This window comes from Meles meles, chromosome 1 (assembly GCF_922984935.1).
Source record: "Meles meles chromosome 1, mMelMel3.1 paternal haplotype, whole genome shotgun sequence".
Classification (NCBI taxonomy): Eukaryota; Metazoa; Chordata; class Mammalia; order Carnivora; family Mustelidae; genus Meles; species Meles meles.
This window is the reverse complement of record NC_060066.1, coordinates 197,838,840-197,979,248: the sequence shown is the minus strand read 5'-3', so window position 1 is coordinate 197,979,248 and position 140,409 is coordinate 197,838,840. Positions and strand designations below refer to the sequence as shown.

Genomic DNA, 140,409 nt, shown 5'->3' with positions numbered 1-140,409 from the left:
AGGGAGCCTGCTTCCTCCTCTCTTTCTGCCTGCCTCTCTGCCTACTTGTGATCTGTCTGTTGAATTAAAAAAAAAAAAAAAATCTTTAAAAAATTTTTAAAAAAATCCCCACAGTATTTCGAAAAATTAAAGATACAGAAACATGTTAAACCAGCAATTCTGCTTCTAGAAATAAACCCTACATAGGTAGATGCACAAATGCTCAGTGCATAATATGAATAACAGAAGGTTATGAACAACTCACGTGTCTATCAGAAGAGAACACTTAATAAGTACAGACTATCCCTAACGGGAGAATAGTAAGCAGCAGTTACAGAGAATGAAATAGGTATACCAATGTGGAAAAATCTACAGGGTAAGATATATTTTATAAAGACTTATTTATAAAAAATATTTTAAAAATATTTATTTATTTATTTGAGAGAGAGTGAGAGTGAGCTGGGGGAGGGGCAGAGGAGGTGGGAGAGAGAATCGCCAGCAAACTCCACACTGAGCAAGGAGCCTGAGGTGAGGCTCGATCCCATGACCCCAAGATCATGACCTGAGCCAAGATCAAGAGTTGGTGCCTAACCCACTGAGCCACCCAGGCGCCCCAGGGTAATGTATCACTGTGACAGGAAAGCAATTTGCGGAAGAATACGGATGTTATGATTCCATTCATGCTAAAGAAAGAAAAGCTGGAACTCTGTGTTTGTGTTTGTACGTAACTGTATGGAGGATGTTAAACTTAACCCATAGTTGTCTTTGGGGGAGGGAACATACTGAAAAGGAGACTTCTGCTTTGGACTCTACATTTATCTGCCGTGTTTGTTTCTCTTATAATGATAATGTGTTCTCATATCATTTATGTAATTAAAACATAATCTAATATGGGGGAAAGTGTGTGCACAGAGAAAGATCTAAAAAGATAGATAACAAAATTATGAGTAGTTTTCAGCAGGAATGAGGGATTGGGGCGGAAGTGATGGGTCGTTTTCCCAATGTTACTTTATATTCTCCAGCATTTTTTCTCCACGCCCACACATGAACTACCTTCATAATTAAAACAGTAACATCAAAAGTCCTCTGGATTTCTCCAGCTCTCCTCTGTCCCTGTTTTAGGGCTCTCTTAGGTAACAACCCCAGTCACATGCACCGCCCAGGCGTACAAAATCCTGGACAATACCAGGCTCATTTCTCCTCTTACCAAAGAGGAGGAAACCGGGACGTTGAGACCCAACCTTCTGGCAGCTCTGCTGGGAAAGTGGACACAGGCGACCTGGATTCCAGGCCCCTGCTCTCCCACCTTCAATTTCCAGAGATAAGCCATAGGAAGGGAGTGCCAAGGACTGGTTTCCACCAGGCGAGGGAGGATAGGGCTTGAAGCCACACATTAATGATATCAGTTAGCCTCAAATGAGGGAACAATAAACCCCATCATTTGCCGAGTTCCCTCTAGGCTCAGTTTCAAGCTCCTTTCCCAGACAATGGATGGTCACATCCCCACACGGCTTCGGCCAGGTTTTCCAGAGAGACCGCGACAGAGGATGGGGCCAAATTGGTCTCCGGTGGCCAACACCCTGGGACTCACCTCCAAAGAGGGAGCTATAGGGAATCTTCCCAGGGCCCAGGAGCTCAGCTGGAAGATCTGTTTGCTCTAAAAGCTGAGCAGGAGACAATTACCGTGGCCTAGAAGGAAGAAAAGCAGGGTTTCGGGAGCCAGCACCGCCGTGGTCCCTTTTGTGACCCTGGCAACTCACCAGATCCTCCGAGTCTGGACACTGGGGCGGTGGGTCGGGGGGCAGACAGGAGCCTCTGTATCTGGGGGAGAAAGGGCAGTGGCAGTGTCAAGCCCCCTCCCCCTTCATGGCTGTCTCAGAATCCGAGATGTTGGTGAAGCTGCTGGTCCCTTTCCCCGCGCAGCTGCTGCCTGTCTGTCTCCATGGCAACCAGGCCAAAAGACTAATTTGCCAGGGTCCAGGCTCCGGAGCTTACCTTGGAGCAGGGTTTTAACTTGTCTTTCTGGAAGCCTGTCCATTGCCACTCCCAGGAGCCTCTGATAGCCTCCCCTAGCCATTGCATGGGAGGGACACTGGGCCAGCCAGAAAAAATACTCCGTGTGTCCTTTGTAAACTCCACCCACTGAGAGGGAGGAAAGACAAACAGCCTCCTGCCCAGTGGCCTTATTCCCACTGGTGACTTGTGTTTCAGAGACCCCCGTCCTGCTCCCTAGTAGCTCCGGGCTGCTAGGAAGGATCTGCCAAAACAGATGGCTTAGGGAACAGTTCACTTGTCGTAAGGTCCCCCGTCTTACTCCTTTGCCTTCCCTCAGGCTCCTCACTGCTCTCTGCCGGCCTGTGGCTTGTCCAGAAGTCCTGCTGTGGCTTGTGTGGTTCCAACAAGACCGGAGTCCTTTTTTTTCTTTTCTAAACAAGAGACCTTGATGATCGCCTCTCTCAGAAGCTCATGGAGGGTTAGGTGGGCCCTCAGAGCTTTACAGATCTCTCCCCTAGACATAGTCAAATTTGCCTCACTATACTGGCTTCCCCCCAGGCCGTTTGAAATCAAACAGCTACCTTTTTCTATGTGTTCTGCTACCCTGGCTGTAACTTCCTAGAGGACAGGGATGATACAGTGGTCTCTTCCCAGCCTGTGGCTTATTGCCTCCTACACAGCAGGTGGGTTCGTGAACGCTTCCAAAGCACCTTTATACCCCAACCCCAAAATCTGACACATATCAGAGGACTTGGTTCTGGGCCTAGCCCTGCAGCTAACTTCCTGTGCAACTTGGAGCAAGTCTGTTGCCTTTTCTGGGCCCCACTCTCCCGATCTGTGAAGTGGAACTGTGATCTGTAAAGATTCCTCCTCCGCTCCAACCCTCACTGCCCAGGACAGAAATCCACACAGCTCTCCGTATGGGAAACTGGAACAAGACCAGGAACGATTAAAGAAGAGAGAAATCATAGGATGGTAACTTTGGGTCCTAATGTCCCAATGGAAAAGCGTTCACAGGATAAATAACACTGTCTATGCAGATGAAATGGCTTCCCCGAGATGAGTTCTGGAAAGCTAAGTGACCCGCCCTATTCCCAGCCGCTTCCGAGGAAGGCGTCCTGAGTTCTCTTTGTATGAAGTTGTAGCAGATTGTGATCAAAACCAGTCTTGTCTGGACCTGGGATGGGATGGCCTGGTGGATGCTGGGCCCAGTGGAAACCAGCTCCTGCCATGGGGGCTGGACTAAAAACCCCACATACTGGGGCGAGTTGCATTGTTTGGCAGCGAACCAAGGCACCCGGCCTCTCTCTGCGGAACCGCCGCCACTGGGAGCTGGCAAAGCTGGGGGGACCTTACAGCTCAGGCCATAACTGAACAGCTCTGCACTTAGAAGCGGGAGATCCTGAGCATGGCCGGGTAGCAGCTGAGACAGTTTAAAACAGCAACAGAAAATCTCTCCCCGTCCAGGGGACCCTCGCAACAACCTTCCGTCACTGAGTTTCATTTACATGGGCTTCTTGTAACCCAGAAAGGCAACCCGATACACACAGACATACCTGCCTAGACATGGCACAAAGAGAACTCCAGGGTGACCCCAGGGCTCATTCTGACGATAAGAAACAGCTACCACCTTCCTCGACCAGCCCACGCTCCAACCACACTGCGCTACCCACAGACTCGTCCACACACGGTGCATGCTCCTTCGGCTCCACACAGCCCCCCTGCCGCCTTCCCACTCATCTGCCTTCTATGGGGCCTTCTCTGGTCCCAACTCGTGCTCACCACACCCCTTTCTAAATCCCACAGCACCTCGGGACACCTCAGTGAGAGGTCTCGACTGTGGACATCCTTTTAAACTCCTCACATCTAGGTTCCATCATTCTTTGTCTAGATCTGTCTCTTCTCCCTTTGCATTCCACAGAGCCTGGAGATTTCCTCAGGTCTCCAGTACTGAACACAGTGTCTCAATGTCTGGCCCAGGGGAAGGATTCTATAAGCATTTTTTTTTCCCCTAGTACTGAGCAAATGCATGAGGCAAACAGTCTGAGGGCCTCCAGACCTCCTGTTTGTATGAAGATGTTCAGAATCGTGCCTAGCACTTGTTACCACGCTTTTCATACTCTCAAAGAATTTCTGATGGTACTTGTTATTTTGATTCTCATCATACCCAAGGTAGGCAGGGAGAGGGCACAGACTCCCCACAGGAGAGAAGGACCCCAAGACTCTGAGAAGGGCAGTGACCTGCTCAAGGTCACAGGAGAGATGGCTCAGAGTTGGAGGAGAGATCTGACCTCCTGCTTCTGAAGCTGGGGCTTATTCCACCTCCCCACCCCCATTGGCTTCCTGATGTCCCTGTGACCTCCCACACGAAAGGGAGTATGGAGCAAAGGAAGGGAGCTTTGAGGCCACACTGATTTTTGGCCCTTTTGCAGGACCCTCTCCTTCTTAGCAAAAGCCCAAACCCTCCGCCCTAGGGAAGGAAGGATCTAGAACTGTGGAAGCACCGGGCGCACAGCCAACAGAGTTGGGTTCCAGATTTGGGATTTCCACATTCTAGTGATTTCATCTTGGATAAGTTGTTTACTTTCTCTGAGCCTCAGTTTCCTAAGAAGTGACAAGGACTTGCTTCACAGAGGTGTTACAGAATCTGCGGGTTTCCAGAGCTGGAAAGAATTCCTGCCCTGTTAAAGTATCATACGCATGTGAAGGGAAAACCAAAAATGACAGGGCAAACAAAGCGCAGTGGACAAGAACTCAAGTCTGAGTTCGCGAGGGAACATGCCCTCAGTGCAGCCCTGTGTGTGGGCAGAAGCCGCTGGCAGGGCGACCTCTCCTGCCATGCTCGTGGGCAACCGAGGGAAGCATGTGGAGAGGGTTCTACTTTAACCTAAACCTGCAAAAAGGGTTTTTCCTAAATTCCTTGACCTCAGAAAAACCATCTGCTTACTTTGCCATCACGTTATTTATTTATTTTTTAAGCGATGGTCACACCCAACATGGGGCTCAGACTTACATCCCCACTGAGCCAGCCCGGTACCCTAGTGATCTGCTTAGTAGAATTTTCTGGTTCTGGCCAGCAGCCTCTTCCCAAATCGCCCTCTGGGCATTTTGCTACTTATTTTCCCCTCTAAGAGGTGGATGGGGAGCCCACACCATACCAGTTCTGACCCCGCTGGCCTTGGTTGGACGAGGGGTTGGTACGCACAGGGCCTGAGGGACGATTACTTTTATGAAGGCCCTAGAAAAGCCACGCTCAGTGCTTCCATCACTCATCACCAGACCCGCCGAGGAGGAAGTGATAATCACTGGCCGCTGTGACATTTTACACCCTCTCCCCGGAAATGGCCAGTTGCTGCTTGCTGTTATTATTTTTTTACATGTCCACTATTAAGGTCATGGGTTCAGTCTCTGTCCTCACACATACAATTTTGCTTAGAGACAGAGATCTCTCGTCCCTGCTGCAGACGGTGCCGCTCCCAATGCCCAGTGTGGTACGTGTTTGCTCGCCTCTTCTACTCTCCACCAAACGGTCAGCTCCTCAAAGGCCAGGGATCTACCTTATTCATGTATTTCCAGTGACTGGCACAGCGCCCAGCACACTGAAGGCATTTAATAATTACAGCTACTGGCGGTCGCACACTGTGCTACGTACTTTTTTGCTTATCCTCTCGTGTAATCCTTACAACAATATCTCAAGGTAGAAATGTAATGATTCCCATTTTACAGATGGGGAAATTGAGGCTCAGAAAGGCAAGATAGCTTGTCCAGGGCGACACAGCTGGGAAAGAGCAGAAGCAGGACTGAACAGAGGCTGACTAGCTTCAGCGCCTGTACCCCGCCACCCCCCAGCCCTGCTGGGGAAGTCTTTCCTTCGGAAGGCCATTTCGGCAGCTGAGGCAGAGGCCCGCCCTGAGCCTCCACCTGGTCCTCCCGACTCTCTCTAGGGCCTTCGCCCTTTGTTTTCCCAGTGACTCTCTGTTTTCCCAGCAACAGAACGGGGCACTTATCCTTCTTCCTTAGACCCCATGACTGCAACGGTGGGAACAAGAGTTTCTTATCACAAGTGCACGGGGACTTGTGATACGGAAAAATTCATAACGATTAAAATAATGAGGCAGTGGAGGGACACTCCAGGCTCGTCTGTCCTAGGGGGAGCCTCGCATCCTAATCTGGGCCAAGCCACTGCCTCCCTCCCCAGGGGGGCTGATTTGATGGTCTATAAAATGATGATAATAATGCTGACCCTTCTCATGGGAAGGAAGATGAGGTACGTGGTAGGAGTTAAGGCTTAGATGGGAAAAGATTAGAGATGAAAAAGCACGAGTTTCGGGCTGAATTTAGAGTATGACATCATTTCTTTTCAGAATCAAAAGTTGCCTTTAAGTTATGTTTATGAAATTGCTTTTTGGAGTTCCCTGAATCCCTCATTTTGTCAGTCTTCTACCTCCTATAACAGGAGTCCAAAAAGGGGGGAGACGGGAGACCAGAGGGTGCTGAGGCTCAAGCCTTCACAGGACAGACTGGAAACTCACAGGCTCACAGAGCGCCCACGCCGCCAAGGAGTGAAGGACAGCAAAAACAGGAGGGGATAGCTTGGAAGGTGGCTTCGGCTAGCTCTTGGTGTGGGAGGATTTTCAGGGGGAGACACACAGGTCATGCGGAGGGAGGCTCACTCTGAGCTGGGGAGGGGTCCTCGGGCCCTCGCCTGAACTGATAAAGACGACTGTCGTCCGAGGGCTTGCGGGCTTGGAAAGATAAAAGTGGTATTTAGCAGAAGAGAGAAAAATGTATTCAACTCCCAGCCCAGTTATGATTTAGACGCAGCCGTGGGCAGAATAGCAATGAGCTCCTTATTTTAAACAAGTGGTAGAAAGATGGAAATAGATCAAGGGTGTGGAATCAGTGGAGGTTTTTGCAATCAGGGAACGGATGGCAGACCACACCCTTGTCAGGCAGGGAGAAGAGAGAAATATGGACTATTCCTTAAGAACAAAAAGCCTCTCTTTTCAGGAAGGAGTGTTCATGTTACTGCTGCAGACCGGGCTGCATCCAAATCATCACTAGAGAAGGTTCAGACCTTCTCTTGGTGCCGCACTCAGGAAGGGAGGAGACCCCAGACCTTCTCCTGGGGACTCTGGATCCAAGTAAGACCTTCCTCCGAAACTAAGGGGGCATTGGACTGGATGGACCCTCAGGATCATGTACAAAAGCTAGGACAGTGGTTCCCATTCATGAATTCAGTGCCAGACATTTTATAGATATTTTTTGTTCCAATCCTACAGCATATTATGAAGTAGGTTCTCGGATCTGCGTGCTGTAAGGGAAGGAACTAAAGCTCGATCTAGCAAAGGTCTAGCCCAAGGCCACACAGTTAAAAGTGGAGACTCGGGATTTGAACTTGGGCCTGTCTGGCAGCAAAACCCACATTTTCTCCATGACACCACAGAGGCCTTTGCTCACTTGTTACTTCTTAGCAAGGCCTGCCTTGACCCCCCGAAGCAAAAATGCAGAGCCCCGTCCCTGGCACTCTCTATGCCCTGCCCCTATTTTCTTCCTCTGCTCAGTACCTAAAAGCATCTGACCTACTATATTTTTACTTATTTCTTTACTATCTGTTTCCTTCCCCTAGAACCTAGGCTTCACGAAGGCAAAGGTGTTTATCCATATCTGTAGGGCCGAGAACAGTACGTGGAAGACTAAGGAATATTCAGCAAATAAACAAAGGTTGAAAAGCCTCTTGCCTGACTTTCTACTGGAAAACTAACATTGAAATGCTCACCGCATTTGATAAAAAGCAAACCAGGGGTCCTTTGGAAAACCTGAAGTTTCTAGACTCTGATGGAGTAAAAGGGAGAGTAAACAGACAGCAGGCCTGCCTTTGGGAAGAAAGGAGCGCAGAAGGTGGTATCCAAGATGCCAAGGTGGGCGAGATGCAGACACGCGGTACTAGTTCACAAGCTAACCGGAGCGCGCACAGGGGTCTGTGAGTAAGAGAATAAAACAGGTAACCAGAGATGCCGGGACAGACAGTGGAGCTCAGTCTCTAGGAAGAATCAACAAAGCCATTCCACAGCCTCATCTGGTACGGGACGTGGGTGTCCTGCTGCCAATAACTCTTTCTTCATTTAGGAAGACAAAAAAGGTGGAGGGGGGTTGGGAATAAGACTTCCCTGTAGGACAGACATCAACTGTATACTGGAGAAAAGATTCAGAGTCACTTGAAGGCAGTGGTTCTTTGGGGTGCTGGAGGGGTACAGTCGGTCAATCCTCTGACTCTTGGTTTTCAGCTCAGGCCCTGATCTCAGGGTCTGGAGATCAAGCCCCGCATTGGGAGTTTGCTTAAGATTCTCTCTCTCTCTGCCCCTCCCCGCTGGGTTCTCTGTCTCTGTCTCTCTCTCAAATATATAAATAAATCTTTATAAAAGAGAAAGAAAGAAAGGAGGGAGGGAAGGAGGGAGGGAGAGAGGGAAGGAAGGAAGGAAGGAGGGAAGAAAGAAAGTAATTCTTAACTTGCCCAAACTGGTAACTTGGGTCGAGTTTCTTGACTCAGTGGGGATAACATGAGATAATGTATGTGAAACCCTGAGTACGAGATCTGGAACATGGGAGCCATGGATGTTCACTATGAAACTGATATCCATTTCTGAAAATCAGATAAATGAACACACCCCTTCCCCAGAAAAATGTGCATTTGACTATGTCAAATTTCTGTCAAATGTCAAAATTCTGCAGACAATTTCACAGGGCCTAGGGGCCTTCTAGAGCCTTCTAGCTCTACTGAATAAGGGGTTAAGAAAAAGTGCTTTAATGAGATAGAAGGGCTCCAGGGTCAACAAGATCTGGCTGTAATTCACTAGAATATAATCATATACCTAAAGAAACAATGTGTTAGCCGGAACAGGGGTTAATAAACCTTGGAGCACAGAAATGGCAAATACAGGCTGTCCCTATTCAAGCATTGCTTAAGGGAGGAGTGTCCGGGGCCAAGAACCTACTCATCTGTCCCCGGTGGCAATGGTTTAGTCCTACTATGGAAATGTGTGTAGCTTGGTATCTTTAACATCTGAATCATGTCACCTAATTCCCCTGACTCTGCCAGTGGAGGGCCTACAGGGAGGGAAAGCTCTGGCCAAGAGACCAGGAGCCTGGTCCCCTCCGCTAAAGTTTTTCATTGTAAATAGTGAGCCAGAATTCTGGGTTTAATAGAACAGTCTGTGAGTATGGCTAACCCCTCCTCCTCTGCTGACATACAGATCAATTTTCTATGCCCACAAGGCTTCTTGGGTGATAGCCAGGAAGCCCCAGTGTGCTGAGATCCAGAGCTCTTCTTTTCTGCTAATGAGTAGAAATGAATAGTTTTTTTCCCCTCAATATTCTATTTATTTGACAGAGAGAAATCACAACCAGGCAGAGAGAGAGGAGGAAGCAGGCTCCCTGCTGAGCAGAGAGCCCGATGCAGGGCTCGATCCCAGGACCCCGGGATCATGACCCGAGCGGAAGGCAGAGGCTTTAACCCACTGAGCCACCCAGGCGCCCCTGAAATGAATAGTTTTTAATGAGTAATTTCTTTCATAGCAATCAACCTAAAGGAAATAATTAGAAGTTGAGATATATAGGTACAACCAGAAGATGTCCAGTATAATGCATTTCTTAAAACTTTTTATTTTGTGTTAATTTTTATTTATTTATTTTTTAAAGATTTATTTATTTGAGAGAGAGAGAGCGGGCTCACGTATGAGCAGGGGGAGGGTTAGAGGGAGATGGAATCTCAACACGGGGCTCGATCTCATGACCCCAAGATCACGGCCCGAGCCAAAACCAAGAGTCGGACGCTCAGCTGAATGTCACCACCCAGTCACCCCTTGGGTTAATTTTTAGATTAACATGGAGTTATAAGAGGTAATATTGAGAGATTCTCTATACCTTTCACCTAGTTTTCCCCAATGGTAACAGTCTCAGTCTGTTCAGGCTGCTATAACAAAACACTGCCAAGTGGGTGGTTTAAAAAACAAACGTTTACTTCTCACAGTTCTAGAGGCAGGAAAGTCCAAGCTGAAGGCACCGGCAGATTACGTGTCTGGTGAGAGCCCCTCTCCGGGTTTGGAGGCGGGCATCTTGCTGCATCCTCAATATGGACTGAATATTTGTGTCCCCCTAAAATTCATACGTTGAAGCTCTCTGGGAATGTGATAGCATTGAGAAGCGGTGCCCTTGGGAGGTAATAGGGTTCCGATGGGATTATGAGTGTGGCATCCTCATGATGGAATCAGTGGTTCTAGAGGAATGGAAGACGGAGAGAAAGAGACTGCTCTCTCTAGGTCCTGTGAAGACACAGGGAGAAGGCAGCTGTCTGCTGGCCACGCAGAGGGACCCAAGAACCAAATCAGCTGGCACCTTCGTTTTGGGACTCCCTAGCATCCAACACTGTGAGAAATAAATGTCTGTTGTCTAAACACCTCAGTCTGTGATATTTTGCTATTTTACTCAAGGCCGAGACCCCACCATGAGGAGGGACTGTCCCCTGGGAAACAATCGATCTGTCTGCCCCAGTACTCCATGGCTGTGGGGACCACCAAAGCCTATGGCTTTCCCAGCTACCGCCGTGGTATGGAGGGAGTCTCCAAACTCTGGAGCTCTGGTTGTGAACCAGGGAGAACAAGGAAGGGAGGGCATCCTCTGGGCCTCAGCCTTTACTGATGAAAGACAAGGAGGCCGGAGAGACTAGAAGGGCAGGGGTTAGGAGGTGGGAGCCACCAGTTAGCTGACCCTTGCCCGTTCCACACTCACCTTCCTGAACTGAACCCAGGAGGAAGAGGAAAGGGGTGTGGGGAGCGGGACACAGGATGGGTGGAGCATCTGCTCAGGCAGAAACCCACGGGAGACAAATGAGGGCAGAGCCGGGCTGGAATCTGCCCTGTCTGTGTCTGGGTCTTCCCTGCAAGGAGACTGCACACCATCTGCTAAGAGTACTGGCCTGGGAGTCAGCTATCTGAGTCTCATTCCAACTGGGCCTCAGAGCAGGGCAGCTGGGCGAAGCCAATTCGATATGGGGGACATTTTGATAGAACTGAGTCAAAATAGAAAATTATCATTAAAAAAACCCACCAAGTTACTACTGAAAGACCTTTCCAACCCTTACTTTCTCTCGGACCCTCCTCTTTCCCCTCTCATTCCACATCCAACCTTGACTCCATTCCTGATTTCTACTGTTCTCTGACCGCTTCTCCACTGCAGATCATTCCTGACTTTCAGAAGTGAGAGCTGGCATTGGGCGGGGCTCGGAGGGGAAGTGAGGATGTCTGCTTTGCCTGTACTGCTGGACAGAAAAAAAAAGGTTATAAATGTAATGATTCGGTTTTTAGGGTAGAAGTCCTCATATGAACAGTGCTGTGCCGATGCATTCCAGGGCCGAAAGGCCACTTTTCAATCTGCTAAAGGTATTAGAAGTGATTTCTAAACAAAGCTAGAGATCTCAGGGAGGGCTGGTTCTGAGCTGAAAAAGCCAGAGGTCCCAGAAGGGAAAAAGAGACAGCTCCATCCGGGAATGAAAAACCCTAGAATCCTTATGAGGATATAGGTGGTCTGCCTGCCCAGAATTCTGCCCTTTGCGGGGCTGCCCACCCTTCTGGCATCCCATGTGGTTCTGGTAAACAGTCACAGTGCCATGCCTGCCCCAGGCAACAGAAGTGGGCCACGGCTCAAGCCTGGCCAATACTAGTACCTATCTCCTGTCCACAGAGAGCGGTCTAAGACGAAGATACAGAAACCAAGCAGAGTCAGCCTCCTTCCACAGGTCTAATAATATGGTGCCTGGGAGAGAACACTCTAGGATATTCCTCCGGGATTGTGGACTGTAAAGACAATGGCAGTCTGGGGCTGCTGGCAGCCATCTTGCCACCATGCAGATAGGCAGCAACCCTAGTCAAACTTCCTAAGCCAATGAATTGTCTTTGCTTAAGCAGGATCATGCCTGTTTTCTGTCCATTGCAAACTAACACACTGTTCCACTTCTTATTTTAGAACTTTGGGGATCCCGAGATTGTCTGATGGGAGGCTTGCTTATTGACAGGCCCTTCTTCTCAGAGCCCATATAATCAGACCTCCCAAGGAGAAAAGAGATCCCCTGTGAAAAAATACCTCCCAGGCTTCAGAGGAACCCACACCAGCTTTCTATCTATACTAATCAACCAACTCTTTATTCATAAATGTCTTTCAATTAAAAAGAGATACATGCCTAGGTACATATTGGTGTAGTGCCTGACCTCTGAGGATAGAAGTTGGCCTCTAAAGTTCCCAGAGATAGAGGATCAAGACTTAGACTGGCATCAGGCCTCTTACCAACAGTACTGCCCGCTGTAAGACAAAGGAGTGAGGTCTTCAAAGGTCTGTGGGAAAAAAAAATGAATTCGTACCTAGAATCTTCTCCCCAGCCAAATTAACATACACATCTGAGGTCTTAAAGGACTCCACGTACGTTTCCCTGTCACACAACCTTTCAAAGAAGTATGCATACTCACGGAAAAGGGAGAAGGAAGTCAAGGAAGAAATGGACCCAAATGGGATATATGAAACAGAGGACTAACCCAAGAGACCCATGAAGGCGATGTTTTAGGAACTACGTGATTTAAGTGTCTCAAATTATTGAATCCAGGTGGTGGGTTTACAGGTGGTGTTCTTTGTACTATGATTTTGACTTTTCTCTATGTTTGAAATTTTTCCATAATACAAAGTTGGGGGAAAAAATAGAAGCACAAGGATGAGGAAGAAAAAAATTAAGCAGCCCGTTTAATTTTGTGTCAATACGAAAAGAGGCAGTTAAATGCTAAAATAAATTAAAACAGAGCTTATTTAGTGCTTTGTTGCCAACACAGGCGGTTCCTAATTCACTAGGTCATACCATCTAGATATTTAAACCTGTGCTCCTCAAGAAACATGGGATTTTCAGGTTATGCAATGTGAATGCATTTCACACCACAGACCTGTACACTTAAGAGAGATTAAAAAGGTAAATTTCATGTTATGTATATTTTACAATAAATTTTTTGGGGTTTTTTTCCATTTTATTTATTTTTTCAGCGTAACAGTATTCATTGTTTTTGCACAACACCTGGTGCTCCATGCAGAACGTGCCCTCCCCATTACCCACCACCTGTTCCCCCAACCTCCCACCCCTGACCCTTCAAAACCCTCAGGTTGTTTTTCAGAGTCCATAGTCTCTTATGGTTCGCCTCTCCTTCCAATTTTTTTTTTTTAATAAACATATAATGTATTTTTATCCCCAGGGGTACAGGTCTGTGAATTGCCAGGTTTACACACTTCACAGCACTCACGATAGCACATACCCTCCCCAATGTCCATAGCCCCCTCCCCCTCTCCCAACCCCACCTCCCCCCTACAATAAATTTTTTAAAGGAAATGTGATTTTTTTTAAAAATTCAGGATTTCTTTTTTTGGGGGGAGCTTTTGGGGAAACAATAACTTTTGCGATGAAGAAAGATTTGTGTGCTGCAAGAAAAAAGAAATCTGTATGTAATGTTTTGTTGTGTCTGTGTGATTTTTTTGTGTGTCTGTGTGGTTTTTGTGGTGTCTGTGGGATTCTGTATGTGGTGTTTTTTGTTTTTGTTTCTGTTTTGGGGTTTTTTTTTGTTGTTGTTTGTTTGTTTCTTTGGGTTTGCCTGGGAGTAGACTTGCTGCTCGCCGGGTACGTGCATCTTCCATTCTGGAAGGTATTTCCAAAGTGGTTGCACCAACTAACCAGCGTGCCACCAGAAGGACGTGAATATTCCCAATGAGTATGTCCCCCAGTTCCACATTTTTGCTGGCATTTGTGTTTTCAGACTTCTGCATTTGGGGTGTGAAATTTGAATTTCATTGTTACAGAGTAGGGATGAGCAGACGGGGCTCTGTCGGCCTGGCTGAACCATCGGGGACAGTGCCCGCCATCTGGTCCAGCAGTGACACAAGCAGGCATGACGTTGGTTGAACTGAATTGGCCAGGGAAGCCTGTCCTTCTCGGGGTTCTTTGTGTGACTGGGGAACCAGTGTGCATGAGGACCTGGGTGGGAGAAGCTAACAGCCCTGAGGAGTAGCTCCCGGGTGCTGGCAGCAGGCAGGGGAGAGAAGATGCGGGAGCAGCTTGTGTGAGGTTTGCAGGCTGGGTTTTTCCAGAGAAAAGTCCATGGCAACACTAGAACAGAGGGGAGGAACAGAATCTGATGAAGAGAAGAGGAGAGGGGGGGATAGAAGAGACGAAAGCCTGTTTCAAAGCTCAAAAGCAAGAGGAAATTCTTCATCATTCACGGAAGAAGATGGGTGTGCTTGGTAGAAGAGAATTTAAAGTGGAGAATAATCAGAAATATGGAGGGTGAGGTAAAATGATTAAATTGGTGCATGTCTCAGTGTCCCCAATTGTACAAGCAGGATATTGATGGCACCTATCTCATAAAGTATGGCGAACATTACATGAAATAATATCTCTAAGACACTTGGCATAATGCCTGGAACAAGTAAATTCACTAAGTATCAGCTCTTGTTAAATAAGTCGTCCAAGATTGCACAGCTCAACTCATGAGTGGGTGTCTAGGATTTGAACAGTTCCCTGATTTCAAAGCCCAGACTCCTAACCCCTGTGCTCTACTGGCGACCCACCATTTATGGACCACAGTGTTCCACACTCAACATTACCTCATTCACTCCCTATCACATCCCTGAGCCGGGCATCACCATCTTACAGAAGAGGAAATTGGGCATTGCTTAACTCTGTTGCCCGAGCTCACACAGCTGGGACTCACTCATAGCCAGGCCTGCCCCGCTCCAGAGCCTTCTCCCTGCCACCACCATGCTGAGAGTCTCCTGGACTGGGTCCCAGTTCCAGATCTGCTACTGATCAGCCTGCATCACCGGGTCTGTCTCCTCCTTGTGTAGATAACAGGTGCTAGTTAGAGCACGATCTCTACGGTCCCTTTAAGCTCTACTGTTCTGGAAAGGAGGATTTGATGAAATCAGATGGTGTTCCAGGTAGGAGAGAGAGGTGTGAGTCAGACGGATCTCCATCCCCATCCAACTGCACAACATCAACCAACAGAGATCCAGAGGCGCCGAGAGAGGAGTCCAGGTCTCCAAAGCATTAGTCATCGTCTGCTCCCACCCCCCAGGGGACCAGCAGGGCTGCTGCTCCAATTAGAGTGGATTGATGAGGGGCCTCTAGGATGATGAAAGTGGGGGAGAGGGCATCTCAGAGGGCACACTGGGAGATCTGAATCACAGAGCTTGGAGAAGAGAAGGCAAGAAGGGCCAGTCTTCTAGTCTCCAGTGAGTACGGGGTCTGGGTGGCAGGGGAGAAAGAACACGAGGGTAAGCCTCGTCCTGGGACCTGGCCTTTGTCCTGGTTCTGACACTAACAAGCAGTAAGACCTTCATTTGACAAGTTACCTCATCTCTCCAATTTTCAATTTCTACATCTAAAATATTAGGGAAAGAACGTTAAAGAGAAATCCCACCAATTTATACAAAGAAATGTAAAATAGGAGAGTTGTAAAAACAACTAAAAATGGCTCAAAACCCTGGCAAGGGGGAGAGCTGCTAAGTAGACCCAAACGGGAGGGTGGTGTGTTTGATGCGACGGGAAATTAAAATGTCGTTTGGAATGCTGAACGGTAGTGAACGTTGATGGTGTGCTGTGTGCCAGGCACCGAGGGGAGGTCTTAACGTGCAGGAACTTCTCTGATATCCTCAAGCATCTTCTGAGGCAGACAGGATTGCATTTTTCAGATGAGTTAGCTCAAGCCCTGAGAGGTTCAGTCACCCAACACGTTAATAAGAGATGACACCAGGACTCCAATCCAGAGGTCCATCCGACTGAGAAGACCCCCGCCCTCACTCACACGCTCCTGTTGGATGGGAGGACCGTGCAGAGATAGACAAATGGATATATGAAAGTGTGAAGCAGGAGAAAAAAAAATTCTCAAGAGTGATTATGTTAATGTAAGAAAGTTGGCATCCACACTAGGTTTGGAAATTTATAAATAGGCAATTTAGGATGATGAGAAGTTACTCGGGGCTGCTAAAGTTTAGATACTTCTGCTCCATTTTTGATAGTAAAGATGATGAACCATAGACTACCTGAGTGAGGGGCGAGGGCAGAGGATGGGGCCTTTCTAATTCTACCAGTAACTTTCGAGGTGAGCCGAGAGGGAAAGTACAGCTGCACTTCCTCACCCCTCAGAAGAGTCTAGAAGAGTCTGGAAGTCTGGTCACCTAACGCTCCTGCTTCAAGCTTTTTGGTTACTTCATGTGGCCTATAGCACTGGTTTTCCAACGTGGCTGCATATTATAGTCACCTCAGAAACTTCTTCTTCTTCTTCTTTTTTTTTTTTAAAGTAGGCTTCATGCCCAGTGTGGGGCTTGAACTCATGACCTCAAGATCAAGAGTCACAAGCTCCACCGACTGAGTTAGCCAGGCACCCCTCACCTGAGAAATTTTTTAAAACTACTAATACCTGGGTCCACTCGCAAAGATTCTCACTTGATATGGGTGTAGCTTTGGCATTGGAAGTCTTAACATCTTCTCACATGATTCCAGTACGTGTGGAAACATCTGAAAACCACAGGCCAAATGATAAAGGCTTAACTCCTTCACTTGACACAAAAGGCCTTGATGTCTTCGGTAAGCTTCCCTATATTCCCATTTTTTCACTTATTTTCTCTGAACCAGTTACAATGTCCTGAATATGCTATGCCTTGCTATTTATATTTCTGGATCTTTACATGTTATTTCTTGTGCTCAGAAGGCCTTCTCCCTTAGCCATCTGGAAAATTCCATTCGTCCTCCAGTCTGTGGCAGTCAGCCTCCATGATGCGCCCCCCCCCCCCCCAGTAATCCCCACATCCTGGTAGTCACACCCTTGTAGAGTCCCCTCCCCCACTGAACAGGCCTGGCCTGAAAAATAACAGGATATTGTGGATATGATGGAATATGAGTTCCAAGGATGGGTCGTAACAGACACTGCAGCTTCCATCTTACTCTCTCCTGGATCCTTTGCTTTGGAAGAAGCCAGCGGCCATATCTTGAGCAGCAGCCCCATGGAGCGCTCCGTGAGGTAAGGCCTCCTGGCAGCGCCCATGTGAGTGAGCCAGCCCGGAAATGGATCCTCCAGTCTTAGTCAAGCCTTCAGATGACAGTAATCCCAGCTGACATCCTGTCTACGGCCCCAAGAGAGATGTTCAGCCAGAACCACCGAGCTAAGCCACTCCAGAATTCCTGAGCCGTAAAGTGTGAGATAATGTTTGTTGTTCTAAGCTGTTAAGTTTGGGGTTATTATGCTGCGATGACTAATACAAAAGCCAAGCTCAAGTATATGATACCGAGAGCTTTTCTCCTCTGCTGAAGTTGAACTCATCACCCTGTGCCCCTTCAGAGCTTCAGATAGCCTCTGGTACAGCGCTCGTGACACGGGGCCTAACTGTTGGTCTTTCTTGCCCTCTAGATTCGGTTTCATGAGGACGGGGCCATCCATTGAGAGTACATGAACACATGTGAGAAAGGCCATCTGAGCTGATTCTCACAGACCTTTTAGCCCAGGCTTCTTCTCTACACAAAAATTCCAAGGTAGGACTGTTGGAAACCATGGATGTCATGGTGAGTGGGTCCTGAGGATTTTCTTCATGAATCCAATAAAATCCTGGCATCTCTCGAAGCATCTAGAGCACTAGACTAGAAGTCAGATCTGGATTGGATTTGCTTTTTTAAGTAGGTCCCATGCCCAGGGTGGAACCCAACATAGGGCTTGACCCGAGATCAAGTCCTGAGCTGAGATCAAGAATCAGACGCTTAACAGACTGAGCCACCCAAGCAGCCCGAGATCTGGATTTTAATTCTCTACCAACTTCTTGCAGAACTTCTCTGAGCTTTGGTTTCCTCATGCACCAAAAGGCTCTTCCCATTCTAAAATTTAATGATTCTGTATTTTCAGCTAGTTCTCTTGTTCCACAAAGAAGAGAAAAATAGGGCACCCCTGGGTGGCTCAGTGGGTTAAAGCCTCTGCCTTCGGCTCAGGTCATGATCTAGGGGTCCTGGGATCGAGCCCCGCATCGGGCTCTCTGCTCAGCAGGGAGCCTGCTTCCCCCTCTCTCTCTGCCAGCCTCTCTGCCTACTTGTGATCTCTGTCTGTCAAATAAATAAATAAAATCTTAAGAAAAAAAAAGAAGAGGAGGAGGAAAATAGGCTAATAATGTTAAACCATAGCAGGGGTTCTCAAACTAGGCTGCTTATCAGGAATACCCCTCGAGCTTATCACACACACACACACACACACACACACACACACACACACACACACACACACCTGAAGCCCACCCTCTACTTTCTGAGTCAGCTTCTTTGGGTCTCTGGAGACATGGCCAGGTTATCTGTATTTGTACAAAGTTCCAAAGCAATTGGATGTGTGTCTAGAGCTGAGAATCATTGATCTACCCTGTATGCCAGAGATTAAAAACATTTTTTTCTGCCAGTTGGTCAGCCCCATTGGTTTGTTCTCTGAACTGTTCACTTTCTGTGCGGTGGACAGATGACAGATGGACTGTTGGAACCAGCCCACCTCGACTGCTAGAAACTGCTAGAGAAGCGTTCCAGGTGCCCTATCAGGACCCAGTTGGACCATCAACAAAAATGACTCTTTGTATGGTCCAACCGTTGAGGGCATTTACTGGAGAGCAAATCATGGGTGATTTTCGCCCATGTAGGGGAAAGAGCTGCTTTCTTTTTGTGAGATAGGAATGATCAGAAATTCAGAGCACTGGCCTTAGAACCCGACGATTTAGGTTCAAGTCCTGGCTCCAGGACTTAATCACATGCTGGTGACTGTGGCTGAGCCAGGACATCTTTCTGAACCTCATTTTCCGGAGCTGCGGTATGGGGAGAACATGCACTACCTTGCAGGGATGTTGTTAGGCTTAAATGATACAATGTATGTGCAACACTTAGCACAGAATCTGGCCCGAAACAAGGGCTCATTATGTAGCGGCACACTGGCAAAAACAAAATACGGCACTTCTGTTATTAATAGCGATATAAATTTGTCTAGTGCCTTGCAAATTACAAAGCCGCTCTTACATCTGACCCTCCCTCCACCCCAATCCTGAGGTGGGCATGGCAGGCATCAGTGACCCCATTTTACAGAAAAGGAAGGCTCGGAAGGGTTCACTGGCTCCAGATCAAGTGGCAAAAAAGTGTGTCTGGCTTCAGACCTGGGTGTGATACCATGCAAATGAGTAATTATACGCGCACACTTGGCAGGCTGAGCATGTAGGGACCATCTGGCTTCGCAGGCTGAGGAGGACTGGATTTTGGAGCAGCTTCTTTTTTTAGATGAAAGCAAGATGGGGAAAATAAGCTGGCAAACTCTCCCTCGTTTTCAGTATCGGTGTGATCTGTGCTCAGTTCTGCTTTCCTTCTATCTCTTCGGTGCCCCGCGTCCGTGTATCTCTGTTCACTCCAGCTGCCCTGGGCCGCGTCGTCACTGGCTCTGCCCCTGGGCCCCACAGCTGGGGTCTGAGAAAACCAAAAGGAAGGGAAGCAGGGGCAGCTGGAGCCATCAGAGGGCTGGGTGAACACCAGCTGTTCCCAAGTCTGGCTGGGGAACTAGAAGGGGACGAGCAGGGAGGGGACAGTTGATCCCTGCTCCCTGTGTCAGTCAACAAGGGGATGCTTTCCCATGCAACAGATGGGTCCTGCTCCTGGAACAATGTAATCCAGCCCAACACTAAATATGGCACGGATGTGTTTCTCCTGGGGAGCAGGAGGCCAAGGGATCAATGTTGGTCGAGTCTAATCAAGAAGGCTTTTCGAGAAGAGGGAAAACTCGAAAGGGACCTAAAGGATTAGCAGTACTTGGAAGTACAGGAAGGAGGCTGGGAGGCCTCCCCACCCCAAGCAAGAAACATCACGAGAAAGGGCATGTGTGTTGGTTTGGGGAACTGGGTGGGCACATTAGGGGGACTGGGGAAAAAGAGTGCAGGTAAGAAGCAGAGGACAGGAGGGATAGGGCAAGACCAGACGGAGTGAGGGGGCGAGAGGCCATCCTACAGGGAAAAGGGAGTCCTGCAGGTTCCTGACAACTCCAGGCCAGAGCCCTGGAATGGCAGAACCGAAGGGGTCTCAGGGATCAGCCAGATCAACAACCACAACCCCAAAGCCTGATATACAGACAGAGAGACCGAAGTCACTGGAGGGAAAGCACCTACACAAGGTCACGGAGCAAGAGAGACCATGACAGAGATGAGACGAGTACCCTGGCTTCAGACCAGCAGTTTGGTCCTCTTCCCATCAGAGCACCTTGCCAGACCGGCATTTTGATACAAAAGGAGCGTTTTAGGGCAGATTTGGCAGCAAGATGCAGGGGGAAAGGGATTAGTCCAGGGGTAAGCTGCTGGTCAGACTGGCCTAAAAGCACCCGGAAACCGGCAGTGGGGAGGGCACAGCAGAGCTGGTGGGAAATCAGAGCTGGCAGCGAGGGGGAGAGCTGAAGTCATTCGCAGGCCCTCGTCAGGCCTCGGGGGTGTCTCCTGAGGAGGTCACGGGGCATTTGAACCCCTTTATGCCCACCTCAGAGGCAGCAGAAAACTACCACTACAACTACACACTCCCTGCCTCCAGGTCCTCCTCCCTCCGACCAACATCTACACAGGCCTCTGAGTTTCCCACTCAACATTTTAGGACCTCCAGGTTCTATCTGCTGCATAGACACGTGTGCTTGGATGATCAGGAGTGAAACTAAAACCCAGACCAAAACCTAAGAGCGTAGACCCTTCCTGGTGGCGAAGAGAGCCTACCAGGCTAGAACTGTGGGGCAGGTCTTGAGTTTTGATGTGAGGAGCAGGAAATCAGAGCCAAGAAAACAGAAAAACTGTCTTTTTTTTTTTTTTTTTTTTAAAGATTTTTTTTATTTATTTATTTGACAGAGAGAGAGATCACAAGTAGGCAGAGAGGCAGGTAGAGAGACAGGAGGAAGTAGGCTCCCCGCTGAGCAGAGAGCCCCATGTGAGGCTCGATCCCAGGACCCTGAGATCATGACCTGAGCTGAAGGCAGAGGCTTAACCCACTGAGCCACCCAGGCGCCCCTGGGTTTTATTCTTAATGATTTTATTCTTAAGTGAGTTCTACGCCCAATGTGGGTCTCGAACTTACAACCCCAAGATCAAGAGTTGCCTGCTCCATCCAGGGACCGAGCCAGTCAGGCACCCCATAGAGTTTGCTGTTTTTGACTCCATTCCTCATGAAATTACATTTTTCATAGAGACAGAGGAAGGTGCAAAACCGAGACTGTGTAACCCACAGTACGGCTCGGTGATCAGGAGCTTGGATTTTGATGCCAAAATGCCAAACACTTGCTGTGACCTCTTGATCGAGTCACTTCTCTAGGGCTCTAGTTCCGCATACGTAAAATGAGGCCAACAGCACCCGAGCTCAGGGGGTTCCTGTGAGAAGCTAGCGAGATGATGTGTGTGAAGCCCAGAGCGGAATCCTTGACTCCCAGGAAGGGCCCGGTAAACGCAGGCTGTGGCGATCATCATCTCAGTCCCTTCGCCATGCGGCACCGGCCGGGGACACTGGGCATCTGCGTGTGGTTGTGACAGGACAGGAAGTAATCTTCCTAATGAGCATGGGTCCTGAGTATAGAGTGCAGGCTCTCCTGTCCCTCTGTCACTCGGCAGGCCCACGGACCCCCGAAGAAAGGGGAGCAGATATAGGACCCCCACAAGGCCCAGACGCGCAGTTGAAGTCCGCTGATGTTTCAAGAGCCTCATAGTCCTCCTGAGGACGGGCAAGGAGGCAGCCATGTCAGGACATACACAGGAAAGGCACCTGGGGACTGTGTTGGGGCACAGCGAGAACCCGATCGGCCTCACATGACAAGTCCCGGAAGGGCAAGGGATGAGGAATCTCATTCCAGTCTGTTGACTAACCTTCCCTCACGCATCATCCCACGCACGGAAGCTTCACCATGTACCACTAGGAGGCTTCCCTAGGTACAGTCCTAGGATGGGATGGGGAACAAGATGCAAATGAAACCCAAGGGGCACCTGGGTGGCTCAGCGGGTTAGGCCTCTGCCTTGGGCTCAGGTCATGATCCCAGGGTCCTGGGATTGAGCCCCGCATCGGGCTCTCTGCTCAGCGGGGAGCCTGCTTCCTCCTCTCTCTGCCTACTTGTAATCTCTCTGTGTCAAATAAATAAATAAAATCTTTAAAAAAAAAAAAAAAAGAAACCCAAAATCTCTTCTTAGCTTTTGGAAAGGTAATTTACCAGGTTATTTACCAGCAAACGACAAACAATATGCATGATTACCTTATTTATCTAAAGACCCACTTAGCTGGTATCTTTCCCTTAGAAGTAAACAAAAAAACCAGGACAAAGAGGGGGCGCCTGGGTGGCTCAGTGGGTTAAAACCTTTGCCTTCCGCTCAGGTCATGATGCTCAGGTCATGATCCCAGAGTCCTGGGATCGAGTCCCGCATCGGGCTCTCTGCTCAGCGGGGAGCCTGCTTCCCCCCCCCCACTCTCTCTGCCTGCCTCTCTGTCTGCTTGTGATCTCTGCCTGTCAAATAAATAAATAAAAATCTTAAAAAAAAAAAAACAAAACAACACAACCCAGGACAAAAGACCAAAGGCCTTGTGACGTCCCTCCTGAGCAGGCAAAGGAAAGATTACAAAGTCCAAGTGCTAAAAGCAGTGCACTTTGACTGCAGGAGAGTCTCTAACTGACTGCAGGAGAGTCTCTAACGCCCTCTCTGACTACCTGCTGCCTTTACTTCAGACAATTGTAAATAAGGTGGCTGACCAGAGGTCACAGACTTGAAGGGATCAGGGAGGACTGCTGGGGCCGACACATTTAAGGCAAAGAGGAGTGAGAGCTGGCAGTCTGACCACAAGGGAGGCAGGACTCCGAAAAGCAATCAAGAGAGCTCCGAGGCCAGCACAGGGCCACAGAGGGTCGAAGCAAACAGCTCTCCACGTCTTTGCAGACCAGAGGGTACCGCTGCTCAGACCTCAGACCTGCCCACAGGTAGGTCAGCTCTCCTGGGGGGTGGTGTGGGGTACTAGGTATGGCCAGATGGCTTGCTCTGGCTAATGAAATGTGAATGGAAACAGTGAGTGGGTGGCCGTTCTGGGCAGAAGGTTCAAGAGCTAGCGGGTGCTCCATCCCAACTGGCAGTGAACGCTTCCATCCAGCCTGGGTCCCCAAGTGCGGATAAAGATGCCGCCAGGCAGAGCTTCCCCAACCGACAGAGATCAAGGACATGGGCAAGAAATATACCTGTTACCTTTGGGGACTGCTTGTTAATGACTACATAATCTAGTTTATCTTAACAGAAACATCCTATAAAGTCAGAGGTCAGCTCACATTAAGAAAATGTGTGCGTTATCTTTTCGGTAGACTGCCACTCAAAATAGCCAGTATTCTATTTTGTGGCTTAAAGGATAATTTTCAATTATATAAAGATTCACCTACAGGGGCACCTGGGTGGCTCAGTGGGTTAAAGCCTCTGCCTTCAGCTCAGGTCATGATCCCAGGGTCCTGGGATCAAGCCCCACATCGGGCTCTCTGATCCGCAGGGAGCCTGCTTCCTCCTCTCTCTCTGCCTGCCTCTCTGCCTAGTTGTGATTTCTCTCTGTCAAACAAATATTTAAAAAAAAAAAAAAAAAAAAAGATTCACCTACTCCAGTGTTGCCGGAAAAATGAATCATTACCAGATCATGAACTGAACGGGGGAGATGGGTCTAGTTTCTGAGTACCTTCTTAACAATACCTACCTACGTAGACATGGGACATATTTGCTGGGTCTCCTGGGCTAATGCTGCCAGCACTGGCCCCCAGCACCTGCAGCACCAGCCCCAGGCACAAGAAGTGGCATCTACCAGTTCTGTGAGTGCGGACGGGCTCTGGTCCCCGTATGGGGGTTTGCAGGCTCTCTTAAATTCTTGTATGCACTCTCCTAGAAGTCCATAATGCTTTGTTGAGTAAAACGGCAAGTCCCAAACTTCAAAATATACAGTCTTTTAAATCATATATGGAATATTTATAAAACTGATATTACATTGGGCCAAAAAAGCAAGTTTCAACAAATGTTGAAGGATGAAGACTATAGGGTTATTTTCTTTGACCACAAAGCAATCAAGCCAGAAAACAAAAGCTGTAAGATAGTTTAAAAAATCTCACATATTCGGAAAGTAGGAAACATACTTTTAAATAACCCATGGGTCACACATCCTTACACTTAATCCTCTGAACAATTCATGGTGCAGATCCCCGTTTTAGAAAGTCAGGAACTGAGAATGGAAAGAGAACAGTTTGCTCGAATTTACACAGTGGTGGTAGAGCCAGGACTCAAAACCAGGATACAAAATTCTAGAGCCCAGCGCTTTAATAAAGGATATTCTCTTTATACTCCGTCTCGCCAGAATTCCTAAGATCCTCCCAAGGTCCACAGTCTCAGTGGACCCGGTATTTCGTGTCTTAGAAAGAACAGCTGTTGAGATGGGAGACATAGTCCCTGCTTGCTTTGGTGGCACTGACCTTGGGTCTACTGTGTAGACCCTTTTTGCTCCTGCCTCATCTGGGGTCCCCTACCTGGGCTGAGGTATGATGTCTAAAGGAGTAGAAAGGCGAGTTTCAGGATTATGTTCCCAGACAGCTTTGAGTTAGATCTCCAGGAAGATTTCCTTTCCTTTTAAAGTTTTTTTCCCACATGGGCATAAGTGGTAAGCGAACAAAGAAAGACAGAAGGAAAAAAACATGAGTATTAATATCATTCATATTATAAATGGAACAGAATGGAAATTCAATCTATATCTTGACATACATTTGAGGCTAGGGCCTCAGAGCCGGAAAACAGACAATTATAGCGCCCTGATTCTGGGCATGTTCCATGGAGGCTCATGATACCTGAGGTAAGAGGAAAGACCAAAGTGTTCCTAGATATCTCCAGGGGTGGGGGTGGCGGGGCTGAATTATAACCAACTAAACCATCTCCCTCCTGTGGCAAGGGTCTGTTCAAATGGCCACTTAATGGTGTTAACCTACCTTCTCCATCTCCACCAACTTGTGTGGGTTCCTGTCAAGGTACATTTCTGGCAAACCTCCATGACACCCAGAGCTTCTGCGACACCACTCTGGACCTCAGCTTCTCTCCCTATGCTGTGAGGACACCTGCTCCCGCCCTCCTCCGTGGGCTCACAAGTCTGAGTCCTGACCATGTTTCATGTAACAAGAAAATAAACAGAGAATCTTGATGGTGGTCCACATCCTAGAAAGTTACCTAAAGTGCTCAGAACTTACCAAATGGCCCTGGGGAGGGAAAGGCTGAGAGGCAGGAAGAGGTAGTGCTAAGCTGGGCTAGAGGTCCTGAAGGTGGGAATTTTACTCCATCCTTTGGTTTCATTTCTTCCACGGCAGAAAACACAATGGCCCAAGGGGAGGGAGTAGGTCCCTGGGTTAATACTGCTCAGCTTAAAGCTTGAAGAACCCCCGTCCCCCAGCCCTACCCCACTGCTTGCTCCCCACACCATCAGGGTTCAGTTCCCAGAAAGTCAGTTTGCCAATCAGTAAGTGATCCAAGTCCCAGTGTGAGTTTAAGATCAGCAAGTCGAAGATCAAAGTACCCAGTTATCTAATCAGCAGCGTAATTACATCCTCTCGATCTGTGAGGGTCACATCAGCCACTTCTTGATAGGAGGCTACGTGTCCCTGGGCAGGCCCCAAGTGGGAACTCAGCTCAGTGACCTTTCACAAATGGCTGGTTGTGCCTACAGGCTGGACAGATGGTGTGGGGCCCCTGGGGTGAGCGATGGTCCAATGCCTTCAATGAGGCTGTTCCACTGGTCATAGTCCTCTTGTAGGTCTGTGGGGGGAAAAAACAGGAAGGTTAGGGAAATCTTTGTAAGGTTAGTTCAAAGAGTGGCTACCATGGATTTCTGGGGTCATCCTGGAGAAGAGCACCAGGGACACGGAAAGGACTGGTTATGGTGGGTGTGATGGTGAGAGCAGTATGTAACTAGTATCCACTGAGTGCTTTCATCAGTGTGCTTCATAAATGACTTGCTTGACCCAGAACAACCCAGTAAGGGTAATAATAATAACAGAAGGCAGTATTTACGGAAGGGTAATGCATCCTAGAGACTGTGCCAGACACGCACTGATTCATGTAATTTTCACAGTCTCCCTACGCAGAAAGTCCTGTATTAGCTATTTTACAGCAGAGGAAACTGAGGCTCAGAGAAGCTACCCGATTCACCCAAGGTCATTCTAGCGGAGAAGTGGTAGAGACAGAATTCAAACCTGGGTCAAAGACGTGAGAAAATGGAAAGCCCACGTCCAAGCTCAGGGAAGCCGTTGAGCAGGAAGGAAGGGATCTTTGCACATCAGCCAGGGGACCTCCATGGACAAGCAGGAGACAACGAGACGGCAACATCATGAGGCAGCCCAACACTGGAAAGGATTCCAGAGAGGGCCCTGGGATCGCAGGCAGATGGGTCTACCATAGCAAGAACAGTCAAAAAGGGACTAAGGCCTCAGGCGGAGGGAGCAGGGCACAGCTGAGCAGGCAAATGGTGCTTTTGTTCCAAAGAAACAAAAGCTGGGACAGAAGGCAGGGACCACGCTCCTTCATCTCTGGATCCCCAGTGCCCTGCCACGAACCTGGCAGGGAAGAGTTCCTCAACAAGTAAGTGTTACATATTCATCAATTCAGAAACTGTCAAGCACGCCCATGACGGGCCAATCTGTTCTTAGTGCTAAAAATACATCCACACAAAAACAGAAACCCTTATCCTCATAGAGCTCATAATCTAATAGGCAGATAACAATAAACACAATAAATTATATCGCGTGGGGAAAGGTGGTAAGCACTATGGGGAAGAAACAGAGCGGATAAGAGAAGCAGTGGTGGTGCCTGGGAGATGGGGACGAGGGGAGGAAGGGAAGGTACAGGGGCATAAGAAGGGGGATCAGGGGTGCCTGGGAGGCTCAGTTAGAAGAGTGTATGACTCTTGATCTCAGGGTCATGAGTTCTAGCCCCACACTGGGTATAGAGATTACTTAAATAAAATAACTTAAGAGGCACCTGGGTGGCTCAAGGGGTTAAAGCCTCTGCCTTCGGCTCAGGTCATGGTCCCAGGGTTCTGGGATCGAGCCCCGAATCAGGCTCCCTGCTCAGCGGGGAGCCTGCTTCCTCCTCTCTCTCTCTGCCTGCCTCTCTGTCTACTTGTAATCTCTGTCTGTCAAACAAATAAATAAAATCTTTAAAAAAATAAATAAATAGGGTGCCTGGGTGGCTCAGTGGATTAAGCCTCTGCCTTTGGCTCAGGTCATGATCTCAGGGTCCTGGAATCGAGCCCCACATCGGGCTCTCTGCTCAGCGGGGAGCCTGCTTTCCCCCTCTCTCTGCCTGCCTCTCTGCCTACTTGTGATCTCTCTGTCAAATAAATAAATAAAATCTATAAATAAATAAATAAAATAACTTTAAAAAAATAAAAAATAAAAAGGATGGTCAGGGTGGGCCTCACTGGGGAGATCTGCACAAAGACCTAAAGGAGATGGGAAGAAGCCACGGGACCAAATGGAACAGTGTCCCAGACAGCAGGAACAGCAGTGCAAAGACCCCAAAGTGGGTGTGTGTCTGGAGCACCGGAGGCTCGCGCAGCAACACTGAAGGCGGCCTGGGGAGGAGCAGCAGGGAGGGGGTCAGGAGGGACCGAGGGCCACATCATACGGGGCCAGCAGGACGCTAGACATTGGCTTTGGCTCTCAGAGAAATGGGGAGCCACGGAGGATTCGGAAGAGGGGTGTGAGAGATTGGACTTAGTTTCTATCAGGTTCACTCTGGCCACTTGATTAAGAAAAGACCGTGTAGGGAGGCAAGGGCAGGGAGAGACAACTTGGACAGGGTGGCAGTCACGGGGGTGAGGACATGTGACGAGGTTCCACATGTAGTTGAAAGGTAGAGCCAAGAGGATTTCTGAGGGATCGGAAAGGGGAGCAGAGACAAGAATGAAGACGTCAGCTTGAGTAACTCGGAATTGGGTTTTGTCGGGGATGTCTACTGGGTGGAGAAGCCCTGAGTGGTGGGTTATACAGATCTGATGCTCGAGAGATCGAACTGGAGACATAAAGTGGGGTGTTGTCAGCCTGAGACTTCAGGCCATGAGAGTGGATAGATGACATGAGGGGATACAGGGACGAGGTCCAAGCCCTGAACCCCGGAAGCAGTAACGCAGACTGAGGAGGAGCAGACATCCAGACAGGAGAACACCCACAGTGGGGTGTCCTGGAAGCGAACACGGGGTTTCACGGAGGAGGGCGTCACCAGCTCTCTGAGAAGCTGCTGAGCACGCCAGCATGAGGAAGGAGAACTCGCCACCGGGCTGAGGGCTGTGACGGTCACTGGCCACATTGACAAAAGCAGTTCTCACAGGGAACTGGGATGCAAATGCCCGACTAGAGTGGGTTTAGGAGAGAATGCAGAGAAGAGCCAGAGAGAGTAAAGACGGACATTCTTTCGAGGAGTTTTGTTAGGAGGAACAGGGAAATGGGGTGCTAACTGGAAGGGAAAGTGGGGTCAAGTAGGTATCTTTTAAGAGAAATTTCAGGGTGAGGGGCACCTGGGCGGCTCAGTTGGTTAAGCATCTGCCTTCAGCTCAGGTCATGAGCCCAAGATCCTGGGATCGATTCCTGCATCAGGCTCCCTGGCTCAGCAGGGAGTCTGCTTCTTTCTCTCCTGCCTCTCCCCCTACTTGTTCTGCCTCTCTCTCTCACTCACTCTCTCTCCCAAATAAATAAATAAGACCTCTAAAAATAAGAGAGAGAGAGAGAGAGAGAGAGAGAAATCTCAGGGTGAAATGAACCAGGTCAAGAGGGGCAGACTGAAGTCTGCAGATAAAAGGAAAAACCTGTTGTCACAATCACCTTGAGCCCACAGGGGAGAGAAGGGAACGTGGTGTGCGGGTGGTGCGGCTGGCCTTAGAGAACGGACTGGGAGCTAGTAGCCAGGCGCGGAGCTGAGCGTCACACAAAGGTGGGTGGATGAGGTGCTGGGATTTCGAGAAAGTACTGACTATTTCCATTCTCTCAGTGAGCTGGGAGGCCAAGTTCATCAGCTCAGAGACAGGGGAGGGAAGGGTATCAGAGGTCTGCAGAGAAAGGAGAAGGGAGAGTGGAGGAGTGGAGACAGAAGCTGCCTACAGCTCATCGGACAGAAGCACCCATCTTCTTAATAGAAGAGAAAGAACATCCCTGGGTCAGTGGCAGATGCGCTCCCAGAGGTATTTTTAGGAGCGGGGAGAGGTACAGCTCGCTGCGACCCATTTCGGTTTCCTGTGTTACCTGCACCATGTGGCCACCAACATGCTTTTCTCTCTTTGCAAAGCTAATTGCCCCAAGCGGAGAGGCTTTGCCTTTCCAGACTCTGTCCCATCTCTTCTCGCCCGGGGACACCAGAGCCTCGGAGCGGGACCCGCAGCCTCTCAGACAGGGCCACCGCCCATCATCCATGATGCAGCCAGACGGCCCACACACGTCTACTCGTGACATTCCCTTGCCAATGGACTAAAATCCACACACATTTCAGCAAATGCGTGGCTCCTACACCTGGCTTCTGCCCACTTCTCTGCCTTTAAGTTCTGCCAATTCACTCTCCTGGGCGCCAGACACACTAAACCCAGTTTCTCCAAACCGACCACACAAGCCTCTGTGCCTTCTGTTCACAAGACCCTGGCCCCTTCCCTGGTGAACTAGACTCATCTGTTAAGGTTAAAGACACGCATCACTTTGTCTGGGGAGCCTCCTCTCCTGGCTGTCCTTTCCCTTCCATCAGCTACATGCCTGCTCTCTGTGTCTCCTCAAGACTGAGGTCACACCTTGGTCATCTGAGTCACTGACAGGGCAGGGCATCAGCTAAGTATGCGGGCTTTGGAATCAGACAATTTAGGTGCATTCTGGCCTTGCCACTTAATAACCAGATAACCGTGGACAAATTATTTAAATTTCCTAAGCTTCATTCATTCACCTATAAAATGGCATTAATAAAACAAGTACCTACCAGAGAAGGCCGTCTTCGGGATTACATGTGATGGTGAATCTGAGTACTTAGTGAAGGCCTGGCGTAAAGCAAGTTCTGGATAATCTCCCTACAGTCTAAGACTCTCCTTCCCAGCTCTTCTGTTGGTCTCCGGTAACGAGCATCTTAGCTCAACAGATACCGCTCCTAAAGGCAGCCCGATCATGCCACTGTGCCTCCCCTGCCATCTTTCACTCTTTAGCTAATGACACGATGCTCACAGTAACCAGGGAAAGTGGCCTGAGGACCATGTAGTCAGTCCCCACTGCAGTCTAGGGTCACGGATCCATTCCCTCTCCCATGAGGTGATAGGGCACTGCTTTAAAAGTATTAACCCTAAGGTCTCTAAACCCAGAGGGCATCATGGCTCACAGGAGCAAGATGAAATGAACATGTAGGTGGATATGTAAATTCCGGTTAAGAGAGTCAATACAGGGGCGCCTGGGTGGCTCAGTGGGTTAAAGCCTCTGCCTTCGGCTCAGATCATGATCCCAGGGTCCTGGGATCGAGCCCCACATCGGGCTCTCTGCTCAGCAGGGAGCCTGCTTCCTCCTCTCTCTCTCTCTGCCTGCCTCTCGGCCTACTTGTGATCTCTATCTATCAAATAAATAAATAAAATCTTAAAAAAAAAAAGAGAGTCAATACATTCATAACAGAACAAATATATTTTAAAAGCAAACTGAATCCATGGGCGCCTGGGTGGCTCAGTTGGTTAAGCCTCTGCCTTCAGCTCAGGTCACGAATCCCAGGATGCTGGGATCGAGTCCCACGCCGGGCTGCCTGCTCAGCAGGGAGTCTGCTTCTCCCTCTGCCCTTCACCTTGCTTGTGTTCTCTCTCACTCATTCCCTCTCTCTCAAATAAATAAATAAAATATTTTTTAAAGAAGAAAGCAAAGTGAATTCACACCAACTTTGTTAGGCACTCAGGCCATGCAACTAGACGTCTAGTGTCCAGAGCACAGAGGTGACCATCCTGGTCTATGTACCACATCCAGCACGTCAGGTTTAAGTCAGGGCACCGCACATCAAAAGGCACCCTGACAAACAGTGCATCCAAAGGGGATAATAAATGGCGACGTGGGGAACCGCACGGGGGACAGATGGAGGTACCATGGACATCGCACGTACCGAACAGAAAACACAGAGAAGACACCACTGGGGACTTTGAGTACCTGAACAGCTGCCACGTGCAAGGGGTCGGCACCTTCTGTGGGCGGCCCACGAGGGGATGACCAGGTCAAGCAGAGAGGACTCAGAAAGGATCAGATCTCAGTCTTAGGCTAGAGTGAGGTGACCTTGGACACTCGGGCTGGCCTGGCTCCCTTCTGAAGGAAACTGCACTGTGCACAACACCGCTGAGGGGTCAGTCTGGGGCACAGAGTGGTAGCTGCCTCCATTCACTTTTTTTTTTTAAGATCTTATTTATTTGAGAGAGTGTGAAAGCAAGAGAGATCAGAGGGAGAGGGAGAAGCAGACTCACCGCTAAGCAGAGAGCCCAATGCGGGGCTCCATCCCAAGAAGCTGAGATCATGACCTCAGCTGAAGGCAGATGCTTAACGGACTGAGCCACCCAGCCCCTCGCCTCCTCTATGCTGGCTGGATTAGAAAGGGACATCGCTCAAGAGAGCTCCAGGCCTCAGTGGGGCACTGGCTTACAACGTGCTGCTAAGTAAAGGTGAGCTGGGAGAATCAAGCTGTCTCTCTTGGGAATCTGGTTGAAGAAACCCAAGAAAATATGGCAGCGAGGACCGAGAGCCACAGGAGAAAGGATGCCGCAAAGTAGGGAGACCAAGCCGTGAGTGGTTCGAGCCAACCAAAGCTCTGAGGAACCAGTTAACCTATGAGTAAGGAGATGCTATCAGCAAGAGAAAAACCAGAGTAGAAAAGAAAACAGACCAGAGGTAAGAGAAACAGATGTCATGAGAGGAAGAGACGGAGAGACTGATCCCACGAGAGAGACCAGAGAGAGAGAGCGGTCAGTCCTCCTAAGCTACCTCGGTTCCCCTTACTCTTCACTTCCCACGTGGCCGGGTGTACTTTCATAAACAAACTCTCCTTTTTTTCTCGAGGTCAGTGATGGAATCTCCAGTCCTCGTAACCAAAAAGAGACTAACTAGAATATCAGTCTTAAAATGGAGAGGCAGAGGGGGCTGACCCCCGTAGCAGCGCACTCTCCATGCTGCCTGACTCTGTGGTGGGACGAAGGGAGAGGAGACCTCCCCTGGGTGGAAGGCTGCACCAAAGACCTCTACAGGCCTTGCCACTTAGCTGGTCAGTGATGGATGACACCGGTCATAAGCCTTCCATGCTTTGTTTTGTTTAAAGTATGTCTACAAATTCAGCCCACTTAGCATCATAACTTCCTCTGTAGTACAGATGAGGGGAGTGAGAATGAATTAGGATACAGGAAATGGGAGAGAGAGAGAGAGAGAGAGAGAGAGGGTGAAAGTGCCATTTACAGTCAGGAAACCGAGGCTCAGAAGTTAAATGACTAGGCCAAGGTCATTCGGGGAGTAAGAGACAAGAGTTAGGGTCTGCAAACTTACAGCTAAGCGTTCTGTCTGCAACTCTACGCAACTCTCTCCTTCACTCAGATTTTTCCTTTTGCCATACATCGGCCTGACCTGGGACATGTCAGGATAGGCCACTGGGTAGGGAAATCTAAGGGACCCCCAGGGCTGCCCACAAAACCCAGTTCGCTACTTACCTAGGTGCTTCTGCAGGAAGGCCAACATGGCCCTCACCATAACCTCCTGACCTTCATACGGGTCCAAGCTCCCACGAGTTCGCGTGGAGAAGAATTTACCAATCCAGTTACCAGCCACAAAAGCAAAGTCAGTTTGACTCCGATGAACAGAACCACTAGAGGCAAAGAGAAATGAGTAACTGATACAGGTCTGGAGGCGAGAGCACACGAATATTTACTAAGCACCCACCACAGGCGAGGGGCTTTACGTGCACTGAGTTTTCACCGCAGTCTCAGAAAGGAAGCATTTTCCTTTGGACGGAATCAGAGGAAATGATCTGCCCAAGGTCACACAGCCAGGCCGGGACAGAGTTAGGACTTGAATGCAGGTGTGTCTGGCTTCAAAGCTGCCTCAACCCCCACACAATGTCTGACAGTGCCGGGAAAGGCTGAGTTAAGTAGAGTAGGGCAAGTGCAGGGCGAGGCCGCGAGGAGGCAAGGCCTGCCGTACCTGCCATTCCACTGTCATTATAAACCACTGTGGCTTTTCCCTGGTGATGTTTAAATAGTCACAAAACATATCGGCTCCTTCTTCATCAGAACAGTACCACAAAGTAAACAGGAGAAGGAGTCACCTGCCTTTATTGAAGTAATCAGAAAAGTAAGAGCAAACGCCTATAAGAGAGGGCTTTTGGATTAGAATTTAAGTTCCTAGCTATCAAATACATTTAATTCAAAAGTGAAATTCCCACTAGGTTCACTTTGGGCTATGACTCATAGCTAAGTATTTACTAGTCAATTCAATGAGGAAAGAAAATCTAAACGCTAAACTTTAGTTGACATCATGTAGAAAACCTGACTTGTTTTTAAAAATGTGTTGTTTAAGGCAGATGAAAAAGTGGAAAGAATAATATAATGGACACTTGGGTACCCAACACTCGGTTTAAGAATACAGTGCCGATAGTTCGATCGCCCTTGGATTCCCCTTGCCAACTGTTCTCGCCTCCCTTCCCTCCAGAGGTCACTATTATCCTCCATCTGACTGGCAGGGGAAACTGTAAAGCAGTCCCCTGCAGCCATGAGATCCGAAGGACAGGGGAGCGCTGGCCCTAAGGAAGGCAGCCTAGCCAAGAGAAGTACGGGAAGAAGTACTGACTACAGAACTGCCAGCATTCCAGGGCTTTTGATTTAGAATTTCAATTACCGGAGTGATTCCAGAAGCCGGTAACATGTAGTTCGTTGCCGTTTTGCTGAACTAGGACCTGGGACCCTTGAGGCATATGTGGTCAGGCTCTGCTGGGCTTGAGTGCAGGGCAGAAACAAGTTGGGAGACTTGTCCATGGGCCCTCAGCCCTGCACCTGAACTCTGTGCCACTTCTGATCTACGGTGCGGATCTGAAGGTCACTCAAAATTTTCTTTCTGTGATAAGTGGCTCCCGAGAGAAAACCACCTGACGGTGCTAGCAATGGAAGTGAATGTGGTTTCTCTTGGGGAGACTAGAGATGGTTTATGGACGATATTCGAATTGAGGTATTCAAGGTCTCCAAAAGTCTATCTCGTGAATGTCAAGGGTCTGTTGTATACACTCTTCAAAAGACCCAATAAAATTCCCAAATGAGGTTAGAGATCTCTGGAGTCCATCCACCCATCCTTTCCCTCTCCAACTCACAATCCCACAATATTCTTCTTCCAGAAAGCAATAGGTAAATCCCATCATCGGGTCATATAAAGTAGTAAATGAATTGCTGTAGGTAGAACTTGATGAAGGAGGACAGACAGGAAATCCTAAAGGAATTAACACTTTGCATTTCAGGAAGTATTTAAGTATTGTATTAATGGGTAGAACTTATGGATAATTTACAAGAAATTAAGAGAGCCTTCACCAAGTAGCAAACAGGGAGGACACTGGGGATCCTGATCAAGACCCTGCGGCTTACTCACAGGACGGTTATGATCCTGGACTGTTCGTGCTGGGCACATATCTTCTTCATCAAGTTGACACTCTCCACTGTCTGGAATTTCTCAGCATTGATAAAGAACACAGGGCCTCGGGCTTTGGGGTAAAAGTCATGCTCCAGAGGAAACATCCAAGCGTCCAGAGCCACAGCACACCTGCGACAGGACCAGACATTTGGAAATGCTGTGCAGAAACCCAGGCAAGAATAGTCAGGCCAGTGGGGGAGGGACAGGGTTCTTCCCTTCAGTGGGACGAAGGCTCAGAAAGCCACGAAGGGGATACCAGGGCCCAGACACTTCTGTTAGGATCTTGGATAGATGTCCCTTTTACCTGTCACCAAAGATGCTTCTAGATTTTGTTTGTTTGTTTGTTTATATTTATTTTAGAATAGGCTCCATGCCCAACGCAGGACTTGAACTCACAACCCCGAGGTCAAGAGTTGGATGCTCTACTCAATGAGCCAGCTAGACACCCCAGATCCTTCTAGATTTTAAAGTCCCTGACAGCAAGGATATCTGGACGATATCTGAATTGAGGTATTCAAGGAAGTATTTAAGACCTTTTCCCGGGTCTACTCTCAGGCAGCTGACCTGGGTTACTCAAAGGCCATTCATTCAACATTCACTGAGTACCTACTATGTGCTTGGCCCCATGCTGTGGATACAGAGACACATAACACAGTTCTTGCTCTTAAGGAGCAAGGGGAGACAGAACAGACAAGGGAACAAAATAGAGCTTAGTGCCCTGACTGCAAGAGGAGCTATGTGAGCCCACAGTGTGCACGGCACAGGAGGTCAGGAAAAGCCTCCGTGGTGTCACAGCTCAAACACATGGCCAGTGTGTCGAGCAATCTGTCCCCTGGGGCAAAACTAAGGCCCTAAGATTAGCTCCTCTCCCCCACCCAGAGTTCCTCCAGTCTTCTCCATCTCAATAAAGAACAATCATCTCGGGGCACCTGGGTGGCTCAGTGGATTAAAGCCTCTGCCTTCAGCTTGGGTCATGATCCCAGGGTCCTGGGATCAAGCCCCGCATCAGGCTCTCTGCTCAGCAGGGAGCCTGCTTCCCCCCCCCCCCGCCCCCCCGCGCCTGCTTCTCTGCCTACTTGTGATTTCTCTGTCAAATAAATAAATAAAATCTTAAAAAAAAAAAAAAGAACAATCATCTCCCCCACTCAAATTCTAAAACATATCCTGACTCAATTTGTATCTCTCCATCCTGCCACCTCCATCCGAATGCCAATCCATCATCTCTGACCTTGACTCTGAAATAGCCTTCCTCTAACTGGCCTCTTGGTTTTCAGTCTTGTCCTGCAACGATCTACTCTGCATACAGTAGCCAGAGGGATCTTTTATTTTTTTTTTATTTTTAATTCTTTTTTTTTTTTAAAGTAGGCTCCATGCCTAGTGTGGAACCCAACACAGGGCTTGAACTCAGGACCCTGAGATCAAGACTTGGGCTGAGATCAAGTTGGACACTTAATTCACTGATTTTTCCTGGAACTACCGGCACTGTATTCTTAATACTTTAATATGTAAGTAAGATTTTTCTCAGGGCGCCTGGCTGGCTCAGTTAGAAGAATATGCAACTCTTGATCTTGGGGTTGTGCGTTTGAGCCCCATGCTGGGTATAGTGATTAGTTAAATGAATAAATAAAAACTTAAAATATTTTTCTCTGCTTAAAACCCTTAATGGTCTCCCATTGTACTTGGAATAAAATTGAACTCTTCACTCTGGCCAAAAGGCCGTGTGATCTAGCCTGTTTATCTCTCGGATCATATCTTGAACCACTTCCCCCTCACTCACTGTGCTGCTCCCACACTGACACGGCAAGCTTCCTCCTACCACAGGGCCTTTGCATTACCTGTTCCCTCTGCCTAGAATGATCCTTCCCTAGACTGTCACACGGTTGGCTTCTGAAGTCTTGGCTTACGTCACTTTCTGAAAGAAGCCTCCAATTACTCTGGCGTATCAGCCTCGTTTATTTTCTTCACTGCACCTGAGTGCTGGGGATTTGGCTGTTAGCTTGTTTACTCGTCCGTCTCCTCCCACAATAACATAATTCCATGAAATCAGAGACATTATTTTCTTGTTCACCACTGCGTCCCCAGCTCCCAAACCAGTGCCTAGCACATAACGATCGTGTGACAAATACTTGCTGAATGACAAAACAGTGTGCAGAGCTCACAGCAGCGTCGCTAGGACACTCACCGAAACTGGGTCTCCTTGGCCAAAGCCAAGATAGCTGTGGCCCCGCCAAATGAATGTCCCATCACAGCCACGCGGCTCATGTTGATGCTGCCCTGAGGAAAGCAGAGAACTGAACCAAATCAGAAATGTAGGGCTGCTTTTCCAGGAATTCTTCAGAGACAGGAGGCAGAGAATGAGACAATGAGGCAGAAGCACTGTACAGCGGGTGAGGTCCCGCCCGTAGGGCAGGAACCTCTTGCTCATCGGAGAGCGGCCAGTCAGCCAATCCCCCGACCGGACAACTTCATGCAGTCGGGAATTCTGAAAACTATGCTCTTCATCTTCGTTTCTGTAAGCATACCACCTGTGATGCCGGGACCAGGGGAGACAGCCAAATATACGTGAAGAAATGACTGGGCCTAAATGATGGATTCCACACAGATCCATCCATGCAAGCACGTTAGGAACGAGAACCATCTCCACCCCCTAGATCCCTGCCTTACAGCCAGTCCAAAGGGTGGCACAGGAGCCAGGCCGGGGACAGAACGGAAAGCTCCTGCTTCCTCCGTGTCCCTCTGAAGGCAAGGGCTGCTTGTGTAGAAACAAAGCCAGCTTCTACTTCCTCTGGGTATCTGTCCTGACTTTGATCGGGCAGAGTGAGTCGGCTTGCTCTTCCTGCTCTGCAAATATCCATTTCAAGTTGTCCCCAGAAGCCTCTGGGGCATGGTTATGTAAGAAGCCACTGCAGCTGCCTGCGGAGGGGTTCGGGAAATCTCTTTAGCCTTTGTGGCCCAGGCTCTGCCCTGAACCCGTGCTCTCCTCTGCTCTCCCCAGTTTCCACCCTGAGGCTCTGTACCTAAATTCTCTCCCTTGGCTTAGTACCTTCAGACTAACAACTTGGTTGATGGCCACTTCTGCCTTTTTTTATAGGTTAATATATTTATATATGAGGAAAATCAGGAGCATATAAAGAAGTCACCCGCGTACCACATTCCCTTTCCACATGGTGGCCCAACACGTACCCACAAATGGGTCAGTTTCTTCAGTGTCTTTGGAGAGCTAACTTATGCACACACAGGTAAATGTGAATCTCTATGTCCCCACTTTTTACACAAAACTTGCCTTTGTGCATAATAATATTAGTTACAGAAAGACCTTCCTTATCCTTTTTTATAGCTACATCTGGTTTCCCCACGGCATAGACGGCTGGCTGATCACCAAATCTGTCTCTCCTCTTTCCAAACATACAGCTGGACTCTGGACTCTGTTTCCCAGCAGCTGGATGTGGCCTTGAGACTGAGTTCCAGCCAGCAGGAGGAGCATGAAAGCGGTATCTCCACTTCCAGGCCTGGCCCATAAAAACTGTTTCGTACAAACCTCCATGCCCTTCCCCGCTCCTGGCTTAATGCACACAGTGGCCTTGGGTTTCAAAAGTGGAAGAGGGTAGAGCTATAAGCTGAAAGGAGCCTGGATCCCTGAGTCACCCCTTGCAAGAGGAGCACCCATTTGCAACTTTGCATGGGAGAGAAGTAAATTTGTATTGCATTAAGCTACTGAGATCTGGGACTTAGGAGTTAAAGCAATTAGCATTACCAAAACTAATATCCATTGTCCCATAATCTATTCAACCACTTCCCTTACTGGAGAACACTTAGGATATGACCAGTCTTTTGCTGTTACCAACGGTAGTGGAACAAACAACCTTGTACATATTATCAAGGGGCACGTGCACATACCTACAGAATCCATTCCTAGAACTGGACATCGCTAGGTCCAAGAATATGCCTACTTGTACAGTGGATAGCTATTGCCAAACTGCCCTGTGTGGGGCAATCTGTACTCTCACGGGCAACCCAGCACGGTATCTACTTCCCCAGAGCTTTGCCAACAAGAGTGAGTAATCAACTTTTAAAACTTACTCTGCTAGGTGAAAATGTTCTTAGTTGTTTTTATGCCGTCTTTCTCCGAATGATAATCCAACTCAACTCCAGCCTGCCCAAGGCCTGTCGCAGGCTCACAGGCACGCAGCCCTGTACTTCAGTGCCCGGAACCCTGTCTGTCTGCTAGGGGCCGGCGGCGCACAGAGCTCTGCTGGAGAAGTGCTTCAGATGTGGCTCCCAGCTGCCCTCCAGGCAGATACCGTGCCCTGGTTGGCCTTGACTCGACCAGAGCCTTTCAAAGGCATTTTCTAGTAAGTCTGTGGGGCACACAGCACAGGCTTTGGGATCAAAAGGCCCCAGTTTGAAGTCTGACTCTACCACTTACTTGACTGGGTAACCTTGGGTGGATTCTTAGCCTCTTTGATCCTTGGTTTCTTTTTATGTAAAGAGCTAATAGTGCTTGCTGCATAAGTTTCTGTAAGGGGCTCTTATCGTTTTAAGTACTCATACGACAGTAATTGTTAATTTATATATATGTATATGTATGTATGTACGTACATATACAAACACACACGCACAAACCATTCTCATTTGCACAATGGCATACTTCATGGCTATCAAAAAATCAAGCCATGGAAGAATGTTAACAGGCATAAGAAGACATTCAGACTAGTATGCTAAGTGAAAAACAGGGCCACAAACAGCATGTATTAAATAATAACATTATTGTTTTTAAAAACATAAACATATATGTTACACGTTTTAAAGGAACTGGAAAGACAAACGTCAACATGCAAAAAAAAAAAAAAAAGCTTTTTTGCTTTATGCTTTTGTGTGATTTCTTGGTTCTCTAAATAGAGCCTGCGCTACTTCTGAACTCAGGTGGGAAAGATGGGGCGGGGGGCGGTGCTGGGAATGTATCTGCATAGGAACGAGATTCCATAGCTGGGACAGTTTCTACCCTCCTGGGAGGATTTTTGGGATTCCCTCAGAGGAAAGAATTAGAAAAGAACACAGGTTGTTCGTTGCTCAACAGCCCTTCCTTTGGGGAATGAGACATCTTTTCCTTATCCACGTGGCCCCGCAGGGATGCCAGTCCTGGAGCTCAGGTTCCCCTGACCCAGAAGTGGGTGTATAACGTAGGCAGGCCAATCAGAACACCCTGTCCCGCTGGTACAGTGACTGGTCCGGAAGGGACATGTAACCCAAGCAGGGCCACAGCCTTCTCAGAACAGTGGAAGCCATGAGAATCTCTTTTCCTTTTAAATTTGAAGCTGCATTGAAATATAGGCTTGAGCTGCCAGCAACCAGGGTTCCTGCCTAATGGAGAGAGTATGGTGAGAATGAAGCCCACACATGGAGTGGAAGTGAGCCAGGAGAAGAAGAGAGAGTGCCAGAGCCTGGATAACAATGTCTGAGACCCTGGATCTCGCTCCGCTGGCCTAAAGCCAGTCTGCATTTGGTCTTCTTCACTTACTGGAGTCAAAAAATTCTCTTCTGCTGTGCTCGCTTCGGCAGCACATATACTAAAAAAAAAAAATTCTCTTCTGCTTTAAGCAAATGAGTTAGGTTTTTGTTATGTGTAACAGAACAGACCCCAAGGTCCTGATGAACACATGTGCTCCAGGTGATACCAATTGCTGCCATACCTTCAAGGTCATCAGATCCAGCCCGTCAGGTAAGATATTGAGGACGATCTGCCCAGCAGTGACCTCTTGCAGGATCCTCAACACCCGGGTACACTCGCTCACCCTCTGATGCACCTGCAACAGAGAGTCGTGGTGGGGGCGGGAACACGGCACAACCGGCCAGCAAGAAACTCTCTCTCCCACAGAGCCGAGGGAGGGTGTGGGGAGAGCGTGCCCACCTAGTACTCAGCAAGCACCATGGGCTCCACGGCCTGAGAAAGGCTCGGCAGCCTCCCAGCAGCTCACACAAGGGCCACCTAACAGTCCACTGGAGTCAGCACGGCCCTTCCCACTCTGCCCCCCTCCCCATGGGGCATCAGGAGGACCCAATAAGACAACTTATAGGAAAGCACCCTGAACACAAAAGAAGTGAGTGTTTTTTTGAATCAACCCAGTACTGGATTCTACTTGCCTATTTATAGCATACATCTATTGTTTTCGTCTGCCTAGCACTCACCTGCCCCCAGTTCACCCACTACCCCTGACTTTTTAAAAAAAATATTTTATTTATTTGACAGAGAGAAATCACAACTAGGCAGAGAGGCAGGCAGAGAGAGAGGAGGAAGCAGGCTCCCTGCGGAGCAGAGAGCCCGATGCGGGGCTCGATCCCAGGACCCTGGGATCATGACCTGAGCCGAAGGCAGAGGCTTTAACCCACTGAGCCACCCAGGCGCCCCTACCCCTGACTTTTGAGGACTGTGACCCCCCTCAAATCTGTCGACCTATTTCTGATGAAAATTTCCCATTTGGGTACTTCTCCTGGGTCCAGGAGCCTCCCTCCAGGATTTTTCATTCTGCAGCTTGAGGCAGGTGTGACGACTGGAGGATGACCCTCCAAAGAGCCCTATTCTCTCCGGTGGTGAGGCCAAGTATATGCAAACTCATTCTGTCCAGAGCTGTGGTTTTAACCTCGTGGTTCTAAGCCAATCTGCAGATAAGACCAACCAGCAGAGGAGACAGAGAAGGAAAAAACATCTTGATGGTATCGGGCTCCAGTGGTCCCGCCCCTTACATGCAGCCTGTATAAGCCAGTCAATTCTCTGGTTTGCCTACCAAGATTAAATTAAGTTTCTGTCACCTGCAATTGTGAAGAGTCTTGATTACTACCCCCTTTCTCTGTGATGGCAAGCTCAGGCCCACTCTGAGTGAGATTTCAGGATAGAAGGTCAAAGTCTTCTTAGTTTAGTCTTCTTAGGGACTGTTAGTGTCAGGAGGACAGGCTTATTAACTCCCCCTCCCCAACGGGCACAAGCCTACCTGGCAATTCCGGACATAGAACTCCTTCTCCCCTTCCTCAATCTGACGGTAAGGGATCCATTCTTCCTCCAGCGGCTCAGGAGTTGGCTGGTTCTCCCCCGGGGCCTGCTTGCAGAAACAGGTGGTCGCGGCGGACCCATCCCTGAAATACACGTGCCGCTGGAGAAACTAGAAGATACCCTTGAGGTTTTTTTTCCCCTTTGCCAATCCTCCGTTCCCACCAAGACACTCTGGGTCATCTTTTGGCTACTAGGGAAAAAGATCTGGGGCTATACCTGGGAGAGTAGCAAGAAACTGATTTTGAAGACTGACTTGGACTTGGGCCCCAACTCAGCTGTGTCCCTTCCAGCAAGTCAACCTTTGGTTTCCTCACCTTGAAAATGAGTAGAATACCTGCCTTGCATGGTCATCGTGAAGATCAGAAATAATATACGGGTAAGGGACTAGCCTCTATCCCAGCCCACTGGCGGTCGCCAATCCAAGAGCTCATAACGGCCTTCGCCCCCTCACCTGTGCTCCGGGACAGCAACCACAAAGCCGTGGGAGGCCAGCTCCATGCAGAAGGCTGAATACAGCGTCCTAGAGATGCAAGAGAGAGGAGCGCTCAGAAGAATGGCCCCCTGCAGCCCCCATTCCAACCATGCTCTGCTAGTGACCATCTCAAAAGATTGAAGTTTCACCTGCAGCAGCCCTCCCTCCTCAAGCTGCTTTCTCTGGTTAGCAGAGCACTCATCTCCCCAAGGCTCCAAGAAGCATGTGTAAATCCATCCATGGTGTTTTCAACCCCACACAAACCCTGATTCCTCTCCTCCACCCACCCCCAATATAGTCTGGCTACTCCAACAATTGCATTTTTATTGTCTACGTATTCTTGCAGGTCTCCCAAATTAGCCGGGCAGATCTCGGGAGACGGGCACTCTGGCCCTTTCTGTAATATGCAAATATGCACCTGTAATTTAGCATGTCAATCTGTCCAGCCTCCAACTTCCTAGAAAAAAAGGAATATGGCAGACACTGTCAACTGTCTAAACACTTATTTTTCTGTCCTCCTTAGTAGCAGAATCTGATTATCAGCTGAAGATACAGGCATCAGTATGACATTTGCAGCCTTCCTTGCAGCCCCGTTTATCTATGTGATTAAGTTCCAGCCCAGCAGCAGAAATATAATTTTAATTAATAAGTAATTAAAATTCTCTAGTAGATATATTTTTAAAGTTAAAAAAGTGGAATTAATTTGAATAATGTATTTTATTTAATTTAACAGAGCCAAAACATTATCAATTTAACATTTTAACAGTCTGAATTAGGGGTGCCTGGCTGGCTTAGTCGGTAGAGCATCTGACCCTTGATCTCAGGGTCATGAGTTTGAGACCAACGTTGGGTATAGAGATTACTTTAAAAAAGAAATGTGGAATTAATGAAATACTTTATTAAGCTCTTTTTTTCCCATATGCAGTCTTTGAAATCCAGTATCTTATAATTCAGCACATCTCAGTTTACACCAGCCATATTTGCTATGTTCAACAGCCACATGTCGCTAGAAGCTACTAAAATGAACAGAGCAGCTCTAGTCATTGGGACGTAACGGACTGTGCTGGATAGAATTTTCAGGGGGAATAAAAAGGAAGGAGAGTTCTCCCTGCCTATTGCCTGGAATGTAGATGAATGGCAGGAGCTACAGCAGCCCCCTGACGTCATTAGACAGCTTTAGAAATGGAAGCCACATGGGGCAGAGCATGATAAAAGAAGTCTGGTTCTCCGGTAACTCTGTGGAAGTACCATATCATCTCTGTCTACCACTAGCATTCTTTGAGCTGAGCAAGAAACACATTTCCTACTGCTTAGGCCACTACTGTTGGCAGTTTTTCTGTTAATACAACTTGCCTGGGTCTTAACTGATTCAGAAAAGTCAGGAAGGACAGACATGACATTTCCTTTCACTTTCTCTCACTTTTCCGAGGGAGGCCGAACCAGAGGGATCTCTGATGCCTTCCCAGTTCAGACTGTGTAACCTTCAGCAAGTCCGCCTTTCAGAGCCTGTTTGTCATCTGTAAGATACACACCCCCACCGCCTACCTCACAGGACTGTGTGGAAACCAAAGGAACAACAGCACATTGCAAGCAGGGAACGTTTAAATGCACATACCGCTCCCTGGGGTGGGAACACATAGGTCCAGAAGGATTTCAGATCCTGAATTAACCACTTATGCAACAGGAGGAAACCAGGTCCCTTTCCCTCCCTGCCCTTTGGCTTGGAGTTTCATTCTGGCGAATAAAGAGTATTTATAACTGGGTCACCCAGGTCAATTGAGATGCGAAGTCTCAATACAGATGCTTAAAAGACCCCTCTCCAAAGTCATGTGCTTGCCTGCTCTCTCTATAAAATACCTGTGAGCTTAGGAGAGAATGTTTCTGACTTCTTTTTCCTGCTAGACTACAGTCCTTCTGACGGAAGGGACTCTATCTTACTAATGAGTACACAACCCCAGCAGAGGCCCAGCATATGGCAGGTATTAAATTTACTGAATAAGAAAGCGGCACTGAAAACCATCCACTTGGTTTTCGGCCTCATCTCTGCATTTACTCTCCTGCCACGGGCTACAGTTATGAGAGACCATGTTTGGGCTCCCCGAGTGGATGCAATTCCCTGACTTATCTGCAGAGGACTCACCTTCTAATGCCATGTACTTGCTAAATGAATGAAAACCTAGCAAAACATAGCCCTTGCATTCACTTAATAAATATTCATTGGGAAACTACTACTTTCCAGGTGTTGTCCTAGGTACCGGGAGAGAGAGAAGACATACGGTTCCTGCCTTCAAGGAGCTTACAATCTAGTAGGAAAGACAGACTTTAAAGAATAGTCACACGTGTAATTCATTCACTACAACTGTGTTAAGTACTGGAAAGTACAGGTTACCTTATGAAAGCACATTGCAGGAAAACTTAAACTAATATAATACAGGGGTCAGGATGGGTGTCCCTAAGAAAGCCACATCCAAACTAAGACCTTGAGGGAGATGTGGAATTAGCCAGGCAAAGATGAAGGGGTGGGGAGCACGGGAGGAAGAGAGGAGCAGAAGTGCAAATATTCCAGGCAAAGGGAACAGCCACAAAGCACAGAAGAGATAAAAACTCTGAAGCAGAAAATAACATAGTGCCTTTATGTAAGTGAAAGAAGGTCAGTGTGTCTAGAGAGCTGGAATAGGGCAAGTAGTAAGAAACAAGGCTGGAGACTATCTGGGACATGCATTCAGGTAAGACCATGACAGGACCTAAAGTAAGTTCAAAGGGCTATTATAAAGATGAAGTAGGGAAGTGACATTCATTCATTTATTCAACAACTATTTACTGAGCACCTACTACCTGCCGGGCACTGCTCTAGGTGCTGAAATTAAAGGTCACATTTGCTTTTAAAACAGATCTCCCTCAGAGCGCCTGGGTGGCTCAACTGGTTGGGCTCAGGTCATGATTTCAGGGTCCTGGGATCAAGCCCCACGTCGGGCTCCACATTCAGCAGGGAGCCTGCTTGAGATTCTCTCGCTCCCTCTCCCTCTCCCTCTGCCCCTCCCCTGCTCATGCTCAGTCTCCCTCTCTCTCAAATAAATGGATACATCTTTAAAAAACAAAACAAGGGGTGCTTGGGTGGCTTAGTCATTAAAGTGCTTGCCCTTGGCTCAGGTTGTGATCCCATGGTCCTGGGATCGAGCTCCCTGCTCAGTGCGGAGCCTGCTTCTCCCTCTCCCTGGTCCCCTGCTTGTGTTCCCGCTCTTGCTGTCTCTCTCTCTGTCAAATAAATAAATAAGATCTTTTTAAAAAATTAAAAAATAAAATAAAAATAAAAAACAAAACAAACAGATCTCCCTGGCTACAGTGTGGAAAATGGTTTGGGGAGTGGGAAGGCAAAAATAGACACCTTTACGACGTGTGACACTCTGGGACATAAACTAGACTTACATGTTGATAATGAACATAGAGACAGAATAGTCACAAAATTAAACAGCAACATATGAATTACAGTTATTAAGCCACTTAACACAGGAACACCTAGGTGGCTCAGTGGGTTAAGCCTCTGCCTTTGGCACAGGTCATGGTCTCAGGGTCCTGGGAGCCTGCTTTCCCCTCTCTCTCTGCCTGCCTCTCTGCCTACTTGTGATCCCTGTCAAATAAATAAATAATCTTTAAAAAAAAAAAAAAAAGCTACATAACACAGCAAGGTGGGGAAATCAGGCTCCACAGGAAGACTTCTGAATGGATACTGCCTTACAAACATCAGGCAGAGTTTCCCGAAGTCTGGTAAGAGAGACCTTACAGTTCCCCAGTCCGTGTCCTCCACGCAGAGAGCGAGCACTGTGCGTACACGCTTGCTAGGTGCCGGCCTAACTGAACCCTCACACACCACACAGAGGATGTCTAGGCCCCGAGAGTTCTATGGCTGTCCTGCGCTCCCACGGGGCACAGCCTCCCGGGTCGGGCCCTGCGCTATGGGCGTGCAAGGAGTAGGCCCATGTCACCGCTACGTTGGCGCCATGGCAGAGCTGTCCCTCCACAGGGACTGAGGGAACGAGTCTGGCTGTAATACTCCAGCTCCTTCTAAGACTTCTGTGCTGTTTATATGGGAAGAGAGCTAGAAGTGTTTATTTATAAACACTTCTTTATTTTTAAATATAATATAAACATGGAATCAATTAGGTCTGCTTATTCATTTATCCATGCAGGAACATGAGAAGTAAAGGATGGGAAGCCCGTGGGAAGACCCCACCAGGTGACAGGTGCTTGGGGACGGACTCCATGGGACGGTGAACCCAGTGCTGGCAGATGGAAATGTCTGTCTCTCTGTCCTCTGAGAGTAAGTCAAGACTCAGCAGCTGCCACGAGTTAAGGGCTATGACAAGGTCTAAGGGACAGAAGCTCTTACCTGAAGGCTCCCATGCCATGGGAGAAGATGATCAGAGGGTATCCGGAGTCCTTTGTCTTAAAGGGGCCATTCCAGCTAACAGGCAGGCGACAAGATCCTAGGAGAGACAGAGCCTATATTATCTCCGGCTGCCCTGAAGCCGGAATCCCAGGGGCAGTCCAGGCAAAGGCATGGGTGGGGACACGTGCCCTCCTCACTGGAAAAGCACCTTTTACCCCTGAGCAGTCCAGGGCAATCAGTCACTTTTGCTTTCCCCCTTTCTTCCTTAGAAAGTACAAATACGAAAGAATATGGGAAGATAAATGCAGAGAAGTACGAAACAACTATGGGGTAAACCCCTGAAATGCCAAGGCAGTTAACTAGAGTTCCTCGTGGTGAGGCCTTTGGGGGAAGTGGATGATTCAACGTGACTTCACCCGGAGAGAGGAGAGCTAAGGAGAAACTTTCAACGATGAAGTGTGGATTCGAATCCAGGACAGCATAGCTCTGTAACCAATGTATATAACCCTCTCCCAACTCCACACCACACTGGCTCACGCATGCCCCACTACAAGAGGGCTGGATGATGCCAGCTTTACAGTACTGTGCCTGCCTAGGGATCTCCCAGGAACAGAACTAAGAAGCTGGGAATGTGATGGGGAGGCCAGCACTTACCCACAGCCAAGCTGAACAGCAACCCCCCCCAGCGCTTGTTAAAGCGCAGGTAATTGGCCAGGCCCGTGCAGTACTCATAGCGGGGTATCCAAAGGGGCTGCTCTGGGGTCTCTTCTGCCTCTTGGCAGGGGTAGAAGAGTCGAAAGAAGCTTCCCTGTAGGAGAGAAGAGAGCAACTTCTCAGTGCAAGAACCCAAGCCTGGTGAGATTCCCCAACAGGCACACTCAGGGGGTATGTGGGGTACCAGCAAAGCAGGCCACCAAAATGGGGCACTTAAGCGTCCATTCATATACCTGAATTTTACATTCAGAAAATCCGGAAAGAAGCTATTTCATTTTTAGCATACACATAAGGCTTATGTTATTTCAAACAGCCGACTGTATTTTCAATGACATCTGGGGGGCACCAAAATATTCCCAGTGCTTGGATCAGAGAGATTTAAATCTGGCCCTGAGCCCAGGCCTGGAGGAGCCCTGGGAATGAGATTAGCCCTCATGCTGGCGGGGCATCTGTGGGTCACCCAGACCCGTTCTCAAGGCTGGCCCTTAGGAAGCAGCAGCATGCTCGTTTCACATGGGAGTGGGTGACAGGTCAACAGGAAATATGTGCCTCTCACAAGGGAGAGGGGGAGTCCAAGAGCCAGCAGAGAAGCACCTAGGAACTGGAGGGAAAGTCCAGAACCAAAGCAGGAGGGAAAACGGATAAAGGCAAGAGAGGAGGAGGAGAAGCAGGTCTTCCTACCCACGTTGGGGAGTCAAAGGCCAGCAGCACATGGTCCACTGCTCCCCCCTCACACCTTCAGGTTGGGGCGAGACTGGAAACCTTTCCAGATCGGGCATCTGCTCTCAAGACTGGGCAGGGGATCTGAGAGCTGCCTTTGGAGCTGGAGCCCCTGCCTTCCTCCTAGCTGGCAAAAGAATCCATCCCTGGCAACTGAGAGGTTTCTAACCGGAAAAAGGAAGAAAAAGGTCAGGACAGACAGACCTGGGGGCTCTATCAGCAAATCCAGCTCTCACTCAGTTTCCCCAGCTGAGAACCACACCTGTTAGGTTGGCTACAGACAGGGCACAGAAGCAGCGGGGGAGATGTGCGGGGATGAAGCTGAAGCACTTACCTGGCGACCCTGTCCCTCCATCACATCCCCGCAGCCCACGAGGTGGGGTCCTGTGACAAGCGGGAAGCCCACGGACTGGTTCACCCCCATTTTATCACCAGTTGAAACAAACAACGACCTGGGCAGTGCCGGACTTGATGGCTGAGGGTGGAACACAGAACAGCCTCTTGCTGGTTTCCTTTTAGCTTCCTGTTGCTTCTTTGTGTTATCTGTCACCGGTGTCCCACGCTCCTAATCACCCCATCTCCCTGCCAGGGACTCACTCCGTCTTCCACGTCATCTACTTGGCTACACTGACTTTGCCAAGGTTTAAGGGCTGCTTTGTTGTTGCTGGGAGCAGGGTGAAGGGACAGTTGGGGAAAAAGATGCTCCCCATGCTCCCCAAAACCCACTGGCAAGGGGACGCCTGGGTGGCTCAGTCACAGGAGGGTCCGACTCTTGGTTTCAGCTCAGGTCAGAGTCCCAGGGTCGTGAAATTAAGCCCGTGACAGGCTCCACACTCAGCAGGGAGTGTGCTTAAGATTCTCTCCCTCTCTCCCTGTCCCTCCCCTCACTCGCACTCTTGCTCTCAAATAAATAAAAATCTCTTTAAAAAAAAAAAAACAACAACCCACTGCCAAGTGTTTACTCAGCACCTACCACGTGCCCGGCACGGCAGTAACTTCTTCAGAGAATGTAACCCAGACCGTGACCTCATGAGGCCAGGATGAAATGTATCACTCGCTCTGAGTCAGCACTGAGCTAAGCTCCTTCCATACAATATGTTATTTCATTCTCTCCACAACTCTCTGAAGAAGGGCCTATGAAGTCCCCCATTTACAGATGAGGAAACCGGCTGAATAACTTTCCCAAGTTATCCTGCTTCCCGGCCGCAAAACCAGGTCTGTCTAATCCAGACCTAAGCTCTTAGGTCTACTAGGATCTACTAATCCTGCTCATGAGGGAGACTCAGTTACCTGTCCACACAAACACAGACCTAAACTACTATAAAAGTGGTACTTGGAGGGTACCCGGGTGGCTCAGTGGGTTAAGCCTCTGCCTTTGGCTCGGGTCATGATCTCAGGGTCCTGGGATCGAGCCCCGCATTGGGTTCTCTGCTCAGCAGGGAGCCTGCTTCCTCCCCTCTCTCTGCCTGCTTGTGATGTCTCTATCAAATAAATAAAATCTTAAAAAAAAAAAAAAGTAGCCCTTGGGCTATGCCTTGAGGTAGAAGATTTAGAGGCAGGGGAGAGGAAGGAAAGCATTCCTACACAGGACATAAGGGCAGAGATGGAGAAGGGCAGGATGAGGCAGCAGATCAAGCAGCAGCCTCATCAAGCGGGTGTGCGTGCGCCCAACTAGCAAACATTCCTACAACTCGGCTGCTCCCTAAATTGGGGTCAATGCCATTGCTCTCTCCCTCTTCAATCTCATCATCCCCAGCATCATCATCATCACGACACTGCTGGAGTGCTTTAATACATCATTAATTGAAAAAACTGAGATGAGGAAACCAATGCTTGGCCAAGTTCAGTAACTCCTCCAAGAACATCTAGCTGACAGAGCCAGAATTTGATCACAGGCAACGTGGCTGTAACAGTGGAGAATACGGCCAAACTTCTCCATATCCATTCTATCCTGCCCTCCTGTGCAGTATCCCTGTGGCTTGGGTGGCTTGGGTGGGTCTGACACGCCTTCCCTAACTTCTAGATTTGGGCCTTCGTTGACCTGAACCGATCAGCCCTTGGTGTCCCCTGGTCCATCTCTGGATGAAGAGTGGGCACATGACATGAATAATCCATTCAGAGTAAAGCCCAGGACCTTGATGGTTGAAGATGGAAATGTTCTTTCTTGTTCTGAACTAGAGTGATAAGCAGGTATGAAGCCTTGAAATGCCGCAGCTGCTTTGCTACCTCGAGAATGAAGCTACCCATGGAGGACAGCAGCACAGAGAGAATCAGACAAATGGAGTCATATCTGTGAAGACATTAAGCATCTCTAGATCAGACAATACCTGAAAAATCTGACCCGCTTCTGGACTCTCTAGTTATCTAAGTTTTTTGTTAAAACCAAATGACTTTAGGGGCGCCTGGGTGGCTCAGTGGGTTAAAGCCTCTGCCTTCGGCTCAGGTCATGATCCCAGGGTCCTGGGATAGAGCCCCGCATCGGGCTTTCTGCTCAGTGGGGAGCCTGCTTCCTCCTCTCTCTCTGCCTGCCTCTCTTCCTTCTTGTGATCTCTCTCTGTCAAATAAATAAATAAAAATAAAAAAATAAAATAAAAAATAATAAAATAAATAAATAAAATAAAAATAATAAATAAATAAATAAATAAAATAAAAATAAATAAATAAAATAAAAAAAAACAAAAAAAACAAATGGCTTTAGATTTCGATTGCCTAAACCAAAAGCATCTAAATCAATACACTGAGTCCCAGACTCACATTTTTTGTCACTACGCTATTCTGCTTTTTTTAAGACACTCTGGGATGGATCAGAAAGTTCAAATCCAAGTGTGTCTGGGCAAGAAGAGAACTTATAAGCCACTTCTATCAATCCTTGCCACAATCATCTCCCACTCTCCCCACTACATACAGGTCCTCAGAAGTTAAGTGAGCTACACGTCTCAAGCAGAACTATTATCACACATACAACTCCTGGCTGCCAACTTTCAAATGTCTGGTCCAATGGCAAACCCCAAATAACCAAAAATCTGAATGTCATTCTGTTTAATGTAGGAATATAACAAATGACTTTCTTTCTACTACTCAGTAGTAGTAGAATGCAGTTCTTTTTAAAAAGAAACTAAGCTCAGGGCGCCGGGGTGGCTCAGTTGGTTAAGCATCTGCCTTAGGCTTGGGTCACAATCCCAGGACCCTGGGATCGAGCCCCGCATCGGGCTCCTCGCTAAGCAGGGAGCCTGCTTCTCCCTCTCCCTCTGCTTGTGCTCTCTTGCCCTCTCTCAAAGAAATAAATAAAATCTTAAAAAATAAAGAAAGAAAAGAAGGAAGGAACTGAGGTCCGGATGCAGTCAGTGGACTGGAGAGTCAGAGAAGCTGAGTATGTGCTCCTTAGTCTCACACCCTGACCTTTTCCCCCTCGCTGCTGAGGGCGCACACACGGAAGACAGAGGCAGGGGCTCATGACACAGGGCACAGGACAATGAAGCAGCTCCGAATTCTAGCTGCCAAAAAAGAGGGCCAGATAAGAGGATCTGATGCAGGAGTTGTGAGAAAAAAGCATACTTCTGTAGCCTGGCAGCAAAGGCAGAGGAAGATGGCAAAGGTTGACTTTTCAAGTAGAAGAAAGTGCGTGAGCTAAGGCACAGGGGTAAGAAAGCACATGGCACAAGAGAAAGGTATAACGGACATGGAGGGTAGTGGTCTCTCTAGTGCTGGACTAAGGAGCTTGAATCTACTCCTCAAATGAGTGATATTAAGTCTGAAGGAGCCAACTTTGAGTCCAGCTCCTTTGCTGCGTAGGTGTTTTACTTTGGGCAGATCCTCTGATCTCACCCAGTCTGATTCCCCATGGGTACAATGGAAAACTATCCATCCTCATAGGGTTGCTAGGGAGGTGAAATGAAATAATGCATTTAGAACACCTCGATAGTACCTGGCTCTCTCAAAGTATCCAGGAAGTACTTGTCGACTGAGTAAACAGGAGAAACAATGGATCTGGCAAATGAGTGGATTTGGCGACGCAAGGGAGATGGATGAGCCAAAGAGGAGTCAGGTTTCAGGACTGGGTGACCAGAATGATAGTAACTTCTTATGTGAAGACATTTCGGTCTTATCCCCTAGAGAGAAGAGTGCTTGGGATAGAAATCAGGGTAAGTGGAGTTAAAAACTGCTGAACAGACAGGACTAGAACTCTCTAGTAGTCCAGGAAAGTTTCTGGGAGAATCTTAACTAAGTTTGGAAATTATTACAAACTAAAGCTAACTGGCCAGAGTGAGGCATACACAAAAATGAATCTGCGTTCTCTGGGCTCATATTAACTGATGCCCAAGGAAGTAGGGAGATGGGAAAATCCTATTTTTGCCCAAGAGACACCCACCCACAGTATCCAGAGTCATTTCTAATAAATGTCATGTAATTTTCCAAGGAAATCGGCCCAGGTGTGTCTACCTTCTTTTGCTCAGCTCATCCACACAATTCATGGTGGTGCCTGTCTAGAAGCCTCTCCACCCATGCATGCCTGCCCTATCCATGGGGGCCCACAGAAATCTTTGGTTCTCTGTGCTTTAACAAGTCCTTCCACCCACCTTCCTCTCCACTCTAAGCCCTGTCCACTTCCCTCACCTGCTAACCAATCACAGGCCGCCTTAGGATAGCTCTTGGGTAATTACCTATTCTAGCAGTTTTCAATCAGTGACTTGCCTACAAGTGGCCCAAGTAAAACCTAGTTCAGAGGTTTCTGAATTTACTGGTCACAGTCACCTGGGAAACTTTCAAAAATACAGATTTTAGTGTCCTCATTCCCAGCGGTCAGTTTTTTTTTTTTTTTAAAGATTTTATTTATTTATTTGAGAGAGTGAGAGAGCATAAGAGGGGAGAAGGTTAGAGGGAGAAGCAGACTTCCCGTGGAGCAGGAAGCCCGATGTGGGACTCGATCCCGGGACTCCGGGATCATGACCTGAGCCGAAGGCAGTTGCCCAACCAACTGAGCCACCCAGGCTCCCCGCGGTCAGTTTTTTTTTTAAAAAAGATTTTATTTATTTATTTGACACAGAGAGAGAGAGACAGTGAGAGAGGGAATACAAACAGGGGGAGTGGGAGAGGGAGAAGCAGGCTCCCCGCTGAGCAAGGAGCCCAATGTGGGGCTTGATCCCAGGACCCTGGGATCACAACCTGAGCCAAAGGCAGACACTTATCAACTGAGCCACCCAGGTGCCCCCAGAGGTCAGTTTTTAAAAGCTTCCCATGTTTCTCACCAGCCAGGTTTGAGAACCTCTGGCCCAGATGACACACAGGACTTTTTATTCAGAGATGCACCCATGCAACAAACACCTGCTGAGAATATACGATGTTCCAGCCCACCATTTTATAGTAATGAAATGATGACGGATTTCACTGGGTTCAATCCCTGTGGCTACCTAGAACCATGATGCTGCCGATCACAAGGCTTAATGTAGTGCCCTGCATAAAACTGGTCTCAATAATTAACTTATCCAATGAATCTGATATAATTTTTACACAACTTATGCCTCATTTCTTTGGATAGACATACTATATAAAAGCTGTGTTTTATACTTCTTTGTAGGCCGAACCATCTACCCTCATGCTTTCCTTATATAGTAAGGACCCACTAAAAGTTCTTTACTTGGCTTTGATTTAAACCTTCTCAATTCTTTAAATTTTTTTAATCCAAAAATGAGGCTATATGGCATAGTGTAAAAAGAGAGGCTTTGGTGACAGTCTGAATTCCAGTTCTTAATTGACTGTGATCTTGAGCAAGATCCTTAAATTCTAAGCCTCTGAGAATTTACCCATACAGCAGAAACCATAGCACTCATGAGGTTGTCGATGATTAAATAATGAACATAAAACACCTGACATGTAGAAGGCACCATAACCAGAGATAGTAACTCTTAACTACGGTAGTGACTACAGCATGACCTCTCTAAGCCTAAGTTCCTTATAAGTAAAATGAAGCCACTTCAAAAGTTAAATTTAAATAAGAAAATTGAAAAAATACATAAATAAGAAAAGTGCTATATTGCCTAAGGCTTGGTACATTTTAAGTGCTCACAAAATGTTAAAAATCAATTAACAATGCTATTTCATCATACCTGGCCAAGGGGCCAAGGTCTCTTTCATCTTTTCTGTATTAAACCCTTTGGCCAAGTGGAACCTTTCCTCCCAGCCTTTCTGAGTCTGAAACACCCCAGCAAAAAATCAGTGTTCTAAAAAGGCGCACAAGAGCCCAGGAGATGGACAGTACCTACAATGCAGCTGTCCCATCTCCTGCCGGGATCCTGTTTCCAGTGAGCAGAAACCAGCCACCCTTTTGCCAGCTGTGTGGACTTTCATCACTGGCTATTTCAGGACAGAGTCCAAGAGTAGCACTTCTCTGGGGCTTCCGTTCAGACAAAGCTCTCTGGGGACTTAAAGCTCGTCTGACCTTTGGTCTCCGGGGGAAGTGAGGAAATATCCTGCTCTTAGAGAACGGAGACACCAAGCATTCAAGGGGTTAGCTTGAGCAACAAGGGGGCAGAGAGAGAAAAGAACCCAAGATAAAGGGACGCCTGGGCTCAGTGGGTTAAAGCATCTGCCTTTGGCTGAGGTCATGATCCCAGAGTCCTGGGATCCAGCCCAGCACTGGGCTCTCTGCTCAGCGGGGAGCCTGCTTCCCTTCCTCTCTCTCTGCCTGCCTTTCTGCCTACCTGTGATCTCTGTCTGTCAAATAAATAAAATCTTTAAAAAAAAAAAAGATAAGAGTGTTCCGGAGCATTAATAATTCTAATAAAAATAACCTCTCTGGCTTGTGGAGGCTTTACAGTTTAAAAAGCCCTTTCACACATATCAGCTTATTGGCTCCACCGAAGAGCCTCACCCTAAGACTGACAGAGCAATTGCCATTTCCATTTTGTAAATGATGAGCAGGAGTCCCAGGGAGATTGCTTGATTTGCCCAAGGTCCAAGGTCACAAAGTGAGTGAGCTGCGGGGAAGGGGGGGGGGGGGGCAGATCCCGGGTCGGTTGAGTCCAGGGCTCTTCCACAGTGACAGGAAGGAATGGCGACCCTTCTTCCACTAGCATGAAACAGCGAAAAGTGAAGGGAAGAGAGAAGCACACGGGAGGCGTGGAGCATAAAGACGCCCAGGTTTCGGGGACGTCACGTTGTGTGCTCCGGGTGGGGCTGTGAGGGCTGGGTCCTACCACCAAAGCTCAGGCGCCGGGAGTGAAGGCACGAGATAACAGTGGGAGGGTTAAGGGTGCGGATAGATACTGGAAGTGTCTGAAGAGGAAACAGAAAAGGATGAAGGATTAATGAGGAGTTACTGGGATTGAGACGAGCAGCCCCCAAACCCGGCTGGAGGATGAAAAAAACCGGTTGATAGCTCCGTTCAGAACAAGGGCTTTCTCCCATCCGACTTACCCAGCCAAGTTGACCCCTCAGAAGTAACCGAGACGGTCAACTCCACGGAAACCAGAAACTACTCCGAACCCCGTGGCCCTTTGGTAGGTGTAGTTTCCAGAACTCATCATTGGCGCCTAAAAGCACTCCCCTCCTCTCGCCTGGAACTACAACTTCCGAGGTACATCGCCCAAGATTGCGCATTGTGACCCTTAAAACTACAATCCCCAGAGTTCCACGCGCTCCCCTCATCGTTGAATGAAACCGCCCAAGTCCCGGGGTGCGGCGCGATTCCTCCCCCTGGTGGTCTGAGGCATCGCCTCCGCGATTACAAAACTCGAGCGGACGGTTACCGTTTATAGTTCCGGTTAGTAACCCTCCGCCTCACCCTTCCTCAAATAATTCCCGGGCGTGCCTACAAATGCACAAGGCTTCGTCTTATTCTCAGGGAGTGCGGGGTTTGGGGGAAGTTATGATCCTTTTTTTGATTTACCCCAACTTGGCACTCTGTGAGAATATGAAACTGATCATTCAAGTTAAGCGTACATTTTCTACCAACCGATACTTGTTGACACTTGGGATTTTCCATTGTCCTTCTTCAGAAACACCGACAGAGAACAGGGAGGACCCGGAGGGATCACTGCCCCCACCCCCTCCAGCCCAGCCCCTTCAGCCGTCATCCCTTTGCAGCCCCTATGCTGGTTCTTAGGGACACGGTGGTGAACAAGATACAGTCCCTAGCCTCAAATGAAATCACAATCTAGCGGAGGATTCCGACAAATGAAGAACTACAACACCAGCGATACGTGCCCTAATAGGGGAAACAGAGGGGGTTGTGGGAACCCTGAAAGGAGGCACCTGCGCAGGCTTCGGGGAAATGGAACAGTGACAGAAAGCTTCTTAGAGATCTTAGAGAGACACTAAAATTGAGAATTGAGGGAATAAGACTTAGGAAGGGGATTGTGAAGAATGCCTTATATTCAGGCTGGATGGAGCGCAGGAGTGTGAGGGAGGGAATGGAGAGACACCTGAGGAGGTAGGTAGAGCCACATCCTCGAGTCTTGTAAGCTTCTGTAAGACATTTGGATCACTCAAGGGATTTAAAAACTTTCAACACCTTCCAACTACCTACAGAACGAGGTTCCAGTTTCTTAGCTTTGATGCAGTCAAGCAGGGTCTGAGGACCCAGAGGGGGTCCTGCAGGACTAGCCAAGAGGGTCCTTGGCTTCATGCAAGGATGGAAATCAAACTCCAGCCAGCAGGAGGTGAAAGAGATTTGTTGAGGTTATAGAAACAGCAGATACAGACAAAACGTCTGGGAGACTCAGAAAGGAAGAGAGCATGAGTCTCATCTTTGCTTGGGGTCTGGGGGATTTGCTGGCAATCATGGTCCGATGCACGTGTCCTCTCAGGCATCCAGGAATTGGTCAGAATAAGGTCAAGGTCCAGATGTCCATCCTAAGCCACTCACTCCTCGGAGCCAGGGGTCTTGGTGTTGAGATGTCTAGCGCCAGGGCTTTGGAATATGCACAAGATGGCTCTGCCCAGTAGTTCCTTAGATATTATCTATTGTGCTGGAAGACTCCAAAGATATCATTAACTCTTTGTCCCTTACAAGGGACGAAGTATGTATGTCCCTTACAAGGAGGACATACATACAATAAGTCATGTGTAGGGCAGGAGTGCAGGTCTAACAGGAATAGAAGCCCAAAAAGGAACAAAGGAAGAAAGACAAAAACAAAAAACAGCTTTTTCTCTCATGGGGTCCCTCCGGTTTCCATGCCTCGGCTTGGCATTGGAGGTCCTCCTCAACCTGCCCCCCACTACTTCCCCAGAAGGGTCACTCACTCTGACAGGGATGTCCTCTCTTCTGCTCTGCCTCCAGCTACCTTCACCTCCTCGCCATTCTGGGATGGATCTGGGTTTTGTTGTTACCTCCACGCCTTCACTCATGCCCTTCCCTCCACTAGATGCTGCCAGGTGGCCGGTCTGATCCTGCTAGGAGCTCCTCCCCATGAAGCTTCCCTGATTCCTCCCATCCCAAAGGACCTCTGCCCCTCTCAGTTGCTGGGATATTTGTGGGCACCTCTCATGTGGGGGCTTAGCAAGAAATTGTGAGTCTCTGAGGTCAGGTGCTGAGTCCTACAGGCGATCCCCACCCACCCCCACCTCACATACCCTCAAATGTCCAGAGTCCCTGTTTTGGTCTTCTTTAGGGTCACCCCTGCTCCTGATTCTGTCAATGTCACCATCCGTCCAGGAGCCACGATAAAGTCGTCAGGAAAGTGTGACGGCAGCACCGCACTGTGATAATTAAGCCCCGGATTTAATTAAAGCTGTGGTTAGTGGTGGTGACAGCAGAATGTAAAAAGCCTAGCACACATCCGAGAATGCTCTCTTTGGCGTTAATTAATTGGTGCTCAGCACCTGGCCCAGAACACCCAGGACTAACCAGAGTCCCCAGTCATGAAAGGAACAGCTGGGGTCATTCCTCTGTCTCCTACTCCCAGACCAGCCTACGGTGGGGGTATTTGCTGGGCAACTGCCTTTTAACTTTCCCAGGAACAGGGACATCACAGCCTCCTTTATCTCCTTTGTCACTGACTTTGTCACTTTGTCACTGAAGATCTGTCTTGGGCCCAAACTCCTGTTGCAAAATAGAATGTTCGAGTTCAGTTGCATTTCCTTCCAGTCTCATCTTTTTTGGGGATAAACAACCCAAATGCTTTAAATTTTTAGCAAACAGCTGATGTTCCAGGCTTTCAGCATAAATCCTGCCCTCCAACAGCCCAAGGTTCCCTTCCAGTTGGCTACCATCCCACTCCAGCCTTCTTGTTGCTAAGTTACTAGCTTGAAATTTAAGTGACCAGTTTGGATCTCCTATTCTCTGCCCTACCTGCCAAAATTGTTGGGCAATACTTTTGAAAATCAAACTGTAATATATATATACAATAAAGTGTGTAAAGTGCACTACTAGTAAGTGGACAGCTTAATCTTTTTTAAAGAATATTCGATGTAGGGACGCCTGGGTGGCTCAGTGGTTTAAAGCCCCTGCTTTCAGCTCTGGTCATGATCCCAGGTTCCTGGGATCGAGCCCCATATCGGGCTCTTTGCTCAGCGGGGAGCCTGCTTCCCTTCCTCTCTCTGCCTGCCTCTCTGCCTACTTGTGATCTCTGTCAAATAAATAAATAAAATCTTTTAAAAAAGAAAAAGAATATTCTATGTAGGTTGGGACACCTGGATGGCACAGTCAGTTGGGTGTCTGATTCTTGGTTTCAGTTGAGGTCATGATCTCAGGGTCATGAGATCGAACCCCAAGTCAAGCTCTGCACTCAGCTCGGAGTCGGCTTGTCCCTCTTTCTCTCCCTCCACCCCTTCCCCCCTCACGTACACACAAGCTCTTTCTCTCTCTCTCTCAAATAAATAAATAGGGGTGCCTGGATGGCTCAGTTGGTTGAGTATCCACCTCTTGGTTCCGGCTTGGACCATGATCTTGGACTCCTGGGATTGAACCCCCAAAGAGAGTCAGGAATCCGTGCTCAGTGGGCAGTCTGCTTGAGAGTCCCTCTCTCCCTCTCCCTCTGCCATTCCTTGTCCCAGCACTCTTTCTCTTTCTCTAAAATAAATCTTAAAACAAAAAACAAAAAAACAAAAAACAAAACCCAGATGTAATCATCACTTAGTTTGAAATGTGAAACATTTCCGATACTTTGAATGGTTTCCTCATGTCCCTTCCCTGTTGATAACCGCTCATCCCCCATGTAGTTAGTAATTCCTATCATTATCAACTAGTTTTGGGTGAGCAACACTGGAACTTCTGACAGTGATGTTTTACGCTCAATGACTCATCAATGGGTGATACTTGTGTTAATGCCACTGCAGTAAAAGAACACCGGAAACAGAGCTATAATTGAATACACTGGTACTCATTGCAGTGATGGAGAGCAGACACGATCAAGAACTGTGGGCCATCTCACAAAGGATATCAGAAAGGACCTGGAATTGGGGCTTTTGTTAGATGATTTCAGGGACCGTTGAAGGAAGCAGGGCTTTGCTCTGGATTGGATGTTTTCCAAAAGTAGGGGTAGTTCTATGACTGGGGATCTTAATTTTATCTAGAAGGAGGGAAGAGTTCACTAAGGTGACAGCTGTCGTTAGTAAGAAGCAATAGTCTTTTTTATTAGCCGGGATAGGGGATGGTTGGTGTTTCTCGTAGCTTGGATAATGTTCAATGTTCATTTCATCTGTATTTAGAGGTGATTATGGAATGGTCCTGTTTGCATCTTTTTAAAAAGATTTTATTTATTTATTTGACAGAGAGAACGAGCACAAGCAGGAGGGAGCAGCTGAAGGAGAGGGAGAAGCAGACTCCCAGTTTAACAGGGAACCTGATGTGGGGCTCGATCCCAGGACCCCGGGATCATGAGCTGAAGTCAGCCACTTAACTGACAGCCACCCAGGCGCCACGGTCCTGTTTGTATCTTGACCCATCACGGGCATAGTGGTCCCACTGGTGTCGATGTTCTGTGAAATTGTTTCGTTCAGCTTAGGAATAGAACTGTGAGTCCCAGGCCAGCTCCTGGAGGTCAGGGACTGCTTTCTTCTTTCTTATATACCAACATTTGTTAGTGTCTGCTCTGGGCTGTGTGCTGGGTGTATAGAAATTACTTGCCATCGTGTTCTTAGGGACCTCATGGCTGGTAGGAAAAATGGGCAAGAGAACAAATACAGATCACTGGAATGCGCTATAGTTAAGGGTCTGAGCCCTGGAGATAGACTATGAAGATTTTTTTCTTAAGATTTATTTATTTGTTTTAGGGGCGCCTGGGTGGCTCAGTGGGTTAAAGCCTCTGCCTTTGACTCAGGTCATGATCCCAGGGTCCTGGGATTGAGTCCCACATCGGGCTCTCTGCCCAGCAGGGAGTCTGCTTCCATTCCTCTCTCTCTGTCTGCCTCTCTGCCTACTTGTGATCTCTGTCTGTCAAATAAATAAATAAAATCTTAAAAAAAAAAGATTTATTTATTTGTTTTAGAGAGAGACAGTAAGAGTGAGAGATTGGGGAAAAGGGGGAGAGGCAGAATCCTCAAGCAGACTCCCCACTGAATGCGGAGCCTGATGCAGGGCTTGATCATGACCGGAGCCAAAACCAAGAGCTGGACGCTTAACCCATTGAACCACCCAGGTGCCCTGGCTACGAACTTTAAATCCCAGATGTGCCACTCACTAACTGAGATCTGGGCCTCAGTTCACTCATTTGTAAACAAGGACAACAATAGCATCTACATTATAGATTTGATACAAGGATCAAGTGAGCTCATGCACGGATCACTGGTTAGTTAAATGGCTTGGATCTGATGGGGTCAGAAGAGGATCCAGGTTTTGTGAGGCTTGGTGTTTATCCAATTTGGGGAGACCCCCTTTAAACAAAGAAAGAATTTTCAGTGTCGTACTTTTTCAAACATTGTAAAACATGTGGCCACGCGCACACATTGCTAGGTTCCCTTCCAGGGCCTCAGAAATGACTTGAAAGCTTAAACTTCATTACATTCTCTACAACTCTGACCTTGGGAAGAGGCAAAATTATGCAATAGCTTCATTCTTTTCAAATCACTGCCTTCAAACAAGCTCTCCCCAAATACCCTTTACCTGGCTGAAATCTGCTTGAATACTCTTAGCTCTTTCTTGTCTTGCAGCCTGGAAGTTAGTGGGCCAGTGTAGGAGGAATTGAAGGGTCCTGCTTTGAATACAGCCACATCTTTCAGCCTTTTCAGCCACATCTTTCACTCTTTTCAGCCTTGGGCCCTAGCTGGAGTCCAAATGAATCCAGCGAGGTTTAACATCCTATAAACAGATGGAATATATGCTTCACAGATGTCAAAAATAGTAACTGTCCTTCTCTCTTATTGTTAATATAATGATTCTTCTCCCATTCAAAAAGATATTGAGGGGCGCCTGGGTGGTTCAGTGGGTTAAAGCCTCTTCCTTAGGCTCAGGTCATGATCCCAGGACACTGGGATCGAGTCCCGCATCGGGCTCTCTGCTCAGCAGGGGGCCTGCTTCCTCCTCTCTCTCTGCCTGCCTCTCTGCCTACTTGTGATCTCTGTCTGTCAAATAAATAAATAAAATCTTAAAAAAAAAAAAAGATATTGAGCGCCTGGTATGTCCCAGACACTATGTTCAACCCTGGAGATCAAGTTCTGAATCGAGAAATTAATCTCCTACCCACATGGTGCTTTCATTCTAGTGGAGACAGTTAATAAACAAACATATAACGAAGATAATTACACACTACATTAAGTGCTCTACAGGAAACAGACAGGATGCTTTGATGGAGAACAATGGTCCAGGAAGGATTCTATGAACAGCTGACATTTATGCTGAGCCCAACCACACCTACCATTTCTTGACTATCTACTATGTGTCAGGCATGTCGTTAGGACGTTTCGAATACTTTACTTCATTTAATCCCTCTGGAAAGTATGGCATAGTCTTTCTGTTTTTTCAGACAAAAAATACAGAGGCTCAAAGGGTAATAGGAGTGTTGATGCCTGCCTCTTCTTTCCCCTCATCCATTCTCTGAGGTTCCTTGCCAATGTGGTACTTTCCAGCAAACTGAGGGCCCATCCAAAGAGCTCCTCCTTCTGCCTGCTTCCTTGCCCCAAGGGCTTTCTTGGGCATCTGTGAACCAGGAGGGGCGAGAGGGTATCATGTTCTGCACTTCAAGGGTGACCTTCGGCCATCAAGGAAATCTGTGCTTCCCTATCCCGAGTCAAGGTGATTTTGAGGTGCATTTCACACTGTGTCTCAGAGAGTCCCCAGGGGGACTGAACCCAGTGCCTGATGGCAGCAAGCTTCCCACAATTGCACCCCGCCCGTATTAGCTCCTCTCCCGGCCTCATCTTCTCCATGCCTTTATTTCTGCTTCTTGAAATCACCTCCCAGGTAGACTACAAGCACCTACGTCCCAGGGTCTGCTTTTGAGGGGACTCAAGCTCAGACAGAGCCTAAGTGATTCACCCAAGGCCACCCAACCAAGTGGCAGAACTGGAATTGGAATTCAGGTTCACAGTGGATCGCATTCCACAGTCTTCAATGAGCCTGAAAATGGGACCCAAGCCCCTTTAGCCCCACCCGACACCCCTCCCATCCTGGACTTCCCTGCTCCTGTCCAATCTCCTCATTCTCAGCCACCTCTTGTTCCAGGCACAGCAAACTGCTTGGGGACATCGCATTCCCCAATCCGGTCACACCCTGTCACCCTCTTTCTCTTTGCAAGTGCTGTGTCCTCTGTCACGGCCCCCCATTGTGGTCCATCTAATGTCCACCTTCACCCATCCCTGCACCCTTCACCTGACGAACTCCAGCTGCGAGTGTCCAGCGCTGGCAAGAATCACATCTGTGCCAAGTGCCACATACTGATCTCATTCCACTGACACAATCATTCTGAGAGGCGGCACAGAGTGCCATTCTCAGTTGGCAGGTCAGGAAACAGGATTCGTAGAGGCGGGATGGTTTTCCCAAGGTCTTACAGTTAATGACTGGCAAAGCCAGGACCAAAACCCAGATCTTCCTGTTCGGCTCCTATGCGTGGTACCTGGCTGGAGGGAACGGGTAGGCACCGGGGTCTCTGAGGTTGTTCTGACATTTCCCCTCTATCAGACCTAACTCTACAGCTAAGGAGACAGCCCCCAAGGCAGTCACTAGACCGTCGGCTGAGAGGGGCAGGGACTATGGAGCCCAGAGGAAGGAGGCCAGGCTGAGGGGATTTCCTGCAAAGGAAGAAGCTCAACATCTTGCCCACCCCTACCTGGGAGGGGAAAACTGGTGAAGGCATTACCCTTTCAATTTCCTGTCTCCTTCTATGCCTGCAGGTGTTTACCTGGCCTTGGCAATGGCTTGCTTCCCAGAACCTCTTAACAAAAATGATTCTTGGAGGCTAGGCCAGTTCAGGGATGCCCAGAGGCCAAGGAGGTCCTAAATTCCCACTTTCAATCTTTTCCTCCTGGCCTCCAGCCTTGTCATCATTAAGCCCATCAAATGTCTGGTAAAGGCTGGCCAGTCTGCAGAACATGAGCTGGCCTGGTGGGGACCAAGTTCTTGGCAGCTTTGGGAAAATGGGAGTGCATAGGAGTGGATCCCTTACTAACATAAGTACTGCCCTGTCAGTCTCTGCTCAAAATTCTTCTAGGACTGCTTTCAGCCTCCATGACGAAGCCCAGCATCTTCACCAGAAAGCCCAGAAGCCCTTCAAGATCTGAGTCAATTTCCTTCAGCCAGTCAGATTCACCCTTCCTTCTCCTGCAAAGGGACCTCCTGCTTCCTAGACTTGGATGTGCTCAGCCATCTCCATGTGATTTATGTTGTTTCCATTTGTGCCTACTGCACCAGTCCCATCTGCTTCCTGTCTGGCCTTCCAAACCCAGCAGAGACAAATATCGCTTTCTCTGGGGGATCCTGATTGAATCTCCCTGTGCTCTTCAGTGCTTCCCAAACACGCATCAGCATCCCTATGACAAGTCTGTCTCCTCATATGGCCATGGGCTCCTTGAGGACAAGGATGCCATCTTAATCCTCTTTGTGGGCCTAGCACAAGCGCTGGGCACAGTGGGTATTGTTTAAGAGAATGAGCGAATTAGTAAGAGACACCCAGAGCAGGGGGTTGGAAACACGAATGACTTCGGGGTCCATGCAAGTCAAATGAATTGGTGTAAGACTCTGCGGAATGGGAATGGTGGTGGTAAACTGGACATAGTGATTTGCCTAAAAGAATTTGAATTCCATGAAAGGAAATAGGAGAGGGATGCCTGGGTCGCTCAGTTGATTGAACCTCGGACTCTTCATTTCAGCTCAAGTCATGATCTCAGGGCTGTGAGATGGAGCCCCAGGCTGGGCTCCACCCTAAGCAGGGTCTGTTTCTCTCTCTTTCTCTCCCTCTGCCCCTCCTGCCACTCGCACGCTCACGTTCACTCTCTCAAACAAATAAGTACTTAAAAACAAAAAAAGGAGGGCACCCGAGTGGCTCAATTGGTTACGTGTCTGCCTTCGGCTCAGGTCATGATCTTCGAGTCCTGGGAAGGAGGCCTGCTCAGTGGGGAGCCTGCTTCTCCCTCTCCCTCTGCCCCTGCCCCACCTTGTGCTTTCTCTTGCTCTTTCTCCTACTCTCTAAGCACATAAATAAAATCTTTACTGAGAGTTGCTGGGGGGAAGGGGAGGGAGAGGGTGGTGGGTTATGGACATTGGGGAGGGTATGTGCTATGGTGAGTGCTGTGAAGTGTGTAAGCCTGATGACTCACAGACCCGTACCCCTGGGGCTAATAATACATTATATGTTAATAAAAAATAAATAAAATTTTTGAAATCTTTAAAAAAAATACATACATTAAAAAAAAAGAAAAAGAAAATTGGAGCATGAAATTCAGCCTCTGTTAACAATGGCAACAATAACGACTAATTACAAACTGACTCTGCCCCAGGAAATAAGGTGCTGTGGTTCAGGGCACCAGAACTCTGGAAATGGGCTCCCAGGTTCAGGTCCCAGCCCTCCTGCCTGTTAGTTGTGAGACTTGGGTCCTGTCACTTAACCTCTCTGAGCCTGTGACTTCACTTGCAAAATGGAAATAATAATAACACCTCCCTTCAGAGGCTTGTCGTGAGGATTCAAAGAGTGAAAACACGGGAAGTGTGAAATGGTATCTGGCATGTGGGAAACACCCAAGATGTGCTACTGTTATGATTCCGTGATGGCCAGGGTTCAGAGAAGGCTTCTCCATGAAGGCAACACAGAACCCTGGATTGGGGGGTCCCTGCTAAACCCTAGGAGAAGAATGTTCAAGGCAGAGAAAAGAGCCAAGGAAAGGTCCCAAGGTGGGAAGTGGCTTTGCTGGGTCTAGAAGTAGCAATAAGGCCATGGGCTGGAGGGCAATGAGTCCAAGATACGGGAGGGAGACAAGGTCCTGGAGGGTGGCAGTGACGACATCACACACGGCCTATTCTAGGCGGTAGAAGGAAGCTCTGATTTTATTCTGTGTGATGCTTACCACGGGGTGGGAGAGGGGGTGTTTTAAAAAAGGTTTTATTATTGAGGTATGGCAAAGCCAACAGATTCACAGATCCCAAGAGGAGGGGCCATACCATGCTCCAGGGGATCACATGGGAAAGCACCAGCTCCGTCAGGAGGCAGAGGGAGCAAGGGGGAAAGCCTGAGCAAGAGCCTTTATTGCAGTTTCTGTGGGAAGAATGGATAAGGTAGGGGAAGGCGTGAATAACATCAGCAGGCTCTGAGACAGAGGGGCCGTCCCCCCTGTTGTCTAGCACAGGCCCTGAGGTGAATAGGGCAGGGGGAAAGTGGCCCTGAGCAAGAGAGCCCTCCAGGAGGTGTTTGGGGGTATGGGCCCTGGACTGGTCAGCTTGCATCAAGGCAAGCTCAAGAGTTGCTTATTATCTCCAGGAACCGGCTAGCCTTGGGAGGGGCAGGCCCTCCAGGGTCAGCAAGTCACCCCCTTATCCATGTCAAAGCATCAAAATACAGAAAATAAAAAGACATGGTTAATACAGAGTTACCAAGGAGGGATGGGGTTTACACTTTAACAAGATCCTCTGGCTGCTGTGGGAAAATAAAAAATGTGATCGCAGGGATTAAATGAGGCAATGTCTCCATGTCTGTAAGGGGCCCAGCCCTCACATGGGCTCCCATCGATTACAGCCATAATCATCGAGTCTTTAGGAAGGTCATTGAGCCAGGCTTTGGAGGTGGGGCCAAGACTCCCAGAGAAATGGGACTGAACCCTCTTCATCTCCTCCTTGAAGCCCACCTCCAGCCTGATTCCTGCCCCTAGCTCTCACTCCTCTGCTGGGCATCTCCTCAAAGAGCCAACAGAAAGCTGTGTTTACTCTGCCAAGTGGCATCCCTAGGGAGGGAGGAGAGGAGAAACAAATCTTCCTGCCTTGGCTTTGAGAAGCAGGCTGTTAATTACCTGGGGTTCCACTGCTATGTAAACACTTGCCAAGCTGGCCTGTCAGTTAACCCCTTGGCAACCAGGGCTGAGGTCGAGGAGTCTGGGTGTGGGCTGATCTGGGACCCCCGAGGAACTTGAGGAGGCTGGGCCCAGCTTTGGAGCCTTCGGAGAGGGACTAATTCAAGGGAAACATTCAGGAGGAGGGAAGAGAATGACTCTGACCAGGGTTTGAAATTTACTTTATTTGGCCGGTCTGGTCCTGCCTCCAGCGTCCATCCTGAGACCCCTGTCCCAGGAATACAGGCCTCAAAGGAGTGGTCAGGGCCGAAAGCTCAGCCTGCAGTTTCAGGCAAGGATGGTGCCCTGTTGGTGAGAGGTTGGCCCAGGGATCCTGCTCGCCCAAATATCTTTTGGCTTTCTCCAGCTTCGAGACACCTACTGTGTAAGAAGCAGAGACCCACCTCCCAGGGGTGGGGACCCAGGCCTGGGCTGTGTCTAGGTGTGGCTGGTTAGAAGGCAGCCTCTGCTAACAATAATTATTCACACGTGCATGTGCCCGTCCAGTTGGCCAAGACCTTTCCCATGCGTTGTCTCCTTCAACCGGCTCCACAATAAACCTCCCAAGCAGGAGGGAGCAGCTCAAATCTAGGCCCTGTTACTCACCGGCTATGTAGCCCTGGGGCAACCATGTCACCTCTCGGAACCTCACTAATCTCACCTGTTCAATGGGCACAACAGATACTCACACGAGTGATTTTACCGTGAGTCTTAAATGGAATCATGGATCCAAAGAGCTCCGTCCGTGCCTGGCACTGGGATCAAATGTCCCGGTCCCTCCCTTAAAGTCCCTCGAATTCCTCTCTTGAATTTTACAGAAGAGGAAAATGAGGTTCACTGAGGTATCAAATTATAATCTTCCAAGTTTTTATTTTTTTATTTTTTTAACTATTTTATTTATTTATTTATTTGACAGAGAGATCACAAGTAGGCAGAGAGGCAGGCAGAGAGAGAGGGGGAAGCAGGCTCCCTGCTGAGTAGAGATCCCGATGCGGGGCTCGATCCCAGGACCCTGAGACCATGACCTGAGCCAAAGGCAGAGGTTTAACCCGTTGAGCCACCCAGGCACCCTCTTCCAAGTTTTTAAAGAAAATGATCATACAGCTGCACAGAGAGTGCCTGTCAAAGTTGTTTTCTCTCATTCATTAGAAAACTATAGGATGACAGAGCTGGTTCAGGGGACCAGCTCCTGACAAAGTCAAGTGCTCTCAGGATGAGAAAGGGAAGGATTGGGCTTCCAAACTGTCAGAATCACTTCTCAGTAAGAATTCCAGATCTTTTTGCTTGAAAAAGCTAGTCCTGCTACTATATTAGGGTGATGGAGAGAAACTGAAGGTCCAGGAAAAGGATGTGACTTGTCCAAGGTCACACAGCTATACCTGGGGGAGTGGCAGAGGCCAGATCTGCATTCCCTGACTCCTATCCCCGGGGCCCCTGGGTGGCTTCCCTGGGCCTGCCCCAGGTCTGGGTTCCAGGTGCGAGTTCTCCGCTATGGGCAGGAATCGCTCTGCATTGTTTTGGGGGGGGCTTAGGGGGAGACTCACTTTGACTGGAGCTGGGTCACTGTCATAGAGCCTTGTGGGGATGTGCCGCTGCTTGGGGGGTCATCAGTGCTCAGGCAAGTGAGAGTTGAGACCCTGGAGCCTACCATGACCTCCAGCCCCCCACACGTGTGAATGCTGCAGTGAGACACCCAGAAAGCTCAGAGCTAGAGGAAAAAACAGCAGCAGATGAGAAGCAGCAGATGGTTGCCATGGTGATTACCTCCTGGAGCGCCAAGTGTCTTTCCTTCAGAACAGCAATGGAGGTATAGCAGGAGGAACATGGGCACTGGGGAGAAAGTCCAAGTCTGCGCCCCAATCTACCCCATATGGACAGCTTGGGGCAGGTCGGCTCACCTCCCCGGGGGTCTGAGGAGGATAGAGGATGCATTCGTTAGGTGCTGGCTTTGTGCTGGGCATGGTGTGTTGAAGGTTGTCCATTCATGATCTCATTGAATCCTCTTCCCAGAAAGTGTTGCAGGAATGTGCTATACTCAGCATTTTGTAGAGGAGGAAACAGCAGCACAGAGAGGTGAAGTAACTTGCACAGGAACACACAGCTTGTTAAGAGCACCTGAGTTAATGCTCCAGGTCCCTTTCTCTTGGAAGACTGGATACATTCCTTCTGGAAATTTCAGGCCCATTCCAGAGAAGGAAAGACAGGAGGGAGGCAGAACCAGGATGCAAAGAGGGAACACTCCAGATCAAACACAGTGGTGTTAGTCCCCAGTTTCTGCCTGGGCACCTTGCCAACACGAGACCTGGCACCTCAGGCAGGGAGCACTCCCGGCCTGGGCAGCCCCCCCCCCCTGCAGTGGGACACACCGTAGCCCCGAAGCAGACACCGCAGTGCTCCAACTCCGGGGATGCCGTCCAGAGCACCTCCTGGTGTCCAATCCACTCATGGGCAGCTTCAACCCTGCCCTGCGGGAAACAAGAGGGCTGCCTTCTCCCAGAATCCTCCCCTCTGCGAACCAGAGCCCTGGCCTTGGCCTTCTCCTCCTCCTCCCTCTCCCTGCGGTCCTTTCCTCCCTGCCCTATCTCAACCTCCTCTCCCCAGAGAGTGGGTTACTGGGCCGGCCATTGACCCCAGCCCAGGCATAGCATAGGAGATCAGGGAGGCTTTGATGAGCCCTGAAGAGCTTGACAATGGAGGCCCGGGAGATTTTGGCAGAGCCTGGCGATGTATTTTTAGAATGAGCCCTGCTCAGTCCTTACTGCCAGGGTGGCCTCCCTTCTCTTCCTCCATCCAAGCCGCAGGGCAACCCTGGGAATCGCAGACCAGACAAGCCCAGGGCCCAGGAGCCTCCCCAGGCAGGGCTGAAGGTAGGAGCTGGCTTGTGCATATGCAAGTGTGGACACGGGCAGGAGCCAGTCAGCGTGCCTAGGGCTGGCGGAGCAGGAACAGGAGTCCCCTGCCAAACCCCTCGCCGGCTGGCCTTGGCCTCCTAGCCCTCCCAGCTTTGTCCACCCGTCGGATCATTCACTCATTCAACAAGTAGTTGTTGGCCATTTATTACCCTGGTGCTGGGATGAGAAGGGTGAATGAGACAAAATTCCTAGCCTCAGAACCGGACCCCTGACCTCCCCCACCTCAGCTCCCCACCCCGGCTTCCCCATCTCGATTGATGCAGCGTCCTGTGGCTTAGGCCGAACTTCTCATCCAGTCCAGGAGCAAATCTGTCCTTTTGCCCTAGCTTAGAACATACCCACAATCCAATGACTTCTCACCCCTTTCGCCCCTGCCACCCTGGTCCTAGGCGCCATCAGGGCTCCCTGACATGGCTCCCCTGGGCCAACAGGGCTCCCCACTTCTGTCTCTGCCCCTGCAGCAACTTCTTCCCTGGAATCTGAGCCGAGCCTCAAAAACAAGTCAGGTCCTGTCTCCCACGTTGTCGCACGTCCACAGCCCCCCAGAACCTGTGCCCTGGCTTCTTCCCACCCTACTGAAGTGACCTGACCTTGCACGCACGCACACACACACACACACACACACACACACACACACACTCCCTCACCTCCAATGTCAGCTTCTCGGTGCGCCCCTCATCCCTCCAGACTTGTCCCAACGCTGCAGCTCCTCCCCTTCTCCACAGCCTTTCTTGCCAAATAACACAAGATAATTTATTTACATTTTGCTCATTGCCGATCTCCCCCGCCCAGGAATGTGAACTCCATGAGGGCAAGGTTTTGCCTGCTTTCTTTCCTTCCCTGAGAACCCACCTGGCCCACAGTACGGGCTCAGGAAGGAGAGTTGTGGAATGAGGGAATGAATGACTTGTGGGAGCGACAGTCATTAACAAAAGGCAGTCCCTGCCTTCACTTCTGCCATTTCCTGTCTGCTCCACGCAGGCAGCCACAGTGGTTCTAAAAAACATACTGTGTCCTTCAAGTGTTAGGGCAGGTCTGACTGCATGAGGCAGCCCCCTTGGGGAACTCCCATCCCCCCCGCCCCCTTGTCCTGTAATTGCCTGGATCCTGGTGTTCCTCAGGGATGCTGCCTTCTGCAAGAATGAGGGTGTACCTAAATAAAATCTTTTTTTAAAAAAAGGGGGTGCCTGGGTGGCTCAGCTGGTTAAGCGACTGCCTTCGGCTCAGGTCATGATCCTGGAGTCCCAGGATCAAGTCCCGCATTGGGCTCCCAGCTCAGCGGGGAGTCTGCCTCCCTGTCTGGTCCTCTCCCCTCTCATGCTCTCTCTCATTCTCTCTCTCAAATAAATAACTAAAATCTTTTAAAAAAAAAAAGGGGTGTACCTGTCTCACTCAGGAGACAGGATGGTGCAATGGGTGACGGAATGGACCACCCAGGTCCAAATCCTGGCTAACATTTGGGAATTTAGGCGACTTACCTAAATTGCCTGGGCCTCTGTTTTCCCATCTATAAGATGGGGATAATAACAATACCTTCCTCAGAGGCCCCCCAGGATAGGATCCAATGAGCTAATACATTTGCACTTGGGAGTTGCATGTAGGACATAGTAAGTGTAAAAGGAAAGGTAGCTAGCTGTCATTGTTCTTCAGGTCGTATCTCCAGGGCCTGGCACAAAACCCGGCCCACACTGAGTACTTAGTAAGTACTTGTTGGATGAATGAATGAATGAATGAATGAGAACAGGGGTAGAAGGATGAAGAAGTGGATGAGAACCTAGAGGAGGGCCCAGCCCCAGCCCAAGGAGACTCAGGAAGTCTTCTTGTAGGAGGGGAGCTGACTCCTGTCAGATGAGGGGGGGTTTACTGAGCAAGGTGAATGTCGGGAGCAGCAAACAGCAAGTGCAAAGGCCCCTCTCCCGTTGGAAAAGCCTGGTTCATGCAGGGAAAGTCAGTCCATGACTCAGTGATGGACACTGTAGGCAAAGAGGCCAGGTTTCCCTTGTGCTGGCCCTTTTGAGGACACTCTGGGTGATTGACACTCTTGCCGCTTGTTGGGGGACCCCATGGGATAGGCCTGGATTTAACCTGACAACCCTCTCACGGTAAAGATCCACGTAGAGATGAGGGGACAGAGGTCCCACATCCACGTAGAGATGAGGGGACAGAGGTCCCACATCATCCAGCTGAGAGGAAGAGGCCGAGTTTGCTCTTGTCAGCCTGGTCCAGTGTGGCCTCCCTCATCAGACTGGCACTCCTGGCGGCCAGGGGTCTGTGCCTCAGCGATACTTCAGTGGGTGACATCCCCCATTCCTAACCCCCCTCTCAGAGCACAGACCAAGGAACTAAGCAGGGGAAGGCCTCAACAGCCGTGGACTAATGGATAACAAAGTTCATCGTCAGGCAGAACTCTCCACATGGACTGGAGGGTGAGCATCAAGACCTTCCCTCCAGGGCTCCTGATGAGGGCAGACCTGGACACCTGACTGGCTGGTGACAGGAGTGGGCCTGAAAAGCCTGCAGCTGGATGAGATTGGGGGGCGGTGCTGAAGGAGGAGGGGCTAATCCTGGGAATAAGTGGGAGCGTCTTACCCAATACCACCCATCCCATCCCCCTCCCACCTACCCCGCTTCCCACTTCACTTTCCTCCTCTGTGGGCTTTCTCGTCTGCTGACTGATAGACTCCGCACACTCGCACCGCCAGCTGCGGTGACCGGTGGGGAGCTCTAAGGAGAAGGGTCCGGAGTTCAAGGTTCAAGTTCCTGCCCTGCCGCATCTTTGTCGTTTTAGGAAGATACCACCCCTCTCTGAGCTTTGCTTCTCTCTCTGTGAAGCATGACACGGCTAAACCTCTGCCTTGGAGCCTTGACGTGTGAATTCAGAGACTTCAGACACGGGCTGGGATAGCTTAAGGCATCTGAGAGGTTTGGGTCCTGCGGGTGAGAATTACTGACTATAGAGGAAACTGGTTTGGAAAGGGTTAAGTGGAGACCCCGCCTCCCAGGCAGGAACGAATCAGGATTGGCAGGGGAGGAGCCAGGCTGGGAAAGAGATCCAGTCGGGCCAGATGCTGCCGGGAGAGGGAACGGGAGAAGACGCCAGCCGGGCAGGGGACTGTGGGACTGGGCGTGGGGCAGGGTCCTCGGTGTGTGCCCCGTGATAGCTCCAAGTCAGAGGGTGCAGGACCAGCTGCTAGGGGTGGGGGAGCAGGGACCGAGCTGCCTGCGTAGGGGACAGCCGCGGAGTGGGAGAGGACTAGGACCCAGAGCATTCCCAGCCCCCCAGGCAGGGGGCACCGGCTGCACCCAGGCCTTGACCTCAGCCGACCCTGATAGCCCACATGGGGTGTGGGGCCTAATTTTAGCTCCAGCCGCAGGGCCCACAGCCTAGGAGTGCCCGCCAGTGGGCTGCTCAGGAGTCGCTCAGGCAAGGGGAGGATTGGGGAGGTCAGCTCCCCTTCTGTCCAGCCCTGCACCCTGGCCAAGCCACCTCCTGCGAGAGCCCTGACGGGTTCCCCATGGCCTGGCAGACTGCCCGCCTCTCTGCTGAGGCCGAGGTCAGGGGGTGCAGCCAGGAGGGCAGAAGGACGTGGCCTTGCAGTGTGGTCAGGGGATTGCATCAGCCTGAGCAGTGCCCAGGGGCAGGGGGTCTTGCTGCAGGGGCAAAGCCCGGCTTGGTTGTCCAAAGGCCAAGGAAGCAGATTCCTGACTGCACGAAGGCAAGGCCACAAAGTCGGGTCCTACCTGGCTTCCCTGCGCCTGGCTGGTGACTTGCGGTTTGACCTCACACCGGCTGCCCGTTCTCAGTGGGCCTCAGTCTTCCCATCTGTGCAGTGAAGGCGCTGAACTAGAAGGCAGAGCCCAGCTCCAGCGACTCACCCTCAAGCCCCTGCTCCTCCTGCTTCCCCCAGCCCTGGCCACAGGTGGCCACATGCAGTCGTGGAGAAGAAAGTCCATCTGGCTGGCACTGTCGGCCTCTTGGCTCCTCGTCCTTCTGAGAGTCTTCCCCCTCCTCCGCCTGGCAGTGCCTGCCAGACCCCGGGCAGGTGCCCCCCAAGGCTGGCCCCGCTGGCTGGACGCAGAGCTCCTGCAGAGTTTCTCCCAGCCTGGGGAGCTCCCAGAAGATGACCCTCAACTTCCTCCAGCCTCCCGTGGTGGCAGCTGCAACTGGGGAGCTTGCTTTGATGTCTCCAAGTGCAGGGGTGGTGGTCTCAAGGTGTTCGCGTACCCAGTGGCTGGACCAATCTCTGACACTCAGCGCGGGATCCTGGCTTCCATTGAGAGCTCCCGCTATGGCTCTGTCAGCCCCGACGAGGCCTGCCTCCTCCTCCTCCTCAGCCTGCAAGCCCCGGCTGGGGAGTGCAGCCCCTTGCCCCAGCAGTGGAACGATGGAAGGAACCATCTGGTCCTCGGTCTCCACCCAAACTTCTGCCCCCAGACCTTCCAACTGGGACAGGCGATGGTGGCCAAGGCCAGCCCCTCAGTGGACACCTTCCGGCCTGGCTTTGATGTGGCCCTCCCGCTTCTCCCCGAAGCCCACCCATGGCGAGGTGGGGCCCCTGGCCAGCTGGGACAGCACAGCCCCCACCCTGGGGTGCCCCTGCTAGCCCTGGCAGAGGAGAGGGGCGGGTGGCGCACGGCAGGCACTGAGTCCTCTGCCTGCCCCCGGGATGGGCACTGTGAGCAGGACCACGGACCTGAGCAGTAAGTGGACCTTTACCTCGGCCACCCTGGGGTGGGGGGTGGGGCGTGGGTGGGGAGGGTGCTGGGTGGGAGGGATCTGCTGTGGGAGTGAGCCCAGAGGCCAGGGTAGAGGGCCGGATGGAGATGGGACTGGAGAACCAGCTAGGCCTGACAAACTGACCCCAGCTGCCCCAGGAGGGAGAATCAGGTTAGACCGAGAGAAACCCCACTCAGAAGGTCCTTTGTCACACGGGATATCCAAAGTGGGTTTGGGGATTCTCCCTTGGGGGTCTGTAAACACAGAAATATGACTTACTGCTACTTACTCTTTTTCTCTTGTTCCAATTCCTCCTTCCCTAATATTTTAACATACATGTCTATTGGGCTCGGTCTGTGCTAAAATATAAATAATGGTTATAATAAAATAATACTAACTGCTATCATTTGTTTGTGTACCAGACACTAAGCTCAGAGAGGTTAAGGAACTTGTCTGAGGCCATCCAGACAGATAGGGCACAGTCAGTGCTGAAATCCAGAGCTGCCTCTTTCCAAAGCCTTCATCATTAGAACTCTGAGTTTTAACCAAGGGTGTACGATCAACCCATCAAATGCCTCAGAGCTGTGGAGATTAAGGACTGGTCACAGATGGAAGCTGCTCCTGTGTCTAATTTGGGGAATTAATCTCTTAAGGAAACAGCAAATATGAATGAGGTCAGCCCAGCAGAAGAACTTCCCACCAGCACGACTGCCTGGAGACATGTAAGGGGCATGGTGGCCTGTGGGACATGGAGAGTTGTTCAGAAACTCCTGTCCCTGGGCTAGTTGGAGTGACAGGCCTCAGGTGATAAAACAGTTAACCCCTGAATACCCAAACCCCTCTGCGCCCCTGGGAGGCCGGCAGTGTCCAAAGACTGGTTGGGCAGGCTGGTATTCCAGTCCTTTTGAGGTTGTCCAGACCCCGAGCAGCAGCAGGTTCCTTCTCTGTGTGTGGGGCAGACCTGCGTTGGAACCTGTCACTCTGGTGTCCTTCCCTTGCTCCCTCCCTCAGGTATTTCCCTGTTCTCTGCTAGAACAACATGGGCTGTTCTCAGCTCACCACACCTGCCCCCCCCACCCCCCACGGGAATTCTTCACGTGGCCAAGCTCCCTTTTTGCCTCTGCCTCTCGGGGCCTTCTCTCAGCCAGAGGACTCCCCTGGGAATGCAATTCCTCTACCTCCTCAAGGCACATGGCCTCCAGGGAGCCCCACAGCCAGAAGTAGGAATGCAATGGCCTCTTTAGCCCAACAGGCCCTGCTGCCCGAACCCATCCCTAGCAGGCGTCCTCCTCGGAGTGATCTGAAAGGTTGGGGATCCCCCCCCACCCTTAGGCCCCTGAGCTCAGAGCTCAGACAGAGCTTACCTTCAGTGAACAAATTTCTCTTGTTCACCACGGCCCCGCCTGACCTTCCTAATTAGACTTTTAGCTGTTCTTGCTTATAGAAGTTCTTTTTTTTTTTTTTTAATTTAGGATTTTATTTATTTATTTGACAGACAGAGATCACACGTAGGCAGAGAGGCAGGCAGAGAGAGAGAGGAGGAAGCAGGCTCCCTGCTGAGCAGAGAGCCGATTCAGGACTCCATCCCAGGATTCTGGGACCATGGCGGGAGCCAAAGGCAGAGGCTTTAACTCACTGAGCCATCCAGGCGCCCCTAGAAGTTCTTTCAGCTGACTTTAATTACTGCACTGGTGAATCTGAAAGCTATTTCGGTCTGAACTTCTTTGAGAAACTGGAAATTAGGGAGCTTCACACAGGAGGTGAACTGTGGACTCGCTGAATGTGTTCTGATGGAACCCAAATCAGCCAGAACTGGTCAAGGCTTTCTCATCTGCGGGGGCCGCCCTCTAAGTAGCATGGTGGGTGAGTTTATTTCCAAGGGGTGATGCCTGGCAGCCTCTGACCCTCCTCTGCAATTTCCTAAGTTCTGTCTTTGGCCTCAGCTCCCCAACCCCACCCCCATCCCCTGCAAGGAACAGGCTTTGTAATCTCTGGAGTAGCGTAAGCCTCAGTTTCCCTGAGGTGTCAGGCAGCTGCCTGAAGCAGCCAGACAGTATAGGGACAGAAGGAGAGAGGGAGGCCACCAGCCACAGGGCAGCCCCCGGAAGGTGGCCTGAATAAACAAGCACTGGCCTGAGAAAGAGGCAATTCACAGTCCCTGCCACTGTCCCACAGCCACTGTCCCACATTCACTGGGCGGGCAGGGCAGCAGAGGGGGAGGGGAGGAAGCGAACACGTGGAGCCCCGTGCTGTGCCAGCCCCTTTGCACAAGTCCCACACCCTCAAGTACCCTGCAAGGGAGGCATTTTCATGCCCATTTCAGGGAACAGGAAACTGAGGTTCAAAGTGGTGGAGGGAGCCAGCCAAGGCCCTTGGGTGATAAACTCCTGGACTCACCATGGCCTCCCTCGAGTTTGTGATGGGGCGGCTGCGGGGCTGGGCTTCAGCCCTGCACTTCTGGCCCCCAAACCTGTATTTTTCCACCTTCGGTGAACAGTCTCCTGTTCACCTGTGGAATAAGCCTCCACCCTTTAAAATTGTTATTTATTTATTTTTATGAATAGGGAATTCATTCACAGGGTACAAAATTCCAAAGGCACAAAAGGGGTATACAGTAAATCTCCCTCCCACCCCTGTCTCTGGCCACCCAGCTTTCCTTCCTGGAGCCAAACACCGTTTCTAGTTTCTCTCACGTCTTTTCTGAGGTACTCTGTGTGCACAAACAACGCATGTGTGTGTTCTCCCCCGCTTAGGGTTTTGTTTTAAAACATAAATTCAATGCATGTTTTAAGGTCTCCTTTGGATCTAGGAGGCACAGTGCCTAGGTCCTGCGGTACTTTCAGGGAAAGTTTCAGGAAAATTTTGATTGTGATGAAATGATATTCATTGCTTTGAAAATCAGGAGGAAAAAACCATACATTTAAGTGGAAGAAAATGTTTTGATATATATGTTTTTAAAGATTTTATTTGACAGTGAGAGAGAGCACTAGCCAGGGGTGGGGGTGGGGCAGAGGGAGAAGGAGAAAGAGACTCCCTGCTGAGCGGAGAACCCCATGCTGGACTCAGTCCCAGGACCCTGAGATCCTGACCTGAGCTGAAGGCAGATGCTTAACTGACTGAGCCACCCAGATGCTGCTAATATATAATATTAATGTTTTCATTTATTTTTAAGTAATCTTGACCAACAGTTGCACACTCCACCAACTGAGCCAGCCAGGCACCCCAGTGTTTATGTTTTTATACCAATGAAATTATCAAATGTAATTTATATATAATATCTATGGCAGAGAGACCCCAAAGGCCAAAGAGCCTAGGGCACATGGAAGTCACAATGTGGCCCTGCCTATAGCCAGCCTGCAAGAGGGCCCAAGGGAGCCACACTGACTCCATCCTTGGGCACATCCCTGAGTCTGTGGCAAATACCTTATAGGATCACAGAACCCTAAGATCTCATTGGCAGTTCCCATGATGTCCCCTCCATAACACACACACAGACACACCCACACAGCAGCAGGTGCTCATCTAGCTCTCCTTACTTACCTCCACCGACGGGGATCTCACCATCTCCCAAGGCCACCCCCCAGCTACTGTCAGCCAGATCCATTACTAGAATTTGTGCAGAAACTGACATCTTGGACACCTGGCCCCCGGCTCCTGGGTCTGTCATTTATCACACACAGAACATCCGTTCACTGAGCAACCGTTACATGCCCAGTCTTGGCCAGGTGCTCTGGCAGGCTGTGGGGACGTGGGCCCCAGCCCTCAGGCTGCTCCATCTTGTGGGAAAGGCAGGCAAGTTCCCGGTTAGGACCCACATCATTAAGCAGAGGGACGCTATACAAGCTGCCTTGCTCACTGGCCCCTCGACTTCCCAGCTGTGAAGCCCCTCCAGGCTTCCATTCCCTCATCTGTAAAGCAGGGGACTAGCAGCACAGACCTCCTGTCTCTGAGGGAGTGCTGTGAGAATGAAGTGAGTTACTGCCCCAAAGCACTTCGTACGGTGCTCAGTAAAGTTCGGCTGGCTCATGACTACTGCGGGCACACAGGCTGTGAAAGCAGAGGAGGGAACCATCTCTGGAAAGATCAAGGAGGGCTTCCCAGAGAAGGTGAGGTTTGAGCTTAGTTAGATCTTAAGATTGCGTAGGAGGAGGGGCGCCTGGGTGGCTCAATTGTTAAGTGTCTGCCTTGGGGTCAGGGCATGACCCCAGGTCCCACATAGGGCTCCCTACTCAGTGGGGAGTCTGCTTCTCCCTCTCCCTCTGCTGCTCCCCCTGCTTCTGCTCTCTCTCTCTCTCAAATAAATAAATAAAATCTTAAAACAAACAAAATTTATGAAAAAAAAGATCGAGTAGGGAGAATCCTTGGGTTGTAAGGCGGAGAGGGTTGCTCGAGGCTGAGGGAGGATGTACGGAGACACAGAGGAGGGAACAGCGGAGGTTAGTGAGGACTAAGGAGTACAGTTTATTCAGAAAGCTCTTTGGATTCTCGGAAGCCTTGAACTTAGGGCTTCTCAGTCCCTTGGGGCTTTGTTGGGGAGGGGAGGAGGGCTGTAGCTGGCTGGTGCTGTGGCAGCTTCTGTTAGAGTTAGAGAATGTTCTGTTGTTTAGCGTGTGAGTTCTTCTAGGAGAAGCCTGGTGGCCGCCTGAGCAGTAGAGACAGAATGGGGGGAGGCAGAACCCCTGGGGGTTCTACCCCGTAAGCCACAGCTCTGGGGTAGTTCAAATAATCCAGGGGCAGGAGTCAGCCTGTTTGGTTCCACTTCCAGCCTTAACCCTGTCTGAGACCCTAAGCTAGTCCTTGGGTCTCTCTGAGACTCAGTCTCCCCATCTGTTCAATGGTTCAGACTCAGACCAGACAGGATGTAGCTGAGGAGGGTCCTAGGACCTCTGGGCCCTATTCCTCAGTCCCACTCTGAGTGGGCCTGTGAGCTAAGAGGTCCTGCCCCCTCCACGCCCTCCTCACACTTCCCAGTAGCTAGGTCATGGGCATGGCTTCCCTGGGTGGGCAGTCCCAGGGAGGTGGCTCTGGGGAGGCTGTAAATCAAGCCCCTCCCCCGCCACAAACACACACAGCCTGAGTGTGGTCCTGGGCTTGGGGGGAGAAGATGGGAGGAACAGAGGAGGCCTGTCCTCTGGGTGAGGGGGCCTCTGGGCAGCAGCTTCCTGTGTGGTTCCAGGCTGGGGGCCCAGCCCACCTCCTGACAGAGGAGCTTTTCATGGGCCTGGGCTCTCTGGATGGGGGGAAGGCAGGGCACGGAGGCCACGCAGGTGAGGGCTGCCCCAGAATCTGCGTGTGGCAGAGCAGTGGCGGGGGGGGGGGGGGGGGGGGGACCTGTGCCTCTCTGAGTCAGACTAGGCCTTGGAAACAGCTGGTCCCGCCCTCTCCCATTTTGCACATGAGGAAACTGAGGTCCAGAGAAGAGAAGGGGGAGATGCCTGAGCCCCCCAAGGGCAGAGGCAGAACTAGAACCCAGGGCTCCTGTCTCCCAGCCTACCGTGGGTGAGGGGTGGGTGTGAAGCTTGTGTTCATCTCAGTGTTCTGTGTGGCTGTGTGTGTGCGTGAGTGTTTGTTAACATAGGAAGTACAGATGGTGGGTTTGCACTCTGTGAACTTGGGAGTGTTGGGGGGGTTGGGGGTGCATTGAGGGATCCAGGTGGGGTGAGGGGCGGGTGTCTCAGGCCTCACCTGTGTGGTACCCCTCCTGTACCTCCTTAGGACCCACCCTGGGGCAACGCTCCCCAATGCTACCTTCTGCCTCATCCCTGCCCGCCATCCTGACACCTTGCACTTCCTCCAAGCCCTGCAGGTACAACCCCAACCTAGGTGTCCCCTGGCCCTGTCCACCCCACACTCCTGAGCTGGCAGGCTCTCTGGGCCAGGCCCAGGGGAAGGGACCGTGAGCTGCCCGCACCCACACTCACCACACCCTGTGTAGAACAACCGCTGCCCCCCAAACCGCCTTTCTCTCCTCTGGGCCCCTTGCCCCCAAAGGAAGCAGCAGCTAATTTGGAACTGGGGGAGGGGGAGTGTGTGTAGGATGTGACTGGGCTCCCCAGTGCCTCCCTTTCCCCTAGGCCGGCTGTATCCCTGTGATTCTCAGCCCTCGGTGGGAGCTGCCCTTCTCCGAGGTCATCGATTGGACCAAGGCGGCCATCGTGGCTGATGAGAGGCTCCCATTTCAGGTAGCTCAGGGCCCTGCCCACAGGGTGGGGACTGGACCTAGGATGTGGGAGAAGCCTGGGATCTCAGCCTCCGGGCTGATCTCAGTCTTCATTCCTATCTCCCCATGTGTGTCTACTCATGATTTTGCTCCAAGCCCCAAGCTTCTGGAGCTCCCACAGGATCAAAGAGAGGCAGAGACTCCTGACGGCTTGAGAGCAAGTCCTGAGCCTCTTCCAGCCTCAGTTTCCCCAATCTTTACAATGGGATAAGTTAGACCAGATGATCTCCATGGGCCCAGCCCATGACTCGAGTCAGTTTAAGGGAAAGCCATAAAAATCCAAAATCTGAGAGCCTCCAGGGAAGTTGGGGTGGGAAAGCAAAATGCACCATGACTTTTCCAGCTGATGAGACTATTTTCGCCTGACGATGAGAAAACTGCGTACGCCTTGAATCCCCTGAGAAGTGAGAACAGTACGGTTGTTAGTAATAGTAGCTGCCTGCACTGAGCCGCTACCGTATGCCAAGCACTTAATGTGTATTATATTATATTATATTATATTATATTATATTATTTATTTATTTATTTTTAAGACTTTAAAAAATTTTTTTTTGAGAATGAGAGAGCGCACAAGCAGGGGGAAGGGGGAGAGGGAGAGGCTGACTCCCCGATGAGCAGGGAGCCTGAGGCGGGGCTCGATCCTACCCCAGGATGATGAGCTGGGCGGAAGGCAGATGCTTGCTCAACCGACTGAGCCACCCAGTTGCCCCTATATTATCGAACTTAATCCCCATGGCCACCCTATGAGGCAGGTACTGGTATTATCCCCACTTTACAGATGAGGACACAGACTCAGAGAGGTTGAGTAATTTGTCCACAGTCACACAGTTATTAAGTGGCATTTAGGCTCAACTCTGTGTGACCTTGATTATTACCTGGGACTTGGCCAAAGGTGGCTGCTTGGAAAACTGTGGGGAGAAGGCTTCTGGTTCCCAGACCTCCAACCTGGGTGGTCCCATCTCAGAGTCAGTCAGAGCCTGAAGAGGCCCCATGCCTTCTCCTTTCCTCCCTCTGTGCCTCAGGTCCTCGATGCCCTCCGGGAGATGCCCCCCACCCGGGTCCTTGCGTTGCGACAGCAGACCCAGTTTCTGTGGGATGCCTACTTCTCCTCAGTGGAGAAGGTCATCCATACCACTCTGGAGGTGAGGGGGACTTCCATGATGGGAGCCATGGTGCTTGGCTCCTGCCTCATCCCCGTTCCTTCTCCACACATCTTCTACCCTGCTCTTTGGACTTCTCCCCTGCAGGGGCTTCTGGGATGAATCTGAGGCTTGGCTCTGAGCTCTTGGACAAGTTCCTTCTCCAGTCTTCGCCTCAGTTTCCCCCCATCTGTAGAGGGATAGCTCTGGCCAATAGATTTCGAAGCCTGTGCCAAGGTGTCAGCCCGGGTGATGGTCAGTGGCTGCCTGCAGTGCTGTGTTAAAGGGGAGTCTCGGTCCAGAAAGAATGTCGCAACTTCTTAGCCACATCTGCCATGAGTGAGGAAGGAAAGGGAGGCAGCAAGTTCACCATCACTGGCCACGTCTGGACACCATCACTGAGTGCCCCCTACTCTGGACTTCTGCACCTGAACCCTTCCTACAGTGATGCCGCTGCTGCCCTCCCAGGAGCCTGAAGGGGGCCGGGGAGGAGGGCGGGGGAGGGGGGCAGGAGGGGCGTGGCTACGCCTGGTTCGAACTTCCCCAGACCCTGCCCACGACCATACCTGCACAGCCCTCTCTCATTTCACAGATTATTCAGGACCGGATCTTTGGAGCACCTGCTCACCCCTCGCTACTGTGGAACAGCCCTCCAGGCGCCCTCCTGGCCCTGCCCACTTTTTCTACAAGCCCCTCGGATTTCCCGTTCTACCACCTACAGCGGGGTATGCCTGGGGATGAGACAACTTGAAGTCCCCTCAGCAACTCTTCCCAAGTCTGTCCCAGCCCCAACCATAGAGCCCTGCCATGCCCTTCCCCGATTTACCCACATCTCTCCTGGCTCCTGGAGTCCCCAGCTAAGGCCACTCTTTAGGGGGTCCTCTCCCCTCCCACCCTAACAGCCTGTGTCTCATTCCCCCAGGCTCTCGGCCTGCTGGCAGGTTCAGTGCCCTGATTTGGGTGGGGGCCCCAGGCCCGCCCCCTCTGAAGCTCATCCAGGCGGTGGCAGGCTCCCAGCATTGTGCCCAGGTCTGTCCCCTTTGCCAGTGGGGGTCCTGGGATCCAGGGCAGGGGAAAGGGAAAGGGCAGGGCCCTTGAAGACATCTAGACCCCAACCTTAACCACATGTTTTGGGGGGAGGTACGGGAGGAGTTTTCAAGGGGTTTTCACTGCCCTCTTTTTTAAGTCCCAACATTCTTGTTCCTTTCCTCTCCCCCCCACCCCCCGCAAAGGAAACTGATGAAATCATGTAAAAAGTAGGTACCCCTTGGGGCCACTGGAGAGGTAAACAGGCAATCACACGTGTACTCACCCGTCAGTCATTTTCTCAGTGCCAGGCCCGTGGGGGTGATGCTGAGGACTTAGAGAAAAAGCAGGAAAGGACTCTGCCCCGGATTCAGATTCAGTTAGCACTTCCCAGCACACGCTGTCAGGTGTCACTTCCACAGAAGCCACATGGCCTCCTGAGGGGACTTACAGGGGAAGCAAGCCCTTACCTTGGTCAGGGACAGACAGAGCAGCTCCACAGAGGGGACATTTGAGCTGGGCAGTGAATGATAAAGGTCCAGAAGAGATCGAAAGCCTTTGAGAGAAGATGGGGATGGGGCGAGGGGCCAGGACCCAGGCTAGGGGCTACCACAACTGACCGTCCCCAGTTCCAATGCTGTAGGTAGCTACCTTCGGGTCACACCAGAATTCCTGCCTTCCTGATGCCCAGAGGTAAAAACAGGGCAGTGAAGAAAGGACCTTGGCTCCAAGTAAACTCTCCCAAACTCAGAAATACAGCTGCTCTCCCAGTCTTCAGGAACACCCCCTTTTCCTCCTAGATCCTGGTTCTCTGGAGCAGTGAGAAGCCACCCCCTTCCAGGTGGCCCAAGACAGCAGTGCCCTTGACTGTGCTGGCTGGGCAGAGGAAGGTGAGGAGTTGGTGGGGGCGGGGGGGGGGGCGTGGGAGGGAGGGCTCCAGCCCCTGCATGCTGGGAACCAGGGAGGGCACACATGGGTGCTTTGCTTGAACCCAAGCCAGATCTAGACTTCCAGTCAGGCCTGAACCTGGTCAGGAAGTCGCGCCTCACTTGTCCCTTAAGGATCTCCCCAGGTGGACTGCTTGTGCCGTGTGGGTGTGTCCACTCTCTGGAGTGGACGGTGGGCTGTCTGACGTGGGTCTCAGTTGTGGGCCCGATAGAGATGATCCTCTCTCATGCCTGGCCCTTGTGGGCTGTGCCTCCAGAGAGCTGGGGTTTTATGTGATGAGGGAAGGCAGAGGGAATATGTTGGCTGCCATGGATGAGCCAGAGGAGAAACATGGGGTCTTGAGGAAATGAGGACAGATGACAGCAAACGGAGCCAGAGGAGGGTGGCTTCTGAGAACCCGGGATGCTGGGAGCCCCCTGTGTGTTGTGTGGCTCTGGGCAAGTCCCTTCATCTCTCTGGACCTGTTTCTTTAAAAGGGAGGATGTCTGACAGCCCCTCCCAGGGTTGAGGTGAGCATGTGATGTGACAAGAGGAATCCTGAGGGGTTGAAACTGGAGGGACCCCTGGATACCTTCTGCCCCATCTACTCAGGGTCCCAGGTCCAGGCGGCCCGGCTGTTGTCGCATCCTGCCTTCTACACCCGCATGCTGGGGCTCCCGCTTTGTGGCTGTGTAGACAGTCACCGTGGGAGCCCGGGGAGGGTTGCCATGGCTGAGTCGGCCTCACCTCCCTCCCACTACAGGCCAGTGACCGCTTCTTCCCGCACCAAGCCCTCAGCACGGATGCCATCCTCAGCCTCGATGCACAGAGCAGTCTTACCACAAGCGAGGTGAGGACACAGCCCAAGAGGAGCCCAGGGTGGAGAGGGGACAGAGACACCTCAGATTCCCAGAGCAGGGAGGAGCCGAGGACCAGCGCCCGGGTGCAGCCTCCTGCTTTTGAAACCACCCCTCGCGAGCCTGTCAGCCTCCTCCTTCGTCATCTAGCAGCAGCTTTCTGCAAACTTTTAAAAAACAGTTTTCAGCAGGGGGAAAAGCACTGTTTCCAGCTCCCCGTTGGGAACCCCCAGCCCAGCCCAGCTCAACCCAGCAGTCCTGGAAACTTTCATGCACCCACTTCCTCTCCCAAGTTCCCTCGGCCGGGCTGGCCTGGACTCCATGTCTGCGGATGTTCCCCGCTGGTCGGGAAGTCCCTCCTCATACCTCACTTCACTATCTTCCCAGGTGGACTTCGCTTTTGTGGTGTGGCAGAGCTTCCCGGAGCGGATGGTGGGCTTCCTGACATGGAGCCACTTCTGGGATGAGGCCCGGGGTGGCTGGGGCCACACTGCTGAGAAGGCCAACGAGTTCTCCATGGTTCTCACATCGGCTGCCTTCTACCACAGGTACAGATGGCCGGCCTGGCCCTGGGAGCCGAGGGCCAGAGCCCCCCTCCTTGATCCTGGGCAGGGCGGTGTGGGAGTGAGCGCAGCCGTCAAGCTAGGGCCCAGAGACCCAGGTTCTGGGCTCAGATCTGCCACATCCGAGTCGTATGATGAGCAAATCTCCTCAGCTCTTGTGAGGCCTCAACTTTCCTTGTCACCTCACAGGGCTGGTGTGATAATCCCAAGAGAAAACCATGAAGGCCTTGGCACACAGGTGGCCAACGAATGGTAGATAGTGTCATTTTAAACAGAGCTAGGCAGAGGGTAGGGATTTGGGTTTGGTCATGGTGATGATGGGAAGAGAATGGTCCTGAAGACTTTTTTTTTTTTTTTTAAGATTTTATTTATTTGACAAACAGAGATCACAAGTAGGCAGAGAGGCAGGCAGAGAGGAGGAAGCTGGCTCCCCACCGAGCAGAGAGCCCGACGTGGGGCTTTATCCCAGGACCCTGGGATCATGACCTGAGCAGAAGGCAGAGGCTTTAACCCACTGAGCCACCCAGGCGCACTGCCCTGACGCTTTATAAGTGTGTGTGTGTGGTGGGCTGGGGACTGTCCCAGGCCTTCTAGAAGTTTACTGAAGCACCCGTCTTTGGGGTAGGGACTGAATTCTGGAAGGCCCCTTTAGAAGGGTTCCTTAGATGTGTTTAAATCAAATATGGGTGACCTGGAACCTCTAGTAGGTTTACCCAGGAGCTCTGCGCAGGAGTCTCTGCAGAGTGAAGACTACCCCTAAGGTCTGCAGGGCGGGCCTAGATTATTCTAGAAGAAGGCTGCATGGAGCAAGGCTCACCCTGAGTAGCATCGGTCTGGTTAATCCACAGCCTTCCTGAAGCTGGTCTTTGGGGCTGCCATTTTTTATGGCCTTGGAACCTGCTGACCCCTCACCGCCCCCCCCCCCCATTCTGGCTGAATTCAGACCTCAGAGGCCAGGGGTGGGGGCCCCAAGGAACTATAACGGAGGGGGCAGAGAGGACACCATGCGCTGCAGTCAAACCCACAGAGTACAAAACAGTGGAGAGACGTGTTTTTCTGGTGTGAGCTCTCTTTTGAGGCGGCCAGGGCCTTGGGGGGGAGGGGGGTGAGGGCAAGCAGGATTTTCTGAAGGGGCATGGGGATTAAAGTCAAAGGGAGAGTGAGGTCAGGAGGAGAATGGGGCCCGGCAGGGAAAAGTAGTGGGTAATTTGACTGCAGCCCCTCCCTCTCCCCTTGCCCAGATACTACCACACCCTCTTCACCCACTCCCTGCCCAAGGCTCTGAGAACCCTGGCAGATGAAGCACCCAGCTGTACGGACGTCCTGATGAACTCCCTGGTAGCAGCAGTCACCAAGCTGCCCCCTATCAAGGTGCCCTATGGGAAGCAGCATCTGGAGGCCAGCCCTCCTCTGGTGAGGATTCAGGGTGACAGGTCGGCACTGGGAGGGCGCTGGCCGAGGAAGGGATTCCCTCTCTAACCCCAATCTTTCTTTGCTGCAGGGTTCGGGGACATGGGGGGTGGGTTTAGAGGGCAGAGAAGACCTCCAACGCATTTTTCCTCCTCCTTAGGCACCTGGGGGCCCAGACCCGCAGCCGCGGGCCCAGGACTGCATCAATCAGATGGCGGCTGAGCTTGGCTACATGCCTCTGGTCTCGTCTCGCCTCCGTCTGGACCCAGTACTGTTCAAGGACCCTGTCTCTGTACTGCGCAAGAAGTACCGTAGCCTGGAGAAGCCCTAGCTTGGACCAGCAGAGCACCCAGTCCTGCTCCCGGGGTACGCTGCTCCCTTGGGCCTTCTGGAGAGCCAATCAAGGCTGCCAGTTAGCCAACACATCAGGTCCCTATTAGCCAATCAGCCCAATGCCCAGAGCTGTGGGGCATCACCCCAGCCTCCCACCGCTCGAGGCAGGTCACTGGTGCAGGGCCCTTGTTCTAGGACTGTGCCCTCAGCCGTCGTGACCCTATGCCTGGAATGCCTTTCCCAGCTTCTCTGCGGGAACTGACTTCAACTTGTCTTTCAGATCTCTGCCTCCTCCATGGACTTGCCTGACCCCCATCCCTGACCCAGATCCTCTGCTCTTTTACAAAAGCCGAGTGTTCCCCCACTGTTCATGCTGCTTTGCAGTCAGGCCCCAGGACCAGCCTGGAAGCCCCGGGAGGGCAGAGCCATGTCCTCTTCTCTCTGGCTTGGCAGGTGCTTCACAAGTATTAGACGAACAGATAAAAGATCTCAACTGCGTGCCTGGCTCTGTGCCGCAGTCGGGAGTGCGGACAGTGTGCCAAATGAGATAAACTCCGTCCTGCCCCACCTTCGGGGTTCTCAGTCCGGCAGTAAGGCAGCCACCCGCAGATGCCTGGATTGCCAGGCGCGATCTTCGCACACAGAGGCGCCGAGAAGCCAGTTTCGGGCCTTCCTTCCCGAGCCAGGCAGAGCATGGGGGAGCCAGAGGGGGAAGAAAGATGGGAACGTCAGGGGTCCTGCAGCCCAGCCCAGGGCTCTGCATTACCAAACATGACCACTAGAGGTCAGCGCCGCCCCGCACGCTCTCTTCCGGGAAAGGGAATGGCGTTCTTAGCGCCCCTCGGGTCAACGGGTGACCCAGCAAGGGACTGTGGAGTGTTAATGGGGTGCAGCCCGAGGTCCGAAAACTGGGGGCAGGAATGTGAAAGAACAGCCCCACTCCTTTGGCCCACATACCCTGGACTAAAAAGCCATTTCTAGGTGGGCTGGGTGGGAGGCAGGGTGGTCCGGAGCACCTTGGGGGGGGGGGGGCGTGGAGTGGGGGAAGGGCTGCTGGCTTCTCCAGGGTTCATCCACCTGGAACTGGAATTATCACTTCCGAAATAAAGCGCATGTCCTTGCCCCCTCATGCTCGGGCTATAAATAACCCCTACAGCAGCTGCGTGGGGGAGGGGGAACTCAGGGCTCGCAGGGGAGTGGGGTGACCCTAGAGAGGTGGGGGTGCTGGGTCCAGTCCAGGTCCAGGGTGTCAGTTGTTTTCCTGCTTTGACGGCCTCGCGGCTTTGGAAACGCTCGTGACTAGCTCACCCTGACCAGCCAGAACATGCCGTCCCTCAGGCCTTCTCCAAGGCCTCCCACCCCCATCCTCCAGCTTGACCTCTGGCCCCTGGGTGACTTGGGTCCTCCCTGCAACCAGTCACAGCTGGGGTGCAGAGAGGACTCTCCCTTGGAAGGCATGGGGTTGCTAGATTCTTGAGGTGGACGGGGGCTTGGGAGTTAAAAAGGAGGGAAGGCATTCTGGCCCAGGGTCAAGAGCAGTTGAAGGTGGGTGAGGAAGCACACAGCTGTGGCCCAGGCAGCCTTCCCAGGGCAGGGAGGGCTCTGAGTGCCAGGCCCAGCGAAGAGAAGAGGCACGCTTCCAGGGGCGCCTGGGTGGCTCAGTGGGTTAAAGCCTCTGCCTTCAGCTCAGGTCATGATCCCAGGGTCCTGGGATCAAGCCCCCCCCCCCCCCCCCCCCCCCCCCCCCCCCCCCCCCCCCCCCCCCCCCCCCGGCATTGGGCTCTCTGCTCCCCAGGGAGCCTGCTTCCTCCCCTCTCTCTCTGCCTGCTGCTCTGCCTACTTGTGATCTGTCAAATAAATAAAATCTTTAAAAAAACAAAAAGAGGCACGCTTCCCCTTCCCACTCACAGCTTCGGCACCCAGACACTGAACTGCCTGGGCATGGCCTTACCCAAGGAGGGCACTGCCAGGCCCAAGGGCTCACAATGTACCAACATGCAGCCCAGAAGGTTTTCAGCTCCTTCCGTAGAGGGAGGCCTGGTGACTGAGGCAGAAACCCCAGACCTGCTTCACAGTGGCTGTATGACTTTAGAGACTCAACCCTTCTGAGCTTTGGTCTTATCTGGAAAAGTAGACCCTCTTGAGAGGTACACAGCCTCTCAGGATCCAGGTTCCTGGAGCCTGGAGGGGAGAAGGGGGTTGATACCCCAGAGAATGGAGCAGAGCAGAACACAGCCATCAGCAACCCCCTGCCTCACACTTCCAGGCCCGATAACTTCCCACAGATTTTGAGGGGCTGAAGAAGCCACTGACCTTTGTCACAGGTAAGTCTGGATGACAATGCCTGAAAGGCATCAAGAGGTTATTTTGTAGATGGGAAAAGAGAAGCACAGAGGAAGGCAAGCGACCAAGCCTTCCTCATCCTGCCATGAATCAGGGCAGAGGCAAGACAGTGCTGCCCCTGGGGAGGCTAGGGAGCCCACCTGACTCTTTGGCAAGGTGGCCTCGGGCTGCTACCTTTCCAGTACACACTCTTCAGGCAACACCAGGTGCTTAACAGACTTTGGTTCCAGTCCTCACAACAACCCTGTGAGGTAGGTTCATTCTTAGTCTCTCATTCTCTGAGACCTAAGAGCCACCGAATGAGTCGAGTGGCTGCTTTCTCTGTGAGACTAGGGACAAGTCTCCCCTCTGCATCTTGTCAACACAAGCGGCCCCTAATTCAGGAATCCACATACGCCTCAGGAAGCCAATGCCTCCCATCCGTTGTACCACCAACCCCTCTTTGTCCTCCGTCCTCAAGTTCTGAGCAGGTCAGGCCACACCAGCCACAGCACTGGCCCACGGAAGTCAGGCTCTGAGATCCCTGAGACTCTTATCAGGATGAGAGAAGTGGGCCAGGGGCTGTGGGGCTGCCACCCCCCCCCCCCAAACCAACCGGGGCAAGGGAATCATGGTGTTGGGACAGGTGGGCTGGGGGAATAAGAAGAAACCAGCCAGGTCCTGACATGGTCAGAAGCCTCCTCCCTCCAGGAAAGGGAAATGTGGCTCAATGTGGCTGAAATGACTAAGGCACAGGCAGGCCTCAGGGGCCCGCTGGTTTCCCACCTCAGGGGGACAGGTCGGAGAGTGCAGGGTCTTCACAACTCCCAACCCCCAAGGTCTCCTCACACCACAGTGTTAGAGGCAGAGGGAGAAGGGCTTCTTCACAGATTCCTAAGGCAAAGGTCAGACTGACATGAGGAAGAAGGCAGGCGGGCAAGGGGATGTTGGAGCCCGTCTCCCCTCTGTTCCCCCTCACTGTGCTTCCCTGCCTTTCCAGAGGCTGGTGTAGGAAGGCATTAGGTGAGGATGAGGCTCAAACCCAGCCCTGCCAGGCACCAACCCGGAAGCTGGAGCAGCGGGGTCATACTAGCTTTACACTTGCCACGTCTCCATCCTTAAACTGGCTATCTAGTCAGATGGGGGAGGCAGGGGATAGTTCCTTCACACTCAACACAAAGCAGAGGTCAGGAGAGGGACCTGCTTTATAACACAGCCAGGGGAGCCCGAGTCCCAGCTGGGCCTGGGGGACACTCAGCCCCACCGGCTGCAGGTCCTTGTCCACGCCTCCGCTGGCACCTGGCCAGGCAGTCAGTCCGAGGGGCCTTGGCACGCCTGACAGTCCTTCATGTCCTCCGAGTAGTCTTCGATCTGGATGGTCACGGTGTGGAAGTGGAACTTGCCCTGCAGGCGGGTGCTGGCTGCCTTCAGCACAGCCTGGCCATCTGCATTCTGAGCTAGGGGCAGAGAGGACACACCAGGGGAGGTACTGACAACGATTTACTCACTCGGGCCCTGAGGAACGATCAGGAGCCTAGCTCATCCCTACCCACAGCAGGACACGGTACAGGTATCGGGGAGCACCCCCTGCCCAGTCCCACCCCTGCACCGGGCCACCCTCCCGTTCCTATACCTGGCACCATCCCTCCAGAGCAGGGGCCGCCCTGGCTTTAAGGCTGGGAATCTTGGCCCTGCCACCTAGGCACTGTCAGAGCCTGGGCAAGTGACCTGACCACCCCACCCAGGCCCCAGCCTCAGTTTCTTCATCTATAAGCGGGATTGTAACCACCAACTGAACAAGGTCGATAAAGCACTCCGCACGGGGCCAGGTTCAAAAGCAGCCGCCGGCTGCAGACTCGTGAGGCCCTCGGGCGCTCTGAGATGGCCCCAGGCTTCAGGCAGCCTCTGACCCTCACCCCGCCCTGAGGATCCTGGCCACTCACCAATGGCGATGTGGACAGACAGCACGGGCTGGGCCACGGTCAGGGCCCAAATGTGCAGGCTGTGCAAGGCTTCCACCCCTTCCACCGACAGCAGCAGGTCCCGGACAGCCGTGAAGTCCACACCCTTGGGGGTCCCTGAGTGGGGCGGGGATAAGGGCTGAAGGAGCCTGCTCCCTCCTGCCCCTGCTGGTTTCTGCTGTTCAAATGTCATCTCCTCAGAGAAGAGTGCCCTGGCCAGCAGATCTGACGTTGCCCCCACACCCCAAATGATCTCCATCATACTGCCCTTCTGTATTTTTCTCCTCATGCCTGACCCTGTCTGAAATGACCTTGTCAGTCCCTTCCCCGTGTCTCCCTCTAAAATGGAAACTCCACGAGCACGGGACGGTCTGCTTTGTTTACTGCTGTATCCTCAGTGCCTCGTACAGTGCCTGGCCCAGAGCAGGTGCCCAATGACTGTTTTCCAGAACAGAAAGGAGAAGAAAAGACGGGAATCGGGGGATCCCCGCGCCCACACGGGCCATCAGCATCATCACTTGTATCTGGGGCTGTCACACTCCGGGGGAAAATGCTCTGAATCGCAGCCAGACACTCCCGCTCCCTATCAGCACCCAGCTTCCGACTGGACCCTGGCCACACACAGCCCCAGGGTTCTGCGACCCTGGGGCATAAGAAAGCCGGTGACTCTGGCAACTCAGGGTGGACCATTTGCCAGTGCAGAAGAAGCCCCCCCCCCCCACACCCCCGACAAGCCGAGCCATGTGCTCCAGAGCAGAGGCCTCAGAAAGGAAGGCAATGAGCTGGAGGGGATTAGGGAGTCTTGTCCAACACCCACCATCGCTTTTTTCTGAGCCTCAGTCTGCCACCTGTGCAACGACGGGAGGCAGAATCCTCGTCCCTCTCTCTGCCCAAGGGGAGGCAGCTAGAGACTGCGGAGGTGTGGGGGGGGGGGCGGAGCAGCTGTTGGTATAGATACCACCTAGAAGTTACCTGACTAGGCAGGGAGGACACACCCAAGCAGGGAGGGGACACCCTGGGGCTAAAGGGAAGGGAAGGTTTGGTCTGGGTCATATTTCCAGGAACAGTCACACCTGAGGGCTCCAGTCGATGCCAAGACTGGCGTGGGGCCCCAGGAGGTTTTCCAGCCTGTGCCAGGCTCCAGGCCATGGCTCCCTGCCAATGTGCTAGGACTCCCCTGCTCCCCCCACCCTGATCCCCACCAAACTTGTTAGTACTAGAGAGCCCAGAGCAAAAGGAGAGCCCCCAAGCCCAGGTTACCTTCCATCAGCACCAGGATCACATCTCTCAGAATGGTCAAGGTTGTCCCCAAGACCAGGATGGAGAAGAGGAAGGTGCAGATGGGGTCTACGTACTTGTACTCTGGCTACAGAAAAAGGGGAAGGCAGAGCAGCAGCTCACCACCCAACACCTCAGCCTCACCCTCCCTTCCCACCCAGCGCTGCGGCGGGGAGAGGGGCTCTCTGCCGGGTGGGTACACGCCTCACCCTGGCTCTGCCTCCCAGTTCTTTGCCTTTTATCCTGTGCCCACAAGAACAGGCAGGAAAGATCACAGCTCAGGATAAGACAGTCCCTTCCCACCCCTCCTTGCCCGAGGGACTGAAGTGTAAACAAAACTAAAAGGAATCCTAGACACCAATGGTCCACCATCTCATTTTATAGATGGAGAAAGAATGAGTGAGCGCAAGGGACTATCCATCAAATGGCTCATAGGGGCTAGAACCAAGCTTCAACCCCAACGCCTTGGCTCTTTCCACTACACCACTCTGCCTCCGTGTGGTGGGCATCGGCAGCCCGCAGGCCTGGGGGTTTGAATCAGGCTCCACAATTTCCCAGCTGTGTGACACCATCCAAGTCACTGAACCTTTCTGAGCTGCAGAAAACACCACCAGCTGCTCTTCAGGATTACTGTGAAGATCAGAGGTGCTGACACTTGGTAGGCACTGGGTAAATGTTCCTTCTCTCTCCCCACACAGCGGGGAGGGAGCCAGAACCTGGGAAGGGCCATGTGTAGAGAGGAGCCCCCACATGATCTATACTCTCCTGCCCACTCCCAGGCCCCCCAGCCTACCTCCCTCTGTCCCCAGCTCTGACCTTGAAGTATAAAATATAGGCCGCCACCAAGATGCCTATGCTCTGCAGAAAGTCTCCAATCACGTGGATAAAGGCAGCTCGGACACTGGGGTTCTCCTGCTGCTGGCTGGGGTCGTGGCTGTGCCCGTGGCCAGACGGGTGAAGAGTCAACCCCATTCTGCAGAAGCAGAGACAAAGCAAGGGCTCACTGATGTAGCAGGGAAAGGCCCCCCAGTAGGGCTGGCCTGCCTGTGGGACAAAAATCCTAATCTTCAAACTGCTTGTTACCTGTGCCTGGTGAGGATCCCAACCCCCATGGCCTTGGTTCAGAGCACCATGGGAGAATGGGCTCAGTTCCAATGCCAGGCTAAATCTGGGCACACAGATGCCAAATCTCAGGACAGGAGGGCACCATGGAGGTCATCTTGTTCCCCCCATCCTTTCACAGAAGGGGAAACGGAGGCCTAGAGAGGGAAGTGAATTGCCCAAGACCACTGAGCCAGGAGAGGAAGCCCAAACAAGACACCCACGTTCCACATACTCTGCCTCTCACTGGTATCACTTTTAGGCCCATCGGCTTGAAAAAGAACTTGGATTCTGCCCTTACAGACATCTCCTGTAAGAGCTGGACCCTTTCCCATTTGAGGTATGAAGGCTCCCCGTTTATTCCCGCACACAAATGGTGGGGAGGTGGCCGAGCTGATGCCGCCCCCGACTCCCAGCTCTCAATGGCTTCAGCCTAGGCCTAAGGCAGAACTGAGGTATTCCAGGAACTAGAGGTCAGACCACTAGTAGAAAATTCTCATCCTGTGGTCTGTGCCTGGCCTCCTTCTGCTGAGAGCAGGCATGCAGATGTGCGTGTGGAAAGTGGGAGGGAGGACTCACAGGGAACGGAAGCGACACTCACATGATATTCACCGCCACAGCACAGCCTGACGTGATCAGCATGGTCCCCCCTTCGATCTCATAGTCCCCCGAGATTAGCCGCTCCACCGCCAGGAACACCAGCACTCCAGTCACGACCCAGATGGACAGTACAGAGAGCAGGGCTCCCAGGATTTCTGAGGAAGAACCCAACACCCATCTTAGCATGCAGCCCTAAGACCGAGGAGCCTCCCCAGCCCTCCACGATCCTCCCACCCCATCCTCCCGCCCCCAACATCTGGGTTCTGCCGAAGGTATGGCTGGCATGGTCACGGCTTACCTCGCCCACTCATCCGTCAGAGGACGTCAGAGCTAGAAGGAACTTAAGTCACCTGGGTCAACCTTTTTTGTTTTACATGTAAAGAAACTGACTTACTAAAATATATACCTATTGCTCAGCTGACAAATTGAGGCTTCTGAGGAGAGACTGGGGCATCTCCCACCAGGAAGAAAATGATAGTGCGGCCCAGAGATGAACTAAAGGGGGATTAAAGCCTCTATCTTCCAGTGGGCTTTGCTGACCTTCCCTGCCCAGGAAATTATTCCACATGGAATTATGTGCAGAGTTAATGCCACAGTCATTTGTTCTTGAAGTCTGATCATTTCATTTCTTAGAAAGGTGAACTCTCCTTCCCTGCAGACTGGAGGTTCCCAGAAGACAGGGGACCAGGGCTCCCCCATCAGACTGGGAGCTACCAAACGACAGAAGCTAAAACTGACATTCTCTTCCCCACCCCAAGTCACCCTCCTGGCCTCACTCAGGAATCTACCTGTTGTAGCCATGAAAGAACCCACATCTTGACCTGCCCCCTCTTCCCACCCCAACCAGGGTCCTCACCAGCTCGCTGCCAGCCAAAGTTCATCGTCTTGGTGGCTGGTCGGGAGGACATCCAGAGAGAAAAGAGGCTGACCAACATGCTGGCAAAGTCAGTGAGCAAGTGGGCTGCATCGGTCATGACCGCCAAGCTGTGAGCTAGGTACCCACCTGCAGGGGCAGGACCCGAGATGGAGGGGCCTTATCAGCAACCCATGGGGCCCACTTCTCAGACTGTGTGTGCAGCAGGCAAACCATGGGGTCTGAAGAAAAACCATGGATTTGGGACCTCTCCACCCATTAGCTGTATAACCATGCACAAGTCACTAACTTCCTGTGAGCCTCAACTTCTATCTGTGAAATGGGACTGACACGATCTACTGAGAGGGGAATTGTGAAAATCAAGTTCAAATAGGGCCTGTAAAGCATAGAAGGCACTCAGTAAATGCTCTTTCCTTCTAGGCATCCAGGCCATCCCTTACACACTGGTTGTGCATAATCATGGGCAGATTACTTAATCCTAACGTGCCTCCGTTTCATCATCTATAAAATAAGACCACCACCACCCATGGCAGTATGAGCGTGTCATGAGAACTGGACGAGATAACCTGTATGTAAAAGACCCAGCATAGTGAATGTTCAATAAATGGGGCTATTAGTAGGTTCTTTTTAATTAAGTAGGCCCCACACTCAATGTGGGGCTTGAACTCAGGACCCTGAGATCAAGCCATGCATGCTCTGGGCTGAGCCAGACAGATGCCCCAAGGCTATTAGTTAATTAATATTACTGGGAACATCCTGGAGAAAAAAACTTTGGATCACGAGACTATCCATGCACCCAATTTCATTTAATTAGCACAAAAGTTCTTACCAACGACTTCCCCAATCATGAACACCAAGCAGATGGCAGAGGCCACATAAAGCTGTCGCCGGGCCCGCTCCTTCTTGGGGTCGAAGTGATTGCCAGGACCCTTCTGGGCATGACAGTAATGATTACTCTCAGTGACTAGCTCAATGGCCTGCAAGTCCAGGCCAGATGGGGGCAGAGGGATCCAGCCAGTCCCCTCCTGCCATAGAGATCCCGTGTAAGACCTGGCCAGAGAGGATGGGAGAGGCCCGACTCAGCTCTGAGTTGGGGGCAAGGAGCCCGGACTCCAATCCCATCTCTCTATGGGGTCTTGGCAAACGTTCTCACGCGTGCAATTCAGAGAATAGCTAAGGGCACTCCAAGCTGAGGGGCGACCAAAAACTAGTGTTTGGAGTGGGGTGCTGGGGAAATGACCAGTTCGAGAGTCTTGAGGTCTTGGCCCAGGGTGTTCCTTCCTCCCCTACCCCACCCCACTCGGGTCAAAGACGGAGGAGAAAAAGACCTTGGGACACGGCCAAGGGGCAGGGCCAGTGCAGCCAAGCACGGAGAAGGAACAGAGCTCAGGCTCAAGGAGAGCAGACGCCCCTCTTGCGCACTTGGGGACACAGGGCCTCCCAGGGCGGAGCTGCCCGGGGGCAAAGTGTCGGGCCAAGGGCGTGGCTCCAAGCATGCGGCAGGGGTCAGGATCTGTGCTCAGCCGCGGGGGGTGCGGGGGGGGGGAGGTGATCCCCCTGTCCATGTTCCCTCTTTTCCCTCTTTTCCCTCTCCTTCCCCGTCCCAGTTCAAGCCTCGGGCAAAACCGTCCACTGTAAACGGAAAGCCAGGAGATGCGTCCGGAGCCGCGGAAATCCCTGCCGCTCCGCACACTCTTGCCTTACCGGGCTCCCCGCCTGGCGTCCACCAGATGCTGCTTCTCCGTGGGCTCCATGGGGCCCCCGTACGCCCCGCGCTGGGTCCGGGAAGACGCGCGGCTGCCGTGCCCAATGCGCGCTGGAAGTTGCGCGCGGGACGCTGCGCAGCGCGCGCCCACCTGCCCGGAGGGCCCCGCGCGCCGCTCCCCGCGCCCCTGCGCCCGCGCCTCCCGCCCGCCTGCTGCTCCGCGCAGCAACTCCTGCCCGGGCCGCGCTGGCGGCCGTCTCGTTGCCGCTCCGGCCTCTCCGGCCACTCCAGCCCGTCCGCGCCCGCAGCTGCGCCTCGCGCCCGCCCGCTTTATTCGGCCCCCGCCACCCCGTGTGAAGCCGCTCGCTGCGCGTCGTGTGCAAAAGCCCCGCCGGGAAGGGGAGGGGAGGCCGGGTGCACAGGGTTTCCCGGCGCTGCCCCCGAGCACGGGGTCTCCAGCGCCCCTGGGGCCCGAGGAGCCCACCCCGTGTGACTTAGGACTAGGCGACGGCTGCGCGCACTGTCCCCTGCGCCCAGCTCGCCACAGCCAGCCGAGGCGCTCTCGGATCTCGGTTTGTGGAAATCCGCTTTGCGTCCCCTGAGAGCAGGAATGTGGCTCCTGAGGTTAGGTGTGTTGTCCCCTCAGGCTGAAGGCTCCCGGGGTTGGCTGAGTCCTTCCGCTGAGACTGGGGGTGGGGGGCGGGGGCTCCTCCTGGGGGCAGGGTATGCGTACCCTCGGGCTGGGGCAGGAGCCCTCCTTAGGACTGGCTGTGACTCACGGGCCTATCCCAGCCACTGCAGCTGCGCCCCTTCCTGCCCTCCCGCGCGCTCGCCCTCGGATTACTATCTGGAGTAGCTTTATCTCCACCCCGATGTAGAGCAGTGTGGCCTTCAGCAACAGTCCCCATCTGCAGAGAACCCACACCACCATCCCCCTCCCTTTTCCGCCCTGCAGCCGCCCACAGAAGCCGCTGGAAGGTGCTGTACGTGGTGGTCCACCGGAGAAGCTGGCCCGTCTGGGTTGGCTTGGTGCCCTACCCACGTTAAGCTTTGTCTTCTCGCTGGGCCTCAGCGCGGGTTTCGGGACCTTATGGCCTAGCCTTATGGATGGACTCTGATAGGGACCTATTATATAGAAAACTCTGGACTGCTGACCTCTCAGCCCAGTCACTTCATCCCCAGTACCCTTGGTCTAGGGGACCATGGCTTGGCTATGTCCCTTCACGTAGACAAGTGTCTAAATTGCAAGCTACTTGCCCACACCACTAGGGATAAAGAGGTTCCTCCAGTCTTTCCTGGACTAGAGTCACTTTACTTGGAGACCAGGTGCACGGAGGGAGGGTGGCGGCACCATACCTACCCAGACTGGGTACCGATGGAGTGCCTTTCCACTTCCCGTGGTCAATGAGTGTGAGAAAGGTCTACCTTAAGCTTTGTGGTTTTCCTGGTATAGTCTAAGAACCAGGAGATCCAGCATTACCTGGAAAAGGTGTTAAAATGCAGGTTTCCAAAAGGCTTCATCAAACCAACTCAATCAGAATCTTATAACTTGGGGCAACTGGGTGGCTCAGTGGGTAAAATGTCTGCCTCCGGCTGGGGTCATGATCCCAGGGTCCTAGGATCCAGCCTCAGAACGAGCCCAGAATCACATGGGGCTCCTGCTCAGTGGGCGGGGAGGGGGGGATATTTGTCCCTCTAGGCCTGTTGCTTCCCCCCACTTGTCCACTCTCTCTTTCAAATGAATAAATGAAATCTTTTTTAAAAAGAATCTTATAACTTATTTGATGGCAAATGTTTACGGTTTAAAAAGCATATTTTGGGGGGCGCCTGGGTGGCTCAGTGGGTTAAGCCTCTGCCTTCGGCTCAGGTCATGATCTCAGGGTCCTGGGATCGAGCCCCGCATCGGGTTCTCTGCTCATCAGGGAGCCTGCTTCCTCCTCTCTCTCTGCCTGCCTCTCTGCCTACTTGTGATCTCTCTGTCAAATAAATAAAATCTTTAAAAAAAAAAAAAAAAGCATATTTTGGGGGTGCCTGGGTGGCTCAGTGGGTTAAAGCCTCTGCCTTTGGCTCAGGTCATGCTCCCAGGGTCCTGGGATCGAGCCCCACATCGGGCTCTCTGCTCAGTGGGGAGCCTGCTTCCCCCCCCCCCTCTGCCTGCCTTTCTGCCTACTTGCCATCTTTCTGTCAAATAAATAAAATCTTTTTTTTTTTAAAGATTTTATTTATTTATTTGACAGAGAACACAAGTAGGCAGAGAGGCAGGCAGAGAGAGAGGGGAAGCAGGCTCCCTGCTGAGCAGAGAGCCCAATATGGGGCTCGATCCCAGGACCCTGAGATCATAACCTAAGTCAAAGGCAGAGGCTTAACCCACTGAGCCACCCAGATGCCCCAATAAAATCTTTTTTTAAAAAAGCATATTTTTTGTGTCCCTCGTTCCCTTCAGTTCAGAGCACATTGTAAGTCCTTAATAGATGCTTGGATTCAGATGTAGATATTCATTTTATAAAAACCTTTTATGTCAAATTTCCTTTAAATTAATGCTTTCCAAGATGTACTTTAATTGATTTGCAAGAATCTGACCAGTCAAGACTTTGATACAGTGAAAAAATGCTAGGTCCCTTATTTTATGCCAGGAGGCCCAAGGGAATGACCTAGCAATTCCTAGACCTCAACCTAAGGAATTTTATTTTAAAAATAGAGATTCGGGGCACCTGGGTGGCTCAGTGGGTTAAAGCCTCTGCCTTCAGCTCAGGTCATGATCCCAGGGTCCTGGGATCGAGCCCCGCATCGGGCTCTCTGCTCAGCAGGGAGCCTGCTTCCTCCTCTCTCTCTCTCTGCCTGCCTCTCTGCCTACTTGAAATCTCTGTCAAATAAATAAATAAAATATTTTTAAAAATAGAGATTCCAGGGGCACCTGGGTGGCTCAGTCTGCTAAGTGTCTGACTTTTGATTTTTGGCTGGAGTCATGATCTTAGGCTTGTGGGATTGGGCCCCATGCCAGGCTCCACACTCAGCAAGGTCTGCTTGAGATTCTCTCTTCCCCTGCCCATCCCCCACTCCAGCACCTGTGCTTGATCGCTCCCCTCTGTCTCTCTCAAATAAAGAAATCTTTAATTTAAAAAAAAGTACCTTTACCTAAAGTATTGAAAGATAAAATGATTTGATATCTGGGATTTGCACCCCAATAATCCCAGTGCTGGGAATGGGTAATGATAGAGAAGAAACAAATGTGTCAAAAACTGTTGAAACTGACTGATGGGTACATTATACTATTCCCTCTACCTTGCCATATGCTCAAGATTTTCCCAAATTAAAGGTTTAGGGAAAAACAAACTTTTTCTGGGGCACATGGGTGGGTCAGTGGGTTAAGCCTCTGCCTTCAGCTCAGGTCATGATCTTAGGGTCCTGGGATGGAACCCCACATTGGGCTCTCTGCTCAGCAGGGAGCCCGCTTCCCTATCTCTCTCTGCTTGCCTGTCTGCCTATTTGTGATCTCTTTCTCAAATACATAAATAAAATCTTAAAAAAAAAATAAAGATAAAAAAAATAACTTTTTCTGGTGATTCGAATGCAGCAGGCTATGGAACTACATTGAAGATTCACTGGCATAACCCCCTTTTTTAAAATATTTTATTTATTTGACAGAGAGAAATCACAACTAGGCAGAGAGGCAGGCAGAGAGAGAGGAGGAAGCAGGCTCCCTGCAGAGCAGAGAGCCCAATGCGGGGCTCGATCCCAGAACCCTGGGATCATGACCCGAGCTGAAGGCAGAGGCTTTAACCCACTGATCCACCCAGGCGCCCCTGGCATAACCCTTTGAAGCTTTCCTCTCTTACAGCATGATCTTAAAGGAAGTTTTTTTTTTTTTTAAAGATCTTATTTATTTATTTGACAGAGAGATCGCAAGTAGGCAGAGAGGCAGGCAAAGGGGAGGAGGAAGCAGGCTCCCCGCTGAGCAGAGAGCCCTATGTGGGGCTCTATCCCAGGACCTTGGGATCATGACCCAAGAAGGCAGAGGCTTTAACCCACTGAGCCACCCAGGCGCCCCTTAAAGGAAGTTTTTGATCAGGAGCCTTTCATACTACCCTGAAGTGTTCTGCTTTTCCAGAACAAGCAGAGCCCTTTGTGTGGCAAAGTAGAGACCCTCGCATTTGCAATCCAGAGATACCTCCCTGGAATTAAAACTTTGCCTACTAGCTTTGACTACCTTCCCTCTTTTCTCTGATAAGAGATCAGTCCAGAAGATAGTGGACTGATATGCCTTTTCTCACTTTATCAGCAACCTGGAGGCAGAATGTGTACACGTTGTAATACTGATTCTTGTGATTTCAAAATGATGGAGACCTCTCTCTTTTGTCTGGAAATTCCTTCGGTCATGGTCTATAGGAAGATACTTCAGGACTATAAAGAAAAGCAAGTGTGTGATTACCAAAAAAAAAAAAAAAAAAAAAGGGCACGACAGTGGCTACCTCCAAGGAGGGGGCCACCTGGGGCTTCCAGGGGCTGGTGTGTTCTCTTCTTGCCTTGCACAGTCCCAACACAGAATTGCATTATGCAGCAGTTTCTTAAACTCTACAGCCCGTTTTGTTTACTTGTGTGAAATATATAACACAATTTGTGTAGAGGCTGCTTTTAGGCAAACCCTCAAAATACCCATAGGCCCGAACTAACCAATGGGCTACTTACAACACGGCACAACTACCGAAAAGGGGGAAGATTCCATACCTCACCACACTGCCTCATCTTCCTCCTTTACAAATAGCTGCCACCCCTGCCTCCTTGCAGACAGCCTCTCCTCTGCTGTCCTGCCCTCTGCTTCCTTGCAAGGGTATTTAGTAAACTTCTATCTCCTTTGTTCTGCCTCAGGTGAATTCTTGTCGCCACCCATGTCGCTGGCTTCTGCTGGATCAGTAACCCCACATTTAGGGGCCCTCATTGGATCAGGAGACACACCCCATTTAGACACCACATTTGGTGGCCCATAACGGGGAGACTTCGTGGCCTCCCCACCCAAATTATATCTGAGGGAACCCTGCAGGAGGAGCCTTTCCTGGTCCGGGACTGTCCCTGGATTTTCTGGGAATTTCTCAGGACTTGCCCTCAGTGGACCAACTCTAGTACTCCGTGGGGAACTGGCAACTTCTTGCTGAGGTTCCTGCTCAGTGAGGACCAAAGCCCAGAAGAGGCAACTAGCTGGACCACTGTGCCCTGAAGAGTGAGAGATTTCCCCTTCTGCCCTTGGGAGGGACCCTTTTCTCCCTCTCCTTTCTGCTTTCAGGCCGGCTTCAGTCTAACCGTAGTACCTCCCTGACAACAGAAGGCCTACGGCCAGGGTGGCTCCCTGGTGTGGCTTAAGGTCTGAGAGCCAACTGGTCAGACTGTTGGCCTGTGAGGAAGGACCCATTTTCTCTGCTTTCTCACTCCCTCCTGGGGTCTGCTCCCAAAGTCTAGTTCAATTGGCTGCTCCCCCAGAGAATCCTTTATGTTAGGGACTCGGTTGTGACCCTTTCCTGACGCTGGCTCTCAGCTACCTCGCTTCTTTCGGCCCCTCCCCTTTTCTTCTGTTTGCTAGGGCCCAGCCGCCATCTTGGTCTGCGGGCAAACGTTTTTCCACACTTCTGAATGGTCCGCCCTCCTTTTTCACATCCGGTCTGGCCAAACAGCGTCCTGCTCTACCTGCTACCACAGGAGGTGCCATGCCATTTGCTGCTACCCCTTCCTGTGGTGGGACACCACCAAAAGCACCAGTTGCCTCAAATAGGTCCTGTCCTTTCTCAGCTCAGCAGAGCTCCTGAGTGAAATGACGACCACGGGTGGGATCTCTATTCTCTTTGGTGAGGGCACCCCTTCAGGAATCGACAACCAGTCTTTCCCACAGTGGGGCCCCCCTCTCTTCCTTTGGACTCATCCTTGGGCTGTGTTCTTAAAAGCTGGAACAGATTAGACAAACTCCCAGATCAAGAGATATGGCCCTCCCATGGGCGTCTTTCTTATCATACTATTTTCCAGCTTGATCTCCTTTGCTGAACTCCAAATGGTGGGAAGTCCCATCCAGGTCTTGCTCAGTTTCATGGCCCTAAATCAGGACCTCGACCTAAGAGCCTCTTACAGAAGGTCATTTCAGCCACCTCCTGACATGGATGCCGCCTCTTCTCACTGTGTCTCCTCCCAGGAGACCCAGGTTACTCTTGCTGTAAGTGAGGGCTTCTCCTTCATTCATTTCCTGGGCTAATGGCTATGATAATTGGAGCCAACCCTGTGGTTAGCCCACCTCTGGATGGGGACTTTCAGGAATATTCCCAAGCAGCTGCCAGAACTTGTTTCAGGGATTCTCCCTGTCTCCTCTGGCCTGATAGGGACTGCCTCTTCCCTCCTGTTGGCGAAAAAGCGTGGCGTTTGCTCCTCTGTCCAAGCTGGTGAGCTTTAGAATTAGGAACCCTCCCTTTCTGCCCCATGAGAGCACTTCGTCTCTTCTCCTTCCCTCTCCTCCTCCTGTTTCAGCACCACTTTGGGTACAGCCTGCATAACTGGTTCCTACGCCATCCGCCATCCATGGTGCCTCCTGTGCCACTGACTCCTCCTTCTACCCTTGCTGTCAAGGACCGAAGAGCACCCCCTTGGACTTACACCGCCCACTTCAGATTTCCCCACCATTGCCCCAGCTAAAAACTGGCAATGGGGAACAAATTGATTGACTTTTTAAATTTTTTTAAAATTTTTTATGAACATATAATGTATTTTTATCCCCAGGGATACAGGTCTGTGAATCACCAGGTTTACACACTTCACAGCACTCACCATAGCACATACCCTCCCCAATGTCTATAACACAACCACCCTCCCCTTATCCCCCTCAAACTGATTGACTTTTAAGTGAACCCAAGTGGGACATAATTCAGTATTTAAATTAATTGAAACTTTTATTCTACCAAGGTTTGCTGAAGGTCCCTTAAGATTGTGTTGTCTCTGTTGCAATTTGTCAGCAAAAAGATAAGTTAAAATGATGGTTAATTTTTCTGTCTCAGAGTTTTCATGGGTAATTGTTAAGATAGTCTTTGGCAACCTGAAAGTTTAAAGTTTCGCTTGGATGATAGAATGGATTGAATTCATTGGACATCTAGGTCTTTTCCAGATAGACTGGAGAGCTAAAGCATTGATTACTGAAAGCAGGTTTGTGGTTTTGACTTCTTATTGCAGAAGCACTAAGGATATTTGAGTGTTGAAGAACATGCTTTGTGCTTAATTGATTCATAAACTTGTCATCTAGAGAATTCTGGTACAGCAGTTGGCTACTACTTAGCTTTCACTGGAGACTAAGGATTTGGGGAGTTCAGAATTCTGCTAAATGTAATTAAGACAGATGGAAATAAGGGAAGAAACTCCATAAGCAGGAAAGTAAGAGATGTGTAAGAAAGGTGTAAGGAATGGAAATACAATTTTGTTAAAGGAAAAAAGAAAGTAATTTTGTCCTAAAATGAAACTGGTTGTTTGGAAAGAAATGGCCTGGGACAAATGAGAATGCAAAAGAAAGTTGTGGAAAGTTTATGAAGGGAAATCTTTGGAAAGGAATTTTATGTGATCAGGACAAACTAAGATTGACGTGAATGAATTTTAAAAGTATACCAGTATAAGATTGAAATTCTGCTTTCTCTCTTTTAAAAAGACTGTTTTCTTGGATTCTTGGTCTGCTCTTGATAAGAAAATGTAAACGAAGTTGTTTTTTCTTTTCTTCGTCTGCCCAGAAAAACCAGTTTCTATGTTTTATCTTTAGCAGGCCTTTGATGATCTGAAAACCTATTTAGGCACGTGCTTTGAAAGTTTCTAAAGTTTTTAACAAACTTCCCTGAGATTTGACATCACAGAAATAACTGACTTTTCTTGTCAATTGCATCATAATGAACTCTCATATCAGATCATTAACAATATCCACTTCTGAGTTCTTTGTCATTTATAGTTACTATTCTGACGCTCTTGCAAAATGTGTTTCATCTTCAAGGAGATTCATAAAAAGGACTTTTGACAAATACAGGTATTTGATATCTTTAAGATCATAAGCCTGAAATGGGTAAGAATTTCCAGAACTAGCTAAAATGCTGCATTCAAACTGAACAAAAATTAGTAACATAGAACTAAATGAACTGAGGAAAATGATTATAGTTTTTGTGACTTCTGTTTAAACATTGCTGTCTCTCTTGGGGCCCCTGGGTGCCCCATCGGTTCATCGGTTAAGCGTCTGCCTTCAGCTCAGGTCATGATCCCAGGGTCCTGGAATCGAGCCCTGCATAGGACTCCCTGCTCAGTGCAGTCTTTTTAATCTCCCTCTCCCTCTGCCCCTCCCCACTGCTCATGCTCTCTCCCTCTCTCTCAAATAAATAAATAAAATCTTGAAAAAAAAATTGTTGGGTCTCTAATGTTTGCTCTTCCAGATTAAGGAAACTTCCTCCTAAGATATTTAAAAATATTTTTCTTGTTCTTTAGAGAGAGAAAGTGCGTGTGTACACATGCACACACATACATGCAAGCAGGGGTGGGAGCAGAGGGAAAGAATCATCAGCAGACCTGATCTGATGTGGGGCTCCATCTCACGTCCCCAAGATCACGACCTGAGCTGAAATCAAGAGTCAGAAGCTCAACCGACTGAGCCACCCGGGTGGCTTTTAACTTTTAACTTTTCTCTCTCTATCTGAACCTTCTGAAATTCAAAAAGTCTCAGGGAATATTCTTTTGTTCATGGCAATCATAGTCCCCTTTCCTAAGTTCAACAGAAATCTGTTCTCCTTGTAACAGGACACCATTGGGAACACTGGTTATTTTATAAAGGCATTGACCAGAGTGTCATCTTTGAGAGAGACCTGAATAGACTAAGATATCACCAGACAGCTTTAAGGAACTAAGGTTGACTTTATGAAACATGAAGCCAATAAAACCCCTTGAAAATTTGACCTGATACCTGCTTACAAAGTTCCCAGCAGCCTTACCCCGTGAGTAAAGAATGCCGCTTCCTGGCAGGCGTGGGAACCTCAGGATATTTGGGGGACCTCAAGAAGAGGAATTTGCCCAAACCCAATATTGCGGGCATGACTGATGAAAAGTACTTGGTCTTGGCTTCTGGCCTAAAGAGGCTACTAAAATTTCCACTGAGATTCCTTATAAAGAGTTCGAGCAAAGCAAATTTTAAAAGAGCTATATGAACACTCACTATTTTTCCTGAGCTTCTGTAAATGATGAGGTCAAGTTTGTTAACATTGGGCTTGTTTTCCAGACACGTTATCCTTGATTTGCCTATGTCTGGAAATAAGGGTGATTTCTGAGAGAAAAATTATAATTCAGTAACACACTTTTGTGGATGTTAAATTCTAGTTCTGCTTCTCTTTGACTCTTTATTGTTTACCTGAGCTACACAACTTGAGGTAAACTTCAGAGAAATTGCCACAATAGCTCATGAATAGACAATCTTTGTGCTTGTTATCCCGTGGAGATAATAACAGGACCCCGTGGACATATGACTATTTGAACAACTGGAAAATGGAATGGATTCCCCAACAATCAATGGTATGACACAACTAGTACCTTGGCCAATTCTTTGCCGCTGGGATGACACAATGGCTCCTTAAAAGCCGGAACATACCCCACTATGAACTTAAGGAGAAAATAGATGGCCCACTTCCCTTGTGACTGGACTAGATAATCCAACTTCGGACACCCAGACTCCCAGACAAGTCTTCTCCCACTTGCCAGGGATTTCTTATTATTAGGATATTGTTAAGGTTACACCTCAAGAGGGCTTCCTGATGGTTTTATCCCTGAGCCCTATTTGTTCTAAGAACTACCTCTAATGGTATAAAATTGCAAATAGAGGCTTTAGTCAAGCATACAACAACTGCCTTTAATTAAACCCAAATTGTAGTCACCCACAAATTCAAAAGGTGGTCCTCCAAAACTAAGGGGCTCTTGTCATCCTGACTGCAGCTCAAGGAGGAACCTATACTTGACTAAAGCAGACTGTTATGTGTAACCTCCAAACGACAAATGCGACAGGGTAACTAACTGACAGAAATATTCCGATTGCTTTAAAAGATCTCTCTCTCTCTCTCTCCTTTAATGATTGGTTAAACCACTGGACTGGAGGAAGATTTTTGCCAACTATCAAAGGACTCTTAGTTGGGCTTCTTTTTCTTTTTGTTATTCTATTTTGTTATTCTATTCTGTTGTTGTTGTTTTAAAGATTTTATTTATTTATTTGACAGACAGAGATCACAAGTAGGCAGAGAGATAGGCAGAGAGAGAGAGAGAGGAGGAAGCGGGCTCCCCGCTGAGCAGAGAGCCCGATGCGGGGCTCTATCCCAGGACCCTGGGATCATGACCTGAGCCGAAGGCAGAGGCTTTAACCCAATGAGCCACCCAGGTGCCCCTTGTTATTCTATTCTAAAACATAGTGGGGTTTTTTTTTTTTTTTTTTAAACATAGTGTGTTTTTATCCCTAGGGCAAACTGTCTCTGCCATTAATGACCATCCAAACTAGTACAATCCAAAACCCGACCCCTTTTTCTCAGGTAACATACATCCAAAACTTACTTCCAGGGATTGAGTTTACCTTAAGATACTTTGCAGGGCAAAAAGCCATTTGAACCTGCCTGGGCCTGGCCCTATTAAGTTCTCTTGACCACTCAACAGCGGAGAAACTTCATGGCTTCTCCCCATGGATCCATCTTTCCAGAATCAAGACTGCTCCAACCCTGGACAAGGAGCCCTCCTATAAGTACAACTCTTAGAGATCTACACCTGTTTTTCAAAGGAGACTCAGATGACATACTTCTAGAGACCTGGAGACCTGTGAATCCGGCCCATTGGTAAACCCTACTCTCTCCCATTCAGTCATTTTATGATATTGTCTTAGAAAACTCTTTCAATATTTCCCTTCTGAAACTCTCAGCATTTCTCCTTCCCAGTTCCAAGACTTCATTCTTGACATCCTCCTTCAGGATGACCTCTCCAAATTTACTTGGTCAGAAATCATATCTTACCTGGAGCTGTCCCCCCTTGATGTCCTGCTCTCACAGTACAGTCCTTGCCCCTTTTTGGGATAAGCTTTGTCTTTCTCATCGTAACCTTCTTTTGGTTTCCTCCTTCTGGGACCATGCACCGTGAGGATGGTTTTCCTCAAAAGAAACCTGTTGGTGGCTATTCTAACACCTTCCCTTCTTAGGACCCCTGCCTTCAATACTCCTACTCCTAATTATTGGCCGCCTCTCTTTAATCTCTTCATTAAATTTGTCTCTTCTAGAATCCAGCAATTCCCCATACACGAATGATGGCTCAGCAGGGATGCCAACCCATACCATGGGAAGGTCCCCTTACCAAATCCCATGGACCTGGCTGCCAAGAAATTTCACTCAAATTGCCTATGAGCACATTAATATAACATTAATATAATACCATGCTCTGGTCTGTAACTGCACAGAACCCCTGATGGGCTGAGAAATTTAGGTAGTGACGTCTCTGAGCTCCTCATTCAGCAGGAAGAATCTACTGATGATGAGACCTCCCCCCAGAGGTCTCTCCCCAAAGATCTGTCATTGTCCATCTGTCCGGGTTGGGAAGGGGGTTGAGGCCGCTTTCAGGCAAATGGGCTTGAGCTATGGAATATAGAAAGGGCTCACAGGGGCGCCTGGGTGGCTCAGTGGATTAAGCCGCTGCCTTCGGCTCGGGTCATGATCTCAGGGTCCTGGGATCGAGCCCCACATCGGGCTCTCTGCTCCGCGCGGAGCCTGCTTCCTCCTCTCTCTCTGCCTGCCTCTCTGCCTACTTGTGATCTCTCTGTCAAATAAATAAATAAAATCTTAAAAAAAAAAAAAAGAAAGAAAAAAGAAAGGGCTCACAGGAACCAGCTGGCTGAATACAGACAGGCCCATCGGGGACCCACCTCAAAATACCCATAGGCCCCAACTACCCAATGGGCTACTTACAACACAGCACAGGTACCAAAAAGGGGGAAGATTCCATATCTCACCACATTGCCTCACCTTTCTCCTTTATAAACAGCTGCCACCCCTGCCTCCTTGCAGACAGCCTCTCCTCTGCTGTCCTGCCCTCTGCTCCCTTCCAGGTGTATTCAGTAAACTTCTATCGCCTTTGTTCTGCCTCAGGTGATTTTTTTTTTTTTTTTTTTTTTTTTTTTTTGAGTAGGCTCCATGCCCAGTGTGGGGCTTGAACTTGTGACCCTGAGATCAAGAGTCACATGCTCAGGGCGCCTGTGTGATTTAGTAGGTTAAGAGTCTGCCTTCAGCTCAGGTCATGACCTTGTGGTTCTGGGATGGAAACGATGCCCTGCTCAGCAGAGAGTCTGCTTCTCCCTCTCCCTCTGTCACTCACCCCTGCTTGTGCTCTCTTTCTCTCTCTCAAATAAATAAATAAAATCTGAAGAAGAAGAAGAAGAAGAAGAAGAGGAGGAGGAAGAAGAGTCACATGCTCTATCAGCTGAGCCAGCCAGATGTCCCGCCTCAGGTGAATTCTTGTCACCGCCCGCACCACTGACTTCCACACAATGTCACCCCACATGTGGGGGCCCTCATCCTCTCAGGAGATACACCCCATTTAGGCACCATAATTGGTTAAAAAAATAGTAACTTGAGAAAGGATTAGAAATGAGAGAAAATTTTAAAAATTCAAAGTTAGGGACTGAGTTAGTCTTGGTCCCAGAATAAAAATGGACAAAGGCGTGATGGGTTTAAAGCACTTTTGTAAAGTGAGCTCCACAGGACACTAGTTCTGGATGACATCACGTGAATGAATAAGCTGGGAAATGCTGGGTTAAATAATCCACCAGGAAATATCAAGCGGGATAAACCACGAACTAGATGGACCGATCACTGTCTAAGCGATAATAGGTTAAATAGCCTTCTTTATGGCAGCACTGCTCAGAACCCTTACCTTGCTGCTGTGTTCTCAATGTTGAAAACATGGGACAGACTCTGCAGTGTTTCTCAAATGCGTTAAGTTTGCAGCATCTCAGACCCGGTAAGTCCCTCCTCGGATCTGCTCAGCCTCACCTCTCTACTGGCCCCTTGGCTCCTTGTTCCCAGAGACCCTGGATGCTATTTCAGCCTTGGTCTCTGCCTCATCCATCCCCTAGCTCTGGTGGCTGGCTTGGCCTTCCCTGCATTAGGCTGGGCTCCCACAGAGCCGCTCTTGGGCCGCCTGTGGTGAGAGCAGCAGCCGCGCCAGCATCCATGTCCAACCTAACCGGGCCCGGAGGCTCTGCTCATCCCAAGACCTGCAGTCAGGTGTGCCTTTTAGCCTCCCCCCCAACCCCTGCAGCTGCCCCAAGCCGGGGAGCGGGGGGGTGACCCGGAAGTGCAAGGGAATTAACACCCTGGGAGCAGACTTATACCCTGAGACAGAGACAGAATTCCCTCCCTCCTTCCCTCTGATGAACTGGTTTGAGCAGTGCTGTGTTCTTTATGACCTGCTAGAAACATCTCATGGGACTGAGCAAGCAGCAGGGGGTCTCTTGGTGATGCTGTGGCCAGATCAGTGATGCCCCATGTCCCATGTCACATTTGCTTCCCTCCTTTCCTGTCCCGCTGCCACTTCCCGCTCCTCTGGCTGCCCTGGGATCGCACTGAGGCTACAGCATTGAGGCTTTGCTTCCGTCCCGGTGTTCCGGAGAACCAGAGAACAAGGCACTAAACCTGTTTCTTGGGGATCCCCTCTCAGGGTCAGTTTTCCATGCCCCTCCCATTGGGAAATGCTATTTTAAAGAATTTCTTCTTTGGTGGGGTGGAAACCAAGCCCGCAGCACACTTCTCATCAGGCCATCTGTCCATCAGCTCTGAGCTCGTCTCTCCAGAACAAGAGGCTGAATGAAACCCCAGCTCTTTGGTAATAACAGAAAGAGCGCTATGCGTTTATTGAACAACATGTAACACAAACTCAGGTGCCATCCCCTACGTCAGCGAAGGGCTTTGACACCTGTTCTGTACAGTATCCCTTTCTAAGCCTGTGAGTGATCCCCAGCCCTCCCTCCCAGGAAAGGAAAAGGGCAGCTTCCTCAGCCTGACTTCCCTCCCCTCTTTCTAACAATAGCTGGTCACACAATGACCAGGCATTATCATACAAAAGTTCCTTTACAAAAAGCACCAATTGGCATACATATACAAGTATATACCAAAAAAAATCACATTTAAAAAATGTACAAAATACTCCATTTTGCACCAACATAGAAAAGTGTCCTGTGTGGTTGTTTCAAGCATGTTTCCAATTCTGGTTCAGTGGCTGCTGGACACAGCAGTGGGGGTCCTACTGCTAGTCCCTGCTCTCTGAGTGGAGAGAAGACACACCTTCCCATTGTCCCTTCAGGGGCCCTGACCCCTCCCACCCTGGGCCTGGCCCCAAGGCGGCTGGGCCCCTCCCCACCCTCCCTGGCATCGCTGCATCCAGAAGGTCTCTCCCTCATCCAGTTCCTTACTGGTGTCCTGTAAGAAAAAGACAAAGAAACACAAGGTGAGACAGGGCACGGGGGGGTCCGGAGTTTACCAAGCTCCAGTGACAAAATTATCAGACTCCAACTCCTGCCTGGCCTCTGCCTTCTTAAAGAAAAATAGAATGGGGGCGCCTGGGTGGCTCAGTGGGTTAAAGCCTCTGCCTTCAGCTCAGGTCATGATCCCAGGGTCCTGGGATCGAACCCCACATCAGGCTCTCTGCTCCACAGGGAGCCGGCTTCCTCCTCTCTCTCTGCCTGCCTCCTTGCCTAGTTGTGATTTCTGTCAAATAAATAAAATATTAAAAAAAAAAAAAAAGAAAAATAGAATGTAGTCGTCAAAACACGATCGATTGCACGTGCAACACAAAACTCTGAAAGAGTATCCTGTATTTTTCAACTGGATTGGAATTTAGTTCCAATAGCAACTTGGCTTGAAAAATGCTATTAGCAAACATGTGCTGATTAGCAAACGCGTCCTTTCTATGCGCCACTGTGTTAAATGATCACATCTACTCTTCACCAGAACGTTTTGAGGTCAGCAGTATCACTCCCCCGTGCACAGATAGGTAGCCCGAGACTCTGAAAAGTTGTGAGCAGCCCAAGATTATACCATTAGTTTTTGGGAAAGCTGCCATTCAGAACCCAGGCACTTAACCACGCTCTGCAGCCCAGAGCCCAGGGAGTTTTCTAAATGACTTGCGGAAGGGCACGAGGGTGGTCAGATGCGCCCAGGGGCCGGCGGAGGACCAGACTGAGTGGCAGGCTGACAGTGGTGGGCGGAGCAAACTGGCAGAGGGGGCGGTCCCTGCCCAGCACCCGCTCGCTGGGATTGGTGGGGCGGGTGGGGGCAAGCATTGTTAGCTCCTCCCAAATTTTTACAAGAAGGTAGAAATCCAAATTGTTAGTTGAAAGTTCCTTAAAACAAAACAAAACAAACAGAGGCGCCTGGGAGGTACAGCTGGTTAAGGCTCCAACTCTTGATTTTGGCTCACGTCACAATCTCAGGGTGGTGAGACTGGGCATGGAGCCTGCTTGGGATCCTCTCTCTCCCTCTCCTCTCTCTCTTTCTCTCTCTCTCTCCCTCTCCCTCTCTTAAAAAACAAAAAACCTCCCCCCCCCCCATCTCCTAATTTTTTAAATGTTGGCAACTAATTTTTAAAAATGTAAACATTGTACTGGCCAGACAAAAGTTAGCGGGCCCAGCCTGGCTCACAGCTCCCTTGTCTTTTATGTTTTTTATGTTACACTGTATTGCTTTCCACTCAGGAAGATCATTTAGATATAAAATGAGAGTTTTTATTGTGAATAATTTGGGGGGGGGTTTGTTGTTGTTGTTGTTGTTTCCTCTAAACGGAACAGGACTTTACCCTCAGAAGGGATAAAACACATATCAGGCCCATCACCCCATACTGGCCTCATCCCCGGGGTCCAGCTTAGGACTTTGCACACAGTCAGGATTTCGTGGTGTTGAATGACTGAACGAACGAACAAACGATGAATTTCTTACCTTCTTCCTTTCTCTCTGTGGACTCTTCCCCTTCCTGATCTTCTTCTTCTTCAATGAACTCTTCCTCTTCCTCATCTGTGACAAAGAACCACTGTATTAGGATGGGGCCAACTCCTCCGAAGAGCTACTCGAAGGGGCACCAGGCTGGAGACAGCACTTAACCAAACCCCTGCTGACCCCCACTTGGGACCCCATGGCCATGTGGTGACATGAGTGGCCCCAGAGGTGACGAGCTTGCCGAACCTAAGCTACATGGAGACCCACTTCCTCCTCCCCCTGGCGTCCTCCTTCCTTCTCACACCCCTCCAAAGGAGGGAGGTTCAGCACACCTCTTTGTTCCAGTAGCAACAGCAGCCCTTGACACAGGCTTGACCTGCCAGTGTCCGGAGGGGACTTTGGGGAAAGCACGCTTGGTGCTTCTGCAGGCCTCCCAGTTAGACAGAGACACGCCACCTGAGGAGACCTGACTCCCTGGGTGTCAGGGATCAGAGTCCTTGTCTTGCAGGAATGTGCCCAGGCTTTGAAATCTGCTTGCCTAGCACTCCTTGTCCGGTTTTCCTCATTCCACAGCCTACAAAGGGGTGGCTGTGGGGTGGGGAATGCTCCTGGGCCATCTCCTTGATAGCTCTCTGAAGCTGAGCCCCAGACAGACAGGTGGCGACGTATGTTCTCACCTTCCCATCCCGGGACTTCACCTTCAAGCTCCACGAACAGGGAACATGTCTGTTCTCCACCCCCACCCTCTCCCAAGCCACTTCCTTAATGCTTTGGGGCCCTGCGGGGGTCACCAGAGAGCACGGCATTTGTCAAGAGTGTGTAGGGAGGGGCGCCTGGGTGGCTCAGTGGGTTAAAGCCTCTGCCTTCAGCTCAGGTCATGATCCCAGGGTCCTGGGATCGAGCCCCACATCGGGCTCTGTGCTCCACAGGGAGCCTGCTTCCTCCTCTCTCTCTGCCTGCCTCTCTGCCTAGTTGTGGTTTCTCTCTATCAAATAAATAAAATATTTAAAAAAAAAAAAAAGAGTGTGTAGGGAGAGGTTTGAAAGAGTTCGTGCCTCCAAAACATCAGTCCAGTTTCCAGCTACATAGCCGGGACCTGGGCATAACCCGGGGGTGTTTGTTGTTGTTGTTGAATTATTAGCACAATTAACTGCTATTAGCAGCATCTGCTGAGCACTATGTGCCAACTGTTGTGCCAAGCATCGTGTGTGTGTGTGTATGCACACGCGTGTGCCAAATGCTTTACATGCATCCTCTCACAGAATCCTCCCTAGTGTCTTGGGAGCCAGATCCCTTGGTGGAGTCTGCTTGGGCTACTTACTCGCTGTGTGGCCTCCAGCAAATTACTGACCCTCTCTTGGCTTTATTTCCTTAACTACAAAATGGAGACGACAATAGAATCTATCTCATTAAGTTAAATGACAGAATTTAATGAGTGGGCTATTTGGAATTCTGAGTATAGCTTCAACATCAGATTCTGAAAGCCCGTGTGGGACACAACCCCGGACCGGCCAGCTCTCTTTCCCAGCGGGTCATTGGAGCATCGCCTCTCAAATCAGTACAACACTTAGCAAAATTAGATCCGCTCTCTCTTTCTAGATAGCTACCTTCCAACTGTGTGACCTTGGGCAAATCATTAAATCTTTGCTCTTCATCTGGTTTCCTCATTTTCCCTTATTACTTTCTCCTCATTATTGTTATGGTTATGTTGTTATAATTATTACAGGTACTCTGTGGTAGAGTAATTATAAACAGAAATGAGGACATAATAACAGGTAAATTAAGGTGCCCAAGTATCAGAGATGGTAGGATTAAGAAGCGGAAGCTAAGCCCAGCCTTAGGCAGTAAGTACTTTTTACCTAGTACTCTGCAAACTCCCGGCATCTCTATCTTATCTGTTGCAAGAGCACCATGGTGTGGTCATGACCAGGAGGCCCACGTTTAACCTAATTTTTAAAGTTAGAAAATGCAGTTCAGGGGCGACTGGCGGACACAGGCAGAGGAGCACATGACTCTTGATCTCAGGGTCATGACTTCGAGCCCCATGGTGGGTGTAGAGATTACTTAAAATAAACAAAAATTTAAAAAGAAAAAGATAATGCAGTTCGGAGAAGGAGAGGCGCTCACCAAAGGTCACACAGATAACAAGTGGCAGAACGAATATTTGAACTTAACCTGCCTGACTCCACTTGCTGTGTGCCTCCCAGCAGCGGGTCCATCTGTAATTGACTGAGCGACAACTATGTGCCAGGTGCTGTGCTAGGCTCTGGGCTCTTGAAGAACTTGGCTGTTGGAGTTTGGCTGTTTGCTAGTGCACCTGCGTCCAGGTGGGGCTCAGTGGAAGGGAAGCAGACTCCCAGGGGTGGATCTGGGAAAGAGACACGTGGCACCGCCCCCTCCTTTACCTGTCCCAAAGTCGATGGCCCTCAGGACGTCTGCTATGTGATCCAAGTCCAAAGTAAAGTAGTCCATGTTTTCAAAGCCCTGTTCTGTCTTCCCCAGCTGGCAACCCTTGGAAGCTTCCACAATGCTGTGGGGGGTGGGAGAGGGAGAAAGGTGGGGCAGGGTGAGATTTCTGGGCCTCAGTGAGAGAAGGGGGTGTCTTAGCTCCAATTCACATCAGTGCGCGTATCTATGCCCACACCCAGGCCTTGCACCTAGAGGCTCCCCCTGGAGGGTGGGGTATTTCCTCTCCTGTCACAAAAGGCAGGGGATGCAAAGGCCAGGAAAGCTAGACTGGGCTGAGACCTTCCCAACCGACCTCATGCACAGGGGGAGGCCCACTGGGCAGAGATCAGAGGCCCTGATGGGATCTGGGGCCTTGGATCACAGTCCTGGAGAGATACTGACCTTTTGATGAGTTGCTTAGCACTCTGTGGGGGGAAAGAGAGAGAGCCAACAGTTAGGAATACAGAAGAAGTGGCCCCAAGAAATCAGCAAAATCAGTGACTGGGCCACAGCCACGTAGGCCCTTGGTGCCATTCCGTAGCCTCAGTGGGACCTGCTCCTGCCCTGACTTGAACAGCACTTGGGTTTTTTCCTTCTGTTCATGGTCTGCACGGGTTTTGGTCATTACTCTAGGACCTTTCCACGGTCATGGCAGGAAGCTTGGATTTTCGGGGTATCATTCTAAACAGTCTTAAACCCCCAAATCTCTAAGATGAGAATCATACCCTAATCACCTTTTTATACCCAATCTCTAGCCCAAACCCTGGTCCACAGTATGTGCTTGGGAAATTTTTTTTTTTTTACAGATTTTATTTATTTATGACAGAGATCACAAGCAGGCAGAGAGGCAGGCAGAGAGAGAAAGGGAAGCAGGCTCTCCGCTGAGCAGAGAGCCCGATGCGGGGCTTGATCCCAGGACCCTGGGATCATGACCTGAGCCGAAGGCAGAGGCCTTAACTCACTGAGCCACCCAGGCACCCCTGTGCTTGGGAAATTTTTTTTGAGCTGTAAAATCTATCATTGATCCTTTTCTGTGCTCCCCAACAAGCTTTTCTAGGGCAGGGCTGTGTCTTGTTCATCTCTGTTGTCTCTTCCTCTGTGGTTGACCCATAGAATGTTCTCAGTGAACAGTCTCTACATGGACACTGTATTTTGCAGTTTACAATGCCATTTCACAAACATCCTCGTATTTGATCCTCACAAAATCGGTTAAGAGGAAAGAAGGTAGGAATCCTTGTGTGCCCATTTTATAGACGGGGACACTAAGGCTTAGCACCTTAAATGGCTTTCCCAGGAGCACATGGGTGACCAGTCACGGAGCATGACTTGCACTTTAGTCAGACCCGTTAGTTGAAGTGACCACCCACACCCTCCTATTCCACTCACCAACAGGAAGATGGCCCCACCAGGCTCGTCCAGGGACTGGATGGCCGTCTCCACCAGCTTAGTGGACTTGTCCAGCTGCTCCCGGTACTGCTGGATGAGAGCCTTGATGGAGCTGAGCTTCTCCTCCTGCTCCCGCGTGATCCGCTGCAGCAGCTCGCTCTTCTTCTCGTCCAAGATGGCGTACAGTAGGTCAAACTTCTGGCTCAGCTCTTCCTTCACCTGGTGACTGTTCTCCTGGGGACAGAATTCTCAGAGTCGCACCCTGTGGGGTCCTCCTCCCTATTCCCGGCACTTCCTTCCTGGGATGGGTGTGCTAGGAATCAGAGGTCTGAAGCTGGGAGAGATCTGACTACGTCCCCATTTTGCAGAAGACGAAATGAAGGCTCAGCAAAAAGAAAGCACTTGCTGAGGTCTCATAGCTACTTAGCAGACCAGTAACGATTGGAGGCTGGTGTCATGGAGAAAGCTAGCCCCTTCGTCAAAAATAGAGACTCCAGGGTCAGATGGGATGATTGATTCTAGGCCCTCTGTGTGCACGCAAGTCACTCTCTCCCTTCCCACGACTCCATTTTAGGATCATGACTGGATTCAGGAAGCTCTGCCTCAGTTGGTCCTAGCTGGGCCTCTTCCAGTGGCCTCCTCATTGAGGCTCCCTTCTCTCCAACACAGATGCTACCCCTTAGTTTGCTTACCTGTACAATAGGAATAATAATAGTATCTCAGGCTGGGGGGCTCTATTGCCCTCTCTCAGACTGGGAGCATCTCATGAGTAGTAGCAATGCCCCCCTCCTTCCCTTGAAGCCTCCCTTCACACAACTCCCTTCACACAACTCTCCCATCACACAAGGATGATCCTTCCCCCCATCTCCTCTCCAGCTCCCCCACCTCAAGTGGAGATGGAAAATCATGGCTGCTTTTGCAGAGATAGAAAATTTTCCTTCTGCTTCTATAGTCTGGCTACTCACGGTGTGGGCCATGGACCCACAAGCTGGGCAACACCCCAGGAGTTGGTTAGAAATGCAGAGCCTCATGCCTCTGTCCAGACCTACTGAATCAGAACTTGAATTTTAACAGGATCCCAGGGTGATCTGAACCAGTTTTAAGTTTGAGAAGCTTTAGTCTCTCACACACTGAAGACAACATTCTGGAAACTATTAGTGCTGAAGAAATACTGAGATTTATTGCTGGGATGCTCCCTGAGGTCAGGGATCAGGTCTGTCTTGGTCACCACCCTATCCCCAGCACCTTTGGCAGGGCCCAGCCCACAGCTGTGTTCCAGAAGCCTTTGGTGAATGAGTGGATGAATGGATCAGTTGGCCCCCAACCCACCAACCCCACTTGAACACCCCAGCCCCCAGGCCCCAACCAGCAGCCACTACCCCCAGGTGAACCTTCACCTCAGAAACCAGGTTGCCCTGAGAGACTTCGGACCCCCAGACAGAACTCCTTTCCCCCTCACCTTGGTCACTCGACAGGAGTCTTCCAGCTGAGTGATGATGGTCTGCACGCGGTCGTTCCCCGCCACCAGCATGGAGATACAGTTACTCAGCTCAGTCTAGTGGCAGGAGGGGTGGCAGGGGGTGGGGATCAGGAGAGGAGAGACAGAAATAGTCTCAGAGCCTGTCTTCTTGAGGGGGGCACCCGCCCTCCCCTCTCTGCCAGAAAGAACCTCTTTCTGAACTTTCTGAACTGCTGCTTGGGGCCAGAGCAGAGAACATCAGATACTGCGTCCCTGGTATTACAGATGAGGCCCAGAAAAGGGGACATGACCAAAATAAAACAGCAATGTACTATCAGAGGAGGGGTCTGTTTCTAGGAAAGAAGGGACACAGAAAAGAAATAAAGTTGGAACACTCTAGAAGAGAGAGATCAAGAGAAGAGTAGGAGGCAGGGAAGAAGTGTCCAGAAAGAGGGGCCAGAGCTTAGTGCATGGGAAGGATGATGGGACTCCCGCAGGCCTGGGGGCCCTGGTGGGGGGTGGGGGTGGGTTCTGGGCCACTTTCTGCCACAGGAGAGGTAATCAGCACAGCACAGAGGTATCTGGGACCCGAAGCACCCTGGGCTTTAGAAGTCGTGGCCTGAGAGGACCCTGGTGGCCTGACCCAGGGGTCTGGTCTCTCCCCTGTGGCCACACCCAGGTGCTCTCAAGTGGCTCTAAGTATAACCCATGAGCTCAGCCAGCTCCTCCTGTGGCCTGGGAAGTCCCTCCAGAGGGACTATTCCTGAAAGGCCGGCTCAGCAGATCGACAGGGATCAAATCCACATCCTGAATCCTCCAGCTGTGCCCCGCGGGTCCAGGCTGGGGGTGGAGGCCGCCCTGGCCAGTACCTTCTGTCCCTGGAAGACACTCTGCAGCGGGGCCACCTCGCAGGCCTTGTGAGCCCCAAACACCTTGCACATGGAGCACGTGGGCATCTCACACGTGAGGCAGTAGATGTTGATTTTCTCGTCCTCATGCTCCTTGCACATGGGGTGGCTGCCCTTCTGCAGGGGTCGACTGCAGTGGAGAAAAAGCACAAGTCAGATGGGGGAGGCCCTGTCTCCTCCCCAGCTCCAGCCTCCCCACCCCCACCCCACCCCCCGCCCCCGATCTAGGGCCTGAGCTCTCAGTGACTGGCTGTCTCCAGTCCTCTTCATTTTCTGGAGACCCAGAAACAGGAAAGCCTGTAACACCAAAGCTGTCCTCATATCCTGGGACTCTGACGCTGGTGGTGGGCCTTAGGCCCCGCCAGTGCCGAAAACGGGAAAGGCTATAGAATCCCAGGGTTGGAACTGGACAGAAAGGTGAGCTGACTTGCCCAAGGTCACCCATCTGGTCAGGGCAGGGGAGACAAGAGTGCGCTTGCTCTAATTATAGCCCCTGTAGCTCTTGGTGACTGCAGGCCGGACTCTGAGCAAAGCAATTTATACTCATGGCCTCACTGAATTCTATATTTAATCCACCAGACTGTAACGGCCATCAGAGCAAGGAGACTTGCCTCTCCTCATCTCTGCAGCGTGAAGCGCGTGGCATGGAGGCGGGCGTGACTCGGGGCAGGTGGCGAGAACACATCAGTAAGCACGTCGGGAGGGTGGCCCCAGGCTCAGCGAAGGAAGCAATGTGTGGGCCCCAAGTCACACAGCCAGAACACGGGCAGCCCAGGGATGGCTAACAGCTCAGCCTAAGCCTTGACTTAAAGTCCAGAAAGGTTTTTTCCTTCCCAAACACACATTCTTCAAATGCCTTTCTCCCTCGGTGGCGTTCTCTCCTTCCGGACTCTGGCATGTTATTTGTGTTTCTCTTGGGGCATCCGTTCCTTCCCATCTGAGGCTCAGTTTCTGGGTCTCAGTCCTACCTCCCCAGCTAGATTATATGCTCATTTAGAGCCAACCCCGTGTCTATGCTGCCGCTGCTTTCCCAAGCCCCTAACACAGCGAATATCTCACAAATGTTGGCTTGATGACTGCCCCCCCCCATGGCAATGCCTCCCCTCTGAACAGCCTTGCACAACTGGTCACACCCCAGGCATTATTATCTGTTCCTGTCCAGACTTACCTTCCTTTCATCCTTTAGCCCAGGGCCCCCCATCCTGGCAGGGGTCTCCCTTTGCCACTACCCCCACTCTCTGACCCTCTCTGAGCCTCCATTTCCTCATTGGAAAACGAGGGTAAGAATGCTGTATGGATTACCGTCAGAATTACACCAGGGTCACGCACGGAAAATGCTTAGTATGGCGGGTACACACAGGAGGTCCTCTGCAAGTATTTGATGCGTTTAACATTTCCCATCAAAACCCTATTTGAGAGTCACAAAAACAAACCCTACCGTCCTCTTCTGCCAACAGGGAAAATGAACTCACCCAAGTTCCCACAGTGCCTTAGTAACAGTCAGACTCGCCAATGGTTTGCCCAGTCAGGGCTTTTTCTCACCAAGATTGGACTGTCCCCTGTGCTTGGGAAGGACACTGTCTGCAGGCAGCCACTGAGTGACAGTTTGGGACCAAAAGGCCTGAGGGCAGGGCGCCTGGGGGGCTCAGTGGGTTAAGCCGCTGCCTTCGGCTCAGGTCATGATCTCAGGGTCCTGGGATCGAGTCCCGCATCGGGCTCTCTGCTCAGCAGCGAGCCTGCTTCCCTCTCTCTCTCTCTCTGCCTGCCTCTCTGTCTACTTGTGATCTCTCTCTGTCAAATAAATAAATAAAATCTTTAAAAAAAAAAAAAAGGCCTGAGGGCAGCAGCCTGGAAGACTTGTCGGAGCTGTTTCCAGCCATTTCTCTTCCCAGCTGGGAAAGCTTGGGTAATTGACATCAATCATCTCTTTAAGCCTCAGCTTCCCCATCTGTGAAATGGGGCTGATGAAAGTCATGCCTGATCCACAGGATTGTGGTGGGACAGCAAGAGGAAGCTTCCCCAGAGCCCGCAACGATAGTGGTCACCTTCACCACAGAGAGACCGGCTGTGTTCTCTCTGGGCACTTTTCTCTGCTTGTCGCAGCCACTTAGCTGGCCCCAGTGTGTCTCTCTCCCTGTCACATCTCGCCCTTCCCCTGGTTCCTGTCTCAGTCTCTGCTAGGAGGGCAGCCTAATGTCTGCGCTCTTCCTATTCCCTGAGTGGCACCAAGAACCAGGGCCGGGGGATAGAGATGAGCCTCTGCTCTACTTGAGAAAGAGGGAGATGGCTCTCTGAACTGGAGAGTCTAGCTCTTCTAGCCAGGGCACTGGACCCTGGGCAGATGGGAAGGAGCCTGGGAGAGCCAGGCACAGACTGGCTGGGGAGGAAGGATGGGCTCCTGGCTGCTGGGTGGACTCACCTAGAGCACTCCTGCTTGTAGATATCAATGATGTTCTCCACCAGCAGATTCCTCTGCAGGCCGTACACTCCGTGACGATCCATGATCACCTCATGGCGGCAGGAGGGGCAGCGGAAACGGCCTCCAGACATGGACACGGAGCCAACCCGGTTGGTCCAGAAGGGATTTGCAGCCTGAAGGTGACAAGGCCAGAGGTGAAGCCTGGGACAATCTCTGATTGTCCTTCTTCCTGTTCCCCCCAACCATTCTTGTCAAACCATTTGACCTGGAGCTCCCCACCCTGAGATGAGAGCCAGCCCACTCACAGCAGGGAGCACCTGAGAAACAGCTAAGCAAGTCTGGGATCAGCAGACCTAGGTTCAAGTCACGGTCATCCTCTGAATGACTTTGGGCAAGCAACCTTCTCGCTCCAAGCCTCCAACCCATTCATGCAAGGGGCATGATTATTAGACCCAGCTGGGAAGGCTGCTAATTCAAAGGTCAAACTGTGAGAGAACATTTTGTAAAGTGCTTCTGGGAACCTTGAGTCCTGCCTCCTCCCATTCCTTTGTGAAGCACATGGATTCCCTCCAGCCCCATATTATACGGAACCGGCCTCGAGAGGGAAGATGCCTCTACTGCCCAGTGTCTCCTGGCTACCTTCCTCCTCCTAAAGCTCTGGGCCCCCTGCCACCAGGGAGCTGGCTCCAGCCCCTGGGGTCTGGTTTCTCTCTTCTCTCCGCCTGCCTCTCCCACTTATCGCTTGAGGCATTTGACTCCTGATTGGAGAGTCAACTGCGGGCTCAGGGCAGCGGTGGGGGAGCTGGCGGCAGGGTGGGGACGGGAAACACGCGTCATGGAGAAGGAATGGGGCAGCTAGAGCTGTCCCCGAGCCTCCTTCAGCCCCTAGGTCTCCTCCGGGACTTTCTCTGTCCGGGAGAAAGCCAGCGCTGGTTTAGAAACCCTTGACTAAGACAGAATGGCTTTCCACCACAGGAATGCTGAGCCGCCACCTGGGGCCCGAGACCAGGCCCCACCCAGCACTGACCTGGAAGATGTCATGGGCACACTTCCGGCAGAGGTTGTGTTGACAAGGCAAGATGACCACCGGCTTGGTAAACATCTCAAGGCAGATAGGACAGATCAGCTGCTTCTCCAGGTTCTCCATGGGGTTCCCATCCTGGATCAGGCTTGATTTATAATCCATATTGTCAGGAGCTGTGGGGGTTCACCTGGCTGCCTCCTTCACCTGCTTCTCTCTACGCAGACCTGGGGTCTTGCCTTTGTCACAAAATACCCACACAGAACCTCTTTGCCTTCTTCTCCTGGCGCCCGAATTCTGTCTTGGTCTGAGGCCCCTCTGATATTTATAGCTGGGTCCCGGTCACGTGAGCCCCAAGAGGGGACCAGCTGAGCATTCCGATGCCAAGTGGTTGGCTGGGGCTTGAGTTTCCTCCAGGCCTGAAAGACCGGCGCTCTCAAATCACATGGAGGGATGAGCAACCGCTGTTCTCCTGGGAGGAGGGTCGTAAACAAGAACAACCTGTTCGTGGGCAGGCGTGGGGGGAGGAAAGGCTACCAGAGTTTCCTCCAGAGACTAGTTTCCCAGACCAGGCTGGTAAGCTAGCAAGGGGACCCAAGGAGTGGGGCCACTGCGATTTGCAGGATTAATTGCCAGAGATCCTTCACTGCCCTCAACCTCCCCCTCTAGAGTACCGAGTAGCTCCCGAGAGGAGGGGTCAGGGCAGCCCTTCTCTCTGAGCCCATCCCTGAGCACAGAATATTGCTAGACATCTTGAGACCATACCCCATTGAGCCCATCCCTCCTGCATCCACTGGCCACTAAGTTTACTCTAATGTTGAAAGGGCTTCCTGGAGAAGTCCAGTGCCCTGGGCGGGACCCTGAGGTCTAGAGAAGGAAAGGAACTTATTCACAGTCACTTAGTAAGTCAGTGGCAAAGTCAAGAATCTTTTTCATTCATCAGACATTTCTCTGCGTACTAACTATGCATCAGGCACCAGGGTGACAGCTAAATGAGTAATCCTTCTCCCTGCCCTGAGAATCTCACAGCCCAGGGAGGGAGGCAAACGGAAATTGCTATCATGGGTGCCATGAAGCTCTACCTGGACACTTAGAGGTTATCCAGATGTTCCCCCCTTTGCTCTCTGCACAAATTTAAATTTTTCTCTACGTTCTTTATTTATTTATTTGACAGAGAGAGATCACAAGTAGGCAGAGAGGCAGGCAAAGAGAGAGGGGGAGAAGCAGGCTCCCCGCTTAGCAGAGAGCCCGATGCAGGGCTCGATTCCAGAACTCTGAGACCATGACCTGAGCCGAAGGCAGAGGCTTAACCCACTGAGCCACCCAGGTGCCCCCCCAATGGCTATTTTTAAGGTAGAATCTCACACAAAGGGATATAGGGCCAGCCAGTGTCAGGTGCTGGGGCAAGAGTGGGGGCAGTGACAATGGGCCTCAAGGATGAGCCTAAGAGACCATAGAACATACAGGAGTGTCCAGGGTCTCAGGAAAGTAGGGAGGTAGGAGAGGAGGTTGGATCCCCTCCGCCTGAAGAAGAGTTGATGGTTAGAGCCCTGGGAGAAGACATAGAGGAGCTCACTGTGGGGTGAGGGGAAGAAGTGGGAGCAAGAACCAGTCACAGAAAGAGGAGGAGGCCCAGAGGACAAGAGGCTAGGGAATTTTTTTTTAAGATTTTATTTTTTAGTAATCTCTGTACCCAATGAGGGGCTTGAACTCACAACCCCGAGATCAAGAGTCCCATGCTCCACCGACTAAGCCAGCCTGGTGCCCCATGAGACTGCGGAACTTTGAGGAGGGGGTGGTCCCCACCAAAATGTTAATGGCTGGTTTTTGCTGAGCACTTACTGCGTGCCAGGCACGATGCTAAGCGCTTCATAAGTGTTATTTTGTTTTATCACCCCAACAGCCAGCAACGGAAGACCTGTTCCATCCCCATTCCACAGATGAGGAAACTGCAGTACAGAGCATAACATAGCTGCCATGAAGTCACACAGCTTGCAAGAAATGGCTCTAGGACACGAACGCAGGCATGGTTGACTCGGGAGCCCAAACTCCCTTTGTTATTTATTTATTTACTTACTTACTCACTTACTTATTTTTAGAGAGGGTGCACATGCTTGAGCAGAGGAAGGGGCAGAGGAAGAAGGGGAGAGAGAGAAAAAACCAGATTCCTTACTGAGCGCAGAGCCCGATGGGATGTGGGGCTCGATGCCACAACCCTGAGATCATGATCTGAGCCCAAATCAAAAATCAAAAGCTCTACCCACTGAACCATGCAAGTGTCCCCCAACCCCACCCCAAGCTCCTTCTGTCTTCCTTCTCTATCTACTGAACTGCAGGTCAACACTGCCAGGCCAGCTGCGGGTTGGAAGATGGGGAGGGTTGGAAAGAGGCCATCCCCTTCTTCCTTGCTCACGTCTCAGTTCTGTTCAGATAACAGACAGCACTGTTCTCCAGGAAGGTGGACCTCTCCAAGGCCAGGGGAGACTAAGGCCTAAACCCATCATGCTAATCCCCTTCTCCTTTGCCTTGGTGATAACAGCTATGGTCTAGGAGACCCAAAGGGCTCGAGGAAGTGGGGGAAGGTTAAAGTGAAGGGCAAAAGGACAGCTTCATTCTTGCCTTTGAATGGGGCTGTGAGAGGGTGGGGCAGCTAGCTTACAGCCAAGAAGCGGGACAAGTCTGAGGGACACGTCCACTCCCTGAAAACAACAAGAAGGTTCCATAGAAAGCACAGGGAACATTGATGCCATCACTGTGCTGCCAATTTACCCATCCCTGGAACTGCCCCCCACCTGACTATTTAAGATCTGAGATAACAAATGTGATCATAGTGGAATTACTCTGTTACTGGCAGCAGAGAACATTCTGTGTACATTCAAGGCTCTACCTCCCATATGCCAACAATCCTCACCTCTCTCGTTCCAGTTCAGACCTCTCTTTCCCTTAAGCTGAGGAGTCGTTGGAGATCTCTACTGGGATGTCCCAACAGCCCCTCGATTCCTCATACCCCCCAAACAGACCACACCATCTTTCCCCACACCGAGCTCCTCCTTGCATTTTCCTTGTCTCCTGTCTCAGCGAACACCACCACCATTCACCCATTTGCACAGACCAAAAAGCTGAGAGCAGGCTTAGGGCTCCCCATCCCCTCATTGCACACCTGGTCAATCTCTGCATCAAGCATGGGCCCATCTTTGCTTCCCACCTGGCATCTTACCATTATCTGTTTGTGAGTCTGATTCTCCCTCCGGACTTTGAAGACTTTGAGGGTAAAGGCTGCCTCTGTTGATTCTATACCCCCAGTACCTGGCACAAAGTAGGCGCTCAACAAATACTTGTTAAATGAATGGGGAGTGAATGAGTGAGTTCAGTAAAGGGACAACAGGATCACTGTCAGACTAGGGAAAGATTAAGGTACTTGAGCAAGTTTTTTTCGGTGGACACGTTGGAGAGAAAGTACTGGAAGATTGGGAGGGGAGTGATGGAGTAAATAATCCAGCCTCAGAAAGGAGGATCTTAAGTTGGGAGGACAGGAAAGAGAAGAGGAAGGTGAGAATCAAATGCTGGGAAGGGGAAAGAAAGGTGGTCCTACGATGATCTCAGTCGAGAATGAGTTGAGGCCAACTTCTGAGGCTTAGCAGGGGGAAGCGGAGCATGAGTGGGCAGACCAGCCAGTGCAGGCCCGCAGGAGGAAGTCCCCTAGAGAGGGCTGAAAGGGCTGTGCGAGGGCAGAGGAGCCTCGCTAGTGTTTCATAACCATAGTTTTCTATTTGCGAGCGGCCATTCACATGGTTCCGTTGACTTTGTCCAGGACATTTGGCAGTCCAGGTGCAAAAGTCACGCAAATGGACAGTGGGATCCACTCCAGCCTGGGCCTGGGCCAGGCCAGCGCTGCTGAAAGTCAAGAGGTGAGGAAGGGGAATTCCCACGTGGGCCATGCTGGGCATCAAAACATGTCTTGTCACTTAATCCTCCCAACAGCTCTGCAAGGGGGTTATTATGATCTCCATTTTTTTTCCCAGGAGGAAACAAGGCTCAGAGAGTTAATTGGTCAAAGTCACAGAGCCACAAGTGGCAGAGCAGAGCTGGATTTCACATCTAAGACGGACTGACTCCTTACCCGGTGCTCCTCAAGCTGAAGCATTTACTCGGTGCTTCTTGAGTGCTGGGCATTGTGTTAAGTCCTTCCCGTCCATCCTCTCGTCTTCAGTCCTCAAAATAACTCAGTGAGGCACGGATCATGATTTTCCCTGTTTTGCCGCTGAGCAAGGAGGCTCAGAGAGGTTAAGTCACTTGGCAAAGTACCCCAGCCAGTAAGTGGCAGAGCCAGGATCAAAACCAAGATGTTACAAACTAGTATCATTACCAGTTGCTGGAACATACTAGAAAGCTATGGGCTGACAGATGAAGAGACAAACAAGGAGTATCAGTGTTGCGTCTGATTCAGAGCTTTTGACTACTGTCTCCCTCTTTGCATGTCTCCTTGCTTATTTATTTATTTTTAAGCTTTAATTTATTTATTTGAGAGAGAAAAAGTGAGTGAGAGAGAGAGAGAAAAAGCATGAGCAGGGAAAGGAGCAGACGGAGAGGGAGAAGCAAACTCCCCTCTGAGCAAGGAGCCTGACATGGGGCTCAATCCAAGGACCCCGGGATCATGACCTGAGCCGAAGGCAGATGCCCAATCAACTAAGCCACCCAGGCACCCCAATTTTTACTGTTTATTAATGAAAATTTCAAACGCACAGAAGTAGAGAGAAGAGTATAATGAACTCATGTAGCCAAATCCAGCTTCATCTGCTACCAACAGTTCCCCAATCTCACTTCATCTACACCCATACACACTTCTTTGGTCTGAAACATTTTTTTAAAGATTCTTTTATTTATTTGACAGAGAGATACAGAGTGTCACCGAGCACAAGCAGGGTGAGGGGCAGAGAGAGAGGGAGAAGCAGACACCCCACTGAGCAACTTCCTGCTACGTGGGGCTCTATCCCAGGACTCTGGGATCATGACCTGAGCTGAAGGCAGACTCTTAACCGACTGAGCCACCCAGGTCCCCTGAGTCTGATATATTTTAAAACAAATCTTAGACATAAATACTTGAGTAAGCATCTCTAACCGATAAGGATTTTTTTTGTACATACTCACAATGCCATTATCATATCTAACAAAAATAACAAGAATTTCTTGATATTATCTAGTTTCCAAGCCATTTTCAGAGGACACAGATTGCCTCAAATGTCTTCTTACAGTTCGTTTGTACAAATGAGATCCAAATAAGGTCTTACACATGGCATTTTGGTGATTTTGTCTCATTGATTGCTTTTAATCTATAGTAATTGCTTTCTCTCCCATTCTTCTGTGCCATTGGCTTGTCAGGGAATGATTCAGGGTATTATGATTCTCATTTGGACATATCAGGAACTGAAGTCCAGAGAAGTCAAGTGACTTGCAGAATATCACCTAGCTAAGAGACAGACTTCATTTGGGACTGCCCCGAAAGTCTGTTACCCATGGGAGGAGGTACCCAGCTGGGTAGGGGTTAGGCAAGGCAGTGAAGGGGAATGGTCTGGACCTGACAAGGAAAAGGAGAGTTGGAAGTTAATAATAATTAAAGCACTATTATTTTTGATTGACGGCTTGCAAGTGACTGGACATCTACTAAGAGCTTCATGGCACTATTTCATTCAGGCCTCACATCAGTAGATCATACTTATGCCCATTTTGCAGATAAGGAAACTGAGGTACGGATTGGCATATGGAGTTGCACCAAGTCCCACGACTAGTATAGGCAGAGCCAAAAGTGGCCAACTTAACTCCAAATTCTATGCTGTTTTTGGTTGTTACCAGAGAGAGGACTTTTGGAAACCTGAGATTTTGAGGTTGGTTGGAGAAAACCCTGCCAGAGACCAGCAATGTGATGCCCAACCAGCCACACCCACCTTCAGTTTCTTGTTTGCCAAAGGCAGCGACCATGAAGAAATGCTCCTCGAGGGTCCCTCCATGTCCTCAGTGGCTGGATTCTTGGAGGAGCTTTTCCAGGGATGGATGCCTGGCTGACGCAGGCCTGGGGGCGGTGATGCTGGAGAGGAAAGTACCCGCCATCTCCGCTTTCATTTCCGCATAGCTTGGGGCTTGCTTAAATGTTTCCTTGGTACATTGTGGATCGGATGCCCTCCACGTGTGTGTTGTTCTCGCCCCTGCCCCCATGACCTCCCCAGGAGGATGGGGGCGGCCCTGCCCCTTCCTGTGGATTTCCCCTCAGGCCTCTGTGGTGCCTGAGCACCCTCAGATGAGGGTAGGGGGAGGACAAAATCTATTTTTCTTACAGCTTGAGATCTCTGTCACATGCTTCAGAGTCATCCTCAACAAAGAATCATCCCAAATCACAAGATCAAACCGGTTGGTACTTAATCCAGAGGCTAAAGACAGACCAGCTGGCAGAGGCAGGTCAGTGGGGTCTGGGGTATGATGTAGTGCCCCAGGTGCAATGCCCACTGGGCTTGGCCCACATGTCATGGAAGGGGACCAGAGTGTTCTGGGCTCTCAACACTCAGGGCCCCAAACATCTCTTCCACTGGCCTCGGGTCCAGACCTCCATTGTGGGCAGCTATGAGAGCTCTGAGCCACAGATGGCCTTTAGAGAGAAGGACTGCCCAAGGGGATATGGGACACCTAGAGGGTCTGGAAGGGATTCTGCACTGATGATCCCAAAATAAAGTATGGAAAGCGCTTTATGCACTGTGAGAAGCAATCGTCCCTCATTAGAAGGTCTTTGAGAGCAGAGCAACTACAAAGAGGCCGCCCTGGCACCGGTGGATCTGAGTTCTGTCACCTTGAGTGGATTGCATAACCCCTGTGTCTCAGCTTGCTCAACTGTAAAATAAGAGTTGGGTCAAGTAATGATATCTCCTGTCTTTTAAGCCCAAGAGTCTAGGATTCTGGGTGACTGTCTGCCCCAACACTCTATGGGCTGAAAATCGATGGCAGAGAGGTAGGAGTCCATTTGCCCGGCACGTGGCACATACTTGGCTCATGACAGACACTTGAAAAACACTGTTGCTAATATTTTCACAGTCAGGGGAATAATATGGGCTGGCATTTACCGAACGGCTACTATGAATAACCCCATGGTCTGTGTATCATTTATTGCTGCAAAACAGACTTTCCCCAAATGTAGCAGCTTACGACGATAATGAACATTGATTATCTCAAGTAGTTTCTGTGGGCTGGGAATTCAAGAACAGCTAAGCTGGGTGCTCCTGGCTCAGTGCGACTAAGGACCTGGTAGTGAGGACGCTGGCCGGCACTGCGGTGCAGTTTATCTCAAGACCTGCCTGGAGCTGGTGGATCCACTTCCAAGATGGCTGACTCACATGGTTGGCAAGTTGGCGAGAAGCCTCCATTCCTTAGCACGGGAACCCCTCCACAGGGTTGTTTGAGCATCCTCAGAGCATGGTGGCTGACTTCCCCAGACAGAGGGATCCAGAAGAGCAAGCAGCCTTTTATGACCTAGCTCCAGGCACAAACACACTATCATTTCCATCATATTCTACTGGTCATGCAGACCAACCACAATGGAATGTAGGAGGGGACCACACAGGGGCATGAATACCAAGAGGCAAGAATTATTGGGAACCATCTTGGAGGCTATCGTGGTCTGCTCTTCGTGTTTTATAGTTATTAATTTATTTATTAATTCATGAAGTTGATACTATTATCATTCCCATGTTATAGAAAAGGAAACGGAGTCACGGAGAGATTTAGGTAACTTGCCTAAAGTTATACTTCTAGGAAATGGCTTGGGGCATTGTTGTGGACTTAATGTCCCTCTCTCTCCAAAATTTGCATATTGAAGTGCGGATGCCCACTGTGATGGTAGTTGGAGATGGGGCCTTTGGGTGGTATGGACGAGTGCCCTTAGGGACACAAGGGAGACTGCTCCCTCTCTCTCTCCTCACACTCACGCCCAGAGGAAAGACCATGTGAGCCCGCAGCAAGGTGGCAGCCATCTATAAGCCAAGAGAAGAGGCCTCAGAATGGAGCCCACCTTGCCCACACCTCCTTCTAGGACCCCCCAGAACTGTGAGAAATAAATCACTGTGTGTAAGCCCCTCAGCCCACAGTATTTTGTTATGGCAACCTGAGCAGACCGACAGGATTCGAACTCAGAGGTATGGGCTTCTCAGCCATTGCTCTCAAACTTTCTCTCCCTCTACTGCCCAGTTAACACTGGCCATGACTTGCTCTGCTCCCTGCCTGGCCCCGGCGCTGTGCAGACAGACTCTCCCCTGACAGTGGGGTCCAGATGGCGTTGGGAAGACTAGCAAGAGGACTGGAGGAAGCCTTGTGGCAAACTCAAGGTCTAGGGCTCAGTGCTGGCCCAGATGTTCTGGCACTTGTATCAGAGAGACAGTCCTGGGGGCCAGCTGCCCACCCAACCTGGCCCGCTGCTCCCCCTGACACCAGCTTGAACCTGGGGTTTGCCACACACACCCTCGGGGCAATCCAGATCATAAGCAGTAAGCGGGAGGAAAACAAACTATATTTAAACCAGCAGTTGCTCCATAAACAAAGCTAAAAGACAAGTGACGGTCGGGAACAGTAGAAACACTTGGGAACACCAAGTGTCAATGCTCATAATACATTAAAGTTTAGGAAACAAGCAAAGGGTACAAAAAGGCAATTCACAAAACAGTAAGTGCCATGCCTCCTCCCCCAAAACAAAAACAAACAAGAGGCTTATCCTCACTAATTTTTAAAATCTCATTAAAACCACAATAAAATCTGATTTTTCTTCTATCAGATTGGCAAAACCTCTTAAAGATTAATAATATACAAGTTTGGTGGACATGAAGGACAATGGACACTGTCACTACCCTTGACCTTGGGGGCGGGTGTACAGTTTTACAAAATCAAAATGTAGAGTATGAACACATGTGACTCAGCAGTTATATTCTGAGGCATCTGTCTTATCCAAAAACTAGAAAGATAACAACCAAAAGATATATTTAGCTGTAGCTAGACAGAGAGATAGAAAACCAGCTATATAGATCCATTTAAATACAAAGATGTTTTTTGCAATCTGGCTTATAGTAGCAAAACTTTGGAAACAACCCAACGTCCCTCAATGAAACAAATAAATTGTCTGGTCATATAATGAAGACTGCACAGAGGCAACAGTGAACAATTATTGCCAGGGGCAACGATGTAGATAAATCTCAAAGACTGTTGAGCAAAAGAGCACATACGTAAAGGTTATGTCTTTATAAAGTTCCGATAGCCCAAACTAATCTAAGCTGGTAGAAACCAAGATTGTGCTGCCCTTGGTCTGGGGTGAGGAGGGTGCAGAGGGGGGAGGGGGTGCATAAACCAGAAGCCAGGCTCTGGATGTGCTGGTCAAGGTCTAGTTCCTGATCTGCATGTGGGTTATTCAAGCGCACCCCCTTTGTGAGGGTGCTTTGAACTGTACCCTTGTGGACTGTGCCCTTTTCTGAATGCATATTATACTTAAAGGAAAAGTTTATTTAAAAAGACAACAAAGCAGGGGCACCTGGGCGGCTCAGTTGGTTAAGTGTCCGGCTCTTGATTTTGGCTCATGTCATGATCTCAGGGTTGTGAAATCAAGGCCGGTGTTGGGCTCTGGGCTGGGCATAGCGCCTGCTTAAGATTCTCTCCCCCCACTCCACCAAAAAGATTCTCTTTCTCCCTCTCCCTCTGCCCCTCCCCACTCTCTCCCTCTCTAAAAAACAAAACAAAACAAAACAAAACAAAAACAAAAACAAAAAACAAAGCATATTTCATATATGCATATGTAAGTGTTCCTCCGATTTAAAAAATGCCATTGAGCTTTCTATAGTGAATACCAATATGAAAAGATGTTAGCAATGTATTGTTAGCGACAAGCAGAAAAACAGATGCCATTTGTATGTACTCTGATTCTTTTTGGTTAAAATTATATATATGTTTACATAAATATATATGAGAAATATTGTACAGGCATAGAATATGGCTGGAAAGCAATCCCCGTGTTAAAAAGTCACTGTTCCTGTGGATTAGGGCTCAAAGAACGGGGGCTTCTTACTGAGGAAGCCCAGCAGGAATCAGAGCTGGAGCTGAGTGAGCTGGGCCCTCACCTCTGTCAGAGCTGCACCCTGGCCAGCAGGCCAGAGAGGACTTAGAAGTAGGGTTTCCTGGAAGCACTGTAAGAGGTGGGCAGCCTGGGACCCCTGGAACGGTCATGTCAAGGCCTGGGAGAAGGCATTTAAGGGTCCCTGCTGGGCAGGGGGAGGATGAGAGAACCAGCCCTGCCCAAGGGGCCCTAGTGGTGGTGGGGGAGGGGAAGAAAGGAGGGGATCCCATTTAATCATCGCAGCCCTAGGAAGGATGTGTGATTATCTCCATTTGTAGATCAGGACGCCAAGGTACCTTGCCAAAGGCCACGCAGGTAGAAAATGGAATAGCCAGGCTCTGAACCCAGATCTGCCTGAACCTGGGGTTAGAGGCTGTGCACGGGGCTGGGGAGGGAGGCGCCCAAGATAGCAGAGATGAGCTGACTGCTCTCAGCAAAGACTCAGAAACTCAGCCCACAGGTTTTTGCAGGGGTCACGTATTAGGAATTACAAAAGCGGGTTCTGTCCAGTGACTGCAACCCTACCACCCGTCTGGGGTCAGTGCTCGCCCACTACATCTGGCCCGAGGGGCTGCCGTGTTAACTCAGCCCTGATAACCTCCAACTCTGGCTGCCAGCAGCCTAGAGGCTGGCTCCACCCAAAATAGATCCCAGGTGTGAGAGCGTGGTCAGTCCACTGTACCCCTGCCCGCAGCCACCCCGTGACCTCCCAATGTCCCTTCTACCCCCTCATTCCTCTGTCTCTACTCTTGGGAAGAAACAAGGTTGGGGCAGTGGGCAGTGGTAACTAGAACAGCCTAGGTCTTGGATTCAAGTCCCTGAAGTTTGAATCCAATGTCACCTGCCTAGTTGTCCTGAGTAGCTTAGAACAAGGTAGTTTATGGATTGTTGGGAGTAGGGGACGGGGGACAGCAGCCAGTGACTGGGAGCCTTGTACGTAGAAGTTTTATTCAATCCTTACGACTGTGAGAGGTGGGTATGAGTATCTCCATTTTACAGATTAAAAAAACAAAAACAAAAACTGAGGCTCAGGGGAGAAGTCATTTGCCTGAGGTCACCCACAGCTTTGGCTCTGGAATGAAGGAAGACCTAGATTTTGAGCCTGGTTTCACTACTTGGTGGTCCTGGGCAAGTTACTTGACCTCTCTGAGCCTCAACTGCCTCATTTATAAAGATGATATTAAATTAATATCCAACTTGTAAAATTATTGTAAGGACTTTAAAAAGTAATGCTAAAAAATTAAAAAATAAAAAGTAATGTTAAAACCCTAAGCATGGTATCCGGTACAGAGACGGTCCTCCGTCAACATTATTATGATGAGCAATGTGAGATTTCATTCTCCAAGAGTTCCACTACTCTAGGGCTAGGGAAAATCTTTAACCTTCCCAGATCAATCCGAGAGGTCTTCCTGAGAGAAGCAGCATTTCTGTCCCAGTTTACCCTGAGACCGTAAGTTCGCTGGGCGTGAGTGTGGCTGGGCTGGGGCTGGGGGTTTTTGGGAGAGGGTGGAACAGCTGAGGTAGAGAGAATTACCTCCGTGTGGTGTGTGGGGGTCAGGTCAGGTCTAAACATGGGCAGGCCACCAGACCTCGTTCTCAGAGGATGTCCCAACTGCCTGCTTGGGCACCTTGGATGATAAACAGGTTGTCACCCTCCAAGCCCCAAGTGAAACTGATAAATGCTGGCAGAGCTGAAGGGAAGAGTGGAGGCCCTTCTATAAATACTCCTGACTCAAGCTCAGTGTCCTGTTGAAAGAGCAGCTTGTGTTTATGACTCTGTCACGCTGGGGAGGCGTTCCAGCCCAGGCAGGCAGGCAGGAAGCCATAGTCTAGGCCCCCCTGAGGTCTTAGACTACCCAGTTTGCTCTTCTGGGGTGGATACGGGTCCTTGGCTTAGTGTCCAGTCCCTTTCTGGATTCGGGAAATCTTTCACCTCTGAGCCTTTTTTTCTTTCCCTTTTCTTTTTAATTTAAAATTTATCTGTTTATTTTAGAGAGAGAGAGTGGGGGAAGGGCAGAGGGAGAGGGAGAGAGAGAATCTCAAGCAGACTCCCCACTGACCATGGAGCCCAACAACACGAGGCTTGATCCCACAACCCCACGATCATGACCCAAGCTGAAACCAAGAGTCAGATACCCAATCAACTGAGCCACTCAGGGGCTCCCACCTCTGGCCCTTCTGTCACCTAAGAAATGAAACATGTCTCTCTACTTTAACCAGATGGGCTGTTGGGCAGGATCATCTAGTGGTTGGGCACACAGGGTTTTGTTTTGTTTTTTAATTATTTATTTTTTGTTAATTTAAATTCAATTAATTAACGTATAATGTATTCGTTTAAGAGGTGGAGGTCAGTGATTCACCAGTCTTATAGAATACCGAGTGCTCATTACATTATGTGCCCTCCTTAATGTCCATCACCCAGTTACCCCATCCCCCCACTCTCCTCCCCTTCAGCCACCTTCAGTTTGTTTCCTATGATTAAGAGTCTCTTACTGGTGGGGGGGTGCCTGGGTGGCTCACTCAGTTAAGCATCTGCCTTCAGCTCAGGTCTTGATCTGAGGGTCCTAAGATCGGGCCCCACGTCAGCTCTTTGCTTGGCCGTGAACCTGCTTCTCTCTCTCCCTCTGCCTGCTGCTCCACCTGCTGTGCTCTCCCTCTCTCCCTGTAAAAAAAAAAAAAAAGAAAGAAAAAGAAAAAGTCTTTTAGTTTGTCTCCCTCTCTGACTTCATCTTGTTTTATTTTTCCTTCGCTTCCCCTTTGATCCTCTGTTTTGTTTCTTAAATTCCACATATCAGTGAGCTCATATGATAATTGTCGTTCTCTGACTTATTTTGTTTAGCATAATACCCTCTAATTCCACCCACGTTGTCGCAAAGGGCAAGATTTCATTTTTTTGATGGTTGAGAAGTACTCCATTGTATATATATATATCACATCTTCTTTATCCATTCATCTGCTGATGGATATCGGGGCTCTCTCCATAGCTCAACTATTGTGGACATTGCTGCTACAAACACTGGGGTGCAAGGGCCCCTTCAGATCACTACATTTGTATCTTTGGGGTGAATACATAGTAGTGCGATTCCTGGGTCATGGGGTAGCTCTATTTTCAACTTTTTGAGGAAACTCCATACTGTTTTCCAGAGTGGCTGTACCAGCTTGCATTCCTATCAACAGGGGCGCACAAGTTTTTATGGTGCCAGAAAACCATGGGCTCAAGTCCCAGTTTCATCCCTGAACTAGCTATGTGACCTTGACTTTACTTCTCTGCATCTCAGTTTCCTGAACTATAAAGTGGGGATAGTAATGGAAATCCCTTCATAGATTTGTCATGAGGATGAGAAAAGAGGGTCTATAAGGCACTTAACATGGTAACCAGCATGCAGCAAACCTTCAGTTAATAGTAGGTATTATACTGTGGCATCTGGGCGCTGCAGTCAGTTGAGTGCCTGACTCTTGGCTTCAGCTCAGGTGGTGATCTCAAGGTCACAAAATCGAGCCCTTGTCAGGCTCCATGCTCTGCATGGAGTCGGCTTGGGATTCTCTCCCCTTTCCCTCTACCCCTTTCTCCCCAAAATACGTAGATAAATCTTTTTATTTTAAAAAGTAGGTAGTAGGGGCACCTGGGTGGCTCAGTGGGTTAAGCGACTTCCTTCAGCTCAGGTCATGATCCCAGGGTCCTGGGATGGAGCCCTGTGCTGTGGTCCCTGCTCATCAGGGAGCCTGCTTCTCCCTCTCCCACTTCCATGCTTGTGTTCCCTCTCTTGTTGTCTCTCTCTCTCTGTCAAATAAATAAATAAAATCTCAAAAAAAGGGACAAATAGAATATTAAGGAGCCATTCTAAAATATCATTTTGAAAACTAAAACCTGGAAAAGTAAAATAAAAAAGCAACCAAGATGATTACTATGACAGCTCATGTGCACACCTTGTCCCAAATTTGCTCGGTAGACAAAAATGGTCAGAAAAGTGAAACAATTGATTTATTGAGTCGCACGACTATGGGTGACTTTTTAAATTTTTTCCTTTTTGAAAAATACCTGCGTTGTCACATGACTATCTCATTTTTTTTTTTAAATCAAGAAAAAAGAAGCATCATTCCAGGCATCTCACACAGACCAAATAAGATGGTTCTCTGGTAACCGTGAAGGCTAAGTGCATGAGATGGATATATCATCGGAGGGAATTGCTGTGCAGTCTCAAGCAAGTTACACTCCCTCCCTGGGCCACAATACTGAATACACAGGTTGCTACACTGCCAGGTACATCTGTCAAAAGTGGGGTCCCTCCTAGATGAAGGCACTGGCAAAACCAAGCCACATGCTATTCATGTAACACACATTTATAAGACTACTTTTCTTAATGGCAAGAAAAAATGGAATCATTAATATAAATTAGTCCGGAGAATGAGAAAACAAGTCACAGACAGGAGGAAATATTTGCAAAAGACATAGTTGATAAAGAACTGTGAAGAAGAAAAAAAAAGAGGGCGCCTGGGTGGCTCAGCAGGTTGGGCCTCTGCCTTTGGCTCAGGTCACGATCTCATGGTCTCAGGGTTTGGGATCGGGCCCCGCATCAGGCTCTCTGCTTGGCAGGGAGCCTGCTTCCTCTCTCTCTCTGCCGACTTGTGATCTCTCTGTCAAACAAATAAGTAAAATTTAAAAAAAAAAAAAAAAGAAAGAAAAAAAAGAACTGTGATCCAACATCTACCGAGAACTTTTAAAAGTCAACAATAAGAAAATGAACAACTCGATCAAAACCCGGGCAAAAGATCTGAAGAGCTCACTGAAGAAGATATCCGAATGGCAAAATAAGCATGTGGAAAGATGCTCAACCCCATATGCCATTCAGGACTTGCCAGAGACTGTGACACACTCATCAGAATGACCCAAATTCCAAACATCGACAACATCAAATGTGGGCAAGGATATAGAGCAACAGGAACTTTCATTCATTCTAGGGGGAAAAGTAAAATGGCCTAACCGCTTTGGAATACGGTCTGACAGTTTCTTACAAAACTAAACATACTCTTACCATAAGATTCAGCAATCATGCTCTTCGGTATTTGCCTAAATGAGTTAAAAACTTAGGTCCACACAAAAAGCTGCCTGTCGATGTTCAGAGCAGCTTTACTCATCATTGCCAAAACCTGGAAGCAACCAAGATGTCCTTTGGTAAGTGAACGGGTTCATAAACTATGGTACAGCCATACACTGGAATAGTAACCTGCACAAAAAGAGAGCTAGAGGGAGCGAGCTATCGAACCACATAAAGACATAGAAAAAATTTAAAGGCATATTACTAAGTGAAAGAAGCCAATTGAAAATGCTACATACCAGACCATTCCAACCATATGACTTTCTGAAAAAGTCAGTAAGGAGACAGTAAAAAGTTCAGTGGTCGTCTGGGGTTTGGGGAGAGGGAGAGATTAGTAGGTGAAGTATGGAATTTTTAGGATAGTGAAAATATTCTATATGATACTGTGATGGTAAGATACATGTTATACACATCTGTCAAAACTCATACACACCAAAAGTGAACTCAGATGTAAGCTATGGGTTTCGGGTAATAATGACATGTCAATGACAGTTCATTGATTGTCATAAATGTATCACACTGACTTCATGCTGATGGTGGGGGATGCTGGGAGTTGGGGAAACAGAGGGTGTATAGAGACTGTCTGTACCTTCTGCTTAATTTGGCTGTAAACATTAAACTGCTCTTAAAAAAAGGTTATTAATTTTTCAAAAATCGGTATAAGAAAACAAAGAAGGCTTCATTGATCTAATCGTTAGCTCAGGTGGAGGAACAGGAAATTCCTCAAAGATCTTTGCTCCTTGAGGTCTGCCACCGCTCACTCAGGAAGGAACGAGAAGTCGTGTAGAAGATGAAGGGACTGGGCTCCCGACATCCGCTCTTTCACTGGACACTTACCGCGCACTCAGCCCTGTGATGACATGGATCATTTCAACGGCTCTTTCAACAGCGAAGAGAAAATGTTTCTATTACGTGAAAGGGTTGAAAATTATTATTATTCCCAGGGAACAGCTAAGGATGTAGATTTTCCCCCATCACCCACCTCTGTCAGAGAGGCTGAGCTCTAAACCAGGTAGGGGAGATTGGGGGAGCCCTTGACCCCATCCACCATCAACATTCCACAGTTCCATGAGTGGGTCCATCTCTTCCGGGGGGACCAATTGGGGGACCCTGCTTTCTGGATGGTAGATTCCTGGAAGGACAGCTCTGTGCCCCTAGGGGACTGAGAGTCTGACTGCCTGGAGCACAGCTTCAGGCCGGAATTTCGCACCTTCCCAGACCCTAGACCACAGGTGGAGGGTGTCTGGGGGACGGGCCAAGTCTGTCTGCAAGGCTTGTTGTTCCCACGGAGAGAGGGCTCCTTCTCTAGCCCTCAGCCACCTGTTGCCCAGACCCACCCTCCCCACCTCTGCACCTCCTCTCTGGAATGCCAAATCCAAGAGCTGGTGGGGCGGGCAGGGTATTAATAACCGGAGTCTGACGTTTGTGCTGATTAGAAAGGCATTCCCTCCTGGCAGCCAAGACGTCTGAATGCCTTTCAGCCCATCTCTCCAAGCCTTCCATGACCCTAAAGAGGAGGAGGGCGGCAGGGTAATAATAATAATAACAGCCACCTTGGTTTGAATACCGTGCTGGCCAATGCATCCCCCACACCGTTGCGTCCAATCCGTTCAGGTACTTTTGCCGGTTTCCTATACAGAGACACTGAGGCTGGTGCGCGGTCAAGTAACTTGCCCCAGGCCACACAGCAGGGGAGCGGCTGGGCAGGAACTCAAATCTGTCTGCCAGCAGTGGTGGAGCCAAGGACAGGTGTCCCGCTCAGGTGCCAGTAAGCACTGTAGCCCAGTTCCCTTAACTTCCAGGAGGAGAGTGGACTGGTATAGCGGGGTGGGGTGGAGGGGTGGGGCAGGGAGCGGGGGTGAGTTTCCAGGAAGCCACCTTTCTGATGGACTGGAGGACCAGGCCTATTTGCCCAGGCCTCAAGACAGCCCCAAGGGGCAGGGCCAGCCTAGAAGAGGGGCCCTCCCCCGGCTTCTGGCATGGGGAGTCAGGTGACCGGAACACCCTCTCCAGCCCCGCCCCCACCCCCCTAGGAAAACTGGGCTCAGCTCACCCCTGAGCTCACCGGTTCTGCTTCTGGTTCTCTAGATCGTGTCACTTCTTCACACTTTTGAGGTGTTTGACTGTTTGGGAGGGACAGGCTCCCAAGGAGAGGAGAGCAAAGAGGCCCGTTTGTCCAGGGGCTCATAGTCACAAAGATCTTGAATCTGGGCTTTTGACATTAGCTTTCCAGAGGCAGTGTGGCATTTCAGTGGCTTAACCACTGCAGCCAGACTGCTGCTGGGCCTCCCTCCCAGGTCTGCCTACTTAGGGCTGTGTAGCTTCAGTAGGGTTCTTAAACTGCTCTGTGCCTCAGTTTCCCCATCTGTAAAATAGGGATAAATAGTACCTACTTTATAGAGTTGTGAAAATTAACTGAGTTAATAAATGTGAAGTGTGGGGGTGCCTGGGTGGCTCAGTGGGTTAAAGCCTCTGCCTTCGGCTTGCGTCATGATCCCGGGGTCCTGGAATCAAGCCCCACATCAGGCTCTCTGCTCAGCAGGGAGCCTGCTTCCTCCTCTCTCTCTCTCTCTCTCTGCCTGCCTCTCTGCCTACTTGTGATCTCTATCTGTCAAATAAATAAATAAATAATCTTTAAAAAATAAAATAAAAAAATAAATGTGAGGTGTACGTTTCTCTCAGCATAAAAGCCTGGCACAGAATAAGCACTTAATCAGTGTTAGCACTCCATCATTTACTATTTCCAAACAAGTTCCATGCAGAATAACAGAAAGGGAAGGAGACATTCATCAAGGAAACTTTAAAATATCATCTCCCATATCCCGCCATTCAACACAACCACCGATACCGTTTCACTGCATTTCCTTCCAATGATTTTCCTGTCTGTCCTTTCTACAACTCTATAATTACGGTGTACTGAAAAATTTTGCAACCTTGCGACTTGTTTTTCTTTTCTTTCTTTCTTTCTTTCTTTTTTCTTAAAGACTTTACTTATTTATTAGGGAGAGAGAGAGAGCCCATGAGCAGAGAGAACAGCAGAGGGAAAGGGAGAAGCAGGCTCCCCATGAAGCAGGGAGCCGGATATGGGGCTCAATCCCAGGACCCCAGGATCATG

General features: G+C 50.3%; 4 protein-coding genes and 2 long non-coding RNA genes across 8 annotated transcripts; 3 read left to right on the top strand and 3 right to left on the bottom strand.

Moving 5' to 3' along the window:
• The first annotated feature begins 22,655 nt into the window (after window positions 1-22,655).
• On the top strand, window positions 22,656-39,617 carry LOC123944945. Its single transcript, XR_006818871.1, has 3 exons — window positions 22,656-23,033; window positions 37,843-37,990; window positions 38,163-39,617. It is a non-coding gene; the product is annotated as an uncharacterized LOC123944945 (long non-coding RNA).
• Window positions 24,159-55,640, bottom strand: PAFAH2 (platelet activating factor acetylhydrolase 2). 2 transcript variants are annotated; one of them, XM_046010408.1, is made up of 11 exons: window positions 55,503-55,640; window positions 48,424-48,564; window positions 47,310-47,463; window positions 46,656-46,752; window positions 42,248-42,316; window positions 41,738-41,879; window positions 40,442-40,555; window positions 36,934-37,025; window positions 34,710-34,880; window positions 32,789-32,943; window positions 24,159-25,869 (listed from the first exon to the last, which is right to left on the bottom strand). In XM_046010408.1, the coding sequence occupies exons 2-11, from the start codon at window positions 48,511-48,513 to the stop codon at window positions 25,775-25,777; spliced, it is 1,179 nt and encodes a 392-aa protein (XP_045866364.1). In that variant the 5' UTR covers window positions 48,514-48,564; window positions 55,503-55,640; the 3' UTR covers window positions 24,159-25,774. The 2 variants fall into 2 exon arrangements, with proteins under 2 accessions (XP_045866364.1, XP_045866373.1); XM_046010417.1 differs by lacking the exon at window positions 55,503-55,640 and adding an exon at window positions 54,346-54,413.
• On the top strand, window positions 45,976-47,301 carry LOC123944950. Its single transcript, XR_006818874.1, has 3 exons — window positions 45,976-46,033; window positions 46,456-46,586; window positions 46,925-47,301. It is a non-coding gene; the product is annotated as an uncharacterized LOC123944950 (long non-coding RNA).
• Window positions 55,641-72,476: 16,836 nt separating the features above from the next.
• Window positions 72,477-88,311, top strand: EXTL1 (exostosin like glycosyltransferase 1). Its single transcript, XM_046026882.1, has 11 exons — window positions 72,477-74,107; window positions 79,839-79,929; window positions 80,198-80,305; window positions 81,366-81,485; window positions 82,075-82,207; window positions 82,405-82,511; window positions 83,309-83,398; window positions 84,199-84,285; window positions 84,680-84,840; window positions 86,097-86,268; window positions 86,426-88,311. Exons 1-11 carry the CDS (start codon window positions 73,335-73,337, stop codon window positions 86,594-86,596), a joined length of 2,013 nt encoding a protein of 670 aa, XP_045882838.1. The 5' UTR covers window positions 72,477-73,334; the 3' UTR covers window positions 86,597-88,311.
• Window positions 88,312-88,467: 156 nt separating this feature from the next.
• On the bottom strand, window positions 88,468-96,635 carry SLC30A2 (solute carrier family 30 member 2). 2 transcript variants are annotated; one of them, XM_045980525.1, is made up of 8 exons: window positions 96,439-96,635; window positions 95,564-95,784; window positions 94,717-94,863; window positions 93,862-94,015; window positions 92,976-93,132; window positions 92,142-92,247; window positions 90,864-90,998; window positions 88,468-90,377 (listed from the first exon to the last, which is right to left on the bottom strand). In XM_045980525.1, exons 1-8 carry the CDS (start codon window positions 96,486-96,488, stop codon window positions 90,232-90,234), a joined length of 1,116 nt encoding a protein of 371 aa, XP_045836481.1. In that variant the 5' UTR covers window positions 96,489-96,635; the 3' UTR covers window positions 88,468-90,231. The 2 variants fall into 2 exon arrangements, with proteins under 2 accessions (XP_045836481.1, XP_045836485.1); XM_045980529.1 differs by lacking the exon at window positions 94,717-94,863.
• Window positions 96,636-110,358: 13,723 nt separating this feature from the next.
• TRIM63 (tripartite motif containing 63) lies at window positions 110,359-122,397 on the bottom strand. The gene is made up of 9 exons (XM_046018210.1): window positions 122,073-122,397; window positions 121,046-121,218; window positions 118,588-118,756; window positions 117,719-117,814; window positions 116,260-116,493; window positions 115,276-115,298; window positions 114,831-114,955; window positions 112,429-112,503; window positions 110,359-110,913 (listed from the first exon to the last, which is right to left on the bottom strand). The coding sequence occupies exons 1-9, from the start codon at window positions 122,229-122,231 to the stop codon at window positions 110,903-110,905; spliced, it is 1,065 nt and encodes a 354-aa protein (XP_045874166.1). The 5' UTR covers window positions 122,232-122,397; the 3' UTR covers window positions 110,359-110,902.
• Window positions 122,398-140,409: the final 18,012 nt, after the last annotated feature.

Excerpts from the sequence above, each read along its gene's own strand:
- PAFAH2 (XM_046010408.1), bottom strand. The coding sequence starts at position 48,513 with ATGGGGGTGAACCAGTCCGTGGGCTTCCCGCTTGTCACAGGACCCCAC. Across the intron at positions 46,753-47,309 it reads GCTGTTCAGCTTGGCTGTGG|GATCTTGTCGCCTGCCTGTT; the intron begins GTAAGTGCTGGC and ends TGTCTCTCCTAG. Across the intron at positions 41,880-42,247 it reads GTTGCTGTCCCGGAGCACAG|GGATGGGTCCGCCGCGACCA; the intron begins GTGAGGGGGCGA and ends CGTGTATTTCAG.
- EXTL1 (XM_046026882.1), top strand. The coding sequence starts at position 73,335 with ATGCAGTCGTGGAGAAGAAAGTCCATCTGGCTGGCACTGTCGGCCTCT. Across the intron at positions 74,108-79,838 it reads CAGGACCACGGACCTGAGCA|GACCCACCCTGGGGCAACGC; the intron begins GTAAGTGGACCT and ends GTACCTCCTTAG. Across the intron at positions 82,512-83,308 it reads GCTCCCAGCATTGTGCCCAG|ATCCTGGTTCTCTGGAGCAG; the intron begins GTCTGTCCCCTT and ends TTTTCCTCCTAG.
- SLC30A2 (XM_045980525.1), bottom strand. The coding sequence starts at position 96,488 with ATGGAGCCCACGGAGAAGCAGCATCTGGTGGACGCCAGGCGGGGAGCC. Across the intron at positions 94,016-94,716 it reads CTTTGGCTGGCAGCGAGCTG|AAATCCTGGGAGCCCTGCTC; the intron begins GTGAGGACCCTG and ends GTTCTTCCTCAG. Across the intron at positions 93,133-93,861 it reads GCTGTGGCGGTGAATATCAT|AATGGGGTTGACTCTTCACC; the intron begins GTGAGTGTCGCT and ends CTGCTTCTGCAG.
- TRIM63 (XM_046018210.1), bottom strand. The coding sequence starts at position 122,231 with ATGGATTATAAATCAAGCCTGATCCAGGATGGGAACCCCATGGAGAAC. Across the intron at positions 121,219-122,072 it reads GTGCCCATGACATCTTCCAG|GCTGCAAATCCCTTCTGGAC; the intron begins GTCAGTGCTGGG and ends TGTCACCTTCAG. Across the intron at positions 114,956-115,275 it reads GCTAAGCAACTCATCAAAAG|CATTGTGGAAGCTTCCAAGG; the intron begins GTCAGTATCTCT and ends CACCCCCCACAG.